The following is a 140,235-nucleotide window of genomic DNA, read 5'->3' as shown; positions in this document are numbered from 1 at the left end:
CACATGAAAAACTGCTTAACGTCATTAATCATCAGGAAAATACAAAATAAAACCCACAACAAGACACCAATATACACCTACCAGAACAACTAAAATTAAAGAATGACAACATCAAATGTTGGCAAAGATGTGGAGCAATCAGAACTCTCATACATTGTTGGTAAGAGTGTAAAACGGTACAACCACTTTGGATAAAGATCTGGTAGTTTCTTAAAACAAAAGCTACCTATGATTCCACTTCTAGCAATTCCACTTCTAGCTATTTACCTAAGAGAAAGGACAGTATATGTCCTCAAAAAGACTCATACAAGAATGTTCATAGCCACTTTATTCATAATCTCTAAAAACTAGAAACAGCTCCAGTGACTATCAACAGAAGAATAAATAATTCTTCTGGTATAATCATACAATGGGACATTACTTAGCAATAAAAAGGAATTAACTACCGATACATGCAACATCATGAATGAATCACCCATTATGCCAAGAGAAAAAAATTAGACACAGAAGAGTACATGTAGTATGATTTGATTTCTATGAAGTCCTAGAACAGGCAAAACTAATCTATGGTGAAAATATCGGAATAGTGGCTGCCTGGGTCGGGGGAGGAAGGGACTGACTAGGAAGGAGCATGGGGGACTTCCTGAGGTGATGGTAATGTACTATATCTTGATGGAGGTTTGAATTATATAGGTACAGGCACCTGTCAAAATTCACCTAATGTATAATTAAGATCCGTGCCTTTCTTGTACGTAAATTGTACCTGAACAAGATGAACAAATGTTGAACTTTAGTTAATTATATACCTCCTGAAGTGTTTAGGGGTAAAATATGTTAATGTCTGCAATTTTCTTTGAAATGGTTCAAAAATTCTTTTTGTTTTTTGTTTTTTTAGTTTTTAGTTTTTGTTTTTGTTTTGCCACACTGTGTGGCTTACAGGATCTTAGTTCCCTGACCAGGGATTGAACCCAGGCCTTTGGCAGTGAAAGCACTAACCACTGGACCTCCAGGGAATTCCCTCAAAGATTTTTTTAAATGGAGGTATAGGTGAATGGATGGGTGGGTAGGTGGCTGGATGGATGGATGGGGAAAGAAAGAGAGATGCATAGACATGTGATTAAGCAGAACAAAATCTTAATTGTAGAACCTCAGTGGTAGGTATGTGAGTGCTCAAATGCAATTCTTTTTTGAATTTTCTGTATGTTTGAAATTTTCCATAATAAAACGTTTTGGAAAAAAGGGCAAAACAAACAAATCTTCATCAACACAGTCTGGGCTAATTTCTCTCCTTCTATGAGACCACTGAGACTATCCCATCAGGCCCCACACCCTTGTTCACATCACTCGCTGCAAGTCATTGTTGATCCGTCATCACTCAGACGCTCATTCCAAGCTACCGGATCCCTCTCCTCCCCTTTCCAAAATCTCCCCCTGGGCTCTCTGGAGCTCCCACTCTACCTTTTCTGGAAATTTCCCCTACCTCCTGGCCCTAATGGAAACCAAGCTCTCCCCTGAGACACTGCCTCCCGCTCAAGAGGAAGCTATTTTTTCTCTCATATTCCATGTACCTTAGAGCCGGGGGTGGGGCAGGTGTTTGTCTTACTCTCCACAGCTCCTTCAAAGTCATTTCTCTTCCTTCCTCCCTTAAAAACTCTAGTTCCGGGCTTCCCTGGTGGCGCAGTGGTTGAGAGTCCGCCTGCCGATGCAGGGGACACGGGTTCGTGCCCCGGTCCGGGAAGATTCCACATGCCGCGGAGCGGCTGGGCCCGTGAGCCATGGCCGCTGAGCCTGCGCGTCCGGAGCCTGTGCTCCGCAACGGGAGAGGCCACAACAGTGAGAGGCCCGCATACCGCAAAAAAAAAAAAAAAAACCCTCTAGATCCTTCGAAGTCTGCACCAACTGGCTAAACCTCTGTGCCTCTCCCCAGTGCGTCCACTTGCCTCCTGACCAACCTCCTAATTCACTGGGAACTTTCGCTCCAGGCACGGTCCACACGTCACTCCCACACCCCGTCGATATTCTTGTGACCTCGCCGTCCACAGGGATGACTTTTCAAGACGCTGGCCTCTCAGTTACTTGACCTCCGCACCTCCAAAGCTATTTGCCTTCACACCATCTCAGCCACCCATTGCCCTAGAACATGCTAGACTTTGTCCCACCCTCAGATAATATCCCCCTTCCCTCCAGCTCTCTCTCTCACTGCACCAGTGCTCCAACATCTCCGATCCAATCACCCCAACATTCTTCCCCACAGCCTCCTTTCTTATTTCCTTCCTTTCTTCCCACCAAAATATCCTGTCTCCTTTTCCTGCTTTAGTTTTCCCTGTAGCATTTACTACCTTCTAACATCAATAAAACCTACGTATTCATTTTATTAGTTGACTCCACCCAGGAGAATGTATGCTCCATGAGGTGGTGGTGTCTGTTTAATCACTGCTGTAACCTAGAACAGTGCTACGGCATGCAGTAGGTGCTCAATAAATGCTTGTAAAAAGAAAGGAAAAAATAAAGAAATAAAGAGGGCCAAGGGGGAGACAGCTTCAATTAGAAAATAGAAGCGATCCCTCAGGAGCACCCTCACCTTCCCATGTCCCCATCCGTACCATGTTCTCCTACTCCTCGTGACAAGTGGAAGAGGGTCCCTGCTCCTCTCCGAGACCATTCGCTCCACATGGGCTCCAGATGCCGTCTCTTCTCACCTTCTCAAGAACTGGACTCCTGAGCTATTCTACCCCCTCTGCCACCTGTAAATTCTCCTTCTGAATGAGATTATTTCACTTGCCTCTACTGTCTCCCATCTTTTCAAATTCATCTCTTGACCTCATATGCGCATCCAACTACTGTGCCATTCATCTCTTTGCTCCTTCTGCCTCAGTCCCCATTCATTCTCAACCTGCTTCAGCAGCCACCTCAGCCCAGGAAGTGAAGCTTGGGATGGGAAATCATGTGCCAGGACAAAACGGAAAAACATAAAAGAGCCTGGGTTCCCAGTGACGCTGAGGAAAGATGGTACCAACCCTGGACTACCCACCTCCAGGCTTCTTTTTTTTTTGGCTGTGTTGGGGTTCATTGCTGCCCATGGGCTTTCTCTAGTAGCGGCGAGCGGGGGCTACTCTTCATTGCAGTGCGCGGGCTTCTCATTGCGGTGGCTTCTCTTGTTGCGGAGCACGGGCTGTAGGCACGCGGGCTTCAGTAGTTGCAGCACGCAACCTCAGTAGCTGTGGCTCATGGGCTTAGTTTCTCTGCAGCATGTGGGATCTTCCCGGACCAGGGCTCGAACCCATGTCCCCTGCATTGGCAGGCGGATTCTTAACCACTGCGCCACCAGGGAAGTCCCTCCAGGCTTCTATTTAGCGTGAGTGAAATAAATTCTGTCTTGTTTAAGCCATTGGTATTTTGGGTTTTTATCTTGTATCAACAAAGTGAATCCTAAATGATAGGTCTTATCTCTCCTATGATTCTGCGAAAAATGGAAGGCAATATTTCTTTTCTTCAAAGTGCTTTGCAGAACATAGATTCTAAATAAATGCTTCCTGGGGTAAATGAGATCTGGAAAATTAGGCAGAGGCATCAAAACAGAGGACCACGTGGAGCACCAGCCTAGGGTTTGCAACCAGGTTTCCTCTGCTAGGTCCACAAGTTTGTGGTCAAGGAGGGGTTGAGCGAGGCAAGGGAAAACATACTGAGGAAGTGAGAGAGGCTGAAGGTAATGAATGATTCATACTTGGTTTCGTTCTGTTTGTGTCTAAGCTGATGAACTTTATCAGTCAGAGGGTGCGATGAAGTTCCACTTCTAGGTTTCTTTTCTTTCTGTAACAGCTTTATTGAGAAATAATTCGCATACCGTCCTCTTCACGCATTTAGAGTGTACAACTCAGTGGATTTCAGTATATTCACAGACTTGTGCAACCATCACCACAGTCCATTTTAGGACATCTTCATCACCTCAAAAAGAAACCCCATACCCTTTAGCAGTTGTTCCCCATTCCTCCACCCCACCCCAACCCTAAGCAACAACGAATCTATTTTCTGTCTCTATAGATGTGTTTATTCTGGAAATTTCATGTAAATGGGATCATACAACATGTGACATTTTGTGTCTGGTCCCTTCCCTTAGCATAATGTTTTCAAGGTTCATCCACCTTGTAGCATCAATCAGGACTTCATTCCTTTTTATTGCTGAATAATATTCCATTGTAAAGTCCATTGCATGGATATGCCACATTTTATTTATTCATTCATTAGTTGACGGACATTGGGTTGTTTCCACTTTGGGGTTATTATGAATAATACTTCTATGAACATTCATTCGAGTTTTTGTGTGAATGTATGTTTTTAATTCTCTCGGGTACATACCTAGAAGTGGAATTGCTGGATCATATGGTAACCCTGTGTTTAACCTTTTGAGGAACTCACCCCTCTGGCCTACAGCTGCTTGTGCTTGTACTGCCCCCAGTCAGAGGTCTGTCGGGGCCTCCATTAGGGTTAGATGAGTTTTCAGTTGTTTTCCAAAGTGTCTGTGCCACCTATGTTCCCACCAGAAGTGTATTTCTCCACACCCTCACCAATAGTTGTTATTATCTATTGTTGTTGTTGTTAGTATCCTAATGGGTGAGAAGTAGCATCTCATTATGGCTTTGATTTGCATTTATTTCCCTTAAGACTATGATGTGAGCAGATTTTCATGTGTTTACTGACCATTTGTATATCTTTTGGGGGGAAATGTCTATTCAGATCCTTTGCCTATTTTTTTCTCCCATTCTATGGGTTGTCTTTCACTTTCTTGATGGTATTTTTTAAAGCACAAAAGTTTTTAATTTTGATGAAGTCCAATTTATCTATTTTTTTCTTTTGTTGCTCGTGCTTTTGTGCCATATTTAAGAAACCAGTGCCTAAGCTGGGGTCACGAAGATTTAACCCTGTACTATGTTCTAAGAGTTTTACAGTGTTAGCTCTTACATTTAGGCCTTTGATCCATTTTTAATTCATTCTTATATATTGTGTGAGGTAGGGATCCAACTTCATTCTTTTATATGTGGATATCCATTTGTTCCAGCACCACTTATTGAAATTCTTTCCCCATTGAATTGCTTTATCCATGCCAGAAATCAATTGACCATAAATGTGAGGGTTTATTTCTGGACTCTCGATTCTATTCCATTGATCTCTATATCTATCTTTATGCCAGTACCACACTGTCTTTATTATGTAGCTTTGTAGTAAGTTTTGAAATTCGGAAGGGCAAGTTCTTCAACATTGTTCTTTTTCTAAATAGTTTTGACTTCGGAATCCCTTGAATATTCATATGAATTTTAGACTCAATTTCTGGAAATAAGACAGCTGAGACTTCAATAAGAACTGCATTGAATCTAAAAAGTAAATTTATCATCTCAACAGTATTAAGTCTTCTAATCCACAAATGTGGGATATCTTTTCATTTATTAAAGAAGCTAGATCTTCTTTAACATCTTTCAGCAATGTTTTGTAGTTTTCAGGAGTATAAAGTTTCACTTCTTTTGTTAAATTTATTCCTAAGTATTTTATTCTTTTTTATGCTATTGTAAATGGAATTATTTTCTTTATTTTCCCATTGTTCGTTACAAGTGTATAGAAGTACAACTGATTTTTGTATTCTGAAATCTTTTTGTACTTGCTTATTAGTTCTAATAGTTATTTAGTGGATTCCTTAGGATTTTCTATATAAAAGATCACGGTATCTGAGAATATAGATATTTTACTCCTTCTTTTCCAACATGGATGCCTTTTATTTCATTTTCTTCCCTAATTGCCCTGGCTAGAACCTCCAATTCTATGGGGTGTTTTTTTTTCAAATATAGTTAATTTATCTATTTATTTTATTGATGGATTTTATTTTTGGCTGCGTTGGGTCTTTGTTGCTGCGTGAGGGCTTTCTCTAGTTGCGGCTAGCGGGGTCTACTCTTCATTGCAGTGTGCAGGCTTCTCATTGCGGTGGCTTCTCTTGTTGCGGAGCACGGGCTCTAGGCGCACGAGCTTCAGTAGTTGCAGCACGCAGCCCCAGTAGTTGTGACTCTAGGGTTTAGTTGCTTTGTGGCATGTGGGATCCTCCCAGACCAGGGCTCAAACCCCTGTCCCCTGTATTGGCAGGCTATTCTTAACCACTGCGCCACCAGGGAAGTACCTCTCTGGGGGTTTTTTAAACAGCTTTATTGAGGTATAATTGATATACAAAAAACGGCAGATATTTAATGCATACAATTTGGACACATTTGATGAATTCCATACACCCATGAAACCATCACTACAGTCAAGGTAATAAATCTCCAAAAAGTTCCCTCTTGTCCCCTTGTTTTGTCTTGTTTTTTGTGGTGAGGACACTGAACATGAAAGAAATCTACCTTCTTAACAAAGATTTTAAGTGCACAATACAGTATTGTTAACTGTAGTCACCACGTTGTACAGCAGATCTCTAGAAATTAGTCATCTTGCATAACTGAAACTTTATGCTCATTGAACAACAGCTCCCTATTTTCCCCTCCCTCAGCCCCCTGGCAACCACCATTCTACACTTTGCTGAGTACAGTATTGAATAGAAAAGGCAAGAGTGATCATCCTTGTTTTGTTCCTAATCTTAGAGGGGAACCATTCAGTCTTTCACCGTTAAAAAACCTACTGTGGGGTTTTTGTAGGTGCCTTTTATCAAGTTGAGGAAGTTCTTTACTATTCCTAGCTTGAGTGTTTTTATCACAAAGAGGTGTTGGATTTTGTCAAATGCTTTTTCTGTATGCTTTGAGATAATCATATGGTTTAGGTCTTTAATTCTGTTGATGTGATATAGTATAAATAGATTTGGGGATGTTCAACCAACCTTGCACTTCTGGGGTAAATCCCACTTGGTCATGGTGTGTAATCCTTTTGATACATTGCTGGATTTGGTTTGCTAGTACTTGGTTGAGGATTTTTTCATGTATATTCATGATATATATGGGTCTGCAGTTTTCTCTTCTTGTGGTGTCTTTGCCTGGTTTTGTTAATAGGGCAATACTAGCCTCATAGAATGAGTTGGAAGTGTCTAGGTTTCTTTTTCACTCATGTTTTGGTCAAGCTTATCTCTTGATCTTTACAACATTCTGAGAAAAAAGCCAAGGCCTGGGAAGGTTTATCTGGGGTTCTCAGGTTGAGCATGCATCACGATCAACTGGGAGCTCGTTCAAAGCAGGGTCCTGGGTCCCGGCTCCATACACTCTTGACTCAGAAACTTTGCAGCGAGACTGGCGACCCTGTATTTCTAACAAGCGCTCCCCAAGAGATTCTGAGATGTCTCTCTCATTTCACTTTAAAAAACATTGGTAGACTTGCCCAAGCTGACCCAGTTAAGTAGCCTCAGAGGATGGCCTAAGAAAGTATTGTTTCTTCATATAGGAGTCTCAGAGGCTTCAGTGTGTTCATGTCCCTCATGAATATCTAAAGGGGAAGCTAAACTAAGCACTGTTTCCCAGACTTATTTGTCCACAAAATCTTTTATTTGTGGAGGACTGATGTTCCACAGAGCATACTCTGGGAAACACTGCCCCCAGAATCATTCAAACGTCCCTCTGAACTTTCATGGGGCTTTGTTCTAAGCACTCACCCCTTTGGCCTGCAGCTGCTTATATATGTGTGGCTGTGTCAGACATCTGTCCAGGCCTCAGTTAGGGTTGGATAAGTTAGGCGTTTGCCTCAAGAGCAAAATTTCAGGAAGTGCCAAGGAACTCAGTTATGGAGATAAATTATTATTTGGAGGATGGGTCAACCAGATAGCCCATCAGGCAGCCAGTGGGATAAAGGAGGGCATAATAGTGTAAAGGGAGCTTAATAATTACTGTGTGGGGGACCAAGAACCACGGTCTGTCCAGGCGGGGTCAAGCCCTGGAGCAGCGGGATGGTTGAGCCGGGTCTGTTGTTTGTCTCCCCCATGGACTGGGACCCTCTCCAGAGTAGGGGCGGGTCTTTCTCACCTCTGAACCCCCAGTCTGAATCCACAGTGCCTGGAGCACAGAGGGGTTCCACGCCCTCACAGGAATAATGCCACATTTTCTTACCTCCCAGCTCCTACTTGAGCCTCAAACCCAGTGCTGGACACAAGGAGACTCAGCTAATTCCTATTTTGAAGTGACTGAATGGATTTCCTCTAGAAAGCTTCCCCAGAGTATCTGAGCCGACTGCATGATGGCGCCTTGCTTTGGATGTGCTCCCAAATCTGAATTGGGAAGAGGGGGTGCTGGGTGCCAGAGCATTTCTGGGAAAAGTCTGTCCTTTCCCAAATACCCTTCCTCTCTGTGTCCAACAGCGCTTGACCTCAAATGTGAAAGCTCTAACATTCATAAAAGTTGGGCTGATTGGGCTGCCGCTAGATATTTGTGATTTGTGCAGTCATCATGGCCTGATTGGGCTCTGTGACTAGGAGGCCCTCAGCCCTGACCTTGGAAAAAAATCTGAAAGCCAAGAGTGGTTGCCCAGGGGTACCTTCCTGGGCCCACCCTTCAGGCTGGTTCCAGGGCATTTCCGTGCCTCAACCCTCCCCATTCTTTGCCTCATTAAAACTGCTTTAGGGCCTTCTCTGGTGGCGCAGTGGTTAAGAATCTGCCTGCCAATGCAGGAGACACGGGCTTGAGGCCTGGTCTGGGAAGATCCCACATGCCGCGGAGCAGCTAAGCCGTGCGCCACAACTACTGAGCCTGCGCTCTAGAGCCTGCGAGCCACAACTACTGAAGCCCGTGTGCCACAACTACTGAAGCCCGCACACCTAGAGCCCACGCAGCAGCCCCCACAATGTGAAGCCCCTACACCGCAACGAACAGCTGCCCCCGCTAGCTGCAACTAGAGAAAAGCCCACGCGTAGCAACGAAGACCCAACGCAAGTAAAAATTAATTAATTTTTTAAAAAACAAAAAGCTGCTTTATAGGCCTAAAATCTCATCAATTAATTGGACAACAAGGAATAAGAACAGGGTTCCCTTTAAATAACTTATGTAAAAATTATTACGGTGGCTCCATATTGACCTGCTCAAGAGAGGAAACAGGTTCACTCTCTTAGGCAGCATCTAACTGTAAATAAGCCTCCAGCTGATTCTAGAAGATTCTCCTCTATGCCATAAAAAGCTGATTCCCCATGACCTCTACTTATCAACACCTCATAAGTTTACTATGGGTTGCTTCATAACCTCAAGGGTACAGTGATGTCTTCTGGGAACTAAGCTTTATAGTAACTCTATTGTGTTAAATAAGCTTCAGGGAGACTTCCCTGGTGGTGCAGTGGTTGGGAGTCCTCCTGCGAATGCAGGGAACACGGGTTCAAGCCCTGGTCCAGGAAGATCCCACATGCCGCAGAGCAACTAAGCCTGTGAGCCACAACTACTGAGCCCATGTGCCACAACTACTGAAGCCCACGTGCCTAGAGCCCGTGCTCCACAAGAAGAGAAGCCACCACAATGAGAAGCCTGTGCACTGCGATGAAGAGTAGCCCCCCCAACGCAACTAGAGAAAGCCCATGTGCAGCAACGAAGACCCAACGCAGGCAAAAGTAAATAAATTTTAAAAATAAAATAAAATAAGAAATAATAATAATAAATAAATAAAAATTTCAGGAAGCAGGGCAAGCTAGAGTCCAGGGAATCTGTGTGGATGAGCAGGGTTTAGGATGGCTGGAAAGCTGGTTCTTAGGGATTGTGGAATTGGCCCTGGCTCTAGGATGATGGCTTTCAAAGGAATGTCATCTCAGAGAGGAGTTACTGAGACCCAGGTTGGGGGAAAGGGGGTGACTTGTCTATATTTACATGGTGGCAAAGCTGAGGTTAAGACATGGGTCTCCAGACACCAGACCCTCTCTCTCCTTTCCCTTCCAACTCCCAGGGCCCAGCCGCTCTGCTCTAATCCCCTTCCTGCTAAGAAAGCAGAAAAGAATCTGACAGCTGACTGAGAGCATGTGCAGGAAAGAAATTCAGCCATTTTCTCTCCTCAATTCGTCCTCCGCATTTTAAGCCATTACTTTTTATTGTGCCATGAAAGTCTTTGCGCTGTGTCAAATACAAACTTCAGGCAGGTGGGAAGAAGGCACTGTAGAGGTAGGAGGCCACCGAAGTCACACGTGGGGTATGGCAGCAGGTCTCACCCTTGGCTGCGTGATAGAATCGCCTGGGGCCATAGCAAAAGTCCCAATGTCCAGGCCACGCCCCAGATCAATTACATCAGAATCCTCTGGAGCTGAGCTCAGGCATTAGGATTTTTTTTTTAACTCCCCTTTGATTCCAACATACAGCCAAGTTTGGGAACCACAGCAGTAACGTCATTCTAAATCAGATGAAGCCAACGTCGGAGTGGAACAGCTGTGGTGGATGTTCACCATTGATGTAGACAAAGTCAGTGTGTCCTGGGCCCTCACCCTCACCCACCCCTGTCTCCAGAGAATCCCCATCATAGCAGCCTGCTCCGCTTGCATTTGTTCAGTGCGCGCTCTGCCCCAACAGGCGTTCTGCTAAGTGCTTTATGGGCGTTGCCTCACTTTCCCCACAGTTGCCCGGTGATCCGGATGCAATTATTACCCACACTTTGAAGATGATGAACCTGAGGCTGGCCGAGACGGCACCTGAGCCCAAGTCTGTGTGACTCCTAAGCTTATCTTCCCGTAAATAGTGGTTGAAGTCATTATTCTATGGATTAATACTATATGCTTAGACATAATAATGGCGTCAAGAAATATGTCCCGTGTGGCTCTTGAGGGCTGGGCACCGAGCTAGCGCTGGGCGTAGAGTGGCGAGCGGCACCGAACAAGTCCTGGCCCTCGGGGAGTTTATGGGCCAGCGGGGCAGATGCCCTCAATTTAAAGACTCCACGCCAACACTTATGCCCATAAACAGGTCATTCCAGATGCTGAAGGCTGTGAAGAAGGCCACCGGGAGGCTGGAACGGGGAGTAATGATGGGCCTGTGTCAACCGGAGGGACAGGAAGTGAGATGTGGAGAAGGGACCAGCTGGTTCCAGCGGGCAGGGGCACGGTCCTGCTGGGCTGGGGCAGGGTACAAGCCAGAGGGGCCCCTCAGGGTTTCAGGTAGAACAGTGGCAGGATCAGATCTGGGTCATTAAGAGACCACCCCCAGCAAATGGATTCCCCTTCCATTTCAAAACCGATCGGCTGGGTGACCTGTCCTCCCCACCCCTACCCTCTGCCTCCTCTGGCAAAGGAGGGGCAAGAACAGTGGTACCTCAGGCCACCAAGCCACGGAGTCCACGGGTAAAGGGCTGAGGAGCACATTTGTCATCCGGCCCCAGCTCAGATTCTTAGGAAATACCAAAATAACGAGAGACCAACGTGGCCTAATTCAGCTAGAAGAGCTGGGAGGCTTTAATTAGAAACATCACAGAAATAAAAGCCTTAATCCAAACCAGCCCCACCAGATGGAAATTCAGTCTCTCTTTCAAGGTCTTTAAAAAGAGTTTGCTTTACACTACACAGTGATCAGTTTTTATACTTAAACAATATTTATGAACTGGGAGTTCTTCTTCATCCTGGGGCTAAGACTTCTTTACTGAAATCTAACATGAATACCAGCTTTTCAGTATATTTCTATTTGTGAAATTATGTATATTTGAAGATAAGAAATTATTGTCCAATAAAAAGTTAAAAAATTAAAGATGACTCTGGAGCTCTAACATAAAATAGTGGCCGTTTGGGCTTCCCTGGTGGCGCAGTGGTTGAGAGTCCGCCTGCCGATGCAGGCGACGCGGGTTCGTGCCCCGGTGTGGGAAGATCCCATGTGCCGCGGAGTGGCTGGGCCCGTGAACCATGGCCACTGAGCCTGCGCGTCTGGAGCCCGTGCTCCGCAACGGGAGAGGCCACAACAGTGAGAGGCTCGCGTACCGAAAAAAAAAAAAAAAAAAAGTGGCCGTTCTCTTAAGCCACTTTCTCCCCTGGGTTCTGTATCCAGTAGGTGCCTAACTATGTTGCTACTAAGGACACAGTGCGTGAAGAGCAGCGGGAGCACAGAAAGGAGGGGGGAGGGGTGCGTCTGCAGCAGCACAGCAAGAAGCTGGTCCCGGCCCAGGCCCTGAGCAGGGCAAAGACAAAAGTCCAGATCCTCAGGGACCCCGTGGGGGACAGCAAGAGACATGTTACATCTATGAACCCCCTGTCAACACATCCCAGCAAGGTCCTGAGCCCTTCCACAGTCACTCCAATCCTTGACACCTCCTTGGTCACAAGAACCAACACACACACATACACACACTGGTTGCCGTGAACACCTTGGGGTGTCAGGTTTAACAGAGTCAACTGAGGTCAGGGTTGACAGATCTAAACTCTTGTCCCAGCTCTGTCCCTGCCAGCTGTGTGACCTTAGACAAGGTACCTAACCTCTCTGTTGGTCAGTATCATCTCTGGGGAAATGGGAGGAATAAACACATAAGACATTCTTCGTGGGGTTGTTGTGAAGACTGATGGGGTTATGGGGTGAAGGTTTGTGAGCTGGACCCACACGATTCATTAGATTCATTGTTACCTTGGGTCTGACTCTGAAGCAGAGGTTAAAGAGGGACAGACAAGAAAGGAGGGAGAAGTTAAAGAGGTTGGAACTCTGGGACTGTCCGCCAATCCCAAGGCCAGGCACCTTGCAGCTGCTGTGGTCTCCCCCTGGGCTCTGAAATTCACAGACACTGTGAAAACAGCAGGGGGGGCCCCTCCGAGCAGGTCCTGGGCAGACACTTTTCACAAGATCAGATGTTCTCATGGCCCCATTCTACAGAAGAGAAAACTGAGGCTCAGCGAGGTTCTATTTCTAGGCTGAGCCAGGCATTCCCCTCTAATGCCTGAGTGCTAATCCCTGTGTCATGGGGCCATGTGTGGGGAGCACAGCTTCTGCAGAACAGGAAAGCACAAGAAGCTTCCCCCAGGGAGCTGCCTTATCTTTTAGGCACGGGGCCCACAATACTTTCAGGGGCCCGTGCAAATGTTTTCATTTTAATTTATTTTAAAATCAAAAGATAAGTTGAATAAAATAATGAACATATAATCATGAATCCAGCTTGGATTCTATTCGTCTTTATACCGAGGCAGTTGTATCATATACTGTTTAGTATTTTTAATGAAGGAAGGGGCCCACAAAGGCAAAAGTCATAAGCGGCCCGGGTGCCCCATAATTATGTCCCCACCTGGGAGAGGAAGGTCAGGAGCTCCTCCTCCTGACACCCCACCTTCCCGCATGCTCCTGGTCCCTGGGGGCGCTCAGCAAGGCCAGGCCAGAGCAAGCCCAGCCTATTAAGCCCAGCCCCTCAGCGAGGCGGCGGGGTCCAAGCCACCCTGGCTCGTGCTGCCGAGTGCCAACCCCACACGCTGTCCCGCGTCCTGTCCCCAACACCATCACAGTGTCCTCCAGCCCAGGGCTGAGGAAGGGTGTGTTCCAATTCCTGGCAGAGCCCAGCTTCCTGTTTTTCTTCAAGTAGACGAGGTCAGGCTGCTGCTGGAAAGGGACACGGGGACCAGTTATGGGCCAGCAGATCCCGGCCACGCTGATGGGCTCGGCAGCTGAGGGAGGAGGGGCCGGCAGGCAGGCACACTGGGCTCCAGGACCCAGAGGGGCCCTCTCTTCCTGACACCCCCTCGGACCCCCCACAGACCTCTGCGAGGCCTCCTCGTCCTCTCTGACTTCCTGGGCTTCAATTTGTTCATCTGCGAAACAGACAGGGAGGTTCTACAGTGCCTGCCCGCCTGCTAAGAGGATCCAAGTCAGGCTGAGATGGGAGCAGAAAGGGCTTTGTCAACCGTAAAGACCCCATTGGCCACCCTCACAGTAGGGCTAGTGACCAGGAGCTGCAGTGTAACAGCGTCTATTTATTGCCTCTCTGCCCCTTGTGGGGTCTGTCCCTGTGCAATTTCAGCTCCACAAAGACCCTATGAGGACGGACCAACTATTCCTACTTTCTGATGGAGGAAAGTGAGCCTAAGTGCCTCAACTCTGGCCCCAGGGGCAGGAAATGACCGACGTCAAGCCGTGCCCACACCACAGCCTCCCCACTCCTCACACAGCCGGCGTGGGCTGTGGGAGCTGAGAACTGGTAAATCCAGGTCTCCTTCTGGCTGGTAGATTTCAGGGCCCTGATCAAGGTGGCTGAGGAATTACGGGGTGGGGAAGCTAAGACGCTTCACTAGCCGGTGCCGACAGACACCAGGGATTTATATAGTCAGTTCAGCCTCAACCCGCCTGAATCCCCATCCATTCAACACTATTCATCGAGTGCCAGCTGTATGCCAGGTGCACGCCCTCCTCCTCAGGGTGCCCTGTTGGGACTTCTGCACCCTCCCACCTCCAGGGAGTGGAGACAGACTCTGAGTTCAAATTCCAGCACTGCCACTTACAAGCAATAAGGCTTTGGGCAAGTTTCATAACCCATCTTTGCCTCCTCCCCTGTAAAATGGGGATGATAATCGTACTGACCTCACAGGGCTATTATGTGGATTAAGGAAGGCATCAATGTGTTAAATTCATGTCACATGTTGCATCAGCATCCTCCCTCCCTCCTTCCGTTTCAGCCTCCTTTCCTCGCTTGGCCTCACTTCTTTCTTCCACTTGCTCTGCCCACTGCTCTCTGGTTTACCCCTCCCTCATCTCTTCCAGGGCCTTTCCTGACATCAGGAGAGACATCCAGGAAAAGAAAACACAGGCCAAGAGTACACAAGGCCAAGGACAAGGTAGGATGCGGTCACATGAAAGAGCAGGGCTCCATGCTGCAAAGGGCCTTCCCTCCCACTGAGCCCTCTGGGGTCCAAGAGGAAGGATCCGTGGGATCGTTCGTGATGCTCTCAGCCAGCAGCTGAAGGTCTAGAAGGGAGGACAAGAGGTAGTTGGGTCACATGGAGACTGGCTTTACATCTGGGTGACCCTGAGTGTGTACAAGAAATGGGAGTGGAGGGGACAGGGCCTCCCATCTCCAGCAAAAGCAAACCCAAGGCAGGACTTGTTGGATGCTCAAGGATTTGTGAGATGCAGAAGACTAAAACAAGAGTTTAGTGGCCAGTACCATGGGTAGGCACTCAAGAAATATTTGTTGAATGGATAAATGACTCCATGTGGGAGTGGGGTAGGGTGTGTTGGAAACAGGAGCAGAAGGAAGGTGGGGACCAATAAGGGTACCAACAGCCACATCTGCCATGCAGAACGTGGACCAAGATGGCAGCTCACAGTATACCAGTAGCTGACCCTGGAGAAGCACTTCCTGTGTGCCCCAAGCACTGTTTTAAATGTCTTACCCATAGTTCTATTATCATCACCTCTGTCTTACAGACAAGGTAACTGAGGCACAGAGAAATCAAGAAGCTGGCACTCTGACCTCAGTGGCCGTGTCGCTAACCATTGTGCTCTCCTGCCTCTCAATTTACTCTGGAGAGGGAATAGCCTCAAGTTTCAGGTAATGTGCTGACTTTCCAGATCAAGCATCGTGTTTGTGGCTTTCCTAGTTTGTTTAGTTCATATACTCTACTTGAGGCTCCTTCAGTTGTCTTATTTTTTTTGTTGTTCACATTGTTACCTGTCTTTTCAGCAGCTCCATACTGTTGGCCATTTTGGCTCAAAATCAGAACACTGTCAGCAGTTAGGAAAGAAGTGGAGATGGAGAGAGGGAATAGTCTGGAGCTCTGTTCTGGAGGTCACAGTCGAAGGACTTCCTGATAATTTGGATGCGGGGGTGAGAATAAAAATGACACCTTTCTCGCTGCAAGTCAAGTGATACAATGCATGTGAAGTGAATGATATAGTGCATGCAAACGCCACCAATGATCCCCTAAAGCAAAGGAAACAGATGAAGGAAAGGAGGAGAGCTAGCAATGAAGAGGTTGCAGACTGAACCAGCCCTGATGCTGTTCCTGTTGCCTGGAGCTTCACGCCATCCCGCACTGATACAGGGTTCCAGCTGAAACATCCAGCAGGCGCTCCTGGGTTACACCTATTGCCTGGACATGGTCGTCATCATGCCCCTGCGGCAGATGCTGTGAGGCACCATCCAAATCCCCAGCTGTTGGGCTGGCTACCCAAGCTGCCTTCAGCTGTCAGCCCTCTTTGGGCGTTGCCTCGGCTAACGAAAACAAACAGCCTCCCCGAGGTCACACCTCCTTCCAGAGGCCACAAGTATCCAGGGACTGCTCATTGTTATACAGGATGTTATACAAGCCAGGCCCCCCGCCCCCGGCCCCAGCTGGAGATGCTACTGAAGGGCCATCTTAGCTCTGGGCTCCCTGTGGGCTTAGCTGAGACCTTCACTCAGACTGTGTCACATCTCAACTTCTCCCTCTGCCCCGTCTGGCTTCTGTCTCTTCCTTTCCACATGTATTGACCCCAAAAGCACTCCTAATAATCTTTCTGCATGCAAATCCCACTCCCACCTCCCGTCGTCATCTTAAAATCTGCTTCCTGGGGAACTTAACCTGCAACAATCACTTTTACTCTCAATAGTGTCCTAGTTAGAATACTAAACGGCACGGTCACCCTAGCTCCATGAGACCTACCAGGTCACAGCACTTGGCACAGCTCATTGCAATGACTCATTTAGTGACACTAGACTGGGAGCCCCCTGAAGCAGGCAACGTGGAGGTCTCATTCCCAATCATGCAGAACCCAGTGCTTGTCACAGCAGTGCTGAATAAATATTGGTTGAATGGATGGATTAAGCACCTTATCTGAGAGTTTAGAGCCCAGGTGAGCTGGAGGGCAGGGGGGAAGGAGGAGGAGGAGGCTGCTCTGAGCCCCTAAAATGCCAAGTAGCAGAAAGACACAGGCGTCTACAACCATCCTCCCCAGTCTGCCTTTGCTTGTAGCTCCTCCTGGCTTTATTGCCTCCTCCCAACAACATCCCATCCCTGACTATAGTTCTTCTTGTTTATGGCTTCATTCATTTGTTCATTCATTCATGGAGGACCTGCGGAGCCCTCCCTGTGTGCCAGGCCCAGGGCAGGACACTGGGATATAGAGGTGAATACAACCAGCCCTCTGTCTTCCAGGAGCTCACAGGTCAGAGGAAGAGACAGATGTGGGAAGGGCTCTTGTGATATAGTATGAGAAGGCGATAGTACACCAAGGCTACCCTTGATTTTTATTTTAGCAAGATTTCACTTGCACTAATGTTGGGCGGAGGGAGGAAAAAGGATCCTTGGGTTTGTCTGCAACCCCAGGAATGGCTCTGATCCCAGTTGTACCCATATCCCTAAGAACTGCCCCCGACCCCGACCCCGACACCACTGCTGCTCCACTCCCTCCCCCTCCCGCCTCCTCCTGAAATCCATCAGTCCTGCGGCCCAGGCCAGGTTAGGTGCCTTCCAAGATGACAAGTACCGAATCCTAAAAATGGCCCTGGGGTCATATCTCGCTTCCTGGGTAGAGGTCATGTTGTAAAGCTGGCCTTCTAGAGACAGTGGCCTCAGATTGGTGGCCTGCTCCAGACCAGGTGGGCAGAGAGCTAGATCCTGGGTGGGAAGAGAACCTGACTTGTAGACTTGCCCCACACCTTACACAGCAGGCAGCCACCCACCCTCATGGGTGAGGTTCTTGGGAGACCCAGGTCAGCTCCTGGAGGAAACCTGGAGCCGGTCTGCAGAGCGGGCAGTGCCCAGGAGAGCCGCCAGGCCAAGCTATCTCTCCACCCGCCCTCTCGCTTCCCATTCTCATCTCTTGTTAGTCAGAGGAGCGTTGGCAGCTGAGGGAAACACACACAAAGCAGAATTCCAGAAACTCCAGGCTGAGCAGACTCCTGGCTGTTTTCTCAGTTCCTTGTTGCTTTTCTTAAAGGTCTCTGGTGCCGGAGCTCAGCCCCATGACCTTCCAGGCAGAATCCTGGTTGATGGTCTCCGTGCCGCCTCCCTCCTTCCCCCACAATTACACTTCTCTTCAGAGGCTTCTGAGAATCCTAGAAGGTCACACTGCTGGAAAGGACCGTATATAGATAGCGAAAGAGGAAGCTGAGAGGCTCCAGCCTAAGGAGGCGGCCTCCATCTAGCTGGTTCCCACCTGCCAGGCTGCATCTCCCCAGGGTCCCCAGCCTCCAGAAATGCAGCCACTAATTAGGTACCAAGAGGTATGGAGCACTGGAACAATAACACCTTCACACTTGAATGCCTGACCCTTTCCACAGGTGATGAAATAAAAAGGTGGAACAGAAAAGGGTACGGGGGTTGCTGATAACATACAAAGGCTGCGATGTGAAAGGAAAAGGCAGAGAGCTCCCCATCCCACCAAGCAGAACAGGGGGAGATGCAGAATTTTTCCAGAAGGATGAAGACTAGCTGGAAGGACTGCTAAATGGAATGTCTGAGAGCCAAGTGATGGGAAGATTGAGTAGAGGTAACTCCAGGCAAAACAGAGGATGATCTGAATTGCTTTGGAGTTTTTAGGAAGAGACGTTTCTAGCCTGTGATTCATCCTGTGATTCTGGTGATGCAACAGTTTTGGATAAGTGTATATAAGTGCATTAGAACCCCCTTCCCCTCCCCTATCCTCACTCCTCCCTCTTTGGGGCCACAGAGGGGAATTCTGGGTAGGAGGGACTCATCCTGCCTTCACATAAAATGTCTATGCATTTATTTATTCATTTCTTTCTTCAGCAAGGATTTTCAAGCACCTGGTCCAGACCCTGATAAAACCATTGTAATCAAGGTAGATGCAGTGTCTGCCCTCATGGAGTGTACAGTCCAAAGGGACAATTAAATGATTCCACAATAGTGTGGGGTAAAGTGCTATGTGGGCAGAAAAAAGTGAGAAAGCTAAAGAAGCACAGATGAGGGACCCCTCAGTGAGACCTGTGTGTGGGAGGAAGTCGTCTCCTCCCTCATGACAACGGGTTAATCAAATGACAATGCCTCAGACTCAGACTAATTGTCTCCAAGATCACACATCTAGTGACAGTCACCAACTGAATCTCATCTCTATAAACTGACTTTGAATCCTAACTCTGCCACTTTCTAGCGAAGTGTCCTTGGGTAAGTTACTCAACTTCTCTGTGCCTCAGTTTCCCCATTTGTTAAATCGGGATAATAAGAAACCTGCCTCATTGGGCTGTTTGGAAAAAGTAAACGTATTAGTACAGCAATTCTTGTTTTTTGAGGGTTTTTTTTTGTGGTATGCGGACCTCTCACTGTTGTGGCCTCTCCCACTGCGGAGCACAGGCTCTGGACACGCAGGCTCAGCGGCCATGGCTCACGGGCCCAGCCGCTCTGCGGCATGTGGGATCTTCCCGGACCAGGGCACGAACCCGTGTCCCCTACATCGGCAGGCAGGCTCTCAACAACTGTGCCACCAGGGAAGCCCATTTCTTGTTTTTTTTTAATTTATTTTTTATTGAAGTATAGTTGAATTACAATGTGGTGTTAATTATTGCTGTACTGCAGGTGACTCGGTTATATATATTATATATATATTATATATATATTATATATAATATATATATATTCTTTTTCATATTCTTTTCCATTATGCCTTATCACAGGATATTGAATATAGTTCCCTGTGCTATACAGTAGGACCTTGTTGTTGTTTTTTAATTAATTTATTTTATTTTTGGCTGCGTTGGGTCTTTGCTGCTGCACGTGGGCTTTCTCCAGTTGCAGCGAGCAGGGGCTACTCTTCATTGCAGTGCGCGGGCTTCTCATTGCGGTGGCTTCTCTTGTTGCGGAGCACGGGCTCTAGGCGCACGAGCTTCAGTAGCTGTGGCACATGGGCTTAGTTGTTCCGTGGCATGTGGGATCTTTCCGGACCGGGGCTTGAACTCGTGTCCCCTGCAATGGCAGGCAGATTCTTAACCACTGCTCCACCAGGGAAGCCTGACCTTGTTGTTTATCCATTCTACATATACCAGTTTGCATCTGCTAACCCCAAACTCCCACTCCAACACTCTCCCACCCCCCTCCCCCTTGGCAACCACCAGTTTAATCACTATGTCCCTGATTCAGTACATGCTTTTAAAGTGTGGTCCAGGGACCCTTGGATGTCCTCAGGATTTTGTCTGGGGGTCCAAAAGGTCAAAACTATTTTCATAGTAATAGTAAAATATTATTTACCTTCATTGCTCTCCAGTGTTTTCCAGAGACCATATGATGTATGACATCACAACAGATTGAATGCAGAAGATGTGTGAATCAAACTGTCTTTGATTGAACTAGATGTTACAGGGAATTGTAAAAATATTTTTTAAAAAAATGTCACCCTCTTCACTAAATATTTTTTATTTTGGAAAATAACAGTTATTTTTGCAAAAAATGTTATTTATACTGACATGCAATGGGTTTGTGATTAGTATTTCTAATGGATGCATAGTTTAACTTGTTCTCAATTTTAATTTCTAATACCTTAGATATTGATAAACATCCCAGCAGGGTGCTGGAGTCAGCTTGCCCTGGCTTGGGAGAGTTGATTGTGCACATCTCTCCCCATTTCACATTCAGTTATGTCAGGAGGAATCTTAAAATGGGTCACAGTGGAAGTATTTACACCATGGGAACTGGCAAATGTTACACATCAGAATTTTTCTCCCAGAGAACCAGTTATTAAGCATCACACCACCAGATATAATCCACAGAAATAAAAGCTCTTTGGGGGTTTTCAAGAATTTTTGAGGCAGCCAAAAAAGTTTGAGAACCACTGAGTTAAGTACTCACAAAATACTTAAATCAATGCCTAGTATGAGGTAGTTCCTCAGTAATTTTCAATAATTAATCTCCACCACATTTCAAAGTTCAAGGATTTAGTCATTAATGGAGGGCCTTATTTTTTGTTTTTCATTTTCCAAGTCCCCAGATGCTCCTTGCTCTCACCTGCAACCTCACCCCTCCATTCGACGGCGGCCCCTCTTAGCTCCCACCAGAAAGTTTCTCTGCTCCAGGGCCTTGAGGCACCATCCACCCTCTGACCATAGCCAGCAACCTCTGCCAGAGGCTTTCTACCACCTACTGGGCATAAAGAGCCCATTTGTGAAAGGTACTCTTGTTTACATTGGCAACAACCCAGCTAATTGTGTCTTTAGCTAACAAGCTGTGGGGATTGTCCAGAAGGTTCTGGCTTTGAGATCTCCTCAAAGGCCTACTTGGGTTTGGTTGTTTCATCATCTTATATTTGAAGAGCATTATTGAGCAAGCCTCAACCAGATTAAGAAAATCTGACTAAGGGTGCTGCATGAACGCCCCTGGCAGAGGCGTTTCCAAATATCTCCAGGGGCGGCAATAGAGGCTAGGGCATCTGGGGAACCCAAGTGGAAGAGATTTTGTGAGAGAATGCAAATTGGAACAGTTCAACCAAAAAACAAAACAAAACAAAACCAAAAAACCCTTTCATGACCAGAAGCTCAGTGCAATTTAAGCATAAGAATTACCAAGCAAATAGTAAATGATAAACAAATAAGCTGCCTATGAAGAAATACGGATGCAAGTCCATTTCAACACCAAAGATGAGTGAGGATACAAAAATAAACACCAAATACAGTAGAAAGAGCCTCACCTTTTCTCCTTGCTTCGTTTCCATCAGTGATTTCCCCACCTCAGTCATTTGAATAACACCTTCGCGGGTTTTGCGGGTTTTTTCCACCTCTGAATTCCCACCTATGTTATTATTTACTCAGCATTCTTCTCTAAATTGACTCACCTTGTTTTTTAACTTAAATTATTTTGGAAGGAACCTTCATATTTTGATTGCAGATGGAAAATCTATGTAAAGCTATATCCAATAAAAACCAAACATTGTTATGAAGCTCTAGCTAGGCTCTGGCCAAAGACTCTAATCGGAGACCAACACTCTGTCTTGAAGAGATTAGCAAGTATTAGAGAAAGATAATATTAAAGACATTTTGGCACTAGTGAGACTTTCTTACCCAAGTGAGATTCTTCCTGACATCATTAGAAGGATTGAAAGCAAGTGTGACCCACTTCTAGGAATCTATCCTGTAGCTTTCTCCACTATAGATTGTCAGCTCCATGATGCAAGGACTGGGCCTGTTGTGCTCACTACTCTGCACACACACACACACACACACACATACGCACACACGCACACACCGTGCCTAGAGCTGGCCTGGTGCATAGCAAGTGCTCAATAACATTTGTGGAATGCATGGATGAATTAATATGCAAAATGAAATAGGTACAAAGATATTTACTGCAACAATTCTTATAGTAGGAAATGGGTTGGAAACAGGTAACTCCATCAATAGGGGACCAGGTAAATTACATACCAGACATACAATGGGGTAGAATGAAGCATGTACGATGTGGAACTCACTGATATGTAAAGTGAAATAAAGTACAGAGCTGTTGTGTATAGCATGCTTCCGTTACTTTTTTTTATACATATATAAATTTATTTATTTTTGGCTGTGTTGGGTCTTTGTTGATGCGCACGGGTTTTCTCTAGTTGCAGCGAGCGGGGGCCACTCTTTGTTGCGGCGGGCAGGCTTCTCATTGCGGTGGCTTCTCTTGTTGCGGAGCACGGGCTCTAGGCACGTGGGCTTCAGTAGTTCTGGCACGCAGGCTCATTGGTTGTGGCTCGCGGGCTCTAAAGCACAGGCTCAGTAGTTGTGATGCACGGGCTTAGCTGCGTCTTAGCTGGATCTTCCCGGACAAGGGCTCAAACCCACGTCCCCTGCATTGGCAGGCAGATTCTTAACCACTGCACCACCAGGGAAGTCCACTTGCGTTACTTTTTAAAAAAGAGGCTACCTGAATTTATGTGTTTGTAGATGCACGAAACACGTCTGGAAAAATACACAAGAAACTATATTTTTGAATGGTTGCTTCAAAAGAGGGAAACCTGGGGCCAGAGGTGGGAGAAGCACACTCTTTTGAAATTTGTACAAAGTGCACACATCCACTATTCAAGGAATAGACAAACCTGGAGGACTGGAGGTTTGAAAAATGAACTGGAGGACTTCCCCAGTGGCACAGTGGTTAAGAATCTGCCTGCCAATGCAGGGGACACGGGTTCAAGCCCTGGTCCAGGAAAATCCCACATGGCGAGGAGCAACTAAGCCCACGAGCCACAACTACTGAGCCTGCGCTCTAAAGCCCTCTAGCCGCAGCTACTGAGTCCACGTGCCGCAACTACTGAAGGAACCGTCAGGGACTCAAAGCCCATCTAGCTTTCTGCTCTGCCATCAGAGGATGAAGTTTCCATGCTTATGCTCAAATACTGGCTGCTATACCTCCTGGCAGTGGGTCTACATTCTAGACTAAAGAAGGATAATAAGACAAAGGACAAAAGACAAAGGGTGTGTGCCAGCTGGGTTGGTCCCCTTTAGGAAGTTTTCCCAGAAGCCCCACCCAGAGACTTCCACGTACTTCTCACTGGCCAGAATTTTGTCACATGGCCATCCTAGCTTCAAGGGAGTCCAGGAAGCATTTAAAAAGGAGCAGGTCACCAATACGAACAAAATTAGAATTTCAATCTTAAAGAAGGAGAGGCAGGATAACTCAGGAGTGAAAGATATTATTTTAAACTGATAGTAGTTATTAGTAGGCATAGTTTATCCACCCTGGTAGATATGGGAAGGGAAGGCAGGGAAGGTGTATTTTATTCATTTTTCTATCTTTCACACTTCTAGCATAGAGTTGAAATTGAACAAGGGACATATTTGGGGGAACCGTGGGGGAATAAGGTTAGATACCTAAGACGGAGCCTGGGAAGCCACTAGGAACAGGTTTGAAGTGGTGGACAATATGAGGAACCACAACAGGTTCCTGATCTGAGGAATGTTTTTTGAGCCAATTCAGTTCAACACACATTTAGTGAATACCAACTCCTCATACGGTGATGAAAAGCTGCCCTTAAGGTGCTGTCTGTTAAGAGAGATGAGGCAGACAATCACCTGGGAAATATGGTGTGTGGAGAGGAAGCATTTCATCGGGGCCTTGAGGGATGGGTGTGATTTGACAGGCAGAGGCAGGAGAAGACGCATTGCAGTCTGCAGGACGGCCTGTGGTCTGGACGCACAAGACATGGCATGGTTTGGGGCGATGGTAAGGGTGTCTGCCAGGAAGTTGTGAAAATTAAGAGCCAAAAAGGTAAGTGGGGGCTGGACTGTGAGGACCTTGAGAGCCAGAGAACAAGCATGTACTTTACCAGTAGGCAATGGGCAGGCACTGAAAATTTTGAGCAAGGGAGTGTCAGACAGACAGTAGGAAGGATCGGAATGGAAATGACAGAAGCAAGAGGAAACGGTGGGACATCACAGGGGCACTGGCAGAAAGAGGAGCCAAAGAGAGGCCACAGACTCAAAGGGCGTTATGCAGGCAGAATCTGTGTGGCTCGGGGTGAGTCGGCGAGAGAAGGCGATGACACTCCCGGGGACGGTGGTGACGTCACTAACAGAAGGAGATGGGCGAGGCACAGGTTTGGGGGACTACGTAGAGGTAGAGATGACAGGCGACTGGCTAGAAGGTGGAAATGCTCTACGGGCCCCTGGAAATTCCGGTCTGGAGCTCAGGATCGAGGTCAGAGCTGAAGGTGTTAATTTGGAAGTGAACAGTCAAGAAGGACAATTGATGGGACCAGATGTACCTCAGCTACAATATGTCCAAAGCCGATACTCCTCTTCTTCCCAGAACCTGTCTCCTCCTATGGGTCCTGACCTCAGCAGTATCAGCCCAGACTCACCGCTCCCACCCTTGGTCCACACCCTACCAGCTGACTTCTTTTCTCAATTCTGAATCTCTCCATATTCTGCTAGACTGTCCTGGCTCCCCATCCCCTTGCACTGCCCGAGTCCAGCCCCCACCGTCTCTCACCTGGTTTACTACAAAGCCCCCCGACTAGCCTCCTAGTTTGTAACGTGCTCCACCACCACCCCGGCCCTTTCACACTGCAGACAGAGAAGCGTCTCTAAAAATGTGCTCTACGGACTTGAGGACACGGGGTGGGGGGGTGGGGGCGGGGGGGGGAGGGAAGCTGGGACGAAGTGAGAGAGTAGCAACAACACATTTACACTACCAAGTGTAAAATGGATGGCTCGTGGGAAGCTGCCGCATAGCACAGGGAGATCAGCTCGGTGCTCTGTGACCACCTAGAGGGGTGGGATAGGGAGGGTGGGAGGGAGGCTCAAGAGGGAGGAGATATGGGGATATATGTATACACATAGCTGATTCACTTTGTTGTACAGCAGAAACTAACACATCATTGTAAAGCAATTATACTCCAATAAAGATGAAAAAAGAAAAAAAATTTTTAAATCAAATTGTGTTCTAGAAATGTTGTCTTTTCCCCAGCCCAGCCTACTAAGTATATAAGGCCCTCTGCAATCCAGATCAAAGCCTGCGGGGCCAGCCTGAGGCTCTCTCTCCCCCCCGCATCCCTTGCATTCCACACCCAAGTCCACAATGTGCCTTGACAGGCCCCTTGTCTGCCTGTGCACATGTTATTCCTTCCACCTGAATGTTCTTCCCGCCTCATTCACCTGGCTCACTGCTAGCGTACCTGGCAGCAATCGGCTCAAGGGTCACCTCCTCCAGGAAGCCTTCTTTGATCTCTTCTATGTGTTCTTACCTCACCCAGGACTTCCTACTACCGTCCACATTGTATTGCAACATTGTCCATCTCCTCTTGGAGGGCGGGCCTCATGACTCATTCATCTCTCACTGTCACCAGGGGCCAACTCAAGTGTCTGGCACACACCAGGTGCTCAATTAATGTTTGTGGAATGATTAAGTGAAGTTAGGAATGGATGAGAACTCCAAAGGAGAAAGTGCAGAGAAGTGGGGGGCTTGGGACTGAAACTTGGGATGTGCCTCAGTCTTTAAGAATGGGAGAAAGAGGAAATGCCAGGGAACTAAGATCCCACAAGCCGCGCAGCACGGCCGAAAAAACAAAAAGAAAGAACTGGAGAAAGAAACAGAGACAGAAAGTACAGTATCCATGAAGCCTCAGGAAGAGAATGGGCAAAAAAAATACCACTGACCTTCTTACTGTCTCCATACTTTTGCCTTTTCCAGAATGGCATATAGTTGGAATCATACAGTATGGAATCTTTTCATATTGTCCTCTTTCCCTTAGTAATACGCATAGAAGTCTTTTAAGTAATATGCATTTAAGTCATTTCATGTCGGATAGCTCATTCCGTTTTAGCGCTGAATAGTATTTCATTGGTTGGATGTATCACAATTTATTTATTTATTACTATGGAGATAGTAAAAATATCAGTGGCTGCCAGGGTTTGGGGTGGTGGGGTGGGAGGAGGGAGGAATGAACATGCAGAGCACAGAGGATTTTTAGGGCAGTGAAAATACTCTGTATGGTATTATAATAATGAATACATGTCATCATACACTTGTCCAAACCCACAGACTGTATTATAGACCATACAACAGCAAAAGTGAACCCTAATATAAACTGTGGACTTTGGGTGATTACAACGTGTCAGTGTAGGTTCATCGACTGTAACAAAAGTACCACTCTGGTGTGTGATGCTGATAGTGGGGAGGCTGTGCGTGTGCGGGGGCAGGGGGTAGGTAGCAAATCTCTGCACCTTCTGCTCAATTTTGCTGGGAACCTCAGGCTCTAAAAAGATTAGCCTTTTTCAAATGTCAGTTATTGCTCGGAACGCTTTCTCCTCCAATTCCCCTTCACCTTGCAGGTCTCAGCTTAGCTCCTCAGGGAAGCCTTCTCTGAGCCCCCTCCACTAAGTCAGTCGCCCCCTCATCCTCTCCCATCCCATCCTGGTGGTGGTCCTGGGCTGTTGCCCTCCCATCTGGTCCTCACCTTCTCTGCTCTGCACTGCAGGTGACTGACCCCTGCAGGCTCCGGACCAATGAGAGGCTCTGGCAGGAGACCAGAGGGTGGAACGTGGAAGGAGAGGAGAATCTTCATCCCGCTCAGTCCTGAGTGGTATCTATGGAAGTGGATTGTATCTTCTCTGTGGTTCCAACTTCTTCCAAGTGACCCTGGCCCCCCCGCCACTGATTACACTGTTTTCCCCCCAACCCAGGACTAATAGTGGATTCCTGGTTACCTTGCCATCTCCTCCTGGGTTTCTCAGCTCTTCCAACCTCTGTGTAACCAATTCCTTGTGTGAAATTCCATGTTTAAAAACTCGGAATGAGTTCTGTTTCCCTGGTTGGGCCCTGCATGATACAGTACACTCTGTCCATCCTCTCAACATCCTCATCACCTGGAATGATTTCGGTCCTCATCTGTAGTCACCTTTCAAGGTCTGTCCACCCTTGGGAAGGGTGTTCCCTAAGGGCAGGGCAGGGACTGGTCTGGAGGTCCCGCACTCCCTCCCCAGGGCCTGACACAGTAGGTGCCCGGAGCATCACATCTGTAGCTGGCTGCATATGGGAGCTAAGACAAGGTCATCTGACTCAGAGGCGGTTAGTGGGGTATCCATGGAGAGAAGGGATAGTGGGCAAAAAACAGACCGCCGGGGTTACACACAAGTGGGAGATGAAGCAGACACCAGGAGTACCAAGAAGTTTGGGAGTTGAGAGGGGAAAGTCGAGACAGGGGAAGGGTTTTTTTTTCTTTACCGGTCTGTTTTTTGGCTGGGGAGACTCGATAACATTTGGAGGTTGAGAAGAAAAAAGGTAAAGGTGAGGAATTGAAAGGCAAGAGATGTGGAGACACTGGGGCTAGAACACATGACCTAAGTGGTCTCTTAGGAGGATGAAATCCACCAGAAGGGTTGAGAATGACGTTGAGAGGAGACTGGAGGCAGGGAGGTGAGCTAGCAGGGGATAACCCATCAGGAAGTGAGAAGAATTTGAGTCAAGCCTTAACCCAGGGCTCCCTAAGAAGCCTAAGAGGGCTCCAAGGTCAGGAGGGGTCTCAGGTACGCCCAGGAGATGACCTCTTGGTAAGGTCAATTTTGCCCAGTGTTCCAGAGACCCCCACCCAGGCAGCTCCGTCCTTTGTGGAGATGAACACGTCTCTCCTCAGCCACGTCACCGGGGCTCCTCCTCTTGTCCCATAGCTCTGTGGCTCGCCATGCCCCCTTCCATCTCCTCCTGTTAAGCAGAATTAGTGAGAGTCAATCAGGATCCAGAACCTGCATGCAATGGTGCGCTGGTAAATGCTGAACAACCAGCTGGCGGGTAGGTAGGCCTGGTTTATATTGTTTGCTAATTTCTATGGTGTAAATACTCCCAACATGTCTGATTTCAAGCAACATGAGTTCCTGGCGGCAGGATAGGAAGAGAGCCCCAGCACACCACTGCCTGAACCCATTCCCTCTCCTGCCTCCCTAGTCCCACCAATACCTTTGGACTGGGTGGCAGCAACGGGGCAGGTCCAAGCCCGGGAGGGCAGCAACAGCACTACAGCTGCAGCCTCGGCCAGGTCCCTGATGGAGAAAGAAAGCTGCTTCTCCTTCAGGAACATCCATTCCCACCCCCCAGTCGTCTCTGATCTCAGCCTCACATCCGAGTTCTTTTCAAGCATAACTTCAGGATCTCCCAGGAAAGTGGGGCCTAAGACCCACGGACACAGAGATGATTCACTAGCTACTTTCCCACTAGACATTGCTGGACACCATGAACTGCGCTGACCAAGGCAATAAAAACCAGAATATAATTGCCTTTCTTCCAAAGCAAACAGAAAAGGAGAAATGATCCAAGAATGGCATTCTCTCACTGATGCACAGAATTCACTCACTCTTCATCACTCTTCTACAGAAGTGATTAGGCAATTTGCTCCTTGAAGCCCACAGTCTCTTTGCAGAGTCCTGCATGCAGGAGAGCAGGGGCTCTGGGTCACACCTGGTTTAAATCCCAGATCTTCTATTACAGTGAAGTGACCTTGGGCAAGTCACTTTTCTCTGAGCCTCAGTTTCCTCATCTGTGAAGTGGGGATGATAATAATAGTTATTATTCTGTGAGGTTAGACTGCAAAGGTTCTCAACTGGGGGCACTTTTGCTCCCTTTGGGACACCTGTCAATGTCTGAAGACATTTTTTTTCTTGTCACAACTGGGTGTAGGAGGGTGGTGTTACTGGCATCAAGTGGGCAGAGGGCAGGAATGCTCTTAAACATCGTATAATATATATGATAGCCTCCCCACAACAAAGAACTATCCAATCCAAAATGTCAGTGGTGCCAGGTTGGGAAACCCTAGACAGGAGTGAATATTTAGCGAGGTTATTATGCATACAAAGCACTTAGAAACATCTGGTTTATTTTTTATAAGCTCTCAAAAAACAGAAGCTACTATTCTTTGTGGAAGAGCATAGTCTTGCCCTTCCATTGCCGGACTTCAACCATGGGAGTGGGATGCAGAAATCCTTGAGTGCTGAGAACCCAGCTCACTGCTCCAGGTGTGAGTCATCCCATAAATACCAACTTATTTTATTTAAAGCAGAGCTGAGGCTGCACAACTGACTCAGGGCTAGAAGCCTTCCCAGGTTGTCGTGACTCAACTAGCTGGGCTGGAAGGAACTAATTTTACCCTGAAGCTCTCCTTCCAGAAGATGCCAGCATTTCAAGGCTCAGAAGTGCTCAGTGCTCACTTGCAGTGAGTATCATGTTGTTTCTTACCTCACCTCACACACAGTTGGGCTTGGAAAGGCCTGGGGAAAGTAGCTGAAACCAGGAGTCCCAAATCTTGTCCTCACTAGTCTGTAGAGGTTTGTTCCTCTCCTGCAACCTGATGTGAAATTCCTTCTTGGGAGTTGCAACTTTGGGTCAACAGGTTCACTCTCTCCCAGTAATACACATTAGTGTTAGTGGATAGATTTAAAGACAGATAATATTGATAGGGTGGGTGGGTCGTCGCGGGGACCGAGAGAAGTGTCGAGGGAAGCTGGGTAAAGTACATGGGCACTGGGTGTCGTAAAGAAGGAATGGTGAAAGAGGGAGAAGGCAAAGGCAGGCCAGGGAATGTCTGCAGACTCTGGCCCTGTGCCCACATCTTTCCTGAGAAGCGGTGTGCCCAGAGGCAAACAGGTGGTGGAAGAGGCAAGCCCTGCATCCAGGCTTGCTGATACTGACCTGTAACCCACCATCTGGCCAAGCTCTACCTCTCCCTGAGTCACAGAAATGAAAACCCTGTGGTTGGAAGCAGCTTTAAGGGCCCCCAGCTTCTTTCTTGCCCATCATTTCCCACGTCAGTCAGTAGCAGAGCCAGTTTATGCAACAGAGACTGTCCAGCTCCAAAGTATGGGCTCTATCTGGACCATGACCGCAAACACTTTAGTGGCCAGGCAAATGACATAGGTTAAGTGGTTGGGTGTAAGACAACGGGGGCTGGGGCTGTGAGGAACTGCAGGCTCTGCTCGAAGGCATTCAAATTCAATTGAAAAAAAACATTGGGCCAGCCAAACAAAACTTATCTATAGCCTGAGTGAGTGGGTGAGGCCTCTAGATGGTTAAGTTTTCTGCCTAAATGGTCTTCCGTATCCCCTGACAACCAAGATGTCTGTTGGATGCAGATCTCCAGAAACAGACTTCAAGCTATGAACCACTGTCTGCAAAGTGGTCCTGAGCAGGTCTTTGCTCCAACACTTCCAGAGATTGGGTGATCCTTACTTCCCCAGACAGCCTTGAATGGGGCCTGCTTACCCGTACCATTAGAGCCACTTACCACACCTGCCTGTTGTAGACCACTTATTGGGGTGGGGTGCCCAGGTAGGGGCATATCTTTTATTTTGCAAACTTTTTTTAAGCGTGGAAATATTTTCTTTATTATAAATAAAATACAAGCTCACTGTGGTAACGCTGGAAAATATGGAAAAGCAAAAGTTAGAAAAGAAAAAATATCCATACCTCCCTTAAGCACCTCCCCTACCCCTTCCCCAACGCCCACCCCCACCCACCATTCAGAGAAAAGCATTGTTGACACCTTGGTGCATATCCAGACTCCAAGTCCTTTTTTTAAATAAGTAAAGCTCTAATCTTCTTTCTGGCTCCATAACCTGTAAACCCAGCGAGGAGATGCTTCACGCAGCGCTCACACCACGTTGCTTCTCTGGCTGTGGAAAGGGATTGCACCACGCCAGCCGCACGCTCTCACCAGACCTGGGTTTCAACACACAGGTCTGACCTGCGTAGGCCTTTAGCCCCCCAACCTCCTCGAGGGCAGGCACTAGAACCTATCTTATCCTCAGAGCCTCTACAGCACCAGGCTCACAACCAGTGCTCAATATAAGTGTTTCTAAATACACACCCCTGCCCCGCCCCGCTCCCTCCACAACCAACACACCTGCCTCAGCCGCTACGGCCCGGAGCAAAGAGGAAACACAACCAAAGCCTGGAGAGAGAGCACGCCTCGCCGTCTCCTAGGTAACCAGGTCCTAGGTTGGGGAGGGGGGCCCACGCATGCGCACGCTCACCCTTCCTTCCCGTAACCTCCAGAAGAAAGCAACCCTGAAGACTGCCAGAAGCCGAGCGCGCATGTGTAGTTACACCAACACCCCTACCGCCTCCGCCTTCTGTCGATCCGTCAGCCCAGCAATCTCTTCTCTATAAACACTGTCCGGAAATAGTGCCCATTCCTGGAAACGAGGCCTCGTTAACCAATCGTTGCTTGGGGCAGTAGGACAGAACTGGCTGGGACGCGCTGTCTCATTGGTTAGATTGGAGGAGTGGGCGGGGCCAAGGGTCTAGGTGAGGCCAAAGCAAGGAGGCGCGAAGCGAGGCAAATTTGCTGCCGCCGGCGGAGGCGTGGCCCCGGGGATGGCCGGGAAGGCGGTGAGGGGGCGGGGTCCGAGGCGGGGCGGGGCGGGGCGACCGTGGGCCCTGAGAGCAGCGGTCGGCGACCGGCGGCGGGAGATCGTGGACGAGCGGAGCGTGACACTCGCTGGTGGGGGAGATCGGCGCTTGGCCGGTAGGTGACCTGAGCGAGTCCCGGGGCGAGGGGCAGAGGGGATGGGTCGCTTCTCAACCCGGGGCCGGGCTGCGGCCTGGCCCGCCGCCCCGGAATGGTGGGGGTCAGCGACGCGGCCGGGGGACCCACTCGCGCGCGGGCCCTCGGCCCTGGCGGCCGGCCGCCGGCGCTCCCTCACGCACGCTGCCGGGGCCACGGTCTCACGCCGTGCTCAACCAGCACACCCGCAGGCCACACGCTCGGCCGAAGCGCGCGCAGGGACGCCTTGCTTCCCCTTCTCCAACATCCTTGTTCCTCCGCGCCAAGCTGCCCCACCGCCGGGCCTGCCCCTCCTGCTCTGTTCCCTGGATGCCCCCCAGGATGAGGGCTCACCTCGGCACCGGGCGGAAGGTGCCTAACGCCCAGGTGCGCCGGGTCCGTGAGCCCTACCACCTGTCCGGGCAGTGAAAACCTCAGGCCTTTCCTGGGAAGTTCTGGGGTCACACCCCGAGCCTGGGAGAAGAGGCAGAACCTGCCCTTGCCACCCAGCGGGGCAGTGCAGGCTACTCGCAGCATATCCTCTTTCTCTCCCTGACCCCTCTGTAGTTCTTCTGTCCACTCCACTCAGGACTTTATCTGTCGGCTCAGATAAAATATCCCATCTTGGAAGCCCATCGTGGCCCTGGCATCCTGCAGCCACCGGGCACCAGGCAGAAGGAGGCCACTTGTGAGGCACAGAGAGCCCCACCTGCCCGGGAACCTCCTCGGTGCTGGGTAACTTCAGAAAAAGCCGATTTTTCCTAATTGAAGTTAAAATATTGCTCTCAGTCCTAAGGGTGGACTAGGGGATGAATGGAGAAAAGAGACAAATCAGTGCTGTAAATGGTAAAATTATTATTTTTTAACTGGGGGACAGTGAGTACCTGTCCCTTGATTAAGAACTTGAAAAGCAGATGAAGCTAAATGATGAGAGGTGGGGCCTAATACAAAATAGAAGTCTGAAGTTTATTCCAGGAAAAATGTTGAAAACCCCTTGACTAGAAACATGGTCTTTCTGGAAGATGAGAGGGAGATAGTATCTTAACATTAGTGATGTGTTTTTTACTTAGTATCTTCATACCTGTAACCTCCTTTTTCCTTCAGATGTCTGTGTGATAAGATAGTATTGTCCTGCTTTAGAGGTGAGGCACCTGAGGCAGGTGTGTGTTTATTGGGGGCGGGGGTGTAAATAGATATTGCCTAATGCCTCATAGCTAGGACTCAGGGTGAAGACTTGAACCTGAGCCACTGGGGTCTTTCCCAGGCTCCTTGCCCTGGACCAGGACCACATTATGGGACTTAAGATGCAGGACAGAGGGAGAAGTGTTCGCTGGGGTATTTATGCTTTTAACATGAGAGAACAGGTGCTTGTCTTACAAAGTGTTTGGATTTACTCTTGCTGTTGTTTAAGTGATGTCAAAGTCAGTTCCTTTGGTGCAGCAATGCCAGACATGTGAGATTTTGAGACACCTTGAGGACATCCTCGTTTATTTTGAAGGGTGTGGTGAACTTCTCAGAAGGCCTCAAAGTAAAAGTACTAGTCTCTGACTTTAATTTTAGAAATATATACCCAGGTATATGTTCCAGCACTTTTGTGAAATCAGACAGCGGTAAGCCGCCAAGCTTTAGGTCGCCTTCTGACTGTTTTCAGAGTATAAGGAGCAGTTAGCTCTGAAGGGGGTTTTTCGCCCCTGGTATTGTCAGTTAGAGTTTGTGGGAGCGGCACCACAGAGACCCTGCCAAATGAGCCTTCATCTATTAAACAAAAATGTCTGGTTGGCCATTTCGCCTCAACAGACGGGGGTTTGGTTCCTCATTTTGGTTCTCCTGTTGAACACTGACTCCATTGTGATCTGCTTGGAGTGTTTGTATATCACTTAATGTTGAGAAGCAGGCCTGCCCTGATTGGTTGTCCAACTCCAGGCAGCTGTTGTGATTTTGTTTGGTGCGTGGTAACAGTTCACCCGGACCAGGGTCTGGTGAGAGACCTGTAGATACGTGAAAGAGGTAAAGCCCGATCCAGGGCTGTTTTCCTCATTGTTGGCACCCTCTTAAGAGTGTCCTATCACTTTGGCCTGCAAAGTCACTTTTAATTTCCTATTTTTTTCCTGTCTCTATGGGCAGCACATGAGCTTTCCTAACAGGCCTGCCTGCCTTGATGAAGAGCTGAGAGATTCATGTTGGTTGACCTGATACATGTTTTTTTCTGGGAGAGTAATTAAGAAATCTTAAAACCAAATTCAGTCCTAAATCAAAAGTGTAAGTCAGCTTGATACACACATAGGCAGCATCTTTGGTACCAATGGCTTCCATCATCTCAGAGGTGTTTTTTTTTTTTTCCTGGCAAAAGGTTAAAATGCAACTAAAATTCTGCTTTCATGATTAATAAGTCACTACCGCAGTTGTGTCTGATGCTTCCTGTTTGCCCCGTTTTAGTATTTCAGTTAAACTGGAAACATCTGAGCCTTATGGGCACTTTTGATGGCACCAGCGTGAAATTGGCGGGAAGGGGGACAGTTCCCTGTCAGTGGATTTAGGGAGCTTTAAGGATAAGCCAGCCTCTCTGGCCGCCGCATGCCTGCGATCCTTCAGCAGGGAAAGGAACGGGGGTTGAGCACCTTCAAGGACTAGGTGAGCGTTTAGAGTGATGCACGTGTGAAGGCTTTGCATTTGCTTGGTGATGCTGACTGAAATGTTGAAAGCAGTAGATTAGAAATGGAAGGCCAAACATAGGGCAGATCGTGCGGTAGAACACTTCAGTTGAGCTGAGCGAGACACTGAAGTATGTTGCATTTGAGGTCTTCAGTTCTGGCCTTGTCTTACTGCCTGAGTGACAATGCAGAGAAAAGTCACTTTTTCTCAGAAGCCTGTGCACCCTTCTTTGTACTCTATCAGTAGTTTAAAAGATCCCCTTCCTGTGGTTGCCAAGGTGGGGGGGCGGGATCGGATTGGGAGTTTGGGGTGAGCAGATGCAAGCTATTACATATAGAATGGATAAACAACAAGGTCCCATTGTATAGCACAGGGAACTATATTCAATATCCTGTGATAAACCATAATGGAAAAGAATATGAAAAAGAATATATATATGTATAACTGAATCGCTTTTCTATACACCAGAAATTAACACATCGTAAATCAACTACACTTGAATTAAAAAAAAAAACTAAGATCCCCTTTCCCTTGCTATTTTATACCCTTTAATCTCTTATCCTCCTGACATAAATCCCTTGAAATTGTATGGCATCCAGAGTAATGGTACTTAGTGGCTATTTTCTATATTTTCTCACAATACTCCCGTAAAGAGAGGCAGAGACAAAGATCAGGAATGTGAGGCCTAGTAAGGAAATAAAGGGGATGAGATTACTCAGGAAATCAGTGTCATGCCTAGAAGCTAAACCCACGTTTCTTGATATCTAGTTCACTGCCTCTTCTACTAACTTACTCATGAAAGGGTAAGTTGTTTTCTTTTTTTTTTTTTTCCAAAACAGGTCAGTTTTGAATATAACTAAACCAGGGTAGCTGCTTTATTTATCTATTTATGTTAACAAGTATTAATGAATAAGTGTTAACAATTAATTATTAGTTGATATTGATTGTCCATAATAATTATTATTAACAAAAGTCTAAAAGATGAATAGAGCATCCTCTGGGCGAGTCTGCTTATCCCCATTTTACAGATGCAGAAATTAAAGCAGAGTGGTCAAGTGATTTGCCAGGAGCGGTAGAGCAAGTCCACGGCATCTTCGTATCCAACTTGGGGGTTTAGGCTGTTGGGTCAGGTCCAGGTCTGCCACTGTCTGCCTGTGTGACCTCAGGCAAATCACTTCTCTTCTCTAAGCATTGGGTGCCTCGTCTGTAAATACTTCGTGGTGTTGTTTTCAGTAGAAAAGGAGAGAATGTATGTAAAGTGCTGAGCTTGGTGCCTGGCACAGAATAAGTCATAGGACACAATGGCTATAACTGCTGATGGTGGTTGTAGTAGTAATCGCAGTACTAGTAGTTGCCGATTAACACTTTGACGAGACCTGTTTTCTGTAAGATGACGTCAGGACGGGTCACACTGCCTGATAAGGGCAGTCATTTTCTCAGCAGGACCTCCTGGGGGACATTTCTTCTGTCTAGAGGGTTAAGCTGTCAGGTTTTCCTGCCCTTACCACCCTCCAAACGAGTTTAAAAAAGCTCTGGCTCTGCCTGGTCAGAGTTGGCGAACCTAACCCTTGGCCACCCTCAGCCCTCCCAGGACTCTGAGCAAGAGGCAGAGCTGAGCCTCTCTAGGGCCGTCCTGTGTCCCCGTGCAGCGAAGTCCTAGCCTTAACTCTGGAGGGGAACAAAAGGAAAACACTGTGTAGAATATAAGTCAGCAAGGACTCATTCTTCTCTGTTTGGGAGACCAGGAGGGAAACCTGGGTTCTGTGGGGCAAGGTTCCCACCACCATGTGGCAGCCTCAGCTCACTACGCTTTGTCGACTTATTGCCAGTCTGGGGGCCCTGGATCCGCAGTCAGGGACTTGCAGATTTCCCTTTAAATCACCCAAGAAAAAAACCAGTTTCACATTATATTTTAAATTCTTTTTTTTCCCCTTCTTAATACAAAACAAAAATACAGGCTCCCACCAGACTGACGTTGCCTTTAAATAACATTTTGTTTTCTCTTGGGGAAGCTGCCTTCGTGGCCAAAGAGTCATTTCTAAAGTGAACTTAGTTTTTAGAAAAAATAGATTACCGGATGTCAAGCCTCGTGTGGAGCTCAGTTCAGATGAAAATGAAACCAGCAGATCTGGAGTGGCAGCTCCACACTTCACTTCAGGCTGGAGGTGAGAGGCAGAGTGTGTCTGGGCCCAGCTCGGTAACCGGTCGGCCCCACAGGGTGCATTTGATAGGCGCCTTAGTCATTTTCCAGGCAGCTTTGCTTAGGTGAGCAGAGCACTTTCTCTGGAAGGTGAGTCACCCTTGCAGGGGTGTAGGTGACAGGCGATTTATTCCCCAGCTCAGTCGCAGAGGAAGTCTTGAACAGACCTTGTTGAGAAGCCCTCTGCCAAAGATCATGTTCATTTCGGTCCTAGGGCTTTGGAGGCAGGGGTAAGGAAGCAAACCGAAGGCTCCCAGGGCTTGTGGACTGACAGAGAGATGGATCCCCCGGCAGGAGGCTCATGTGGACCCGGCACAGAGCCCAGATCAGCAGTGTCACTGCACTCTTGAGTCCAGCCACCTTGAGGGTGGAAAATAGCCCACTTGCAGTGAGAGTCAACAAAGAAGCAGGAGGGGAGCTTTGGCTCTAGGGAGCTGGGAAACCCCTTGGCAAAAAGCAGAGAGATACATACCATACTTTGGTGTAAAAGGCCTTTTGGGGAACCCTTTTCTACCTGCTATCCTTTTCGCCACCTGAGTTGGAGGCTCTGAAGAGTTCCAGTGATTAGGAAGGCTAGATTCAACCCTGGCTTTCAGGAGACTTTGGAATTCTGAGCCTGCCATACTTCTGGAGCCAGTGTTTGGACTCAGAAAGAAGGCACAGGGCTTCCCTGGTGGCACAGCGGTTTAGAATCCACCTGCCAATGCAGGGAACACGGGTTCGAGCCCTGGTCTGGGAAGATCCCACATGCCACGGAGCAACTAAGCCCGTGTGCCACAACTACTGAGCCTGTGCTCTAGAGTCTGCGAGCCACAACTACTGAGCCCATGTGCCACAACTACTGAAGCCCACACGCCTAAAGCCCGTGCTCCGCAACAAGAGAAGCCACTGCAATGAGAAGCCCCGCGCACCACAATGAAGAGTAGCCCCCACTCACCACAACTAGAGAAAAGCCTACGTGCAGCAATGAAGACCCAACACAGCCAAAAACAAAATAAATATATTTATTTAAAAAGAAAAGAAAGAGGGCTTCCCTGGTGGCGCAGTGGTTGAGAGTCCGCCTGCCGATGCAGGGGACACGGGTTCGTGCCCCGGTCCGGGAAGATCCCACATGCCGCGGAGCGGCTGGGCCCTTGAGCCATGGCCGCTGAGCCTGCGCGTCCGGAGCCTGTGCTCCGCAACGGGTGAGGCCACAACAGTGAGAGGCCCGCGTACCGCAAAAAAAAAAAGAAAAGAAAAGAAAAGAAAGAAGCGGCAGAGGGAACTCCTGAGCCATCTCTTCCACCTGGTTTCTGGGTGCTGTGCCTTCTGACCCTCTTACCACTAAAGCCGTGACCAGATATCCTTCAAGGCAAAGAGTTTGTTCGGACTCTGTGTTCTAGACCAGTGCAGTTGGTGTTGAACTTGACTGCTGAGGGTCAAGGACCTCTCTAAGCAATGTCCAGATCACCCCACCAGGTGGGCTTGACTTCACTGAAGCCACAGGGAAGAGCTAGTATTACCTTGTTTCCTTTACCTGTTGCAGGCTCCCCTCCAGGCCCCCCTACCCACACCTCATCCATCTGGACTAGCCAGCAGTCACTTTGGGTGGGCATGGCTAAGTGACCTTAGGCCTGAACCACTCTGTCAAGAAAGAGCTCTTTGAGTTATAGCCTGGAAATGGTCATAACCGTTTGTGTGCTCTGTTTTACAAACGAGAAAATGGTGACCCCAAGAAGCTGAGTTGCCCAAGGCCACACTGCTAGTTAATTGCAGAATCTGAACTAAAGTCCAGGCTCTTTGCATTGTGCTGTGCTGCTCCTTGAACAAAAGAACTACTCCTGGAGTAGGAATTGTATTTTTTAACTAGCTTCTATATATCCACACCCAATCCCATCACTCCCGGCCTTTCTTCAAGCTTTGCCAAACCTGGGGAGGGTGGAGCCAAAGCGGCAGCTGCTCTGAGTCTAAGAAAAAGTAAACGGAAATCTATTTGACACTCTCTTGTACCATGAGGTTCGTGTAACCAAAAGGAGGTGAAGGTTGATAAGAAAATACAATTCTGGGCAGGGTTATCCGGAAGTCTCAAAGGTTGCCTACACCTGTAGGTCACTGTCCTACCTCACCAGGCAGTATCGTACCCAAAGTGGGTCTTTAGTAGCTATGAATGATTGATTGTGAGGCTACAAACCCACTGGGCACCAAGAAGCTCCTCTGCATCTTTCTCCTGTTGTGTTACCTGTGGTGTGCAGGTAGCCAGAAGACCCAGAATAGTTGGGCATCATTCCCTCGGGATCCGTCCAGCTCCTCTCAGTGAAGAGGCTCTTTCTTGTGGGCAAAGCTTGATGTTACATCTAGATGGTGGCCCCCATAAGTGCAAAGAGCTGTTGTATCTGAGATCCACCACCCACCTTCTGCTGACTGCGACATTTCCTTTTATCAGAACGGAATTAGTCCTGGTCAATACTAGGGATAGGTGGGAGGCTTGGGAGGAAGGGAACTTTGCCAGCCTCAAATGAGGATGCTATTGCCAATTAAGATTAGAAATGGAGGTACTTCCCTGGTGGCACAGTGGTTAAGAATCCTCCTGCCAATGCAGGAGACACGGGTTCGAGCCCTAGTCCGGGAAGATCCCACATGCCGCGGAGCAACTAAGCCCATGCACCACAACTACTGAGCCTGCGCTCTAGAGCCCACGAGCCACAACTACTGAGCCCACGTGCCACAACTACTGAGCCCACGTGCCACAACTACTGAAGCCCGCACGCCTAGAGCCCGTGCTCCGCAACAAGAGAAGCCACTGCAATGAGAAGCCCGCCCACCGCAACAAAGAGTAGCCCCCGCTCACCACGACTAGAGAAAGCCCGCACACAGCAATGAAGACCCAGCGCAGCCAAAAATAAAACTTTTTAAAAATAATAATAAAAATATAAATAAAGAGTCTGCCTTCCAGAGATCATCTGCGAACATTCCCTGTCATACCACAGGTCCCAAACCTTTTCCTCCCTTCCTGGGGGAGGACAAGAATGTGACCCTGTGTTGAAAGGGACATGTCCTCAAGCTGCTCACTCAGGCCAGTCTGTCAAAGGATGTGTAGGGCAGCATCTGAAACGAGGCCATGATCAGGGTGCCACTGCTAAAGGGCAGAGCTGGACTGTGTACTTCCTTCCATTTACCCCTATATGTTGGAAGCCTTCTGTGGAAAGCCAAGTTGTTTGGGTTTCTTGTTTATTCTGAAGTTCCTCAAACTAGTTCCTCAATTTCAGGACCTGTCACTAATAACTACAATGAACTTGAAGCCTCTTCCCTTCCAAAGAGGCTGAGCCCGTCTTTCTCCATCTCCGAAAACAGGTAGACCCTGCTTGAAGCCAGTCCCACCTGTGAAAAGCAGAGTTACCAACCAACAGAGGAGGGAAGTGGTTGTGTTGCAGCAGGATTGACTATAGCCCAGGGAACTGCTCCTTGCTCAGAATCCAATCCGAAAAGTTAAATAAGGAAAAGTTTTTCACAAGCAGACCTTGCTTGCAATGATGACCTCAAGACTTGGCAAGATCCAGAAGTACATTTTGACTCATCAAAGAAAGCTGGTTGTGTTTGGCACGATTTTAGTGTTGAGGGCAGTGTTAACTGCACTATAATCTTTGGAAACTGATCGTTATTGAGCGGTACATGCTGCAGCCCCCACTTAATCAGAATATTCAGTTACACAAAATACCCCAACCTACAGATTTCAGTGATCCTGTGAAACTTTTGTATATAACATACATTAAAAATTCCTTGCTGTGTATTGTAGAAAATGAAGTGGTTGAGGTTTTTCTCAATACTACCCCGCCCCCCATTCTCCTGCGTAACTGCCTCTGTGGATCAGTGATGCCCCAGTGGCATCTTTTCTATATACTGTTGGCTCTCCTCATGCAAAGGATTTGAAAGTTGAATTGAAAATGTCGTTGTAATACTTTACTTTTAAAGTGTATACAATACCCTATATCAGGGCCTGGAGACAAAGTAATAACCGTGTTTATGAATTTAGTAACTGATGCTTGAGGCTTTGCTATTAAAAACAAAAACAAAAAACAGTAAAATAGGCTCAAGAAGCCTGGAGCCAGGCTTTATATATAAAATGAATGGTGAATTTGAACGTTTTCATACTGTTGGTCCCTGGGATGGGTCCAGCTGTGCTGGGCATGGGTGGGCTAAGGAACACAGGCCTGCCACATGCTTGGAGTCTCTGATCCCCATTGCCATTTTAAAGTTGCTTTTTCCAAAACAGAGGCTGGCTGTGTTTATGCTTCCTAACTGAGATGCTTCCTCCTGGGTCAGTCCCTGGGTTTCTCATTAACAAACCTTTGGCTTGTGGCAGCTTCTGCATTTGGGTCCCAATTTTTAAAGCTTGAATCGTTTGAAAGTGGATTCACTGTCATGGTTAAGAGTATGGACTTTGACATAAAAGAGTCCCACATGCAAATCCTGCTTTTCTGCCACTTCCTTGCAGTGTGACCATGGGAAAATTACTTGACCTACTGAGCCTCAATTTATTCCTCCATCTAAGGGGAATGATACTAGAGTTATTGTGAGGATTCAAGAAGTAATACACATGTAATACATAGCAAGCATTGCCTAATGTACCTAATACATAGCAAACAATAATAGCCGTCATTATTATTTTTATTATTATTGACAACCGGCATGTAATTCTGTGTATACATATAGCAGCAGGTTGTTGAAAACACCCAAAGATGTCCACAGGACAACTGATTTCGGCTCTAGGTGCCGAGGAGTTCTGGGTCCTTGTTAATTGTGCACTGGTGGGTCACTCTTGAGTCCATTCAGAGCTGAGGCACTGCCAGGAGAGAGAGGCTGGATGGCGTGTGCAGAATGCTCTTCAAAGAACAACCCCCTCAGGAATTCCCTGGAAGTCCAGTGGTTAGGGCTCTGTGCTTCCACTGCAGGGGACACAGGTTCAAGCCCTGGTCAGGGAACTAAGATCCCACATGCAAGGCGAAGCCAAAAAAAACCCAAACAAACAAACAACACCCCTGTCATGGGTGGTCCTTTTCCTGCTGGCCGCTCCTGCCTCCCTGCTCTTGGGATGCTCCCCTCCTCCTTTGACTGTGCCCGTTCCAGACTTTCCTTCTAACGCTAGGGCTGCTGGCTGGTGGTTTCAACTCTGCACAGGCGAGGACTGTCAAACAACTGGCACTTCCAGTCCCGGAAAGGACTGCTCATCTTGTAACAGCTTCCCTCTCACTGGAGGTTCTGCTAATGTTTCTAGAGCATCCCCTGTGTGCCAGGCACCCTGCTGGGCATTTAAACATTGTTTCTTGTGTTTAATTGTCCTGTAAAATCCTGTTATGTACGTTTGAGGATCCTTATTTAACAGATGAGATACCTGAGTCTCAGATTAAGTTATCTGCCCATGGTTATACACCAGATTCAAACTCAGATCTTTTTTTTTCTTTTTTTGCTGTACGTGGGCCTCTCACTGTTGTGGCCTCTCCCGTTGCGGAGCACAGGCTCCGGACGCACAGGCTCAGCGGCCATGGCTCACGGGCCTAGCCGCTCCGCGGCATGTGGGATCCTCCCGGACCGGGGCACGAACCCGCGTCCCCTGCATCGGCAGGCGGACTCTCAACCACTGCGCCACCAGGGAAGCCCCCAAACTCAGATCTTTTGATGGCAAGACCATCCTGTTAAGTAGCTGGATGGCCATCCCTCAGGATCATTGAGTGCTATGTTGGAATAAATGACGTCCAGGGCCCTTCTGATCTCAAGGTCATTTTGAGATTCCTTGATCATCTATTTATCCATCCACCCATTTGCACCGACTAGATAAGCACCTTGAGGGCAAGGATAGTTTTTCTAGCAAATAACTAGTGTAGTGTTTGGTAACCACCTGTGCTTAAGTGATGGATGCTGCCTACTTCCCTGACACATAGAAACAGGAGAGAAGAAAGGGCCACTAACCCACTAAGAAAAGGGTTACCCAGGAATTCTGATCCCAGCAATTTACCACCTAGAGTTACTTGTAAGAGTGCACAAAGAGGGAATTCCCTGGTGGTCCAGTGTTTAGGACTCTGCATTTTCACTGCCGAGGGCATGGGTTCAGTCCCTGGTCAGGGAACTAAGATCCCACAAGCCGCAAGCTGTGCGGCACGGCTGAAAAAAAAAAAGAAAGAAAAGCGCACAAAGAAGTGAATAAAGGTGTTGTTTTGCAATATTACTTACAAGAATAAAAAATGGAAACAATTTGAAAATCCACCCATAGAAGAAAAAGTGAGAAAATGATAGTACATCTGTACCATAAAATCTTATGGAACCATTAAAAAGAATGAGATAGATCTACATACACTGAAATGGAACAGTATTCATAATTCATTGTTAAGTGAAAGAAGCACCGTATAGAATATTATGTATGTATAATCCTATGTTTATTTTAAAAATGGTCCCAGGGCTTCCCTGGTGGCGCAGTGGTTGAGAGTCCGCCTGCCGATGCAGGGGACACGGGTTCGTGCCCCGGTCCGGGAAGATCCCACATGCCGCGGAGCGGCTGGGCCCGTGAGCCATGGCCGCTGAGCCTGCGCATCCAGAGCCTGTGCTCCGCAACGGGAGAGGCCACAACAGTGAGAGGCCCGCGCGTACCGCAAAAAAAAAAAAAAAAAAAAGTCCCAAACTCTATGTTCGTATATGTACAGTAATGGAACTAGAGGGGTTTACACCAAACCTGTTTCTAACATTGCAGGGAGAAGGGAATGGTGCAGGGATTTTTTTTTAATATATACACTTTTTGTATTGTTTAATTTTTTTTAATGAACAAGTATTATATTTGTACTTGAAAACAAAATAATTTTTTTTCTTTTTTTTTAAAAGAAAGAGCAGTGTCAGATATACAAGGAAGCAGTGTCAGATATACTAGCCTGAAACCCTTGCCTCTTTCGTGTTCCCCAGGTTGGGACCAGCCCTCAGATCCTACCCCTTGACATCAGCAGCCACCGAGGGGCCAGTGGTTTTCTCTCAGGTCCAGTTCTGCTGTTTCCCACTCTTTATGGGGCCACTTGTGCCCACGAGCATGTCTTACCCAACATCTTCACCGCTGCATACACTTGTCATTGGATGGTTATAAAGTAAAAGCAGGGAAGCACTGGCCATCAGAGTTGAGGACGGCTGGCACAGCGATCGCTGAGCACCTTCCTGCTTCTTGAGTCCCAACGGATGAAACTCACAGTCCCCCAGGGAAAACTAGAAAGAGAGTGAAAAGAAAACCAAAACCAGGAGGGACAAGCTTACCCATCTCCAGCTTCTGTTTTAGCGGCCCTGCTGCCAGAACTCACTGAACAGCCCCCAAGTTTCTGGCAAGGTTTCCTGTGTGTGTGGTGTGTGTGTGCGGGGTGAGGAAGCAGTCGTCACGTATTTATGAAGCCCCAGTCACAGATGTGGACCAGACGCCTCCTAAGTTCTCATCCCATACCAAGAGACCTTATTTTAGTTATAGCTTGTTTTCACTGTAAAAGTAATACCTCGCAGAGAACATCTCTGGAGGCATATGTAAGAAACTGGTAATGGGGATCCCCTCAGAAGAATGAGGGAGTGGTGGGAGGGACTTATTTCTCATTGTTTATCCTTTCTGTATTTTATTTTTACCATTTGGAAACATCTGTTGAAAAATGAAGACTGGGAAAAGCAGTACTTCCTCACTGTAAAAAATGTGGAAAAATTAGAAAAGTGTAAAGAATATTACCACCACCAAGGGAGAACCATTGCTGCATGTCTGTGCTAGGTGTCTGCATTTTTATAAATGTTGATAAAATATACAGACACATGCTAGGTGGGATCATACCTTAGATATAATTCTGTATCCTTTTTCTGTTAACTTTGTATCCCATAAGCATTTTTCCATATAGTTAAATATTATTTGTAAGCATTTTTAATGGATGTACTATGACTTATTTAATAATTATCCTCCCCGTGTAATGAGACATTTTTGTTTCAGTGTTTTACTATTATAAAAATACACTGAACGTCTTTGTACATCTTTTCCCATATTTCTATCTGCTCCACACCTCCTAGGTTGCAATTATGGAGCTGTGCGCACAAGAAATGGCTGCCTTCCCTTGGTGTATGATTTATCACGTTTAGAGTTCTTTCACCTACATTATTTTATTTAACGAGTAAAGGGAGTGAGGGTGAGGAGAGTAAGGAGACCAGGTGCTATCAGCGGGGACTTCCTGGAGGTGGAAGGCCTGAGCTTCGCCTGGGAAGGACAAGCAGGATGTGCAGCACGGCCCACACAAGGACGAAGCACACACGGAGACCTGTAGATCTGAGTAGCCAGCGGGGTGTTGAGAGATCAGACTGGCCAGAGCCAAACCCTGTGTTTAGGGAAACAGTGGTAAGACAGATTATGGACCACAGAGTTGGGACCAGACCCATAAGCAGTGCACAGCCAACAGATGTCTTTGAGCTTGAGGTTATCTTAAGGACATCATGATTTAAGATTAGCGTGGCCTCATTGTGAGATGGGAGGGGTCAGGGAGAAGCTGGAAGTGGGTAAGGCCTGTGCTAATAGAATAGTGAGGTGACTTCGTGTCTTAAACATTTGAAAGGGCCTGTAGACAGCGGTGTTCCTGCACATGTGGGGCTGGTTAACCTTTTTTTTTTTAATGTCTTTATTGGAGTATAATTGCTTTACAATGTTGTGTTAGTTTCTGCTGTATAACAAAGTGAATCAGCTATACATATACATGTATCCCCATATCTCCTCCCTCTTGCGTCTCCCTCCCACCCTCCCTATCCCACCCCTCTAGATGGTCACAGAGCATCGAGCTGATCTCCCTGTGCTGTGCGGCTGCTTCCCACTAGCTATCTGTTTTACATTTGGTAGTGTATATATGTCCATGCCACTCTCTCACTTCGTCCCAGCTTACCCTTCCCCCTCCCCGTGTCCTCAAGTCCATTCTCTACATCTGCGTCTTTATCCCTGTCCTGCCCCTAAGTTCATCAGAACCATTTTTTTTTTTTTTTTTTTTTTTTTTGTGGTATGCGGGCCTCTCACTGTTGTGGTCTCTCCCGTTGAGGAGCACAGGCTCCAGACGCGCAGGCTCAGCGGCCATGGCTCACGGGCCCAGCCGCTCTGCGGCATGTGGGATCCTCCCGGACCGGGGCACGAACCCGTGTCCCCTGCATCGGCAGGCGGACTCTCAACCACTGCGCCACCAGGGAAGCCCCATTTTTTTTTTTAGATTCCATATATATGTGTTAGCATATGATATTTGTTTTTCTCTTTCTGACTTACTTCACTCTGTATGACAGACAGAGCTGGTTACCCTTGATGTGTGGTGGGAATTAGGGATGGTCATAAATTTTATTCCATACATTTCATCTACCTGGCAGTTTGACCTATGGAACTGGCAGTGAGATTGAGTTTTGTGGGCGTGACAGGTTTCTTTTTTATAACTGACCTGTAAGATTTTAATGATTAATGTATTACATTCACATTTCATATCCTCTTTAATGGGAAATGCTTATGCAGAACTTGCTCTCCTGGGAAGCAGGCCTCAAGCTGGCGAGGAGGCAGGTGTTGAGATTCCTCCAGCTGCGTTTCACTCAGGGTGCTCCTTCTTCCGATGTCTGTTTCTAGGTCCCAGTGCTCACTCCCTTTCTCTGCGGAAGGGGAAATTAGCAAGCCTTCCAGAGGCCTGTAACTTGTGATTTTATCAGCCCAGGCTGGGCAGGTGGTGGAGAGTTCTGTCCCAATGGCAGGATTTTCATTTAATGCCCAGCATCCACCATCTGTCCTTACGCTGTAGGTTCCTCCATCTAGAACTCTGCCCCTGAATTAGACGCCTCTCGCTCTTCTGAGAATTTCACCCCTGGGGGTGTATCAGGACCAAGCACAATTCCATGATCTGGTACCTGAACTCCACAGGCAACCTCATCTCCTGCAGCTCTCGACAAGCTTTGCTCACCAACAACTTCAAGCTGTTTGTGATTCCTACATAGATTCACCCCTGTTCCTTAACTTTTGCCATCCCCTCTACTTGGAATACCCTCTCCTTTTTTCTTGGGAACTTCTCACTCACCCCTTGAGACTCAGCCCAGGTGTCACCTGCTTTAAGAAGCCTTTCCTGATCCCCACCAGGCTGGGCTAGCTGTCCCTCCATGTGTTCCCACTGCATCTGCTATGTGTCTGTGCTGTCATTGCATCTCTGTGTGGTAAGAGACTACTTGTCTCTTTCCCCAGTAGAATGTAAGCTCTTCAATGGGCTGCTGCATCTTCTCCCTCAGCGTACACCCAGTGCTCAGCAAAGCCCCTATACCCAGCAGACCAATACATGTTCAAAGAATTCTGTTATAAAATCCTGCAGTTCTCTGCAGTGTGACAGGACACTCCGAAGGCAAAACCTTACTCATCCAGAAAGCCTCAACCTGCCACAAGTCTCTGGATTTAGAGGCTCCTTGTTGCATGCATATAAGTGATTGTTATATCTTTTTGTCTTAAGTATTTGGTCTGATATTAACATTAAATGTTTTTGGTTAGTATTGGCCTGGCATATCTCTTTGCATCCTTTGTTCTCAATCTTTCTGTATAATTTTGTTTTGTCTCTTTTAGTTAGCATCTAGAGGGATCTTTTAAAATCCTGATTGTCTGACTTGAAAACTTAATGTTTTAAAGCGCTTTAAACTAATTTTTTTTTTTTTTTTTTTTTGCGGTACGCGGGCCTCTCACTGTTGTGGCCTCTCCCATTGCGGAGCACAGGCTCCGGACACACAGGCTCAGTGGCCATGGCTCACGGGCCCAGCTGCTCCGCGGCATGTGGGATCTTCCCGGACCGGGGCACGAACCCGTGTCCCCTGCATCGGCAGGCGGACTCTCAACCACTGCGCCACCAGGGAAGCCCTAAACTAATTTTTTTTTGAGATTTTAAAATTTCTTTATTTTTGCTATTTTCCCAAAGGCTTGTATAATGTAGAAACCATCCTATATATTTGATAGAAAAATATAAAACTACTGGATTGTTTACTATTTTTGACTTATAAAAATGATGACTTCATATTGTTCAATCTAAAAGTTTCCTCATTTAATCACATATAATTTTAGTCTGTTTGAGAAATACTTTCCATTGATTTGTTTGTTTCATCTATCTGTTCTTGGACATTTTCTATTTGGCGAAATGTTCATGGCTATCAAATGTAGTTTTTGTTTTTAGTGGTAAAATGAGCAAGTTATTTCTGTTTCTCTTTTACATTATAAAATAATTTTTTTAATGTAGACCATATGTGCTTATGTAGATTAAATTCTTTTTTTTTAATAGATCTTTATTGGAGTATAATTGCTTCACAATACTGTGTTAGTTTCTGTTTTACACCAAAGTGGATCAGCCATATGCATACGTATGTCCCCATATCCCCTCCCTCTTGAGCCTCCCTCCCATCCTCCCTATCCCACCCCTCTAGGTCATTGCAAAGCACCAAACTTATCTCCCTGTGCTGTGCTGCTGCTTCCCACTAGCTAACTATTTTACATTCGGCCGTGTATATATGTTGATGCTATTCTCACTTCGCTCCAGCTTCCCCCTTCCACGCCCTGTCCTCAGGTCCATTCTCTATGTCTACATCTTTATTCCTGCCCTGCAACTAGGTTCATCAGTTCATCACCATTTTCCTTTTTTTTTTAGACTCCACATATATGCGTTAGCATATGGTATTTGTTTTTCTCTTTCTGACTAACTTCACTCTGTGTGACAGACTCTAGGTCCATCCACCTCACTACAAATAACTCAATTTCGTTCCTTTTTATGGCTGAGTAATATCCATTGTATATATGTGCCACATCTTCTTTATGCATTCATCTGTCAGTGGACATTTAGGTTGGTTCCATGTCTAGGCTATTGTAAATAGTGCTGCAGTGAACATTGTTGTACATGTCTCTTTTTGAATTATGTTTTTCTCAGGGTGAAACTAATTTTTTTTACATTCAATTGTTAATTAAATTGACCAACATATCCTATCGATCCCAATGCCTACCATTGTTTCTTGCATCCCATTTCTTCTCTGGTTTACTTTTCTGCTTGCCAAAGCACAGCCTTCAGTGCTTCTTTCCCTGAAGATAGTACCATCTTTCCTGGAACTCTTGTTGCTGTGTTTGTGTATTGTGTGGATTTTTTTTTAATTGTATTAAGAAAATGAAATGACCTGTTAAAACTAATCAAGTGAAAACTGGTAACATCCCAGGAACACGTACTGGAGTAACTCCACTAGAAGTCTGACCAATTTATTGGTGATCCAGCCCTTACTGATGAGACCCCTCATTTTTAGTTCTTGTCCTTCCTGCCTACACAGGCTAAGAAATTATTACCAATAGTGGGCAGATCCTGCGGGTAAAATAGGGGTAGTAATGTGCACATGGGTAGTAATATTGCTCAGTTCCCGAAGTTCCAGGTACCCTTGCCAAAAACTTTTATCCTAGAAAGGAACTAAGGATCCTTGGGTCCCAGGGGAAAGGGCCAGGAGTGTCCTGCCTTTAGCCCTAACCCCATGTTAGATGCTCTAGTTGTATAAATTGGGCCTTATTAGTTTCTGCAGGCAGTTTACCTCTCAGAGCCTTAGTTTCTTCATCTGTAAAAATATTACCAACCTTGCAGTGTTGCTGTGAGGTTCATCAATAACATGGATAAAGCCCCTAGCACATGCCCAACACACAGAAGATGTTTAATGAATGGTAGTGACTGTGACAGTCCCTGGCACTTAGGAGACTGTCATTTAATACCTGTTGGGTGGATGCGGGAGCCTACCGGAAACGGTTTCATTGAGGAGATAGGTTATAAAGGATAGGTGAGATCTTGACAGATAGTAATAAAGGAAGAAGACACTCTTTACAGGGAACGGGATGAGCAGAGGAAAAGAATCAGGCTCACCCGTTGCTGCCCTGCTCAGGGAAGTGAAAGGAGCAGTGTGGCTGGAACAGAGGCTGAGGGTAGGGGCTTGGGGAGGATAGGCAGGGCAGAAAAGGGAGCTGGGATTGAGAACACATGGGGATCTCTGGGTCTGCCTGGCCAGATAGCCGTTTTGCCTGGCCAGGTTACTCTGCCCAGCGCTTGCCCTTGGTTCCCCTTCCTGCACACCCCTTGTTCTTGATAGGCAGAGGCTGGCCCAATGTGGCCTAGTAGCCGGGCAAGCTGAAGGCTTAAAAGAGGAAGCGTCAGAATGAGATTGGTTTTCAACTAGTATCTTATTAAGGAAGTTGAGTTCCTCTACTTCTGTTATTTGTCCCCTCTGGGCATTCAGAGAAGGACAAGTTTTTATTTCCAGATGAAATATCATGAGAGGGATTTGCCCTGGTCTGCCCTGGCCCCTCAGTGGACATTTTCAAGATGGCCCTATATTTCTCTTTGATATACAGAGAATCAGGGCTGAAGGTGTTGAGTGCCTTAGGTAAGGCTTGACACCTTGGCTGTATGATGCTGAAACAAAGAAGTCCCATTGTCTCAGTGAGGGCGTTTATGAGCTTCTATTGGCCAGGCAAGGTGATTGGCATTTCATGTACTCTACCTCCTTCAGCCCTCAATGCAGCTCTGAAGAAGCTATGAGAAGAAACTCAGTGGCCTGCTCAAGGTTTAGCATGAAGGCTGGGGAGGCAGCAGTGCACGTTCAGCCCCACTTCTGCAACTTGTCCCTGTGTGACTGTTCTGACAGGCTACTGAACTTCTCTAAAGCCTCCGTTTTCACATCTGAAATTGACATTAATAATGGCCGTGCTTAGTAGATATTGACAATTATCATTCTGAATTGGAGTCATCCAGCCCTCAAATAATCCTGACAAATCAGTGGCATTTGGGAAACTAGAAGGAACCTCAAAAGGTTTCCTAGGCCACTAGTTTTCAGACTCTTTTTCTTGGAGACCTAGGATTCTGGGGAGGTCTGTGGTGGATGAAGGGAAGCTGAGTATGTGTGGCCCTTGCCCACCTTCTTCAGCAGAGCAGCTGTTTCTAATGTGAATTACGTAGCAGTTGCACATTTCTTGCTCTTTTATATTGTGGGGGTTGAGGTGGATTTCATTTAATAAAAATGGTCCTGCTGCTTTTTAAAAATGGCTTCCAAGGCTTGACCTCATATCTCGTGGTTCCTAATCTAGTGTTTTTACTGACCTTACTAAAACAGGGAACTGAAATATGATACATTTTAGAAAGGTTGTCATCAAAATTTTAAACATTATTCTCGTACCTTCCAGTTAATCAAGCACTCATTTAGTCTAAACCCCATTCCTGTCCCAGAATCCTAGGAACAGAAATTTTGCTGTCAGAGAAAGCATTGCTATCATAGCCTCAGACGAGAACTGTCTAATAGAACCTTCTGCAGTGATGGAAATGTCCTCTCTGTGCCCTGTCATATACGGTAGCTAGTGTAACTGAGGAACTGACTTTTAAATTTTATTTTAAATGAATTGATTTAAATGTAAATAACCATGTGGCTAGTGGCTGCCATGTTGGACAGCACAGCCTTACAGTATAGAGCGGGGGTCAGATGGCAGTCCCTGGCCTCTGGGCATGGGAATCATCCAGAGAACTTGTCAAAAGCACAGATCCTGGGCCTAGTGCCCAGTGGCTGATTCAGTAGACCTAGGGCGAGTGCATCTGAGGTGGTCATTCTAACTTGCACTCAGGTAGGAAGGCACTACATTAGTGAGCTTTCCCTCGGCGTAAAAATGTGGAGGCAGAGCAAGCATTTTGCCCTGGCCTTGATCTTCTGGGGAGACTAGAGCAACTTTCTGAGGAATGTCAGACCCTTGGAGGATATGATGAAAGCTATGGACCTCTTCCCTGGAAAAAAACAAAAATAGTGTCTAGGGCTCCCAGACCTCCTTGAACCCACATTAAGAACACCTCAACTTGGACAGAAGATCTTTACTAGCTGGTGAGGGAGTTGAGCTTGAGCCCAGGGTTAATCTGGTACCATCCCGCTCATTCCTACCCCCGGATCCCTCCAGGGGGTCATAGAGGCACCACAGAAGAGAGAATAGGCAGTGTATGTGGATCAGGCCCTGAAAGAATACTGAATGAGTTCTGCCCCTTTCCTTTCCCCTTGTGTTTTCATAGCCTTGTGGGTGAGCTGAGAGGGTGTGGCTATTGTCACTGCTCATGTCCTCGGCTCCGATACAGAGAGCAGAGGGAAGAATGCATCTGGGGCCCGAGTGGAGCTGTGGAGAGAGTCCAGCTGAGTAATGGATCAGGATTTTGACTTGCCTTCAGAGGCAGAGACACAACGGGCTCCCACTTAGTCCTCACTTCCCACAAGCTGCAGGAGTGAGAGAGAAGGGGCAAAGCTGCGGGGCTCTGGGCTGGGGCAACGAGCCAGGGACCGAAGCCCAGAGCTGGGCAGGCCACCCAATCAGCAGCCCCAGGCTTAGTGCAGAACCCCATTTTTTGTAGATCAGAACCCATGTAGAAGTGGGGAAGAGTGAGGAAGCAAGCGTGTGTATGTGTCGGAGAGCTGCTGTCAGGCCAAAGTGTCCTGAAAATAGCCTCTTGAACTTGGAGACTGTCGGTGAGGGTCTGAGTCATGGTCATGTGGCACAGGAAAGCCAGACACAGGAGAAGCTGTACAGCTCCCGGGCCGAGATTTCGTGCCCCTGGGAGGTGAGGGTCAGCCCTGTTTTCCCCGTGCCCTTCACAGATTCAGCTGCCAGCTGCTGGGTTAGCTTCTCAGGCCGCCTTGTTCCTCTCTCTGCCTGATAGGCTGCCGGATGAGTCATCAGGGAACTACAGAGGAGGAGGCCCCAAGCTCAGCTGCCTCAGCCTCGGCTTCTCTGGGACAAGGGAGCCTGGAGTGCTCCTGGAAGGAGGATCAGGAGCCTACCTAGCCACCAAGGTGAAAGGGCAGCTTCTGGGGGAGGGGGTGCCCCACAGCCTGTCTGGAGGAGCTCCAGCTCAGGATGAGCCGTGTCAGGCAGGACAGGCCACTTGAGCCTGAGTGCAGCTCTGTAGACCTCTAAACATCTGGGTTTAAGATCTTGCCCTCGGAGCAAGATTGACTGCTGGCCTCATTTCTCTCACCGTCAGATGAAACTCTCTCTTCCTCCCCGGTGCTCAGCATCACCCTTTGATTCCGCCATGCAGCTGGCACCGGCTGTTTCGTCTATGCCCCACTCTGCTCTACACCGGCAACACCACCTCTCACCCTCAGAAGCCTTCTGCCTGGGGAGGACCACGACTTTCCTCCTTGTGTTTGCCTGCAGCCCAGGGGACTGGGGAGTGGGCAGCACAGCCCACTAGGTCTGGCCCCGCACTGCCCCACACAGGCTGGGTGATCTGGGGCAAGTCTCTGCCTAATTAAGCCTGCAATTCTTCAAATAAAAGTGAGAAGAGGGACTTCCCTGGTGGTCCAGCGGTTAAGTCTCCATGCTCTCAATGCAGGGTCAGGGAACTAGATCCCACATGCATGCCACAACTAAAGGAGCCCGCATGCTGCAACTAAGACCCAGTGCAGCCAAATAAACAAAAAAAATTTTTTTAATGAGGAGATTAAAGCAATGTCCCTATAGGCACGCTTCTAATACTATTAGGTTTGAAGGCCTTGGGGTCTGTTTTTAAGATCTCATTTCCCTTATAAAGAGGCTGAGAGAGGTGGGCCCTACTCTAGGCCCTGGATCAAGTCCTTTTTGGAGATGGAAGGGGCTGTGGAGGTATGGGCTGGGATGACAGTATGGTTACAAGTGATACAGCCTGCCTTGCAGGGCTTTCACCTAATTGAAGTCAGAACACCCCTTAGACTTCTTAAGGTCATCAAGAAACAATGAGGCCACCCATTCAGCCTCCTGAGCATCGGGCCTGCAGGACCACACCCAGGCATCCAGGCTGAAAGCTGGAGCTGCTGAGTTCAAAGCTAGAAGGCCCTTGAAGACACCCGCCACACCCACACCCCAGTCAAGCTGACTCAGCCTTTCGTAGCCACTGTGGTGAGGCAGACGCAGTAGAAAGGAGGTTTCAGCCTAGTGTTTCCCAGCATCCCACTGTCTCTTGTAAGCTTCCAGCCTGATCCGGCAGAAGGTCAGAGGTGTTGGAGGGTCGGCTTCCCACGGTCTGCCTTTCTCGCGCAAGAGCAGATAGAGGAGTGATCCGGGATGAATGGCTACCGCAGGGAAGACCGCATCTGTTAGTAACAGCCTTAGGACCAGGCTGCCATCAGAGAGCACTTATTAAAGGCCTGTCTGCAGCTGATGCCTTCTCAGGCTTTGTCTCAAGCAAGTCACGACCCAGAAGGGCCCTGCCCTTGGGAGTCCACGCCCCAGTCTTTAAAAAGGCTCCCAAATGGTAACAACCTCAGGGTGGTGCCATTCTCTTCCGTGACAACCGTAGCCCACGTGCTGCTTGCACAGATTGTCACAACAGTGGGCTCTCTCTCCCCTCTGGCTCTACGGGAACGCAGAGCTGGTAGAGATGGAGCCCAGAGAGAGGTGATGTCTTGCGCTTTGTCCTCATATTTCTAGAGGTGTCGGTTGGTGTCCAGGGCTCTAATATAAATTCCACTACTAATGTTGCCTGAAAGAAAACTGATACTTAGGAGAGGTTTTCAGCAAATGAGTTTGGACATTACAGAAGGAAGCATGTCAGTTCCTTCTGGAGCGCCGCAAACAGATGCATCTCGTGAAAGGAGCCAAGTGCTGGTATTGCCATTTGCATGCTGGTTTTTCAATTTACAAGATTTCATTTATGTGTATGCATGTAATGTTTATATAAATATACACACAAATCTCTCTCTATATATATACAAACACACACATCTGGATGCCTATGTACACACACGTGTGCACACACACGTATACATACATGTATCTACCTCTAGCTAGGGAACAAAACAAAACCTTGGTTCTCTCCACTTCGAGAAGAGCCATCATGGATGGTGCAGGCATGTCCTCTACGAAGCAAGGCTTCTGCGGAATCAGTGATGTGACTGATGGTTTTGGAGTATAGGATCCACCACCCTGTTCTGGGGAAGCAAAGTTCACCACAAAACAAACAACAGAAAAAGATTCAGCCATTATTCATAAAGGCAAGAAAGAACCAACCCAGATGTTGGTCCACATCTCTCCTGGAGGAGGCGGGCTGGAGTTCCCCTTGTGGGGTGGAGAGAGGGGCCATTTACTGTGGAGGGGCCAGTAGGACTGGGGGGCTCACCCCACGTGGAACAATGGTGAGGTTGCCATTTGGAACATTTGGAGGGATAGCTATGTGTGGCATGAGGAAGTAGAGACCCTTTGCCCCCTGCTTTTCTCCTCCCACCCAAGCCTGACACCTGGGCGCCTCGGGGTCTGGGGGTGACCTGCTCTGTGTGTGGTCTCTCACAGGGTGAGCGTGAGCCTGGGAGATGGCAGTGATGGAAATGGCCTGCCCAGGCGCCCCCGGCTCCGCGGTCGGACAGCAGAAGGAGTTCGCCAAAGCCAAGGAGAAGACACAGGCAACGGAGACGAAGCAGAGCTCCGTCCACAAGCTCGAGGCCGTGGAGAAGAGCCCCATGTTCTGCGGGAAGTGGGAGATCCTGAACGACGTGATCACCAAAGGCACAGCCAAGGAAGGCTCCGAGGGCGGGCCGGCTGCCATCTCCATCATCGCCCAGGCCGAATGTAAGGGGCCCTGGGCTGGGAGTGTTGGCAGAGAGGGCAGGTGGGGAGCCTGCAGTGGGTGCAGCGCTTGTGCAAGGGTGGTTGGGCACCGATGGGGCTGGACTCGGGGTCCCCCTGTGGAAGAGGGAAGGCAAGGTGACCACCATAGAAGACTTGCAAGACACACCTGGGAATTAAGCCAAGGATCAGTGTGAAGTGGGAGCTCGAACAGTGCAGGGGAGTGAAGCCCAAGAAGGGAGAAGTGGCAGACAGGGGCCTTGCTCATGACCAGAGCAGGGGAAGGGAGCTGGGAGACAGGAATGCTTGGGCTCCAAGGTCCTGGGCCCTCTCTGCAGGGCCATCAGGCAGGCCTTCTGCTGGGACCTTGGGCAGCCTGAGCATCTCTGGAGAGGCCCAGGCAGGAAAGGCCAGGTGTCCCGGAAAGCCTCTCTGGGCCCTGGACCCTGGGCCCTTCACCTCCTTCCACGGTGCTTGCCGCCCCCCAACCCCCGCAAAGAATGAACGCCTGCCCTCGGGCCTGCAAGGCCGATGCAGGGTCTGCGGGGCTTCCCGGGCTGATCCTTTCTGCTTCCACTCACAATACCTCAAGATGGCTTGGAGCAGTGGCTGCCACCGGAGCCTGAGAAACTCCCAGGGGCGTGGGGAGGGCCAGGAATCCCCTCTCTACCCGACACCTACCCTCCACCCCAGGAGGTTTCCTTGGGTGGAGCCTGGCGAGACCTACAGCTCATAATGGTATTTTCTCACATACACACATCCTTCCCCTCATCTTCCGCTTCCTTCTGGCTGGCCTTTGACGAGAGATGAGAGAATAAAAATTAAAGTGGAGTGAGTGACATGGTAATGGTAGTACTGCACACGCGTGCGCGCACACACGCGTTATTTGTAATAGTGTATATTTGTTGAGCTGTTACCGTGTGCCAGGCACTGAGTTGAGTGTTTTATGTAGATCATCTCACACCTCACAGTACGTGAAGTGAGGTGGGCACCCTGTGATCCCATATTGTAGGCACGCCCTGTGCCTTGACCCTCAGGCTGGGAGGGAGGGGTGAGGCTGCCAGTGAGAGGAGGTGAGCCGCCAGGCAGAAGGGGTCTGGGAAGGAGGAGTGGCCGGGAGGGTATCTGCAAAGTGCCTCTCCTCTAAGTGCCTCTCCCCTGTTCTTTCTCTCTCCTTTCTGCTCATCCAACCCCTTTGCCTTTACTTAAAAGGTGAGAATAGCCAAGAGTTCAGCCCCACCTTCTCAGAACGGATCTTCATCGCTGGCTCGAAACAGTACAGGTAAGGTCAGCTTGAGTGGGGTGGCAGGGAGCTGCCGCGGGGGCGTCCCCACCCCAGCTGCTTGCCCAGGCCGCTCGCAAGTGACCCCTGGCTCCTTCCTTCAGCACCTGTGGTTTGGCTCCTGGAACCCACCCAGGCTTCCTCGCTGAGCTGCTCTCGCAGCCAAATAAGCTTTTCAAAAGCTTTTCCCAGCATGTGGGTGACTGCCTCTGGGTCACATCAGGGTCACATCAGCTTGACGTTTTATTTTTATTCTCCTCCTCGGAGTCCTTGCTGCTCCCCTTCGGTTCCCATCAGTAGGGAGGATGCTGGGAACAGGAGGCACTTTGCCGCTGGTGCGTGACCACGAGTGCAGGCCCAGAGAAGCCGCTCTAACTCGGGGAGAAACCTGCTGTGTCTTTCCTTCTGTGAGACACACCCAAGGAGGGATGAGGGCTTGGAAACAGGCAGGGACAGACTTGCAGCTCGGTGGCCCTGTAGAAAGGAGGCCAAGTGAGGCTCGGCCTGTTCCCAGCCTCCCCAGCCCCAAAGAAGGTTTTTGGCAGCTGGAGGTTGAACCTGGAAACAGTTCCTCCCCTACCACCAGGTGGACTTCTTTATCGTTGGAATTTGGGAACTGCTAGCAGGAAAGTGACCAACCTCAGCTGCCCCTGCTTTGGAGGCAACAGAAGCCAACTCAGAGCCGAGAATGCCTGCCATGGGCTGTGGCCCTCTGAGCCACATGCCCCGCTGCCGGGACCTCTCAAGGGCAAGCCCCCCTTGGAGAGCAGGGAGAGAACCATGTCTCCCCCTCCACCCAGAAGAGCGGTGTGCACTCTCACTTTAGTAACAACCACTGTTGATCGGAAGCTTGCTGTGGGGCCCGACACCGAGGCAGGCTTTTTAAATGAGCTATTTCATTTAAACCCCATCTTCGCCCTGCCCGGCAGGAAATGCCACCTCCATTTTATCAGTGAGGAGCCTAAAGGTCTTTGGGGCTTAGGAACTTTCCCACGTTCACACAAGTCCTGACCAAGCTGGGATTTGACCTCGGGTCTGTATGACTCCAGCCGCAGCTACCTGAGCCGTTCTGTCTCCCTGCCCCCTCACACTCAGAATGCGTGTCTGTGTCCCCTTGCTGACAGCCAGTCCGAGAGTCTTGATCAAATCCCCAACAATGTGGCCCACTCGACCGAGGGCAAAATGGCCCGCGTGTGTTGGAAGGGGAAGCGTCGCAGCAAAGCCCGGAGGAAACGCAAGAAGAAGAGCTCCAAGTCCCTGGCTCAGGCAGGAGTGGCCTTGGCCAGACCCCTCCCTAGAACCCCTGAGCAGGAGAGCTGCACGGTCCCGGTTCAGGTGAGACCCCCCCCTAAGCCCAGACCCCTGTGCCGGGCGCCCCCTGGGCTCATGGGCCTTCGGAACAGCACCTGTGCCTTGGCCCCAGCCCCATGTCCTAACAGCTGTGTTTCCCCCGCAGGAGGATGAGTCTCCGCTAGGTACCCCGTATGTTAGAAACACCCCCCAGTTCTCGAAGCCTCTGAAGGAGCCAGGCCTTGGCCATCTCTGGTTTAAGAAACTCGGGGAGGGCCTGCGGCCAGCGCTGCCTCGACCGGAACTCCACAAACTGATCAGCCCCCTGCAGTGCCTAAACCACGTGTGGAAACTCCACCACCCCCAGGACGTAGGCCCCCTGCCCCAGCCCGCGCACCCCTTCCCCTACAGCAGACGGCCCCACCCCTTCCCGTTCCACCCTCTCCAGCCCTGGAAACCTCACCCCTTAGAGTCCTTCTTCCTAGGCAAACTGGCAAACTGTGTAGACAGGCAGCAGCCCCTGCCCGGCCCTCCCCTGGGCAGACTGGCCTGTGTAGACGGCCAGAAGCCCCTGCCTGGCCCACATGTGAAGCCCAGCTGCCTGTCGCATGGCTCGAGTGACAAGCTGTCCATGGAGGAGTACCTCGTGCACGCTCTGCAAGGCAGCGTGAGCTCCGGCCAGGCCCGCAGCCTGGCCAGCCTGGCCAAGACCTGGTTGGTGGGGGGCTCCAAGCCTCGGGAGCCCAGCCCTGAAACCGAGGACAGTGAGGGGGTCCTGCTTATTGAGGCGAGTAGTCCCCAAACACACGTACACCTACCACCGCCTCCACCTCCAGGGCCGTCCACCTTCACTACCCCCCTTCCCTTCCCCTTTTCCTCTAGTTCTCTTCCTGGGTCACTGTGTAATGTTATGTGATTTTCCCAAACTTAGATTTCTGGGTGTTATCCCGTCCATCTCTGACACACTGTCCCTTGTCCCCCGCCCCTCTTCACTTCCTTCCCTTTCCTCTACCACTTAGCTCCTGAGGCACTTTTTCTCATGGTCAAGGCGGTTGACAATTCCGTTCCTGTCCCACAATCACAAGTCTGGGGAGGAGGTTTCCTCATCGCAAGGGTCGGCTTGCCTCCGCCCGTGAAGCTCCCCCTTGCCTTCGCCTGACTCCTGCAACCCCCTCTCTGGGTCCGTCCCCACACCCCGACCCCGAGCCCTGCCTCAGACCTGCTGGTGTTCTTGGATGCGAGGGCTCAGCCCAGCAGCCTGGCAAGGGCCACCAGTTGGAGAGCCTTCCTCACTGTAACCCTTCGTCCCTCCACTGCCCTGGCCACTGAAACCGGCCTCTGTCTCCCGCCAACCCCAGAAACTCAAGCCGGTGGATTATGAGTACCGAGAGGACATCCACTGGGCCACGCGCCAGCCCTGCCTGGGCAGAGGCTCCTTCGGAGAGGTCCACAGGATGGAGGACAAGCAAACCGGCTTCCAGTGTGCCGTCAAAAAGGTATGCCGGGCTCCGGGGCTGAGGAGGGAAGGCGGACAGGAGGCCTGTCGCGTTCCCTCTGCTTCCTTTTAGGGTTAGCACAGGGAGGCCGTGGGTCTGACTCTTTAACGGCGTCTGGCTATCCTGGCTGCCCTGGGTCAGCTGGAGCTGGAAGGGGACAGTCCAGGTCATGTGTCCCCGCCTGGGTGCCACACTTGGTGTGCGTGTATGTGAGGGAGCATGAGAGTGTGCGCACAGCCTGGGCCACTCCTGATGCCAGGCCCCTAGAGCACATCAAAACCTGGAAGATGGTTGGATTGTCATGAAATTCATGTTCAGCTGAAACCCCTCAACTACATAGTGGACCAGAAGGTAATAGCAAGAGCATAGCCTCCACCTAACAGGTGCTTCCCGACGGAGGCCGTGCACCTTGGGAGTCAGATCTGACTTGAGTTTGGGCTCTGCCTCCTGTCGGCCGGAGGTACTAGGTCCTGCGAGATGGACATGAGGAAACGAGACTTAGCAAGAAGCCCCAGGCTTGTCTGACTGTAGAGTTTGGCTTTGAACCTCTCTTCGGGAAGGGACAGGGGAGGAAAACTCATGCTTCTAGGATTTTGATTAGAGGCAGAGGCCTGAGTCACCTCTCCCACTCCCTCGTCTCACTGATGTTAGAACTGGAGACCAGAGAGGGTCTGCACCTTGCCCACAGCTGCACAGCTGGGCCTGGAACTGAGGCCTCCTTCTGTCAGATCACACTGCCCAGGCCTAGCAGTCCTTGAGGGTGTCAGTCGTGCTCTCCTTCAGATACCATTTCTCCTCCTCTCCTCTCCTCTCACCTTGACTAGAAGCCACCTTGTCCTTGACCCCAACTCAGCCTGAGGGCTAGCACCAAGGACTTCCTAAGGTGGAAATCAGAAACATTTCCATGGGCCATTTCCTTGGCCCTTGGGCAGCGTGAAATAAGCTAATTCAAAGATGGACCTTGCTTTCAAATGGCTTTTGTCAAGGACACTCTGATCCCCAAAAGGAAAGGGACCAAACAGCCAGCCCAGGCAGGTGCATCCCACTCAGGCCCCACGCAGAGTAGGCACTGCTGCCGCCACTGTCTTGGGTGCCTGTGACTTTAAGGGGAGATGGTACAGATTGTGTTGTGAGTAAACCTGGCTTCCCTGGCTTGTGTGTGACCAGGTGTTAGAGTTCTAAAGTTTGGGCCTCGGGGTGATGGGATGAGAGAGGGGACTATCCGTAGGTATTACCCCAAGCTTCAGACCTACTGTGTCAAATAAGCCAGCTCCACCCCTGCCCACCCCCACCGGCCAAAACACATGCTTAGTTCTTGCCAGCACGGGTCATCATCTTTCGCTGGGATGCCAAGGCCACGTGCCTGACCTCCTCAGCTGCAGTCCCCTCCCCAGGCCACCGGAGAAGGCTCAGCTGTTCCTCCTGAGAGGCGGGTGGGAGGAGGGCAAGAGAGTGTGAAGTGTCCTGGAGATGAGCGCCCATGCTGGGGAGCTTAGTCACCAGGCTCCTCAGCTGTTCCCCTGCTGAGGTTCTCAGAGTCCCAGGCAACAAGGTAAACAACCCTAATATAGTAGAAGAGGACAGAGACTCCATTTCTCACCTCCCCAAGGCAGTCGGACAAGCTCCAGGCACAAGGCACGGACTTGCCAGCCCCAGAGCTGCTGCCCCAGCCCCCCAGAGCCAGCCCTTCTCAGAGCTCCGCCTCCCCCATCCAGGATCTTAGCGGGGCTGGCTTTTGGCAGCTCACACAGCTGCCTTTGGTCGGGCAGACCACCCCTCCTTTCTCTCCAGGGCAGCGGGGTAGGGGAGGCAGTAGTGTCCTTTAGCGATTTCAGCTGGAAGATCTCAGAAACAGTTCCCTGCTAGCGGGTAGGGGTGGAGGGTGGGGACCAAGGATCAGAGGTCAAGCCGCACAGGGGGTCAGAGCAAGTCTGCACACCCTCTGACGCTCCCTAGGGAGGATCCAGGATGTGGAGTATCCTGTGGTGACATCAGCACCCCATTGGCCCTCCTTCTAGAACATTCATGGCCCCAGGTCAGATGTTGATTGGTCACAAGTCCAGGGCTTAATGTAGGGTTTGGGGGTGGGGGTGGGGGTGGGGTTAGGGTTTTGTTTGAGCTTACTTTTAATTTCAAATTAATTGAGGCTCATTGTAAAAGAATGATACCCAAAAAGCAGAAGTCCCTCTGTTGCCCAGTCCCCTTCTGAGGTAACCAGCCTTTGACATAAATCTTTTTTAGACTTGTTACGCATATATAAACATGTAGTTGTTTCTTTTATTGAAATGAGATTGCACTCATTTGTTGTTCTGTACCATGTTTTTTCATGTAATAGTGTATCATGGATAGATTTCCTTATCGGTACATATACATCTGTCCAGTGCTTTGTTGTTTTTTTTTTTTTTTTGCGGTACGCGGGCCTCTCACCGTTGTGGCCTCTCCCGTTGCGGAGCACAGGCTCCGGACGCGCAGGCTCAGCGGCCATGGCTCACGGGCCCAGCCGCTTCGCAGCATGTGGGATCCTCCGGGACCGGGGCATGAACCCGCGTCCCCTGCATCGGCAGGCGGACTCTCAACCACTGCGCCACCAGGGAAGCCCTGTCCAGTGCTTTTTAACAGCCAGTGTGTAAGTTCTTAACCTAGTCAGTGAAGTCTTAAGACTTATGAAGTCATAAGATCCATGAATTCCTGGAACTTTATTCTAAAGTGTGTATGTGTGTGGCAAGTGTGGACACACACACATTTTTTATTTATTAGATTTTCAAAGGGGTCTGTGGCTCAAAGAGGGTTAAGAACTGTGCGTTTGAGAACATCTGGCTCGAGCATGGAGTTCTGGGAGCCTCCTTTTGCCTCTGCCCTGATCTGGGGTAGTGTGGCCTTGGCCAAGTCCAGCCAGCTGTTGTTACCAAGCACCTGTTCTGTGCCAGACGCTGTGCCAGGGAGACAGAGGTGTGGAATCCACACGCCTGACCTGAAGGAGCTCAGATTGTAATGGGGGGTGGACACTTACATGGTGTAACGGTGGTAGAAGCAGCCATCAGCCGGGGACATGGTAAAGTCAGCCAGGACAAGTGTTGAGAAGGAAATCAGAACAAGGACCGAGGGGAGAATATCTCGATGGTGATGGCGAAATAAGGTGGAAAGCTAGGTGCCAAATACTGTGTGAGTCACCTTCACATATTTATGTTCCTGGGATCTTTAAAAGAACTTATTAGAGTTGCTGTTACTCCCTTTTTTACCGATGAAATAAAATGGATACGAATACTAAAGAAAACAAGAGGGAAAGTTTCAAGAAGGAAAAAGCGATCCGCAGTGTAAAGCGTGCAGGCAGTTAAGCAGAGGGAAGGGGCTTGTGGATTTGGCAGTTAGGTGATTGCTGACCATGTTTCCACCTGGGTAGGCGCGTGCCTGAACGTAGGTAAAAACGTCCCAGATGTAAAAGCTAATATACCTGGAAGGGCCTTCAGCGAGGTGGGGTAGCTGGGAGCTCTGGAGTCAGGCTTCCCCCACCAAAATCCCAGCTTTGCTACTTTATATCCAGTGACCTTGAGCAGATTACTGGTCCAGTCTTCAGCTTCCTTGTCTGTAAAATGAGATGATATCACCTCCTAAGCTATCGTAAGATGTAAACGACTAATGCTTATGAAGTGCTGAGCACAGTACCTGGCACGTGTTAAGTGGGCATTAAACATTAGTCCTCATTAATTAACATCCTCATCAGAGTCCAGCCTTCACTTGACAGACACAGACACTGAAGTCCAGGGAGGAGAGGTGGCCGGACGGGCAGCTGGCCTGGACCAGGAGGCCGTCATTTCTCCCTTGGGACCGCCCTTTCAGCCTGCTCTCCCTGGGGCTGGCCCAGCCTTCTAACGCGCCTTGTGTTTTGAAGTGTCCCTTCCAACCCCCTCTGATCTGGGTGGTTGGGAAGGGTTTTAATATTCCTGGGACACTCCAGAGGACTTACGGATTTCTTCACAGTTAAAGCCGAGGCTCTCAGACTTCCTTGGTTCACAACCCTTAATGTCTCAGTCATTTTTTCAAGGTGCTCCAGGCCAAAACAAGTACTGACCAGTTCCATTTATTAAATAATTGGGTCAAATAATAAGTCTTTATCCTAATAACCTAGTAGCCATTTGAATAACAACACACATAAACTGAGAGATAAATTTTGCTCTTAAACAAGCGTTATTTACTAACGGGATGCATGCCTTGTTGGGCAGGCACAGCTTCTCCAACTCAGAAATCACTGGACACTGTCACTTTCATCTCCTGCTCCACATTATCCCCCTGAAGTACCTTTCTGTCACAACAGCCTCCAAAAACCTAGCTTCATAAAGATATATCATCAAAAGAATGCAGTTCGATCGTTGAAACTGAACTGTCTCACGCTAGTAGTTTGTGTGGTGTCCCCAGATGTCAATCGTTGCTGTTTCCCTCAAATGCAGAATACCCTGTAGCCCCCTTCCAAGTTCTCTGCGGTGCCCCAGGGCGCTTCACCCCACAGTTCGGGAACAGTAGGGTTAAAGACGTTTGCTAATACCAGTCCGGTTGGTGAATTAGTTCCAACTCAGGTTCAGAGCTGGAAACACTGACAGGGAGTCAAAGTTCATGTGAGTTGATTAACCAAACCAGATATTCTGCAAGTAACCAGAAGAGGGACATTTTCCACTGATAGGCTAAAGTCCAAAAGCTGTACAAGTCCGCAGGTCTCGGAAGAAAACTGCCAGAGGCCCTGACTGACGGCTTCCAGGCTGGTTTTGTTACCACTCGTGCCCCCTGGTGGCGCTTCTCAGGGCTGACATGAGAACCAGCTGCAGCCGGAAAGGACAAGTCTGTGTTAGCAAGTGTAAGCATTTAGTAAGCTGCTCTTATTTGAGCTGGAGGGAGGAGGCGGGGAACTGGCATTTCCTGAGCACCCACTAGTTGCCAGGCCTGGTGCTGGTTATCACCCCTCCAGACCCCCACTCGACCCTGGAGCAGATGCCACTGTCCCCACCGTTCACATTTGGAGGCACATAGCTTGGGGGAAGTGATCTACCTCTGGAAATGGCCGGGCCAGGGTCTCAGCCCAGGATGTTTGTATCCAAGGCCTATTTCTTCCCTCCATGTCATGCTGGTCCCTGAAGAAAGGAGTGGGTGGTCCCTGGCCTGCCAGGCCCCTGTAAGAGGGGCCTTGGCCAAACCCCTCCCCACAGGAGAATCCTCTCCTATGCCCAGATTCTGGGGAAACAGCTGCAAACAGAGTAAACAAGCACTACCCCATCCACATGGACATTTTAGCCCTCAGGGGAAAAGGCAAATAATTATGAGCAAATAATAAGTGCTGAGAAGGATGCTGAGGGTCCAGGGGCACTGACAGAGGCAGAATCTTGGCCGCATCAACTCTGGCTACAGAAGCCCAGCATCTTAGGAGTAGAAGTGGATGTTGATACAGAAAATGTCCCATGACCTAGAAACTGTCCAGACATTTGGGCTGGGGAAAAGAAAGTTCTGTGTTTGGCAGATCTCTGAGGGTGGGCAGCATGCCAGGGGCCTGGATAAGGATTGTAGTTTTTGTGACTATATTTCCATAGGCATCAGCACTGAAGAACTTTAATCAAGTGCTAGGCGTTGACTCCGACCCCCAGGGGGCACAGTTTAGTCTCTAAGGGTCCAGTAGGCCCACTAGGGCCCCTGCCTGGCCTCAGAATCGTCACCGGGAACATCAGCGGCCTCTGTGCAGGGAGCTTCAAGGGTCCTGACAGGATGCCAGGGAAACAGCCCTGGTCCGTCACCCTGATTCACACCCACCTCTGGGCCCTTCCAGGTGCGAGTTGAAGTGTTTCGGGCTGAGGAGTTGATGGCATGTGCGGGATTGACCTCACCCAGAATCGTCCCTTTGTATGGAGCTGTGAAGGAAGGTCCTTGGGTCAACATCTTCATGGAGCTTCTAGAAGGTAAGGAGCCAGCCGCCGCTCCTTCTCCCTCCACATTCAGAGCCAAGGGTTTCCCCGAGTCTTGCCCAGGTTGACCCTCGTCCCCAGTCAGTCCGGTTTTTTGTTTTGTTTTTTTGCGGTACGTGAGCCTCTCACTGTCGTGGCCTCTCCCGCTGCGGAGCACAGGCTCCGGATGCGCAGGCTTAGCGGCCATGGCTCATGGGCCCAGCCGCTCCGCGGCATGTGGGATCCTCCCGGACCGGGGCACGAACCCGCGTCCCCTGCATCGGCAGGCAGACTCCCAACCACTGCGCCACCAGGGAAGCCCAGTCAATCCGTTTTTACTCTCTTGACCCTGTGACATGAGCAAGAAAGGCCTGCTTTCTACCACCTGCCCTTCGGAGGCCCTTGCCCTTGGCTGGCTTGCAGGCCTGGAAAAGCCCCATGTAAAGACTAGCCATTGGTCTCCTAGGTGGCTCGCTGGGCCAGCTCATAAAGCAGAGGGGCTGCCTGCCGGAGGACCGGGCCCTTTATTACCTGGGCCAGGCTCTGGAAGGGCTGGAATACCTCCATACCCGAAGGATTCTACACGGAGATGTGAAAGGTAAGGCTCAGGGCGCCTGTGGCCCTGGTCCCCGTGGGGCTCCTTCCTCACCCCACCCTGCCTGGTTTCCTCCCAGGTCTTCTGGGCCTGCTCCAGTAGGAAGGGGAAGTGTGTTCTCCCAGCCCTCAGCCTGGCACTGTAGTTTCCAGTGGGTGATGCCCACAGAGAACAGCAGATCAAGCTCCTACCGCACTGGTGACCACTGGGGGAGGGTGGGGACAGCAGAGCTGAGTGGCACTGTCCCCTCAACCTCAGAGATCCTGCCTGCTGCCTGCCTCCAGGCTGAACTGATTCCCTCCTCCCTCCCTCCATGACTAATGAAACTAATCAGAAGCAGCAGGTGCCATGCAGGGTCAGCCAGAAAGTCGCCTCGCCGGAGGCGCATATTGGGCTGGGGCCCTTGGTGACTCACCTGTTCCTCTTCTTCCCGGGGGTGGCCTGGCAGCCGACAATGTGCTCCTGTCCAGCGATGGGAGCCACGCAGCCCTCTGCGACTTTGGCCATGCTGTGTGCCTTCAACCCGATGGCCTGGGGAAGTCTTTGCTCACAGGTACGCCCCTCCCCGCCACCGCTCCCCACAATGATAATAGCCAGTAGCCTTTACTACGCATTAGCCATGTGCCTTCTGTACTTCCTTAATGGCAATCAGAGATGTGAGCACTTTAGGTCCACCAGGATGCTTCAGCCCCACAGCAGCCCTAGGTTATGAGGCTTTTGTTGTTAGGCTTAAATGCAATGATGCACATCAGGTGCGTGTTTCTGCTGTTCCTGTTATACAGGGAGGGGAACAGAAAGGCTGGGTGCCTCGCCCGAGGTCCCCAGGTCTCCTACCTCAGAGCCCCCAGAACTCCACCCCTCTCGTCCAACCTTTCCTGGGGAGCTGTGCTCCCAGCCTGCGACCTCAGCCCTCCTGTGTCTCTGAGAGCACAGTTTCTGAAAGCAAAATGGGAAGGCTGACCAAGGGGCTGGGGCTCAGTAGCTGAAGAAATCCCTGTTTTTAACTTACATTCTTCTGGTTATCAAAATAATCCATACCCACTGTAAAATATTTGGTGACTACAGTGTTAAGTGGTATGGAAGGGGAGGAAAAAAGAATTCTCACCATTCTTCTTGCCTAGAGAGATAATCATGAATATTTTAGATAATTCCCTCCAGGTCTTTTTTTTGCCGTACATAGTTAAGGCCATTATAACACGATTTTGTGCCCTGCTTTTTTATTTATAGCATTAGCATAAAATTATTTCATTTTGACCAAAGGAAAAACAGTCTTTTAGAAGTGACTCTTTGTTGTTAAAGGACTGTTGGGAATTCTGAAGATGTAAATTGCACACGGACACCTGCCCTCCACTCTGAAATAACTCTAGTGTTTTCTTCTTATTACAAAAATATCTTTTCTAATATCTTTTGCAGAAAGTCAAGCTAAGCAAAACTACAAACCGCTGGAAAAAAATACTGTTCACATCTGGCATCAATCTTTCTAGTCTTTTATGCATATAAGTTTTCTTTTTCCTTTTTGTTTTTTTTTTAACCTACATTTTAGGAACATCATACCACTAATCAGTCTCCTACAACCGAATTTCCAGTGTCTAGGCCCCTCCCCGCTTTTGGGAAAGCACTTTAAGGGTTTGGTCCACGGGCAGAGCCCGTGTTTTGGATGATATATTCTTTGTCCTAGTCCCCAGCACAATCCCCGACTTGGCCCAGCCCCAGCAAGTTTGATCTGGAGGCTCTATCTCTGTTTAAAGTACTCTGAGACAGTCAGGGTGTTTCAGGAATTGACTCGGGTGGTCATTGCCGAGGCTTCTGCCCGTCAGAGTTCACAGTTGCCTCTTCTGTCTCTCCTCACCTTCTCAGGGGACTACATCCCCGGGACTGAGACCCACATGGCGCCAGAGGTGGTGATGGGCAAGCCCTGTGACGCCAAGGTGGACGTCTGGAGCAGCTGCTGCATGATGCTGCACATGCTCAATGGCTGCCACCCTTGGACCCAGTACTTCCGAGGGCCACTGTGCCTCAAGGTCCGTGACAGCGCCTGGGGCCGCCAGCAGGGCCGCGGGCCCGGGCTGCAGGCTTGATGTGGCCTCCCGTTTGGGCCGCTCTTCAGTGGCAGATGGGAGCAAGCAGAGGCCTCATCATAAGTGTGGGATCCTGACTAAAATACTTGGCTACTGGAATCTGAGGGTCCAAGGGCAGATCCTAGGTGAGGGGTCTTCTTGGGTCCATGGTTCAGGGCTCTCTTGCGTCCACACCCCGGGCCACCTCTGCCTGCCTCCTGACAGGCTGGGCCTGGGGGTCATGGGTGCCTCACCCCCCGGCTCTGTGCTGTCCTACCTTTTCTTGGAACAGTCCCAGCCCTCACTCTAGACCAGGCCACTCTGGTCCTTGTGACCGACCCCAGCACAGCAGGGCAGGGGAGAGTGGGGAGGAGCAAGAACAGAAAGCCAGGGGCCAGGAAGTGACGGGGAGGCGGGCCTCATATGTTGCCTTTTGACCCCCAGATTGCCAGCGAGCCTCCGCCTGTGAGGGAGATCCCGCCCTCCTGTGCCCCCCTCACAGCCCAGGCCATCCAGGAAGGGCTCAGGAAAGAGCCTGTCCACCGAGCGTCTGCCGCAGAGCTGGGGGGGAAGGTCAGCCTGGCGCTGCAGCATGGTAAGAGCCCCATGCTGGCTGCAGGGGGCGAGAGAGGCGGCGGGGTCGTGTAGTGGCCAAGAGCAAGGTACTCAGCCTCTCAGAGCCTTGGTTCCCCCGTCTAGAGCATGGGCCTGACACCAACCTCAGGCTTGTTAGGGAGACTGAGGTCACGTGAGTCGAAGTGCTTAGTACTGTGCCTTGTACTGTGCTTAGTACTGTGTCTTGATGCAGAGGCTGTGCTCAGAGATGGGGCAAGGGGTTACAACGTATAAAGGGAGGCTTGAACTCAGTATCAGAGAATGTGAAATAAAGCCAGGTATCACTTTCTAGCCATTTGTGTGGGGAAAATCAGGAAGTTGGTGTCACGCCAAGTGTTGGTGGGGATGAGGGACAGTGGCCTTTGCGCTCTGCTGGAGAGCACCTGGCAGCACTCCGGCAGACGTCTGCAGACCCGGGACCCAGCACCCCACTCCAGGGCGCACCGCCAAAGAAACTCTGCCCAGATCCATAAGGGGACACGCCTGCGGATGCACGCTGCAGTGTCGTTTGTGGGAGGGGAGTCGGGTGTCCCTCCCTGGGAGCTTGGAGAGGCCAAAGGTGGGGGTGGGGGGTGGAGGATGCTCCACGCAGCGCTCACAGCAATTAAAGCAACTCTGCTCACGGGGCAACCTGACTGGATCTTCAAGCCGCAGTGCTGGCTGCAAAGAGGACCAACAGAGCAAGGCCTAGAACACAGTGCCTTTTCTGGAAATTAAAAATTGATAAATAGGGCTTCCCTGGTGGCGCAGTGGTTAAGAATCCGCCTGCCAATGCGGGGGACGTGGGTTTGAGCCCTGGTCCGGGAAGATCCCACATGCCGCGGAGCATCTAAGCCCGTGCGCCACAACTACTGAGCCCGCACTCTAGAGCCCGCGTGCCACAACTACTGAGCCACAACGGCTGAGCCCGCGTGCCACACCTACTGAAGCCCACACGCCTAGAGCCCGTGCTCCGCAACAAGAGAAGCCACCGCAATGAGAAGCCCGCACACCGCAACGGAGCGTAGCCCCCGCTCGCCACAACTAGAGAAAAGGCCCACGCGCAGCAACAAAGACCCAATGCAGCCAAAAATAAAATAAATGTATTTAAAAAAATTGATAAATAAAAATAACACATGCTTTGCAAGAATTCGATCAAACCGAAAATGACATGTTGAACATAAGAGAACATCAGCCGGGGGCGGGGTAGGGGGTGGCAAGGGAGAGACAGTGGTTATGGGAACAAAAGGGAATAAGTAAAACAGAAGAGAGACCTTGCAGAGCCCCCTGACGCCAAACCTAGATGGTAGTTGTAATGGCCCCAGGGCTGAATTGCCTTCCACTCCAGAGGAATGGTGTCTTCAGGAAGCACTGACTATCGGGAAGGGAGGGGTAAGAGAGACGGAGGGTCAGCGAGGCCCATTCGCCTGGGAACTGTGAGTTGGCATTACCCCAGAGCTATTTTTAAATCTTCTCTTTACTATTAATATTAACAAAGTCCTTCTCTGGAGCCAATTCTGTAATTTTTAAATTTGCAGTTGTTACCTAGGAGGAAAATGGAATAAAAGAAATACTGTCGTAGTCCCATCATCAGGGCCATCTTACGGAAGAGGCCTCCTCTGGAGACCACACACTGCCCTCCGAAGTCATGTCCTGGCCGGGCAAAAGGCCACTCTCACTGCCCGCTTCTGGCCCTCTTCTGCTCAGGAAAGGCCACCTGGCCTGGCCCATTTCCACCTCACCACGTGTGCTCTCTGTTTTGTAGTGGGAGGTCTGAGGAGCCCTTGGAGGGGAGAGTACAAAGAACCAAGACATCCGCCGCCACTCCAAGCCCACCCACCGTCAAGCCAAGGGCACCCTCACCAGACCCTACGTGCCCCGCCAGTGGAGCTGTCGCCAGGGGAGCTCTCACCAGGGGACCCGGGGCCCCAGCCAGCTGAGGATGCAGCAGGCGGGGCCCCTAAGCTCCAGCCTCCTCCACCCCCAGAGCCCCCAGAGCAGAACAAGTCTCCCAGCCTGCACTGGGGCAAAGAAGAGTCCAGGACGTGGGAACCACTGGCTCTGTCCTCCCTGGATCCGGCCCCAGCCAAGAACTCCAGCTCACCAGAGCGGAAGGCAACCTTCCCCGAGCAAGAGCTGCAACAGCTGGAAATAGGTACGGGCAGCCACGGCATCCAGGTCCCTGAGCACTGGCCTGGGCCCTGCACCAAGGCCTGGGCTTCGTCCTCTTCCCCAGGGTCAGCAATCTGTGCAGAAGAACGCCGACGGCACAGCCGGACCCTCCCAGTCTTTCACAAGGTCTTCTGCCTTTCTCTGCAGAATTATTTCTGAACAGCCTGTCGCAGCCGTTTTCTTTGGAGGAACAGGAGCAAATCCTGTCATGCCTCAGCGTCGACAGCCTCTCCCTGTCAGATGACAGTGAGAAGGTGAGTCGGCCGTGGGCCAGGAGCCGGGGCACAGGGCAGGTGGCTCTGTGTCCGGCCAGTGAAGGGGCCATGTGCAAGTAGTGGGTAAAGGGCAGGTGACAGGGGTGCCCGTTCCTTCTGGGAGGGGTCCTCACTGGGGCAGGGGTCCTGGTTTCTCAGAATGAGACGGTCCATCTCCAACACACCCGGGAATTAGGGACTGGTTTGGCTACTAGGATAGTGAGGGGAAAGGCTTGGCTTTGGTGCCCATAGAATTACTGTTCACCCTCCTCCAGCCCAAGGGCCCCTCAGGAGCTCAGCCCTGTGCTGAGCCCCAATGCTCAGGAGAGCCACGCTCCAGCCTAGGACATGGGCACTTCCTCGCCAAATCAGACCAAAGCCAGAGATGGTTCCCTGAGCCCCGGGGGCCTGAGTCTGTGCCCACTTCTGTTTCAGAACCCGTCCAAGGCCTCTCAGAGCTCGCGGGACACCCTGAGTTCCGGCGTGCACTCGTGGGGCAGCCAGGCGGAGGCCCGCAGCTCCAGCTGGAACATGGTGCTGGCCCGGGGGCGGCCCACCGACACGCCGAGCTATTTCAACGGTACAGTCCCCTGATCCGCCTGGGACTGGGGAGTCTGAGAGTGGGGCACAGTGGGGAAGGGAGAGGAAGGCACCTGGCACCCAGAATCTGAGGTACCTGGCCATTAAGTTGGTTTAGAGTAAAGGCTCTGATCACCCAGAGCCTTTCCTCATGGGGCAGTCAAGGACCATTGCCCCTTGTGAGCAGTTGATAGAGTCCCAGAAGGCCTCTAGCTTGGGGCAGAGAGCAGTCTTTCCTGGCCTGGAGTCCCAAAGCTGAGCGATTAATGTCTTCTAAAGGGAAAAGGAAGAATGGGACCCCATGAGCGTTTTAATCAAGAGGTCAGCAATAGGGGCTTCCCTCGTGGTACAGTGGTTAAGAATCCGCCTGCCAGTGCAGGGGACACGGGTTTGAGCCCTGGTCCGGGAAGATCCCACATGCCACAGAGCAACAAAGCCCGTGCGCCACAACTACTGAGTCTGAGCTCTAGAGCCCATGAGCCACAACTACTGAAGCCCATGCACCAAGAGCCCGTGCTCCGCAGCAAGAGAAGCCACCGCAATGAGAAGCCTGCGCACTGCAACGAAGAGTAGCCACTGCTCTCCGCAACTAGAGAAAGCCCGTGCACAGCTACAAAGACCCAACGCAGCCAAAAATAAATAAATGTTAAAAAAAAAAAACTCAGTAGTAGGTTTGCTGAGATCCTCCTCTGACATTTGAAGTCAGAAGATGAGAAGGACAACATATGTAGAACTCTGTTTTCAAGCATGGTTGCAGAGGTCATGTTGTGATTTTGATAGAATGAGGGTTTCATCAGCTTACGGTTCCCTGGGGACAGTGAGACTCATGGCATCAAGCCCCCATGCCTGGCCACAGGCCGCTCCACCTCAGGGACTTAAAATCTAATTTGCCCACAATCTAAGAATCTTTGTTTCCAGTTCCTTTCTGCTTTGTAAGTTGAAATACTACTTCCCCACAGGAGCCAACCCTAGATATTTGCACTGTGCAGGCCAAATTCCTGGTGTTGACAGGAAATGGCCAGTAAGAGCTAGCAGGGGTATAACATTGCAGCCACTCCATCCTCCATGTCATCTCTGCAGCTTCCCCACAGCCACCCTGCTTCCCCCTACACAGGGCGCCTTAGGGAGCTAGCAGCCACTCCCCTGACGGTCACCTTACCTGCCTTCTAGGTGTGAAAGTCCAAATACAGTCTCTCAATGGCGAACACCTGCACATCCGGGAATTCCACCGGGTCAAGGTGGGAGACATCGCAACCGGCATCAGCAGCCAGGTAAGGGGGCAGGTACACGCTTAGGGGCAGAGCCCCAGAACCCAGTGCACCTAGCCCAGTCCTCCAGGAAGGAGGCTTTTGAATAAGTAGAAATGGCACCAGAGGAAATAGCTGGCCCCAGATGTCTCCTGGGGTCCCAGGGCAAGACTGGCCGTGGTGATTGAAGGGTCCTCAGGATCCACACTTGGGCCAGGAGAGGTTCTGCAAGTGTTCCAGAAGGAAAGGCAGCTGATACCTCAGGGCTGCCTACTCGGCTGGAGGGAGGTGTCTGCCAGCACAGCAGAAGGCCGTCAGCACCGCACTTCTAGGAACCTTCGGTGCCCCTTGCCACTCTCAGACCCATTCGTTTGCTCTGCCCGCAGATCCCAGCCTCAGCCTTCAGCTTGGTGACCAAGGACGGGCAGCCCGTGCGCTACGACATGGAGGTGCCGGACTCGGGCATCGACCTGCAGTGCACCCTGGCCCCTGACGGCAGCTTCGCCTGGAGCTGGAGGGTCAAGCATGGCCAGCTGGAGAACAGGCCCTAACCAGCCTTCCACCACTGGCTCCACTTGGCCAGAAGTGACCTTCCTTCTCGGTGCTCAGCGCTGCCCCCGAGACACAGGCTCAGCCTGCCTGCTCCCAGGGGCCTGCCAGCTTGTGGCTCAGCGGTGGGACCAGGGGCTGGCAGCAGTGAGGTGGGGCTAGCAGAACACCTCCCAGGATCTCCCACCTGTGTCCTTCCTGAGCCCACATGAGGAGGAGGAGGAGGAAGACAGGAGGCCTCTTCCCATGGGGAACAAAGAGGGTCTTCTCTGCCTTGGTCCTGACAAGCTGGCCTGACCCATTAGGATCAGTGACCACTTGCTGGCAGTCAGGGGAGAGTGGCTTCCGGCCCAGGTCCCAGAGAGGTGGGTGAGCCCCTCCCTCGGGTTCCAGGCAGGTATGAGCATCTAATGACCTACCCCCAGGCCCAGTACAGGACTGGGGCAGCAGGTGTGCCTACCCTTGGGTTAATGGAGGGGGCCCTCTGACGCCCTTGGCCGGCCTTGCCTGGCCATCAGGCCCCCTTCTATCTCTAGGTGTTTTTCAGACCAGGTCAGGGAGGGAGGAATGCCTGACACTGGGGGTCTCCCTGGGAGAAAACACCACACTTCTCAGGGAGCCGCAACCCAGGCCCTGAGCTGAGCTCAGCTTCAGCAAGGACCAGAGAAGGCGTTCGAGTGACGTGGTTCTCAGTCCCTAAGCACATGCCCCTTCGCTGCTGGCCACGAGTCTTCCCCGGAGCAGCAGGCCCCGAGCCCCAACCGCAGGCCCAGCACCGCCCCTGCGCAGCTGGCACTCAGCTCCCTCATCTGTAGTAGCGAAGGGCGACATGAGACCTACCTGACGGGAACCGTCTGAGGACAGAGCACGATAGACTCGAGAGAAGGCGGCAGATGCAGGTGCTACTGTTACCCAGGCCACGGCTCTCAACAGCCTCACGTGAGCTTCCCGAGACACTCACTGGTCCTGCTGCCCCTGGTCTTGGGGGCACTGCCAGCTGCACTTTGCACTCTGATGACCTCAAGCACTTTCATGGCTGCCCTCCAGGAGGGCAGGCCAGCGGTTCTGCATGAGCACAAGCAGGCCAGGAGATGGGGTGAAGGGACTCAGCTCTTGACCCTTCTCCATGCACGTGACCCCTCAAACCTCCTTCAGGTTTCTTTAAGGTGAGCACCCCCTACCATCACCCCAACCCAGCCTCTTCTTTCCGGGGGAGCTGATCAGCACTCATGTAGCATTAATCAACTGTGAATTGTTGTGGGGTGAGGGGATGTCCCCTGAGGTTCCATCTGGGGAGAAGCTCATCCCCACGTTTTGCCAAGGTGGCCTCTGCCCAGCTCTCCACATTGAGCCATGCTGCTCCCCAGGGAGAGACCCCCGGCCCCCCCATGCATGAAGAACTGCAGCCTTGGTCCTGCAGAGTTGAGACGGTAGAGAACTCCTCGTGGGCAATAAAGTTTGAGGTAATAAGTGTGTTTGGGCCACGGTTGTCTCCACTCGCGCCTGCCTGTGTGCTGAACCTCACATCCTGACAGCAGCCTCCTTGCGCCTTCTTGCTGGGACCTTGTCCAGTCTTGCCCCGTAGGCAAGGACTGTTCTCAGCCCTTGAATGGGGCTGCTTTTCCCACCACTCCTCCCGGTTGGTGCTTCCAGTTCTGCCTCTGAGCTATCCATTCAGACCAGTTAGGCAAGATGCCCCACCCGGTGACAGCAGGGAAGTCCCTGGCAGAACACTGCCAGGCTGAGGGGAGGAGGAGGAGGGTGTCGAGCCTGGGCACTGACCCAGCAGGGTTAGGTGGGGGCAGACCACATGCCCAGAACAAAGACATCCCCCCCCCCCCCCGCCACTCCTCTGTCCCTGAGGCCTGGCTTCCTGGGAACTGAACTGGGAGTGAGCCTGCACTCCCAGCCCTTCCAGCCACCCAAGTGTCTGCAGGTGATCAGAGATGACTTTCCCAAAGTCGGTTCCCTGGTGATGGGAGAGGACCTGTCTGAGGATGGATGCCACCAGCGCACAGGGTGCCTTATCTAATCTGGCTCTGCACCCCAAAGCTGTGTCCCTGTGTGTGTGCACTGGACACACGTGCACAACTTGGGGTAAAGGTGGCAGGTTCAGCAGGTTCTTGGAGGGTCCTGGGCGCACAGAAGGGGCAGCGGCCTTGTGCCAGTGTGCCCAGGGCAGGTGCAAAGTTCAGCCTAGCAGACCCCAGGCTTACAGGTCGCCGCCCTCCACCAATCTGGGCCTGCTGCAGAGAGCAGGGCCGCCCCATGTCTCCAGGAGAGGGGCATCCGGCTGGCTGCGGGGCGAGGTGGGGCAGCCCACTCCGGAAGATGCCCCCCAACCGCCAAGCCCACCCACTCGCCGGGATCGTGAGCGCTGTTCCCTGCCCGCAGCGGTCGCGGCAGGGATGTCACAGAGGCGGCGACATCACAGACGCCGGCGCCCCCGGCATCTCCACCGCCCTCCACAGCCCGCCACCAAGGAGCGCACTGGAGGCGGAGGCGTTAGCAGCCACCAGCCCGCTCCCCGCCTCTCAGACAGAGCCTCGGTCAGCATGGGGGTGACAGGTGGGAGCGGGCGGGCGCGCGGCGAGGCGGGGCCGGGCGCGGAGGGACGGCCGGGGCGGGGCCGGGCGGGAAAAGTTAAAGTGAGGGGCGGGGCGCCGGGGGCGGGGATTGGCCGGGGCCCCTGCCTGGCGCCTGAAAGGAAGGTCGACCCCAGCCAAAACCCTCACGATCCCAGCGAGGATGAGGGGCGGTGCTACCCTGACCACCACACCCACCCAGCGTTGGCCCTGCGCGGTGCACAAGCGTGTGTGTACACACGTGCACACCGAGGGGTGGAGGCTGCAGACCCGGCGGGTTCTTGGAGGGCTTCAGGGTACCCAGAAAGAGCAGTGGCCCTGTGCCCAGAAACGACACATGAATTATCCCAAACTGCCGAGAACCACCCCCAAATCAAATCAAGTTGTTCCTGGTTGATGCTTGGAGCTTGTGCAAGGAAAAGCAATCTGCTTCAACAGATGTTTACTGAGCGCATCCGTTGTGCTTTGCACTCTTCTCCGTACCAACAAGCAAAGATGTTTGCCCCTCAGGGCCCTGGATCTCCCAGGTTTCTAATAATGGGGGCTCAGATCCCCCCCTCCCCCGAAATGGAAGATTTCTTCTCAAGACCTTCTCTCCCAGGAGGACATAGGCCAGCCTTCAAAATGTGCCAAGAACCAACTACCAGAGAGCAGCTTCCCCCCCCACCCCCCCCACCCCACCCCCCACCCCCCGTCCCAAATGCCTAAGGCAAACAAATTGATGCAAACAACTTAAATCACTCCTGCAACATTTACTGCAACCCCTTCAGGACTTACTCTTTTTTTCTTTTTTCTTTCTTTTTTTAATCTCAGCAGAGAACAGTATTTTATTTTATAAATTTATTTATAAATCTACTTATAAATTTATTTATTTATGGCTACGTTGGATCTTCATTGCTGTGCGCGGGCTTTCAGCGAGCAGGAGCTACTCTTCGTTGGGGCGCGCGGGCTTCTCATTGCGGTGGCTTCTCTTTGTTGTGGAGCACGGGCTCTAGATGCGTGGGCTTCAGTAGTTGTGGCACGCGAGCTCAGTAGTTATGGCTCACGGTCTCAGTTGCTCCGCGGCATGTGGGATCTTCCCAGACCAGGGCTCAAACCCGTGTCCCCTGCACTGGCAGGCAGATCTTAACCACTGCACCACCAGGGAAGTCCTATTTTAGTTTTTAATTGTATAGTTGATTTACAATGTCATATTAGTTTCAGGTGTACAGCACAGTAATTGTTATATATTTTTTTTCAGGTGCTTTTCCCTTATAGGCTATTACAAAATGTTGAGTATACTTCCCTGTGCTATACAGTGAGTCCTTGTTGGTTATCTATTTTAATATATAGTAGTGTGTATATGTTATCCCTACCCCCCGCCCCCGCTTTCCCTTTGGTAACCATAAGTTTGTTTTCCGTGCCTGTGAGTCTCTTTCTAGTTTGTAAATAAGTTTGTTTGTATCTTTTTTTTTTTTAGATTCTACATATAAGCAATATCATATGATATTTGTCTTTCTTTGTCTCTCTTATTTCACTTAGTATGATAATCTCTAGGTCCATCCATGTTGCGCAAGTGGCATTATTTCAGCATTTTTAATGGCTGAGTAATATTCCATTGTGTGTGTATATATATATATATATATATACATATATATATATATATATATATATACCACATCTTCTTTATCCATTCATCTGTCCATGGATATTTAGGTTGCTTCCATGCGTTGGCTATTGTAAATAGTGCTGCAATGAACATTGAGGTGCATGTATCTTTTTGAATTAGAGTTTTCTCCAGATATATGCCCAGGAGTGGGATTGCAGGATCATATGGTAACTCTATTTTTAGTTTTTTAAGGGACCTCCATACTGTTCTCCATAGTGAGAACATTCCCACCAACAGTATAGGACAGTTTCTTTTTCTCCACACCCTCGCTAGCATTTATTATTTGTAAGGGCTTAGCATTGTGCTAGGCCCTGAGTCTGATGAGTTAACTAAAAATTAAAAGGTAGGTTGGATAGCTAGGATTATCACTGAGACGATGACAATGGAGATTTGGGCTGTCAGGCATGAGCAGGATTTTGTCAGGAGAGAGACTTTCTGAGTATCAGAAATAGCATGTGCAAAGGCACTGGGGCACAAAAGACCCTGCCATGCTCCAGGGTGTCTTGGGCTTGGGGCAAGGCAAGGAACTGGATGCCAGGAGATGAAAAAAGAAGGCAGAGGTCAGACCATGCAGGATCTTTGAGGCCACCCTAGAGTCTAGACGTGAGCAGAGGCAGGGGTGATGCAGCAGGCTCACTCTGCAGTCATTGAGATGCCCAGTGGGGATGGGGGTGGGGGCACATGGTTCAGTGGTCCATCTAGAGGCCTAAAGAAATTTCAGACAGCACAATGGTTAGCACCACAGGGTTTGGAGCCAGTCCGACTTGTGTTCAGGTCATGGTACTGCTCTTAAGAGCTGTGTGACTTGTGCAAGCTTCCTCATCTGTAAGAGGAGAGTCGCGGCCACCTGTGCATAGAGTGGCTCTGAGGATCGAATGTGTGCAAAGCACTCAGAGCTGAGTTTTGAGGGGTAGTGAGTCCTGGGTTTGTGTTGACTTTGGTGTCAGAAGAGAAGGTCAGCAACAGCGGTGGTGGGAAGGCCAGAAGCTGGGGAAGTGAGAGGGTCACAAATGACCCAGGTCTCTAATTGGGGTGATAGGATGAAGGATGAATCAGGCAGAGGTTATCGAGAGATGAGAGATTGGAGAGGAAGACAGGTCAGACATGCAGAACCGTGTTGGCCAGGCTAGAGTCTGGACACCAGGGTGTGAAGTTGAGGTCAGAAATGGGGGATACACCGCAGGGTTTGGCAGGGTGAGAGGGATAAGGAAACCATATTTTTGCACAGACCTTTGCTAAGCATCCACGTTATATCTGACTCTCTGTGTAGAGGATCAGAGATTCAAAGTGAGAAACCCATGCACCCGACCCACCTCTAACTGAGGGTCAGAAAGAAGCTGTGTGCTTAGATAGAAGTCTGCAGGGGTGGGGTGTGGTGGGGGCAACTGGACGAGGAGTCCCTAGCTCAGCACCTCGAGGTAGAATCTGGAAGGTCTTCAGGAAGAGGCGAATCCTGAGCAACGTCACAATAGGAAACAGGGGAATTCCAGGCTTTGACAAGGAATCCGTAGTGTTTTGGACAAGGTGAAGTTGAGGGCCCCTGAAGGAGAAATGTGTAATCAGTGATTGCAGTTTGAGTCTAGAACTCAGGAGAAGTGAGAGTAAGAAATAGAGATTGGAGGGTCTCCTGCAGTCACAGCCACAGGCTTGAAAGCTCCAAGGGGGCAGGGACTGTGTATGTTCATCACTATCTCCTCCGCCCATAGCACAGTGCCTGGCCAGTACCTGGGGCTCAACATTTTCTTTTAACTTTATCATAGAAATATATGCATGTGGTTAAATAGTACTGAAGAGCTTATTCAGTGATGAGAAACAAGAATCCCCTATACCACACACCCCCAGCCTCACTCCTCAGAGCAACCACTCTTGTTTCACGTGAACAGTTTTTCTGCCTAGTTACCTTCTTATCTCTCTACAAGCTCACAGGCTTTTTCTTGGTTTATCAGCTCTAGACATTACCACTTTCTTGCTCTAATGGCGCCACCCTCCCCCATCCTCCCAACTTCAATTGTTTTTAGATATGCTGATAACTTTTGTAAATTTAATATACTTATATCTTTATTTTTTTCATCAACTTTAGAGAATATCTTTTGACACCACACATAGTAAGATGAAGTTTGTAGTGACCCTACCTTTCCCTTCAGCTTTCCTCCCTGCCTTACACCTCCCAAAGCCTCTAACCTGTATTTCTGGTTTTTTTTAATATCAAGGTTGGTAACATTCATATTGTCCCATAACCATAATTATGTTTTCCAATTTTTGTTTATATATTGATTCTAAAAGTTGAAAGTTAATAAACAGGATTTACCTTATTGTGACTACATAACAACTGTTCACTGCAGGGCCAGAAAAGTTACCACAACTACCTTTTCTTTCTCATACAGTTTTTTGTTTTTCCTGGAGTTTTTAGTGGCCTTTTCCTTGTACTCTTTGCTTTTATTATAGTCTTTGTTTTCTTCAACCTCTACATCTAGCCAACTACCTTGTCAGGTCTTCTTTATTTCAGAGACCTACTGCCCAGGATCCTCTATTCTCCTGCACAAATGTGTACTGGTTGTAGGCCTCTATACAGTTAACATCTGGGACTTAGCTTCTTTCTGGGGGTGGACACACTATTTCATTCCTGACTCTGTTGTTTTACACCTTTATTTTGCTTTAGCACATCCTCAAATAACTTCCCCCCCCCCAAAAAAAAAAAGAGGAGGTAAATTTTCTGAGTTTTCCATGACTGAATTGATAGTTGGGCTGGATATAGAATTCTAGGTTAAAAACCATTTTCCTCAGAAATTTTAAAGACAAGCTTTGTTGCTAACTCTGCTGCCAGTATGATTCTCCTCCCCTTGTAGGTGACTTGTTTTTCCACTTAGAAACATTTAGGAATCCTTTGTTCCTGGTGCAATGAACTTTTACAACAAAGATCTTTTGACATCTGTAGTGCTGGGCATTCAGTAAACACTTTTAAGCCAATGACATCCTTCAGCTCAGGGAAATATTGATTTCTCTTTTCTTCTCCATGTTCTCCATTCTTTCTGAATCCCCTTTCTATAACCCAGAATTAGATTTCCTTTTAACTTTATTTTATTTATTTATTTTTGGCTGCATTGGGTCTTCATTGCTGCACGTGGGCTTTCTCTAGGTGCGATGAGTGGGGGGCTGCTCTTCATTGTGGTGTGCGGGCTTCTCATTGCAGTGGCTTCTCTTGTGGTGAAGCACAGGCTCTAGGTGCGTGGGCTTCAGTAGTTGTGGCTCGCAGGCTCTAGAGCGCAGGCTCAGTAGTTGTGGCACACGGGCTTAGTTGCTCTGCAGCATGTGGGATCTTCCCAGACCAGGGCTCAAGCCCGTGTCCCCTGCATTTGCAGGCAGATTCCTAACCATTGCGCCACCAGGGAAGCCCCAGATTTCCTTTTGATCCTTTTTTCTCACATTGTCTTGATATTTTGGTTCTACTTTCTAGGAATATTCTCTGTATTTTATTTTCCAATTCTATTTGCCAAAAAGCTCTTTCTTTTCTTAATTCTTTTTAAATAGTATCCTGTTCTTGTTTTCTGGATGCAATATATATTGTTGAATATCTTCATTTCTGAATCTCTGAAGATGATCAGAATTTTTCAGTTTCCTTCAGTTTCTCAAATTACCTCTCGTACTCTGGAGTGCTTTTTTCTCTTGGTCTGTCACTCCTATGTTAGCAGTTTTCTCAAATGCCTGGTGATGCTTGGTTGTTCATGTGTAATAGTGAAATCATAAAAAGCTGATTGGGAACCTATGACTTCAGGAGCCTATTGCCTGGCAGATGTCACTTTAGGGTGACCAGACAGGGATCCGACATATCTCTGGCTGGTTCAAGAAGACCAACAGGGCTTCCCTGGTGGCTCAGTGGTTGAGAGTCTGCCTGCCGATGCAGGGGACACGGGTTCGTGCCCCAGTCCAGGAAGATCCCACATGCCGCGGAGCAGCTAGGCCCGTGAGCCATGGCCGCTAAGCCTGCACATCCGGAGCCTGTGCTCCGCAACGGGAGAGGCCACAACAGTGAGAGGCCTGCGTACCACAAAAAAAAAAAAAAAGAAGAAGACCAACAAAATTGATAAATCTCCAGACAAAATGAACAAGAAAAAAAGAAAGACAAAAATTACTAGCATGAGGGATGAAAGAGGTGACATCACTACAGATTCTTTAGATATGAAAAAGATAACAAGGGAATATTAGGAACAAATTGTGCCAATAAATTTGACAACTTAGGTGAAATGGATAAATTCCTTTAAAAAAACGTTACAAACTCCAAAAGCTGACTCAAGAAGAATAGATATTCTGGGGATGGATAGTGTTGGTTGCATAACAATGTGAATGTACTTAATGCCACTGAACTGTAAACTTAAAAATAGTTTTAAAAGGGCAATTTATGCTATGTATATTTTACCACAATAAAAAAGAAGAAATAGATAGGCTAAATAGCCCTGTATCTATTTTTGAAAGTTGAATTTGTAATTAAAAATCTTCACACAAGGAAACTCCAAGCCCAGGTCCACAAGCTTCATTTGTGATTTCTACCAAAAATAAGAAGAAATAATATCAATTTTACACAATCTGTTTCAGAAAATTGAAGAGGGGATACTTCTCAACTCATTCTATGAGGCCAGCGTATCAAAACCTAACAAAGACATAATAAGAAAAGAAAATTACACACCAATATACCTCGTGAACATGTATGTGAAAATCCTTTTTGAAAGCTAGCAAATCAAATTCAACGATGTATAAAAAGATAATACATCATGATCAAATGAGATTTGTCCCAGGAATGCAAGATTGAGTTAACATCTAAAAAAATCAATTTAGGGCTTCCCTGGTGGCACAGTGGTTAAGAATCCGCCTGCCAATGCAGGGGACATGGATTTGAGCCCTGGTCCGGGAAGACCCCACATGCCGCGGAGCAACTCAGCCCATGCGCCACAACTACTGAGCCCACGTGCCACAACTACTGAAGCCCGCACGCCTAGAGCCTGTGCTCCGCAACAAGAGAAGCCACTGCAATGAGAAGCCCACGCACCACAACGAAGAGTAGCCCCCACTCACCGCAACTAGAGAAAGCCCACATGCGGCAATGAAGACCCAACACAGCCATAAATAAATAAATAAATAAATAAATTTTTTAATCTATTTATTTCACCATAAACAAATTATAAAAGAATTATTAACAGAATAATATGTAACATATGTTAACATAATATATGCTATATATAACTTACATAATATATTAACAGAATATAAAAGAAAAACCATATGATAATCTCAATAAATTCAGAAAAAGCATCAGATAAAATCCAACATCCCTTCCTATTTAAAAATTAAGTAAACTAGGAATAGAAGGGAACTTCCTCAACCTGATAAAGGGCATCTATGAGAAAAATTATAACATTGTACTTCATGGTGAAATACTGAATGCTTTCCCCCTAAGCTCAGGAGCAAAGCAAGGATGTCCACTCTCAATTCTCTTCAACATTTTACTGGAGATTATTCTCAGTGCAATAAGGCAAGAGAAGGAAATTAGAGACATCCAGGTTGGGAACGAAGACGTAAGACTGTTGAGTCACGAACATTATTGTTTACATAGAAAACCCTATGGAATCTAAAAAAAGTTACTAGAACTAATAAGATTTTAGGATGGTTACAGGATACGAGATCAATACATTTCTATATAATAGCAACCCAAAATTGGACATTGAAATGATTTCACGCACTACAGAATGTCACTTGAATCCCTAATAGAACATCCCCAAGTTGGGTACAGAGGCCCCAAGTTGAATCAACCTCAGACTTTTGCTTCCATCCCCCAGTGCTGCAATGAGGTTTACACCATAATAATTTCTCCCCTTCTATCCATATCCAGTTGCTGTTTATGGAAGGGTTAAGGCTGAAGGTGTTGATTAAATTTCCCAGGGAAACTTTGTAAAGCAAGCAAAAGAAGGCTCTGACGTCAGAAGCCTGAGGAACAGCAGCATTTGGGGCAGGTAGAATTGCAGAGGAAGCGAGACGTGGGGAGAAAGCCAAGGGATGGTCGAAGGAAGCATGGTGGTCAAGGAGGTGATGGGTTCCGAAGAGACCACTGAGCCCACCACTGTGAGCCTGTCCCTGGTGTACTCTTAGCCCAGCACTCTGGATCCCAGGCCCAGGCTGAACATGGAGGAAGCCAAATCCCAGGAACAACACCAGCCATTCAAGGACACTCTCCAGCCTCTACATCTCTAGGGAGAGGCCACAGCACATTCTAATCCTTCTGGTCTAATCCTGGGAGCAATTCTTCTCAGCCAGAGCCAAGGCTGTCACTTCCTGCCACACTCCAGGCTCGTAGGGACTCAGCTTGCCCATTGCCATGATGGCCCCACCAACAACTTCTATCCAGTACGCTAGGGAGCAGAGAATGGGACAGCCTGGTGGCTCCTATCCCCAAAAGGTGAAAAAGAAGCTTCTGCAATAAAAGATACAAGCTTCCAGGAAGGGGACTGGGGCGGGGTGGGGGGGGCTCCCCCAGGGAGTCAGTCTCTCCTGCAGAGGATGACTGGAGCTCATAAATAACCAGATGGGTGTCAGCATCACCTCAAATTAAGCACCTGGGGTGAGAACTCTGGCCCAGAGTTGGAGATGGATGACCCCAGGGTGTGATGGTGTGAGAAGCCAGGGGAAGAGAGGACAGATTTCAGGGCAGGAGAGGCCAGGGTTAGAGTGAGTGGCAAATCTGAAGCCTGGCCAGAGAGAGTGGAGAAAGGGGGCAGAGGGGCAGGAATGGAGAAAGGTGAAGTTCATCTGGGGTGTGATGAGGAACCCCACACAGTTGTAGGCTCCAGGGTAGGACGGCATGCGGGACAGGGGAGTAAAGAGTTTCTTGAGTGAAATCTGCATCAGGTCCTGACTTCCTGAATGATCAGCTGAGGGACTTTGGGCAAATGAACCTCTTCTCATTTTTTGTGTTGATTCAATGAACTGAAGCATATAAAGTGCTCCTCACAATACCTGGGCTAGAAGCCCTCAATGAACGGGAAGTGACCGCGGTTAGTATTCGCCCTAATGGAGGACAGTGATGGATCACGGAAGGTGGAGGGAGCAGACGTGCAGGAGGGGACGGCACATGGGCTTAGGTGAGGGACAGGGAGGGAGGGGGTGGCTGGAGCAGCACCTTCAGTCCGGACTCCAGAACCCCTCAGGGACTGTCCCCGCCTGCAGCTCCCCTGCCCTCACCTCCTTCTCCCTGCCAGGTGCCAACGGATTTCCCTGCTGTGACAAGGAGTCGGTGGACATTGTGGATACACAGTGAGAACTAGTCCCCCCCATCATCGTAGGACCTCTCCCCAACCCTCCAAGATCACCAGCCCTCACCAGCTGCCATGGCTGTGAGGTTTTCATGTGTACCCACCCAAGATCTTCCTCTATCTTGCCCGTTTCCAAAATCTCCCCAAGGGCAGTATCCAGGCCAAAAGGCAAAAGGGGGTGGGGGTCATATCCTCCTCTGCTTCTGCCCCCAGCCCCTGACGTTGGAGGAGGACTGAGGGGTGGTGGGGCGCACCCAAGACATGGATGGGACCTGACCCCTTAGAGCTGCCTTTCTCTGAGGACAGCTGTCCAAGGGAAGGGTGGGCAGTTGCCTAAGGAAGGAGAGGGGTCACAGTGGCTGAGCACTGAAGGGGACGGCCAAGATGATGGCAAAATACCAACAGGAACCAAGGGCACCCTCCATACGCACCCCTGCATTTCAGATCTGCCAAGCTGAGAGCGGGCAGGTCCCGGAGAAGGCGTTGCTCTGGGCTTTTCTTTCTGTGGGGAGCCGCTTTCAAGGGCACTGGCTCACTGGGATGCTGGATTAAAATGAAGATTCCTGGGCCTCACCTCCAACCAACTGTATCCCTCTTTTGCGGGTGGCAGGGGGCAACTTGGCCAGCTCTCTAGGCACTTCCAGAACTCACTGAAGTTTGAGAGTGAGTCTGGAATTTTTGGTGGGAGTGGGCACAGACAGGGGAGTGAGCTGAGGGCATCTTGCCAGCTCGGGTCTTAAGGGCTCCAGACACCGTCCCCTGAAGCCACCCCACGGAGCCCTGTCACCCACTCTGTCTCCTTCTGTCTTAGGGGTGGCATAAACCAAAACCAGTTCCAGTCAGTACAAGAGGAAGATGACATGGAGGTAACAATGGGCAGCGTCACATCTTACGGGGAGGTGGGGGTCCAGGGGCAGGGCTCTTTGGGGCCTGTCTTCTCTAAAGCCCGACCAGCCCCTACCCTGGACAATTCTGGGACCCTGGCACCAATGTCAGCACGAGCACGCACACCCGCCCTCACCAGCTGCCCACACCGCCTCCCTGCCCTAGGCAGGTCACTTGGAAGAGGCAAGTGTGGGAAAGGAAGTGAGAAGAAGCACGAGGGGGGCAGGGCAGGGAATGGGTGTCGGGGAGGACTTTGGGGGGCAGGCGCCTCCTCAGCTTTCTGTTGAAACCTTTCAGCTGGAGAAAGAATTGCTAGAGCTGGAGTCCCTAGACAAAGAGGTCCCGCGCCTAGACCCAGAACTGGAGCCGGAACGGAAGCCCAAGCCTTTCCCGCAGCCAGAGATGCGCCCGGTTGTCATGCTCCAGCCCGAGGCCAAGCTGGACACAGAGCCCAAGATGAAGGTGGTTAACTTGGAACCCTTCAGTGAAGACCCTGAGCCGCAGGGGTATAAGACAGAGTCACTCCACCCCTACATGGAGGGGCTAATGCAGCAGGACATCAGCCAATGGAGTATGAGGTCAATCTCCAGCTACCCGAGTACCACAGAGGAGGACCCGCTATCCACCGACCACCGCTCCATCTGTGTGCAGACCTCCAAACACTTCTTCTGGGCAGACAAGTTCGTCCAGGCCTCAGAACACAGCCTGCAACAGGCGATCAGCATGCAGCCCATCAAGGAGAGCACAAAAGAGACCGCCTGCCACCCAGACCAGCCGTCGGCCCCCAAGGACACTGTGTGCTCCGAGAAGCAGAGCCAGGCCCCCAGTGCCCAGCCAGCTCTTCCAGACGAAGTCTCCCAGCAGCCTCCAAGCCCCCAGCCATCCGCCTCCACACAAACCATCGGCCTGGCAGAGCTGATCGACTTCGCATCTTCCCTGGCCATGGCCTCCTCCAGCAGGATGGACTTGCCCAATTTGGGGCATGTGATCAAAGCCCCACTCCAGATGGACATGACGCTTTCCACAGAGCCCACTGTGGATCACACTGCCCAGCCCACTGTGGACGAGCCAGAGCAGGAAAACCTCCCTCAGGATGCGCTGGAGAAGCCACCAGAGGAACCACGAGAAACCAGGGAGCCGCACGATGCTTCGAAGCAGGAAGACAAGCACTTCCCTCACCCTTACCTTGATTTCAGCAAGCTAGGGTTCAAGAAGGCCACCATTGAAGGGGAGGTGAAGTTTCTCCAGCCCCCAAACATGTCCCCTCAGCCGCAAGGAGCCGGGAAAGAGTAAGTGAGGCTGGCCCAAAGCTCCCCCGGGAGGGGGCTGTGCTATGATGTGCAGGTGGCCCCATTCCTCACACAGCCAGGTGGGGGTGGGGACAGTGGAATGAGGGACTGGCTGGGGGATGGGTGGGCTGTGATGTCTCAACCTCAAGACCTCAACCTGCTTCAGGGCAGGGACAAGGACCTGGGTTCAAAGAGGGAACTAGAATGTCGTCCTAGCGTTAGGGGGCTTCTCACCCAGAGCACAGACAGCCTCACCCTCACTGGAAATGCTCAGGCTAGTATCTTCCCTACTGAGAACCCGATGGCCCCAGCTCTGGGCCCAGGACACCTCCATCAAGCCAGGAATGAGGAAACGGGGTTCCCCAGCACCCCGTGCTTCCTGGTGTTGAATGAACACCACAGAACACCAGCTGCCCACCCGCATGGCAGGAGGAGGCCCTCTTAGCCCCAGGGCCTTCCTCCGAGAGGCCTCTGGGCTCACCCCTCTCTTTTGACCTTCCCACCAAGGCCCAAGTGACCCTCTCTCTCTCTCTTTTGCGTTGCAGTTCGGGAGGGGGTCCATTATTGCTGAAAATCCATTTTAAGCTGTCGTCCCCCACTTCCCCAGAGAAGACTAGACAAAACCAGTAAAGCCTACGGTGCTGGCCCCCGGCTCAGACATTTTGTGCAAATGCTCCTGGACCAGTGAACTCCTCTGGCTGCGGCATCCTGGTCTCGAGTTTTTTAGGGACGCCACCCCCACTGTAGCTACCCCAGCAGCCCCTGCCCCCTGGGGGCCCTGCCAGCCCTGTTTTGTGCCTGCTCACTCCCCATGGGTGGTCCCACTTCCCCTGCACCCAGCCGGACCTCCCAGCCAGCAGCAGACTCGTGACTAGGGGAGGCCTCAGTGGTGCCCTTTCTGAGGCTTCTGTTTCTTAGATGTAAAAGGGGGGCACGTTGGGATCGCCTGAGGCGAGAGCCTGCTGGGGGTGGGGCTGGGCAGGTGAGACGGCTTCTGGAAGGAGTTCTTCCTGCTTCTCTCCATGGGGAAGGCCTGGCATGGGAAAGGGGTGGTGTCCAGGGCTTGAAGGAGGGCAAGAACGAAGCTAAAGGATTGGTCCTCCAGGGGCCGCCGCCTTGAGTCCGAGGTACCTCCAGCGTAGGGGAGAGCCCATGTGTAATGATGCACTTCTGCATGCAACCCAGACACACACACACACACACACACACCCCAGCAGCTGACCAGCATGTTACACACGTGGTCAGCATGACACAGCCACATGCAGATCGAGGAAGCATGTTCCACACGTGCCGTGCACACAGGCACACACACAGGACCTGTGACTCACACACATGCACACAAACGCACAAGCCTCCCCACGGCAGGGGAGGACAGGCAATGTGGAGAAGCTTCTGGAAGAGGAGAGGGCAGCAAAGGAGGGAAGAGAACTTGGAGTGCGGGGATGGACATGGGCAGGAAGAGGGAAGTTGGGGAGGAAGAGAAGGGGAGGCAGCATCGAGGCTTGGGACCTGGTGAGCCTGAGACCTACCCTGGGCCAAGGCTCCCGATGCAGTGAAATCTCCACCTTGCAGGTCCTCAGAATCCTGCCCCACCTTGAGACGGGGCTGAGGAGGGAGGTGCCCAGGGCCTGGGAGAATGGGATTAGGAAGGGGTGAGCAGTTAAGAATGGGCCAGGGCCAGAGAATGGGGCAGGAGGCTGGAAGGAAGGATGAAGAGACCCAGAGGTGAGTGTCTGGCTGTTGGGATGCATCTTCCCAAAGTATTTTGTTAATGTGGTTTGTGGGTTTGCGTCGTTTGGAGGAAGGGTCCCTGCCCTCCCGGGGGTCCTGGGGTAAGGTGGGCCACAGCCCCAACTTGGCTAGATCCCACCCTCCCACGCCTTGACTTGGGGCCTCTGGGGCCTGCTTCTCCCCTGGGCCTCAGCCATCCTGTTAGCTTCCAAGTGGAGTCACAAATTTACGTGCCTTAAGGGAGGCAGAAACACAAAAGACGAAAACTGCAGGTTCCCCAGCAGAGAGGCGCAGGCCAGTGGGAGGGAGAAGGTCACCCCTGCCAAAAGTTGTTAAGATCCACCCGGAAGCCAGCTTGGGGACTGTGGACCTGGGACACTGGACCGGCCTCCGAGCCTGTGACTGCCCTTCAGGCAGCAGAGGATGGAAGACCAAGATATCACCATCGGCAAAGAGAACGTCCAGGTGACGTGGGCAGGGGGAAGGTCCGCCACTCCTCCAAGCTACTGCCCCCGGAATCCCCCAGGGAGAGGACTGTGGCTGCAGGCTGGCGGGGGCGGCGCGGGTCCTGGGAGGGGAAGCTGTGCACCCACAGGTCTGGTCTCAGGTCCCCTGGAATCGGGCACTCAAGTGGGCTGGGCCCTTCGGCCCTGTCTTCTCCCCGCCTCCAAGGCCTCCACAGAAGCCTCAAAGACTGCTCACGTGAGACCCAGGAGAGGAGCAGGCCGGGAGGACGCAGGGGAGGAGGCTGCAGCAGCGCGTACCCTGCTGACCCAGACAGAAGCAGCAGCGGCCACAGCCACGGGCTGAGCAGCTCTCCCAGGCGGCGAGGGAGTTCAAGGGCCTTGCGGCCACCCGTACAATACAGACAGGCCCAAGCGCTGGGTCTGAGAAGTGAGAACAGGGACTGAGGCCAGGCCTGGGGTGCTGGGTTTGGGGAAAGGCCTGCCTGGCCCTGGCATCTCTCTGCAGCAGGTACAAAAGCCTTTCCAGCCTCCTTCCCACGAGGCAGCTTTGCAGACAAGAATCTGCTACCCCTGACACCCGGGCAGCTGGCAGGTGAGGGCCTCAGGGCTGGGAGCAGGGAGGAAAACTAGGGGGTGCTCGGAGCAGAATACAATGGAGTTGCCTGCCCAGAGGCTGGGGACACAGTGAGAAACCAGTGATTGTATTGTAACCTCTCCATGCCAGCCTAATTTGCTCATCTCTGCAATCCCAGGGCTTGTTGCTCTGTGTGTGTGTGTGTGTGTGTGTGTGTGTGTGTGTGTGTGTGTGTGTGTGTGTGTGTGAAGGAGGGAAGGAGGGATGGGATTGGTGGATAGCAAGGTATTTGGATGGTGGATGGATGGATGGTGGATGGACGAACAGGATGAAAGGAAGAAGGGAAACTGGGAGAAAGGATGGAAAACAAGAATCTGAGGTCCCTGCCCCGCTGGGGTTTGGAGCTGTGGGAGTAGGGGTAGAAGGAATCATTTCTACATTTGGGGGACCCAATGTCCCTGCAAAGATCATGCCCTGATACTGGCAGGGGCCCCTCAAAGCAGAATCATTCTATTCATCATCAATAATTTGCAGTGCCTCTAGGTCTATCCACCTCATTACAAATAGCTCAATTTCGTTTCTTTTTATGGCTGAGTAATATTCCATTGTAGACCCAGAGTCTGTCATACAGAGTGAAGTAAGTCAGAACGAGAAAGACAAATACCGTATGCTAACACATATATATGGAATTTAAGAAAAAAAATGTCATGAAGAACCTAGGGGTAAGACAGGAATAAAGACACAGACCTACTGGAGAACGGACTTGAGGATATGGGGAGGGGGAAGGGTGAGCTGTGACAGGGCGAGAGAGAGGCATGGACATATATACACTAACAAACGTAAGATAGATAGCTAGTGGGAAGCAGCCGCATGGCACAGGGATATCGGTTAGGTGCTTTGTGACCGCCTGGAGGGGTGGGATAGGGAGGGAGGGAGGGAGACGCAAGAGGGAAGAGATATGGGAACATATGTATATGTATAACTGATTCACTTTGTTATAAAGCAGAAACTAACACACCATTGTAAAGCAATTATACCCCAATAAAGATGTTAAAATAATAATAATAATAATTTGCAGTGCCTACTACAGGCCAGGTGCCAGCAGGGCTCCTGGAGCCTCTCGGCATCGTAGCTCTAGAGCCAGACTGCCCGAGTCCAAAGCCCAGCAGTGCCCCTACTGGTGGTGTGGCCTTGGACATGAGTTATTTTGTTGTTTGTTTCTGTTGTTGTTTGGGTTTTTTTTTCATAGGATCACTAGAATGATTTAATATTTATAGATCCTTAGAATTGCAACAGATATACAGTAACATAGGGGTTAGCAAGCTACAAGTCTTGGACCAGGTCCAGCATTTGGCCTCTTTTTGTACTGCCTGTGAACTGAGAATGGTCATTACATGTTTTTTATGTTACATATATTTTATCTATTTATTTTTTAACATCTTTATTGGAGTATAATTGCTTTACAATGTTGTGTTAGTTTCTGCTGTACAACAAAGTGAATCAGCTATATATATGTACATATAAAAAATATGGAACGCTTCATGAATTTGCGTGTCATCCTTGCACAGGGGCCATGCTAATCTTCTCTGTATCATTCCAATTTTAGTATATGTGCTGCCGAAGTGAGCATGTTGTCGTTGTTTTTAAAATATTTATTTATTTATCTGGCTGCACCGGGTCTTAGTCGCGGCACGCGGGATCTTCGTTGCCACGTACGGGAATCTTCATTGCAGCATGCGGGATCTTTAGCTGCGGCATGCAGGATCTAGTTCCCTGACCAGAGATCGAACCTGGGCCCTGAGTTCAATTTTTGGACATGAGAATTGAATGGACACTTAACAAGTGCCAACACACAGCAGCCACTGTTCTCCATTAAGTTACAATGCACAGGGGGTTGGTGAACCCAAGTCCTCAGTCCCATCTGAGCTAGAGTGGGTGAATCTCAGGGTTCCTGTGCCTGTGGTTCACCTTGCCCACCTGCCCCCCTCCCCACCCTCAGCATTCCAGGATGTCTTCAAACTGTTCAGCTCCAGCCCGACAGGCACCACGGACACGCGCAGCAGAAAGCTGCCCAGTGCCATGTGGGTGTCCAGCTAAGCCCGCAGGAGATGTGTGAGGTTCTACGGCAGGCAGACTTGGATGGTGGGTGACCCTGTCCCTGCCCGCCTGTCCTCTCCCACCTCTAGCCCTGAAGAACGCCTCCCTTGCCCACAAAATCCTGGGCCTGGTCCTATTCTAAATTTCCCTCTTCCAGGAAGCCTGCCCTGATCAACATGCCTATCCCGGAGCCCCTAAACATTCCTGTTGTGATAATCATCCTGACTTGGGGCTCCCAAGGGCAAGGGCTATTTCTCCCCCACTCAACCTGGAACAACGCTTGGCCAGAGGCAGGACTGGATGCTCTATGCCTCGAACTGCTGGCAAGCCCCTAACGCGTACGCAGAGTAGGGCTTTGGCGGGGTGGGCACCTTCGGCACCCCCTCCTCTGTCTCTTCCCAGGTGATGGAACCGTAAGCTTCAAAGACTTCCTGGTTGTCCTCACTGACAGCCATCGACTCGCTCAGTGCTTGGGTGAGGGGCAAGGCTGGTGGGGCAGGAGTGGACCTGGCCAGGGGGAGGCTCTTCCTTACCTGTCCGCATGTTCTCTGGCCCTAGGCAAGGTGAGAAACAGCCGGGTCTGTGATCCCCAGGGCTTGCAAACGCTCTTCTTAGAGATGCTGTTCAAGCTGCGTCTGGGCTTTGTGCCCTTCAAGTCGGTACAGGAGGTGATGAGGTGGGCACAACTGGACCCAGCTTCAGGGCCCAAGATGGGGGGAGCAGACTCTGCCCCTGCAGGAGTCCCCAGATGTCCCTGGCCCAGAGACGGGAGCCCTGAATTCTGGGTCAGTTTCCTGGGTCCCAACTTGCCCCCAGACCAAAGTGGCTTTCTGTCCTGCTTTGGTTTCCCCACCGGTGAGATGGAGAGGACTGGGGGAGGCGCTGTCTGAGGCGGCTACCCACTTTCCTCCTTCAAGCCACTACTCCAAGAAGCAGCGGTCTCTGCGGCTGAGCTCGAACCGGAAGGGCGGGTCCGGCGGCCACGGCCGCACCTCGCGCTCTCAGGCGGGCCTCGCGATCTTCCGCCAGGCCGCGCACCTTAGCGGCCTTTCCAGTGCCGAGCTGGCGTGCTCGCTGCACGGACTGCACAAAGCGGGTGCGCCCCAGGCTGGGCGGGGACCTGCGGGACTGGGGACTCTTTCTCGGGACCCGCTCTCAGAACTGGCCGCTCCTTTTCCTCCTACCGGCTTCCTCGCCCCAGGTGCGCGCAGCGCCTACTCCCAGATACCTAACCTGAACGGGCGGACGCAGTCAGAATTCCACACGCGGAACCGAACCCGGCGCCCAGACGTCCGACTTCCCAAGTCCTACCAGCCCAGCCAACCCAAGCGCCGCCCCAACCGTGGGCGGCTCGGCCGAGGTGAAAGACGAAAGAGGCAGGGCCAGCGGGCGGGGCCGGGTCCTGCAGATAAGGGGCGGGCCGTGTGAGGGGCGGGGCAGACAGACGGGGAGGGGCGGGGCAGGCGAAGAGTGGAAGAACTCCAAGAAATTGGGACCTGACTGGCGGAGATGCAATAAATCACTCAAGGGCGCGACTAAGGATACGGCGGGGCATAAGAAAACGAGGCCGGGGACCCAGGTAGGAGGCGGGACTGACGGAAATGGGGCGGGGCCGGCAGAAAGGTGGACTGAGGTGGCGCTAACCCTGCGTCTCTAACCCGAGCAGCAGGCTTGACCCTCTGCACGCCCCCTCCGAGCTTCCGCAGGGTTCGTGGGCCAGACGCTAGGGTATACGCGCCCTTCGAAGCTGGCTCCCTCCCCCCCAACTCTAGTGCAGAAGCAGCCCTTCTCCCCCTCTCCAGCCTGTTTGCAGAGACCTGCTATGAAGAACTTGTACAAGTAAAGCGTTTGCTGAGCGAAAACACATTGCGCCTGGTGGGGGCGGGCACGGAGCGGACGCGGATCTTTTGCAAACGTCTTTATTAATCTTGTATAAAAATAAGGTCCACGGGGAGTCCCCGGAGTTGGGGCGGGGTGGGGGGGGTGGAGGGGGCGCGAGGTTGCACTTAATAAGTTACAGGCCAGGCTCCGGCTGAGGCTAAGTACGGCTATTGGGGGAAAAGGGGTGCTGCAAGCAGCATTTGGGGGGAAGGGCCAGAGATGCTGCCCCCAGTGGCCAGATGAGGGTGCACCCGCCTATCTGAGGTGGGCGCATGGTGTGGACCTCGGCGGAGGAGACTGCCCCGCCCAGCAGAGCTGAGGACCACCTTCCTTGAGTCCTGGCTTGCCACCCTCCCTGCACCCCCTCCCAGCCTCCCGGTCCATCTGCAGAAATAGTGGCTACAGGGAGAGGTCGGAGGTGACCTGAACGGGGGGTCCGGGGGGGCGCCGACGAGCGCTGCGACGGCCTGTGTCTGTGCGGATGTAGGGCTGGTTCCGCAGATCTGGTGGCGGAGAGGAGAGACATTTACCTTTTCAGGAGTCTGCCCAGGGTTGGGACACCACTCCAGGGCACAGGCCTCACCCCTCTAGGGACACAGGTTGTGTGCACGTGGGAGGGAGCCTGTTTGTTTATCAGACCTCCCTCCAACACAGCCCAGCCATGCATGGTCCAGGGGAGGGCAGCATGACTCAGTCCCCCCAAGGACCCCCAGGGCTGTGGGCAGCCACTGGGATCAGAGGCCAGGCCGCTGGGTACCTGGGGGCTAGAGGGGGATCTCCTCTCCCAGGCTGGCCTCACAGAGGAGCCTGGACGTCCTCTTGCCGGTGCGAGCAGTGAAGGGCACCGTCTTGAGCACTGAGGGTTGGAAGGGAGGAGGGGAGAGAAAGGGAAAAGGAAAAAAAGAAAAGTAGCAAAGAGGCAGTGAGGCAGCCAGACCCCCAGGGTTGGGCGGCAGATGGAGGACAGCATAGGACAGACCAAGGACGGGACAGGCCCCACCAAGTCCTCACCTGTGATGATATCTTCAATGGCCCCATCACGGTCACTCTCGTAGATGAGTGGCTCCTTCTGCTGCTTCCGTTTCAGCTCAGAGATGAGGTCCATCTGTTGCCGCCGGATCTTGGGTGGGGACTGGGGAGGAGGGCGAGGGTATATAGCTCCAACTCCAGGATCCCCTTCCCCCACTGTGCCACTACACCCTAGACCATCTGCCTGGTCCCCCATGGTAAGAGGAGCTGGCTTGAGGAAAAGGAACCCATTTCCACCCCAGGCTACTGGGGCATCCTAGCCTTGGGCAGAGTCAGTCCATAAAAATAAGGGTGTGCAGGAGGGCCAGATCTTTGGGGTGAGGATACCAAGCATCATTGGATCCCAGTACCAAGCGCAGGGGCAGCTGCCTACCTTGGGTGCGGGGGGCTCTCCTTTTTCCGGGGTGTCGGTGCCCGCCTCCTGGGCGGCTGCTGCTTTCTTCCACTGTTCCACCTCCTGCTCGGCTCTCTGAGGGGCCAAGGCAGGTCTGCGTAAGGGGAGTCCTCCCTTCCCTATCCCGCCCCCCAGCAGAAATAACCCCTACCACTCCCACTGCCCAGGTGGAGAGGCTGCAATGCCCTGCCGGGGTCCCAGCCTGCCCACCAAACACACATACCTTATAGGCTTTGATGAAGCGACTGAAGAGGGAAAAGAACGTGGAGGGGGACGTGGTCTTGGGGTTCTCTCCGAAGTACTCCACCACAGACTCGTAGGCTTCCTGCGGGCACAGCCTGTCAGCCCCACCAGCACAGACCCCTCGGAGCCTGACCACTGCTCTGTACCCCCTTAAGACACTGGCCACTTCGTCTCTCCTCCTCCAGGCAGACAGATGCTCCCTCCTGCCCCATCCCCCCAAGGCGTCCCTGCTGTGGTCACAGCGCTCCAAGCCTTGGCTACACAACCCCACCTAGGTAGTCCTTCACCCCCCACCCCAGCTTCCCCACCTCCCGGGCCGGGTCAGCCCCAGCCCACCTGAGCCGTCTTGCTGTCTGCCAGCAGCTTATCCATGATGGGCGAGTTGGCCCTCAGGAACTCCTTGAGCACTGCGCAGTCATCCTGCCGCACAAACTCCCGCTGGGTCAACTCCAGGCCTCGCTGCAGGGAGCGCACGTCGGCCAGCACGCTGTCCAGGGACACTGAGTGGGAGGTGGGGCAGTAGAGAAGCAGGGACTCAGAGAGGCAGCATTCCCGTCCAGTTACCTCCTGTGGTCCCGTTGCTTTCTCCCAACCTGTATCCGTCCCCAGGGCTGAGCCCCTCCCCCCACCCATACCTGAGCCTGCCTTGTCCAGAAAGTGCAGGTCGCTGTGGAAACCTGTGAGCTGTGGGTACTTCTCAGCAATGACCTTCACCAGGTAGTGCAGCAGCGTCTGCTTGCGGTCAGTCGACTTCATCTCCAGCAGCTGCAGCGAGGACCTTCTGTAAGCCCCAGGCCACCAGCCATCCCCCAGCCCCCGGGCCAGGGGAACCCCTCCTTGCCCCGCCCCCTCACCGCATCCAGACTCTGGAGCCGGAAGCCATAGGCTGCCCCACGCCTGCTGCTGTTCATGTAGTTGCCGAAAGCCAGGACGATCTGCAAGAGGCGGGGTGGGGGTGGCAGGGAGAGCTCAGCCAGGTGCTGGGGCTGAGGAAACCCCCTGAAGTGTAAATTGCACAAGGAGAAAAGGTGGTAAAGAGCAAGCCCTGCACTCAGCATGGATGCCTCAGGTCCATGATGCACGCATATGCGTGTCTGACACGTGTGCACAGCCAACACCATGGCACACCCAATTTTGTCACCTGTCACCTTACCCCAAACTGTGCTGCCAACACCTCCTCCAAGGCTGTGGGGTCACCATCCCCCTCACAGCCATATCTGTTGGTTCCCCGACAACACGATGCTCTGCTAATGAACCCTCAGGCAGGGTGTGAGGTGTGCTGTTGTAACATGGCCCCCATCCCCACCTTAGCTTTGCCCTTCTGAGCCTGGATGTTAGAAGTGGGAACCTTATAGTTGTTGCATCCCAGGGACTTAGGGCAGGGCCTGGGTCTCCCTCTCACACAACCCAGAACAGGCAAGGCATCATGGGTTGGCCCCGCCTCCTAGACCCTTGCCCTAGGCTCTCACCTCCAGGATCTGGCGGAGTTTGTCCGAGGACTTGATGGACATTGAGGCTGCAATGATGGCATTCAGTTGCTGGAGGTGGGATGGGGGAGGCATGGTAAGTTGGGGCGAGAGTGGGGGGAAGCCTATAGGAGGCTCAAGTACTCCCAGATGCCCTCTTGGAGACCAGGCTGCAAGCTGCCTCCTCCCCAATCCCAGCCCAGGCCGCATCGCCCTGCCAGCCCGCGCACACCGGCATGAGCAGCTGGGCAGTGTCTGGGAAGTTGCCCAGGAAGGTGAGCGTGTTCATGCGCTCGGGCAGGCGGGGGATGCGGCTGAAGCGCAGCATGAAACGGTCCTCCTCTGACAGCTCCTCTATGGGTCGCTGCTCCCGCTCGAAACGGGCAATGAGGCTATGTTCATACTCTGTGGGCAGGAAGCGGGTCAGCAACTCCAGGAAGTCCAGGCCAAGGGTCTGTAGGTCGTACCTGTGAGGGGAGGGGCCGGTATCACTCCACACTCACCAGTTCTTGAGAGCAGGACCACTCCTACCCCCTTACTTGATTGAATAAATGAACTTAACTATTTGCTATTGCCAACAGCTTCAGGGAATAAGAGGTAACAGTCAAGGGATGCTGGGACCTAGGAAGCCCGGAGTCCCAATCATACATCAGTGGCGGCGTCCAGGCTGTAAATGCTTGGGCCTCAGTGTAAGGAGGCAAGAAGGCAAAAGGAACATCTCCATCCGGGCACGGGCTCACAGTATGACCTCAGTTTTCTTAACTGAAAATGGGAACACAGTTCCCTGCCCTACTCTCCGACCAGCCCTGGTATGAAACTCGATGGACTCTGTTCCATAGTTGGGGCTCTTTTACTATCTGCCTAACAACCCCGGCCTAGCAGAGGGGCTGCGCTACCTCTAAGCCTGGGGCAGAGGTACTCACGTCTCGATGGCCTGGCAGATGCGGTCCGCCCCCAGGTTGCCCTTGCGCAGGGTGATGGCCAGGTTCTTGGCCCGGTTGGCCTCGATGAGCGTGGCTTTGCTGGGGGCCTTCTGGGATGCCTTACTCTTGAGGGTGCTAAGGTCTACATTGGGGCCTTGGGACTTTGTCTTGAACTGCTGCTCAAAGTCACTCATGTCCAGCTCCTGAGGGTGCAGAAAGAGGAGGTGGGGCTGGGCGGGGCCGGGGGCTGGTGCATTCCTGGCTGAGCGCCGTGCTTGGAGCTAGAGCCATCTATCCAGCCCTGACCAGGCCACCAGCAGAGAAACAAACCAGTACGCAGCCTGACCATGCACCTTGATGGGGGATACAGGCGAAGCACATGGAGCACCAAGGAGGGGCAGGAACAGCACCCCATCCAGGGGACCCAGACTCCAAGCCGCTTCAGCTGAAGCAAGAGCCAAATTGGCCAGGGTTAAAAAGAGGAAAGGGAAGGGCATTCCAGGCAGAGGAACAGCATGAACAATGGCCTGGAGGCAACAGAACACAACCTTTCGGAAAACTGAAAGTGTAATTAGAAGGGCTGAGGCCCTGGTTGTCTGTGGGAAGGTGGTGGGAGAGGGGCCTGAAAGCAGGAGAGAGGCCAGACTTAGGGGAGGGATGAGCCCCTCTGCAGGCATGGAGGGAAAGCCTCCAAGGGAGTCAGGACACACTGCCTACGAGATGCACTAGTCCAGTTTAGTTTGACCCCCATTCTTGGGCCTCCATAAAATGGGGTAGAGGAGGTGACCACCCCCAGTGCCCAGCATGATCCAGGCAGGACCCCCCCCTTCTCTGGTGCCCACACTGGCAGCAAGGCAGGACCACTCACCTGCAGCACCTTCTCGTCATTGAGCTCAGTGAAGACAGTGCCTGTGATCTGATTGGGTTTCAGGGCCACCCAGTTTAAGAGGGGCATTCTGAACTTGGTCTGGATGGGTTTCTTGGCCATCATTCCTGGGACAGAGAGGGAGTGGTCACTGGGGCAGTAGTGGGTGCCATGGCTGGAAGGAACCGGGGCCCAGGCCCAGTGAGGACACACAGAGCAGACTGGAGGCAGTAGGAGGCCCACAGACAGAGGGTCCTGGAGGATACTGAAGCCAGAGTACCCCCCACCGCACCCCCGCCTCGTCCCCATGCCCTGGGCAGTCTACTCACCCGGGCCCATCTCTGAGCCAGGCCCTCCAAGAGCAGCAGAGGGACCTCCCGCAGGCGGTGGGGGCGGTGGAGGCACCGAACCGTCAGCGCCCGGAGGCAGCGGTGGCGGCGGGGGTGGGGGCGGCTGGTCTCCCGGCAGCGGCGGCGGGGGCGGGGGCTCCGGACTGCCTGGGAGGGGCGGGGCCGGTGGGGGCGCCAGGGGCGTGGCATCCTGCTGGGAGGGGAGACCAGGTAGTGGGGGCGGCAGCGGCGGCGGTGGGGTTGCTGCTCCGGGAACCGGCTCTGCTGCAGGTGGGAGTTCTGAGCCCAGCGAGAACGGAGGAGGGGGCGGGGAGAAGGGCGTGTCAATTTCTTAGGTTGAGGGGTCATGTCTCCGCCTCCCCGCCCTACACATGCGCACTGGGCTCATTGCGACCCACCCGCACCTGCCTGAGCCACGCCCACAGTCCAAACCTACCCCTCCCACCTCTCCCCGCCTGAGATGTCCCCAGGCTCCTCATGCACGTCCCGGTTCTGCCATTCCTACCCCACCCGGCTTGAAGCCCCTGCACACCTGGGCTGGGGGAGCCGATGGGCACCCTCGGAGTCGGGGCATCGCTGCCGCTCGGAGTTGCCACAGCGACCGGGAGGATCTCGATGGAGACGGCATCCCCGGGCCCCCTCAGGATACGGATCAACCCCTTTTCCTCCAGCTCCTCCACCTTCAGCTCTAGCGCTGAGGGCCGCGCCGGGGCAGGGGCAGGCACTTTCTCAGGCTCAGAGGGACCTCTGGAGGTGCCCATGGGGGTCGATTCACTGAAGCGCTCCTGCGAGCCGCCGGTGGGGGGTTAGTAACCACCGGCAAGCCTGGCACAGAGCCCCCATTTTCTTGCCGGGGTGGAGGGAGGTGTCAAGCCTAGAAGCCCCAAATGGTCTGTTCTTGGAAGTCCGTCCCACCCCTGGCCCGGCCCACCCACCCCCCAACCCCCCGTCCCCCCAAGCTCACCCGCAGGGTCTCCAACTCCTTTCGGGTCTGGCTTAGCTGCTTTTCCAGTTCTGCTATCTTGGCCATGGATTCGTTCTCCGCGTCCCGAAGCCGCTCTGTCAGCTGTGGCACCAGCACATGGTGAGCTCCCACCCGCAGCCGGGCATTGGCATGGGCACCGAGGGGGCGGCACCAGGCATGCCTGCCTGGAGGGCTAGGGGAGGCTTCCGGATGTGCTTAGCCCTGGGGTGCCGCGGGGCAGCCGAGCCTGGCACTTGAACCCAAGTAGGTGAGGTACTGAGAGCACTGAAGTGCTCTCAGGAGGGGAAACCAAGGCACCACCGATGAGGGAGGGAGCTGGCAGGGGCCCCAGGCACCCAATTCCACCCAAACCAGGGCCTGGGGTCCGAGCACCTGGAGAAGAGGAGACCTGCCTTCCTCAGAGGTCCAGCCCAGTGGAGGAGCTCAATGAATATTCATTCATGGAGAAAGGCACCCAAAGGATTCAGGTGAAACTCAGGGGCCCCCAGCTCACGCCTAGAACCAGTGGCCGATATCCGTGTGGGGCTCTGTGGGCCTACTCTGTGCTGGGCCAAGTTCAGGAGCAGCTCTCACCAGGGCCACCTGCTCCTGCAGCTCCTCCACGTGCTCCAGCACAGCATTCTTGGTCTCAGTGTCCTCCAGCAGCGCACCCACATCAAAAACATTGTCCAAGTAGGCCTGAATCTGCACCTGCAGCTTGTCACTCTCCGTGAGCCGAAGCCTCTGTCCCCAGATGGAAGGCTCAGGTTGAGGCCTGGTGTGAGGGATCTTTCCAGTACCCCCATCACCACCAGAGCCCAGACAAAGGGGCCTGAGCCCTAGCCCACTTCTGTTTCTTTATTTTTTATTGAGATATAATTCATATACCATAAAATTCACTATTTTAAAGCATACAATTCAGTAGTTTTTAGTATATTCACAAGGTTGTGCAAACCATCACCACTATCTAATTTCAGAACATTTTCATCACCCCAAAAAGACACCCTGTACCTGTTAGCAGTCACTCCCCATCCTCTCCTCTCCCAGCCCCTGGCAACCACCAATCTTTCTGTCTCTACGGACTTACCTATTCCGGACATTTCGTATAAAGGAAGCGTACAATATATGGCCTCTGTGTCTGGCTTCTTTCACTGAGCATAATAGCGTAATGTTTTCAAGGCCCATCCACGTTCTACCATGTATCACTACTTTGCTCCTTTTCGTGGCTGAATAATATTCCATTGAATGGACATATCACCCTAGCCTGCTTTTCACCTTTTGTGGATCCTGGCTTTCAAAAATCCAATCCCGAAGGCCCTGCTCCTCTGGGACGCCTCACAAAGAAATCAGAAGAACGCTACAACCTCTCTGCTCAGGCTGAGCCACGAAGTACCAAGCCCCTCTGCCCATCTTCCCCAGAGCGAGGAACTCCCCCACGACCCAGCCCCATACAGCATGAGCCAGCTCCTGCTCTGGCCCAGTATCTCTGTGCTCCCCAGTGTAGGCCTATCTGAGTCTGGTGCTCCCAGAGCCAGACCGAGGGCCACCTAGAGCCCGTTCTAGCACCTGCGACAACAGCTCCATGGTCTGAGTGCCTATTTTGCGGCAGGCACTATACAGTTACAGTCTTTATTATTTCTATGATTCTCCTATCTTACAGATGGGAAAAGTGAGGCTTAGCGAGAAGAGACCTATCTAAGGTCACATGAGCTAGGAAGTGGCAGAGTCAGGATTTGAACCTTGAACCCAGGTCTGCCTGACCCCGGCATCTGTGCTAACCACTGAGCCATACTCTGCAGCAAGCAAGTGGTTAAGTCCTGGGGGGAGTGCAGGGCTCACCTCCAAGTACAGGTCCAGGCCCAGGTGGGTGAACTCATATTGCAGGAAGACGCGGAAGTTCATGTTCTCCACCGAATGTACCACAATGTTGATGAATTGCATGCAGGCCACCTGGGAGGCGGGGCAGTGAGCAGGTCTATGATCCTCTTGGTGGGGGGTTCTCAGTGACTTCCACCCCCCCCAGTTTAACCCCAAGTCCCCCACCCTTGCCACATTTCTCACCCCACTAATCCAGCTTTGTCCCACCCATATCTCTCCCACGTACCCTCCTCCCAGCCTCCCCCTCACTGACATCCGCCCCTCCCCCACCAACCACTCAGTCCTCATATCTGCAGGAGCTGAGCCCAGATCCCAGATACCCAGGCTCCTAACTGCTCCTGGCACCCTAGGGTGACCTGGCCCAGGCTGGGCTCCTGAGCTCACCATGAAGTCAATGTTGCTGTCCTCGTTCCGGAAATATTCCATCAGCTTTTCAAAGCGGTGCTGCTCCCCACATACCTGAGTAGGAGGAATGGCTGTCACTGAGGTCCCAGTGACACACCTCCTAAGCTATCTTCCAGCTGCCCCCTTTATGCCTCTGTGAGCGCCTCTCAAGTTAAATCTAAGTCGGGCCATGTCACTCTTCTGCTCAAAACCTCAATTCCCTCTTGATCTCTCACAGCCCTCCCCAACACTGACCCATTCTGGCCACACTGGCGTCCTGGCACATTCCTACCTCAGGGCCTTTGCACCTGCTGTTCCACCTGCCTGATGTGCCCTTACTCAAGACAGCCACCACATCAATCCCTCACTTCCCTCACAACTTTGCTCAAATCTTACCTTCTCAATGAGGCTTCCTAACCACCCGGCAACCAGTTCCCCCTCCCCTGACAGCTTCCCTGACTTTTTTCCCCAGAGCATTTACGATTTCTTCATAGACTGTGTAATTTGCTTATTTATTATATCGCTGATTATCTGTCTTCTACTGCCTTCTTTGTTTCTTTTGTTCACTAATGTATCCCAAGTGCCCACTCTGTGCCTGACACATTGTAGCCCCTTGATGAATATTCATTAAAGGGATGCATTGATCCTGTGCTGCCTTATGCATCATATTCTCATGCAGCTACTTCTTGCGAGCCTGTTAACCAGAGTCAGCAACTCCGAGATGTGTGGATCAAGGCCAGTTTGGGCAGAGGTTCAGCAGATCCCCATAGCTGTCCCTGTCGCCCCAGGCAGTGCCCCTGCGTGACCCTGTACCTTCCCTTCAGATGAGGAAACTCCCCAAATACCCACCCAGCGTCCCTAGCTGTCCCCAGCAGAAGCCACAATTGGCAGCAACAGGGCTCCAAGCACCATTAGAGGGCAGGTACATGTTTGGGTGGGGGCTCCATTACCTCCTTGAAGTTGTCAAAGGCGGAAAGGATGATATCGTGTCCTCCCCGAACCAGGCACACTGCCGCCAGCAGCTCCAGCACCAGAGCCTTGGTTCTGGGGAGAGAAGGGGCAGGCTGTCCCTTGCGAACAGGCAGGCCCCACAGCAAAGGTGGATGTGGGCTTGGCTAGGGGGGAGGACAGGGGAGCTGATGGGGTGGGAATGAGCCTGGGTAGTGGTCCTGAGAACTGAGGGGACAGAGTAGGCAAGGGGTGAAGTAGGAGGAGAAACTAGACATGGAGAAAGGTTAGGGGCCTGGAAATCACCTAGGGTTCTTGTTGTTGAGGCTCAGAGCAATCTCATTGACACAGGCTGGGTGGTTCATGACGAGGCTGAAGCCAGACTGGGGAGAAAGGAGAGGTCAGCTCCTCCAGGCAGACCCCCAGGGTTCTTTTTTTTTTTTTTTTGGCTACGTGAACCCAGGCCCCCGGCAGTGAGAGCGTGGATTCCTAACCACTGGACCACCAGCGAATTCCCAGGAAGTTCTTTATATCCAACCACGACCTCCTGGGTGGCAGCCAAAGCCTGGTCCCTCTTTTTAAATACCTTTGTCTGGGACTTCCCTGGTGGCGCAGTGGTTAAGAATCCGCCTGCCAAGGCAGGGGACACGGGTGTGATCCTCAGTCCGGGAAGATCCCACATGCCGCAGAGCAACTAAGCCCGTGCGCCACAACTACTGAGCCTGAGCTCTAGAGCCCACGAGCCACAACTACTGAAGCCCGCGCACCTAGAACCCGTGCTCCGCAGCAAGAGAAACTACGGCAGTGAGAAGCCCACGCACTGCGACGAACAGTAGCCCCGCTCGCCACAACTAGAGAAAGCCTGCACGCAGCAACAAAGACCCAACGCAGCCAATAATTAATTAATTAATTAATTTAAAAATAATAATAAATAAATAAATGCTGTTGCTCAAAAGCCAGTGTCAAGACTCAGTACCTTGGACAAAGTGAGTCCTTTAAGGCCAGCTGAGTGAGGGAGGAACGGCTTCACCAATCACCCCTCCAAATGAAATAACCCAGAGGCTGCTCTCCCTGGTGTGCAGCCTTTCTTAGTGGGGTGCCTAAGCCCCCACGTGAGGCATAGCCATGCCCCCAGCCATGTCCAGGGTATTCTAAGGGACCTGACCAGGAAGGTGCAGAAATCTGGGCTTCCCCTCAAGACTCATCAGCCTCAAGACCCTGCACTAACAGCCCAGATCCCCAGGGTTCTCCAGTGGGGACAGGGTGGGGGACAGTTGGTCCCAGAACCTCGGCAGCTTAGGCAGCCCCCAGGGAGGACAGTCAGTGTCAATGCCCCGGGCCCACTGACCAACCTGGTAGTTCATGATGGCACGCAGACACATGATGCAGATGTGGACGTCATCCTTCTGGCTGATGATGCGGGAATTCCTCAGGGCCTTCCTGCTATGGACCGGAGTCAGCCTGGGCAGGTGGGGAGGAGGCAGCAGGGGTCAGAGTCCCAAACCCAGCTTCCTATTCCCCCCTATCACTCAGATGGCCACTGGAGTAAGAGGGGGCACATCTGGAAACGTCTGCTTCCCGTCCACCCAACCAGAGAGGCCAGCTGAGGGCCAGAAGTCTTCCTCAGTTCTTAGGCCTGGGGCCTGGCATTTCCGGGGGGGAGGTGAAGAGGCGGGGGTCAGGGAAGCAAAGACCCCCTAACAGCGACTTGGTATTAAAAAGGGTTGCTGGGGCTTCCCTGGTGGCGCAGTGGTTGAGAGTCCGCCTGCCGATGCAGGGGACACGGGTTCGTGCCCCGGTCCGGGAGGATCCCACATGCCGCGGAGCGGCTGGGCCCGTGGGCCATGGCCGCTGAGCCTGCGCGTCCGGAGCCTGTGCTCCGCAACGGGAGAGGCCACAACAGTGAGAGGCCCGAATACGGCAAAAAAAAAAAAAAAAAGTTGCTGTGTTGTGGGGATGGACAGCTTATAGAGGGAAAAGACCGCCAAAGCTTGTGAACGGCCATGAAAATACTCTCCACAAGGTGGCGCTCACAGCCACGTGAGTTTACCTTGCACCTTGACAATTCAGACAGCCATGGTCAAATCCCAGCTCACTGATTACTAGGCATGCATGTTACTTAATCTCCCCGGGCCTCAGTTTCCTCTTTTGTAAAATAGGAATGGTAATAACAGTACCTTCCTGATAGGGTTGTTGGGACTATGAAATGAGCTTAGAACAGCGCCTGGCACATAGTAAGTGCTCTATGAATGGTTTTGCTGATTTTTCGCTAAAAGAAACATGATTTTTTCCATTGTCGCAGAACCACCAGTCAATACTGGAAGGCCCCACTCCTCGCTCTTCCTGCCACATCTCCCTTTTCCCGTCATTGCTCAAACGTGCCTCTGACTCTTTGCTTGTGCTGTTCCTTCTGCCTGGAATGCCCTTCCCTGTTCCCACCACTGCTTCTAAAGCCTGTATCCATCTGCAAGACACAGTTCCAATGTCATCTCTTCTGGGAAGCCTTCCTGGTGCCCCAGGCAGTGGCCACCTCCCTACTCAGAGTTCCCAGTCATACTTCCATGACAACCTGTCACACACCGTCTCCTACTAGATGGAAGGCTCCCAAGGGCAGGGTAATCTGTCACCTGAGAATCTACCACCATGCCTGGTACATAGTAAATGCTTAAAAAAATGTTTGTTGAATGAATGAATGAATGAACAAAGAAATATATTGTGAGAGTTTAGAACTTAAGATGAAGTTGGTTTCCTAGACCCAGAGTGGGAAAGAAGGTACCTGGGGTCCACATGAGGCTCCAGGGCCATCTCCTTCCCTCTCCCCACCTCCCAGCAGGATGTCATTAGTTAGGGTGGGCTGACGTATCCGAAGCAGCTGAATCCAGGGGTGTCACCTGAGTTGAACACCTCACCCAACCCCACCACCACCCTGGAAGCTGACCAGGCATGCACCTGCCCCTAGGTGGCTACGTACCGGGGAGAAGGGGGGCATCTGGAGTCCGCACGGGAGAAAACAGGGGGTTAGATGATACAAAAGGGGTCCCACCGACCCTGAAACCACCCCTCTTATCTCAGATCCCACTGAGGTTCCAGCCTCTAGGTGCACTCCAGAGGCCTCTTAACACACACATTTCCCGAGCCCTGGGTGAGGCCCTTACTCTGATCCCCGATGCCAGGCTACCCCTCTCACCACCCCCAGGGCCCTGGTGGAGCAGGCTGGGTACAGCCGTCCAGGGGTGAATTCTCCATTCACCCCGCCACCTGCCACCACGCCAGGGGGCCCACATACTTGATGGTCAGGTGGCGGCTCTTGGGCTGTGGCAGCAAGGATGAGGGCGGGCCCTTGCTGAGATCTTCCACCGACTGCTCCAGCGGCTTGCTCTTCTCAGAGCCCGGGGCCCCATTGTCTGTGCTCTCCATGTAGTACCTGTGGGGGTTAGACTGGGGATGGAGGCCAACACTGCAGGGCACCTCAGAGGGGGTGGGGGGAACCCAGGGAGAGACAGAGCTGCAGGAGAGACTGGGGGCGGGCGGAGGAGGCTGTGTTCTTGGCGCTGTGCTGGGCCTAGCAGGTCCCAGCTGGCCACCGCAGGCCACCTCCCTCCCCGTCCACGGCAGGCCGTCAGGAAGGGGCCTTGCTCAAGCCAACTGCAGGGCTCCAGGGTGGACCCAGGCTAAGTTGCCTGGAAGCGGCCCGAGGAGTGGGCGAGGCGCAGGAAGGCACGGACTCTGGGGGTGGGCACCAGGGCAGGGCCAGGCTTACGTGACAGAGCACTGCACGAAGGCCAGGTACTCGAGCAGCACATCCAGGCCACGGTTCTCCTCGTTGAGGAACTCCTGCACCCACCTGCAGGGCACAGGGCTCCCTGAGTGCCGCCCAGGAAGGAGGTCCTGCCCAGTGTTGGCACAGAACGGGCACAGCAAGGGCCCCTGGGCTGCCCTTTCCCAGGAAGACAACAGCCTTGCAAGACCCAGTGACGCCAGGCGATGATGGCAGAGGCCTCGGGCAGGACCCACAGCCCAGCCATGCCTCAAGGGGCAGGCAGAGGGTGGGCAAGAGAGGACACCCAGCCTGGAGGGGGCCCATAGGCACAGCCTCTGGGGTGGATGGGGGGATAAAAAGGGGAACCCAGGGGCTGCCTGCTGCCAGAGCTCTCCCCCTCCCCCGATCTCCCCAGGGAAATCTGAGCCCTTGCTCACCCAATGTGGTTGGTCCTCAGGGAGGTCTCCAACTCCCGTAGCACCTGGGTGGACTCCTGGACTCTCCTCTTAAACTGGGAGCCAAGAACAGGGTAGTCTGGTGGGTGGAGCGCAGGCCTCAGCCCACAGCGCCTGCCCACCCCGACAGCTGGCCTTTCGCACTCGGCAGTCTAGACCACCTCCACACACCTGCCCAGCAGAATAAGCATACTCAGGCCACACATACGCCCCCCCATACAGACACACAGGGTGCGCAGCACGGCCACGCACAGACACGAAAGAGGCACACACGTCTCTAGACACAGACACACAACGCACGCGCGCACACACACACACCCATATATGAGGACAAAGGGTACACACACATTCAAACATGAACACCCTGGGTACACACACACGTGCATATCCATACACAAGTACAGTGGGTACACAGACATAAGACACTCACATATCCACACACAGACACATGGGGTACACACACACACACACACACACACCCCTATACAAAGACTCAAGGATACACATACATCCATATGTGGACACAAAAGGATGTACGTAATACACACACGCACATCCATGCCTATGCACACACACTACACAAGTACACACAAGTGTACACATCTGAGTACAACTAGGAGCTGCAGAGGAACCCGTGAAAGTGCACGCCCAGGGCACTCTCAGTCCCCTGTGAAAACGCACACACACGCGTCCACGCACCCACAGAAGCCTGCAGAAAAGTCTATACACACAGTTACTCCAGCTGCCCAGAGCTTGGAAAGTGCAGGGGGAAAGGGACAGAGAAAAAGCGGGCGACATATACCCCTAAGTTGGACATCCAATCTGCTGCTACCTTGCGGCTGACCCCACCGATTTCCAGGTAGCTCTTCAGCTTCTGGATATAGGCTTCAGGGGGGTTCTTGACCTGAAACCGCTCCTGCGGAGATGGAATAGGATGTATAAGGGGCAAATGGCCAACCCTTGTCCCAGAGTCCCTTTGTCAGCTCCGACCCAAGGTCCCAGGCTGCCTTAAGACCCCCCTGAATACCAAAGGCATAAACCCAAACATTCGGCCTGCCACTTGAAAAGACCCCAGTCCCCGGCCAGGCCGTCCCTTGGTTTATGGCCACAGGCCTAGAGCAGCCTGGATGGAGTGTGGAGGGGTCAGTCCAACTATACACCCCACCCTGGAGGGGGAGACTCAGGCAGGCCAGTGAGTGGCACCCTCCCAGCCCTGTGCCCTCCCTGGGCCACATCCCAGCCCAGAAGTGGGGGTACCAGGAGGAAGAACACTCTGGAAGGGCCTTATGAAGCACCCAGCTCCTAGCAGGATGGGGGCCCCTCCCGCAGGGCTCCGCCCCAGTCGTCGTGTTCACCTGTGTGTGTGAGTGCACACGCGCGAGCACGTGACCTGTGCTCAACAAAACAATCCTTAACTCCCCCACCCCATCCAGGGCTCCAGGAGCCACTCACACAAGAGGCAGGGGCCCCACTAGAGGGCCTCCACCCAAAGGAGCTCCCACCCTTCCCAGTCCAGACCCCTCAGATATGCCCAGCCACCCCCCTCAACCTCCCACTTCTCCCAGGCCTCTGTGAGCTCAACCTGAGATGCCAGGCCAAAGGGGCAGGGACCCCTACCCCAGCCCCAAAGCCTCCGGAGGCAGCTCCCCACCCTCTCCCCATAGCCCTGCCCTCACCCCCCAGACTCCCGCCCTGCCAGCTCATCCCATCCTGGTCCACTAGCAGAAGCCGAAGGCCCAGCCCTGGCTCCCAGGAGAGGCTCCCTGCTCCCCAAATCCCCACCCCCAGCCTCCAGGGCCACAGGCCCACCTCCCTCCCTCTCTGAATCACTGTGGCAGCCAGGCCCCTCCCTGCCACAGCAGGCGTCCTCCCTGCTACCTCAGACAGCAGCCCCACAGCTGAAGGGGCCGGGGCAGCCAAGAGAGCCACGAAGGTGGCAAGCCCAGGCAGCGACTGAGAACCAGGAGACGGGGTCTCTAGTCCCTGCTCTGCCACTGGGGAGCTGGCTGACTTGGGGAACAGCTCCTCTGGATCCAAGGTCAAAGGAGGACAGGAATTCCTGACCCTCCTCGCCACCTCCCATGGGGTGGAATGAAGACGTCCAGCCCTAGGGCTGTCCCTCTCTTCCCCAGCCCAGAGCTGGAGGGTGGACAGAGCCTGCCCCGGGAAGCTCAGCAAGGAGGATGGGGACACGGCCCCGGCTGCCCCGGCCAGTACCCTGGACCAGCCCCCGTCAGCTCTTCAGAAGGCAGACCCAGCCCTGCTCGTGACTCATAAGGTCCCTGGGGAGGCCCAGGCCCAACACAGGGGGATTCCAGAGTCCTGCACATGCCCTCAGCACCCTCCCCAGATGTTACACTGGCCTCTGGGCAGGGTCTTAGCCCTGCGGCAGCGTGGCAGTGTCCCCTCTCCTGCCAGCCCCAGCCTGGCCAGGACAGGGAGCCCCGATGACGGAATGGGCCTGTGCCCACCTGGTCACAGATGAGCTCCCACTTCTTCTCGTTGTCATACTGGCTCAGCAGCTGGACCTTGTCCGGGGGCAAGTTCATGCAGTTCTGGGGAGAAAGACGACAAGATAAAGATGCTGAGTCTGGGGCCCTAACCCGAGGGGGAGAGGACCATGGGCGTTGTCAGGGGACCCACTAGAGGCCAGCTCCCTAGTAGGCCTGTCATTCACATGAGTCCCGTCACCACCTCACCCCCGGAAATAAGTAGCATTAGACAACGAGAACATCGAGGCCCAGAGATGGAGCACCCTTCCGAAGGCCCAGCAGCTAGAAAGTGACACTGGGATTTGAATCCGAATGCCTGACTCCAGGGCCTGGGCTCCGTCACCCCTAAATCGCGCCCCCCCCCGGCACAACGGGCACGGAGGCAGGAGCGTGGGTTCGCAGCCTAACTTCCTGGGACCTCAGGCACCTCTGGGCTCGTTTCCCCACATGTGATAAGGGGGTACCATCTCTTCTCCCATCTGCATGGGAAGCTAACAGGGACCGTCTCTGGCCAGGCCCAAGTGTGGCCAGGCGTGGACTGTGCCCCGTTCCCACATGCCACCAAACAACAAGTGTACGTGGTCCCAGCCCAGGGCACCAGTGTCTCACAAACACCACAAAGCCTCTGCAAGGACAGCAGCCAGCAGCCCCCGGCCCTCTCCAGCCCCCACCCCGGCCCTCTCCAGCCCCCTCCCACTTGGTCACTTCGGGACAGACCGAGGGAGGTGACGTCAGATGGGCAGGGAGTTCCAAGCAGGTGCATGGTGGCTGCAGGGCCCAGGTGGATTCCAGGGGAAGGTCACCCAGTTACAGGAACCAGGGAGAGCAGCCAGCACGCTGGGTCTGTGGTGCTGGTGGCCCAGGCTGGGACTCCCCTCAAGAGTTAAGAAAGGTCAGCACTGCTCTGCCTGGGTCCTCCTCCCCCAGCCACAGATGACAAGGGTACAATGTGCCGGCCGAACTTCTCCCCACAGGACAGGCTTAGTGTCTCTCCTGGTGCTACGGAATCACCAGGTGCCACCAGCGCTAGGAGCTCCCTGGACCCCCAGGACTTGGCATGTCTCCCTAAGAGAACCAGCAGATGATGCCCGTTCACCCCGATTCAGTAAACACCAGGTTTATTGAGGGTCTACTATATGTCAGGCTCCAAAAGACAGTTCTGGCCCTCGAGGAGCTTAGTCTGTACTGGGGATGTGGGAGCCCCAGGGAGCCCCAACCCAGGGTAGAAGAGGCCCCTGTCACCAGCTCTGATGGCTCAGACTACACATCCTCAGTCACATGGCCCTGAGAGGAGGCCACAGCTGGAGCAGAGAAGGGGCCACACCCACCCAAGGCTTCTCAGCCAGCTTCCCCTCCCGGGTGCTAAGCCTAATTCGGGGTCTCTGGCCAGACCTCACCCCGAAAATTACTGCCTTAGGTCGGCCCCAGACAACAGGAAGCTTGGTACCCTCTGCCCCGGTTGCCCAAGCTTTCCGGCCAGGGCCCCACTTGAGAGGTGAAACTGCCCATCCACCAGGCCCTCCCGCCCCGGGCCGGCTGGGCATGGCGATACGTCATTCCTCTCCCCCGTTGCGAAAGTGAGCCCAGATTGAGGAAACCGCCTTCGGTCTCATCGGCTGCCCTCCCCCAACCTGCCAACAGCCAGGACAGCTCCTGCCCCATGGGAGGGACTGCCCAGGAAGCGGCCCTGGAGCCCAGAGAAGGATGTACCTGGCCAGGGAGGCCTCCCTGGGGCCATTCTCTGTCTCTGTCTCACTCTCTTTCTCCCTGGTCCCTCCAGATCCATCCCCACCCTACAGAGACCCAGGGTGGGGCAGGGCCGAGGTGGGGGTGGGGGCCAAGGCTGAGGGGGGTGGAGGAAGCAGAGAGAGAAGGCAGGCGATGCCACCGCGGCCAGCACGGAGGAGGAGGTGGGTGGGGGGAAGGAGGGCGCAGAGGAGTGCACGGAGGAGGAGGAGGTGGTGGCGGGGGAAGGAGGGCGCAGAGGAGTGAGGGGGAGGGCTCAGCAGCTGAGCCTTAGAGGGGATCGCCGCTTCCTGACGTGGGTCCTTCTGGGCTCTCACCCACCCTGGGGACTTGCTGGCTCCAGGAATGGCCCCAGTGGCGCTTCTAGAGACAGCAACTAATCATCATAATGACTCCAACGACTGCGGTGCCAGCTTTGCCCGAAGGCTTACCAGCCCTGCTCACACATGGCAGCCTTCCACCCTCACCACCATTACTGGCACTGCTATTAGTCCCATCCCACAGGTGCAGCACAGATTAGTCTAGTCACCTGCCCAAGGTCACGAACCCAGTAAGAGGGGAGCCAGGCTGACTTTGAGCCCTGAGCCAACCCAGAACCAGCGCCCAGGTCCACTCCCCCAGTTCAGCCCGCGGTTATTACTGGGGAGGGGGAGGTCTCTGCTGGGCCAGCGCCCCGTCCCAGCAGTGGTGGAGGGCCGGGCACCCCTTTGCCCCTTCCCCACCTGGGCCTCCTCAGGCCCCCGGGCCTACATGCCAGCCTGCCAGACGGGCTAAATTTAGGCTCGGAAATCAGAAATAGCTCTGACAGCGCTGAGCACTAATTAGCAGCTGTTCCTCGGCTGTGCCCACAGAGGAGACGGGTACCCGAGGAAGCAGGAGAGGGACCAGCAATGCCACTCACTCAGAGTGGGGTGAGGCCATCCTGGAAACAGTGACAGACCCCCAGACTCGGGGCCCTTAGCAAGGAGGCAGGGGACTGGGAGACTGGGGACTGGGAGACAAGCAGAAGGTTGGCTGATGGCCCTCAGATGGGACAGGGAAAGACCAGGAAGTCCAGGTGTGCGTGGAGGGGGGTTGGGGGGGCGCGTGCGGGGGGGGGGGGAACACCCGCCTCCTGTGGGGGTGGGCGGCTGTGATGTGGAGGAACCCAAGCGGGATTCAGGGGACCCAGGCTCTGGGCCCACCTAGCCTGACTGCTTCTTTGTCTCCTTGAGCCTCAACTTCCTCCTCCATAAAATGGGCACACTTCCCTCCTACCTCAGACTCACAGGGCTCCCGGGAACCCTTCAGTGAGAAGCTGTGTGGGGTTTTTTTGTTCGTTTGTTTTTGTTTTTTTTAACATCTTTATTGGAGTATAATTGCTTTACAATGGTGTGTTAGCTTCTGCTATATAACAAAGTGAATCAGCTATACATATGCATATATCTCCATATCTCCTCCCTCTTGCATCTCCCTCCCACCCTCCCTATCCCATGCCTCTAGGTGGACACAAACCACCGAGCTGATCTCCCTGTGCTATGCGGCTGCTTCCCACTAGCTAGCTATTTTACATTTGGTAGTGTATATATGTCCATGCCACTCTCTCACTTCATCCCAGCTTACCTTTCCCCCTCCCTGTGTACTCAAGTTCATTCTCTATGTCTGTGTCTTTATTCCTGTCCTGCCCCTAGGTTAGAAGCTTTGTTTTGACGTAATAATACTCTTCAGGGACGTACCACTATGAAGAGGCATGTCACAGGTTGGGGGGGGTCAGGGGAGTCCACTGAAGACCCCAAGGTGAGGGCTGTGTGGCGGACAGAAGTTGGTGAAAACATTCGGAGAAGCGGACCTGTCTCCAAGGCTTGGCCAGAAATGAACTGAGCCTCCAGCTTCCACCCGCTGCTGCCCTTCACACTTTTCGAAGAGGGAGATAGGGTTCACCTCTCAGGGTGTGGCCAAGAGAAGGAGCTGTTTCCCTGCTCCTCCTATTAGAATGGGTGGGGATCATTCCCCTGCTTCCCTGCCCCCTCTCTGTGTGTCAGAAGGGCCTCCAGCCCTGCACACCCAAGGCCAGCCCCTTGCAAGCGGCCCCCCATCCCGACACTGACATGTGGGCAGGTGTCCCTGGAGACTGAAGGGGCTCCAGCTACATGTGGACACAGTCACACCCTCCAGTTTCACTTTTAGTTTGAGCTGAGACTACGTCCCAGCCCACCCGCCCACCCTCTCCCTAGGAAGCCCAGCCCTTCAAGCCCCAGGATGCCCTTGAACTTAGGCACCAGCCCATCTCAGACCAGCCCCACAGGCATTCCACAGCCTGATGGATCCAGAAGCCAGCCCTGTCCCCCGGCCCCACTTCCCCATCCATCTCCCCTGCCCACCTCTACATGGCTTCAAGCTTGGTTTTAGAGCTCTCAGGGCATCTCCAAAAACAATCAGCGTTATCCTCTTTTAAAAATTCTGGTATATGGATTTTCTAGGGCTCTTATAAGCAATCCCAGGCTTAGATGAGGGTGTGGGGTAACCCGGCCCTAGGGTGCTAAGAACCCCAAAAAGTTAACAGCTTCTCCCGTCAGGGTTGAAGGGTCCCCATGGCAGGAACAAGGGCAAGCAGGGTAGGAGTCAGGGCAGCAGGCACTGCCCTTATAATCCAGGCTGGTAGGAGAATAACGACAGTAACAATAATTAATATTCCCCCGAATATTCAATCCATGCTAGATGCCATGTTAAGGGCTTTACATCTATTAACTCATTTAAATCTCAACAACAAGCCTACACAGTAGACACTATTATAATCCCCTTGCCACAAACGGGAAACTGAGGCACAGAGCCATTAAGCTGCTTGCCCAAGGTGACCTAGCTGGCAAGCTGGTAAGAAGACTCAGTTTCCTCGGAAGAAGGAGCGCTCAGAGCAATGAGAAACATGGGTCCCGGCCTCCCAGGGGTCTTCTGCAGACAGCCTGGCCCCCGCGCCTGTCTGAGGAACCGGGAACAGCCGGCCCCATTTCCTGCCACCCAGCACCCTACATTTCCTGTTGTTGCCCACACTGAGCTCTTACTCACTGGGGAACCCCCCCTCACCAGCACACCCTCTCTCTGAGGGAAGTGGAGGCCTCCCCACCCCTCCCCATGTGCACACAGCTACCGTTAGTGCCACCGCTGCCCCTCCCTCCAGGAGAGGTGGGCCCTCCCTCTCGTGGTTTCCGGCCACCAGGCAGTTTTCATCTAGGCCCCTCTGTGGCCTACGTGCTTGATGGCAGGGAGGGCAGCCTGACCTGGGACTGCTGAAGACTAAAGACGGCACCCTTGGTTGGTCTTGGAAACGGAGGTGGGGGGAGGGAAGAGGCAGGGTCTGGGCTCCTTCACCTCGAAGGGCCCCAAGATGAAGAGGACCAGATCAGCCTCAACATCATCCTGTCCTCACAGTGGACAGTGTTAACTGAGCACTTGTTCTGTGTCAGGCATTGTGCTAAGCGCTCTATTTAATCCCCTCAACTCTAGTTAATCCCTTCAACAATCCTAGCAGGCTGGCATATACCCTTTTCTTTTTGGGGGCTGCACTGCACGGCCCACGGGATCTTAATTCCCCAACCAGGGATGGAACCTACGCCCCCCGCATTGGAAGTGTGGAGTGTTAACCACTGGACCGCCAGGGAAGTCCCTGGCATATACCATTTTTATTATCTTTTTACACGGGAGGAAAACTGAAGCTCGGAGAAGGTGGGTAACTCGTTCAAGGTCACACAGGTAGTAAGTGGCAAAGACAAAACTCAACTGCCAAACTTCATGACCCCGAAGCCCAGGAAGCTACTCAGCCTCTCCTGTGAGTAACCCCTGCCCTTCTCAGAGGCAGGGAGGGCTGAGCCACCTCCCGGGGCTCCATGTTCCCAGGAAAACCTTAGAGGTGGCCCAAGAGCAGCCCCACCTGTTCCTGCCCGTCTCCCCCAGCTCTTTGCCAACTGGTCCCAGATGTCACTGTGAGTCATGCTGCCACATCCCTGTGTTTCCAGGGGCAGCACGTGCCAGCGCTGCCTGCTGGGAATGGCACCCCACGGCCTCTGCCCAGCCCAGCCTCTGACACGGGGCCACAGCCCCACTGGGATCCTCCATGTGAGGCCCCAGAGACGGGAGGCACGGGGCCTAAGCGACCCACAGCTCCATCTGCCCCACCCCAGAGGAGGGAGCTGCCTGAGCGGGCAGCGCCTCGGTCACAGCCTACAGAATGGAGACGCCCCCCTCTGCCCTTCACCCCCAGTCCCAGCCCCAGCGGGGAAGGAGCCCCCCGAAGAGCAGGACTCCCAGCACCCACACCCTGCCGGGGACTGCCCTGACCTCCCCACGCAGCCTGGCCACATGCTAAGGGCACCCCAGGCCGCCAGGCCCCATCAGGCAAATTCCTCTCCTCTTGAATGGCGGCATCACTTGGCCTCGATCACATCACGGCGCCTTCCCTTGATCCCTTTGCCCCTGAGTTACAGGCGCCTCCCTGCCCAGACACATCGGGGGTGTCCTAGGCCAGGCCGTAAGCCTGGCAGTTCTAACAGGCCTGGAAGGAGTGCCCTGCCACCCCAAACCCTGACCCCTGCAGGGGAAGGCCTGAAGAGGCTGGAAGACGCCCAGCGCTCAGCGTGGCGTAGGAGAGGCGAGAGCACAGAGCTCGGTGCGCAGGTTTTCCCACCATCGCGGCAGGCAGCCGTCACTCCTCCACTGTTGCTAAGGCAGCAGGTGGAAACCCTGGATCAACCTGCTCTTCCTCCGCACCACCATTTAAGCAAGGGCACCCCTCTCTCTCAGAGCCTCCCCAGAAAAGTAGCTCGCACCACCCATTCTTGCGTGGGAAAAAGGCTGCCCAGGGGGAAAGGGAGAAGAGCACCCTCGTCTCCTGTCTGGCAGTGGGCCTCGGTCGGGATACCCCTAACCCATAAGAGGAGTTCCACAGCCAGAAGCCAAGGAGTGGTTTTAGATTTCAGGATCCTACCACCCACCAGGGATGAAAGGGCTGAGCTCCAGTGAAAGGAAGAGGTTCCCTGGGGCCATGTGACTAGATCCCAAGGGGAGGGCTATGCTTCCCCCTTCCAGACTGGGGGATCCCTGGGGGTGGGAGGCCCACCACTCAGCAGTCTGAGGCTCTTCTCCCTTTATTAATTTTTTTCCCTAAGGATTTTATATTTATTTATTTATTCGGCTGCGTTGGGTCTTCGTTGCTGCGCACGGGCTTTCTCTAGTTGTGGCGAGCGGGAGCTACCCTTTCTTTCATTTTCTTTCATTGCGGTGCGCGGGCTTCTCATTGCGGTGGCTTCTCTTGCTGCAGAGCACGGGCTCTAGGCGCTCGGGCTTCAGTAGCTGTGGCTCGCGGGCTCTAGAGCGCAGGCTCAGTAGTTGTGGCGCACGGACTTAGCTGCGCGGCATGTGGGATCTTCCTGGACCAGGGCTCGAACCCGTGTCCCCTGCATTGGCAGGCGGATTCTTAACCACTGCGCCACCAGGGAAGCCCTCTTCTTTAGACATTCACTGAGGACAGGGCTCAGCTCTGGCCCAGGAGGCAGTGCTCAGATGGAGGCTCTCCCTGTAATCCCCGTCACTGGGACTATAGTTTTAGCCAAATCTGCATCCACCCCCCACCTCCCCCACCCCACCCCCCGCCAGCCTCAGGCAGGGGCCAAGGGTATAGTCCCAGGGCACGGTGGTGAGGAGTGCGGAACGAGGTTCTTAGCCAAGTGACCTTGGGTTGGGTGCCTTCTGTGAGTACAGGACATGGGACAGGCTGACCCATCACCAGGAAGAAGGGGGAGGTGTAAACACACTGGGGTTCCTTGGGGAGGGGGGCGGTGAACCCCAGTGGGCGCTGCTGCCCTAGATTTCTGCCTAGCCACCACCGCTTTCTCCACCGGGACACCTTCGGACCCCTCTCTGGGCCTTCACCCTCCATGCCCCGGTTCTCAGGGACTCCCAGCGGCACTTAGCGTCAGACTCAGCCAATCGGAGCTAAGGCCAAAACACACGCAAGCGCGGCAGTCAAGTCCTACACAGGCATCAGAACCTCACCACTTGACTTTTGGATTTTCCGGTGGTCTGAATTACTCACCCAGCTCCTCCCCCTTAGGTGTGTGTAACAGAGAACGGACTGGGACCTGGACTTCACCCTGAGAGCCCATCCCCCCCGTCCATAGACACACACTTAGGGGGAAAGTCAGGCTGGCCAAGGTCCAGGGATCCACCACCAACTCAGGCTCCCCAGATGGCCCCCAGAAACCGTCTATCTCATTCTTCCCCCTCCCCCTTCTGCTCCGCTCAACTCAGCTTTGTGAAGACATGGATTTGGGGAAAGGGAAGCTGGTGGAGAGGTGGGGTATTTGGGGACTAGCCTGATGTGAGGTGTCCCTCAGTGTCCCTCCCTCTCCCCGAATCAAACAAGGTGCCTTCACGGGGACAGCTCAGACCCCGCCCCACCCTACAGCTCCTTCAAATCCCTCCCAGCCTTTCTCCTGGGAGGGGGCATCAGACAAGACATCCTGGAACTGGGAGGAGGGGCCACACAGGGGATCTGGCAAGTAGGGCCTCAAGGCAGGCCAGGGGAGGGGAAATGATGTCAAGGAGGTGGAGAAGACGAAGAATCAACAGGGCCACCAGCCTGCGTGGCTCTGCTGCCTGCCTCTACCTCGGGCCCCCACCCTCAGACCTGCAGTGCTAGCCTGCTCCGACTTGGAAGTGCCTCTGGGGAAAAGCACGGCCTTATTTGCCTGTCACCCAGGGTCTGGCAAGGGAGCTGACAGCAGACAGGCCACCAGGCAATTAGTTAGGGAAGGAGCCTGGGACAGGGTTGAGATAGGGAGAGGGAAGTGAGAATGAGTGGCCATTTCCCCTCCCTTCTTCTACCAGGTCTTAGAGAACCTGGCTTTGCTCTGGAGCCCCTACCCACCAAATCCATCCCAACTGCCTCCAGGCTCAGTGGATGGCTTCCTCCCCGGTGGCCTAGTCCCCAAGCCCCCCAATCCCCTGGAGCAGGTGACAGTGAGGGAGAGGGGCTTCCAGACTTTTGCTCCACCCCAAGCCAGAGTGACCAACCCATCCTGACCCCGCCCTTCCTAACCTTCATCCCTCCAGGGGGTGTGTGGGGACGCACAAGATAAGGACCCACAGACAAGCTCTCCCGGACATGCAGTGAGGGAGAAACACAGACACCCCCAACTGAATGATCTGACAACCCAGCTCCCAGCAGCTCAGGCACCAGCGGATCAGGACCAAACACCTCTACTCAGTTTCCAGCTCCTAGGAGGTTAAAATATAACCCCTTATGTCTTTGACCCTGAGACACAAGTAGATGCTATTGCACCCTGTGGCTGGGCCTGCATGCAGTGGGGAAGGGGGTGCTCCGGGACACCTCCCCACCCGCGTGCTGCGCTCCCAACTTCCTCACAGGACATTTTTGTTTAGACCTTTAGACCCAGAAGCGCTGTGGGAGGGGGTATCTTGGGGAGGGAGACTGGACGGTTGCAGAAGAAAGTTTTGGGGGGAGAGTGCTAAGTCACTCTTTAAGAAACCACTGTCACTCCCACCCCCTGGAGGGGCCGCCACCAAGCTGCCGGAGATCTCCAAGCGGTACCTGAGCCCCCGGGGGCGGGGACGCGTGGCGAGCCTCTGCCGCCCCCCGCCCGCGCCCCGCGCACAGCGGGCCACACTCACCAGGACCCGGTTAAACCTCTCCTCCAGCTCTCCGGCCGCGGGCATCGGCTGCTTGGGCACCGCGGGATGCTTGGGGGACAGCGCTGCGGGGCTCGCGGGCTGCTCCGCGCTGCCGGCCGCGTTGCCCATGGTGGTCCCCACCCAGTCGGCCAGACGCCTCCAGCCTCGGAAATCCAGCTTTCCCGGGGAGGGCGGATGAGGCTCCCGGCCTGGGGGGCGAGGAGGGCAGCGGCTCTCGGCGGCGGCGGGGGCTCGGCGACGCGGGCGCTCGGCTCAGCGGCGCGCAAGGGCCGGGGCGCGGCGTCCCATCGGGGCGGCCCCGTCCGAGGAGCCGGGCGGCGAGCTGCGGGGTCGGGGGAGGAAGTCAGGCTGCAGGCCGCCGGGGCCAGAGGGCTGGGCCGGGGGCAGGAAGCTGCGGCACGGGCTCCCCCCTCGGCGATCTTCTAACTTCTGCTGTCGCTCCCTGTGCGCGCAAACCGCATTTCGCCTCCGCCGCCGCTACGCACCCAGCCCCAGGGGGGCGGGCTGGAGGGAGGGGGAGGGCGCCGGGCGCCTGCCGGGGGTCGGCCGCAGCCATGGCGTGACGGAGAGGGGGCTACCGACCCTCTTCACCTGCCGCAGAGGGGGCGGCCGGCGCCGCTTCACCTGCCGCAGCGGGAGCAACCGAGGCGAGGCAGAGGCGGCGGCGCGCTCGGCCGCGCCTCGGGGTCCTAGAACCGCAGGCTCCCGCTCGCTAGGAGCCGGGCGACTGGCGGGGTCTGGGTGAAGGGGGTCACGGCCTGGGGGACTGAGGGGGCAATCATCGGAGTCGAGGACTGCCACCACTTATGAGAGGGGCTTGGAGACCCATGACGGTGCGGCGTTGGGACGCAAGGGCTGCGTCCCCCTCTCGGGTTCCCGCCGGAGAAGGTGGGAACCCCCTTCCAGGCCCCCCACCCCTTGTTTCTCCCCTCCTCTGTTTAGCCCAGGACCGAGCTGAAGACCACAGAGAACCATCTGCAAATAAGAATCCCAAAGCAGGGCGGGGGGCGCAGATCCAGGCCAGCGGAGACCCCCGCGACCTGTCCACTCTGGACCAACTCTGCGCCTGCGCCGGCATCCCCAGTGCTTTTAGAATGGGGGCGCCCAAGGAAAAAGGCAGGCTGCGAAAATCTGGGGGCCACCAAGGCGGTCTCAAGGAGAAGCGCGGGTATTGGGGAACGGGAGGATTAAAGCCAGCATCCACGCTGGGAAAGGAGCAGGAACCGCAGAGGGGGAAAAAATCTTGAAGCTGTCACCTCCAGAGACCTACGGTGGCCTCTCGCTTGCCTTGACGTATAACAATCTCTGATGTCTGGCAATTACAGAAATACTTCCAGAGGTCTTCTTTCATTCATCCTGACAATGACCAGGGAAGGTAGGTATTGATATCCTCATTTTAGAGGGGGAAATTGAGGCTCAGAGTGGTTAAGTGACTTGCCGAAGGGCACACAGCTAATAAAGGGCAGAAACAGGCCTCCTTTCTCTCCACCTCCAAAATCTACAATGCCTTGGAGCTGCTGCCCCTTCCTCCCTTTGGCCCTCTCATTGAGGATGGACCGGAGGATGAGAGAGTATTGCGGTGAGGCGGGGTGGGGGGGGGCTTGGAACCCCAGGTCTGGGCACAATCTCCAGCCTGAATTTGAGGCTTTTCTCTTTCAGTTGCTCTTCCCACTCCCATCTATTATTATTATTTTTTTAGTATTATTATTTTTTTTTGCGGTACGCGGGCCTCTCACTGTTGTGGCCTCTCCCGTTGTGGAACACAGGCTCCGGATGCGCAGGCTCCGCGGCCATGGCTCATGGGCCCAGCCTCTCGGCAGCATGTGGGATCTTCCCGGACCGGGGCATGAACCCGTGTCCCCTGCATCGGCAGGTGGACTCTCAACCACTGCGCCACCAGGGAAGCCCCCATCTATTATAATTTGTGGGGATCCCCAGTTGGTCGTTCCTTGCACCATCAAGGCATTGAGGACCGGGGGCCCAGTAATGAGCCCTGGATTTTCTCTAGGCCAGGCAGGGGCCATAAATATCCCCTCCACTATAGCTTCCTCTTCCTTCTGCCCTCCCTCTCAACTTCAGAACCACCGAAGTTTAAGCAGGAGCTGGGAATTTATCTAATCTTAAGGAAGGCCCTGGAATGAGCCAGCCCCTTCCCCCAGGCTGACCTGATTTAAGCCTTTCTTCTGCCAAGGTCACCAGCACCTCTGGTGGGTGAGAGATGTCATCACTTATTTCATGTCCCAGGCAGGGACCCACAAAGTAAGACAAAGCAGAATATTCCTTGGGTATGCTGAGAAGGTGGTCCATTCTGCGCCCACTGCCCTCACCTCCAGCCTAGAGCAGGCCACAGCCTTGCCCTTGGATTCTTGCCCTTGAGATTAGCTAAGACCTCTCTCTCTCTCCCTTTCTTTCTTTCCTTTCTTTCTTTCTTTTTTATTTAAAGAATTTAGTCCCTGTTCTCCTCAATGACTATCTCTTTCCATTTAACAAGGCTTTACTTAGGACTAGCTCTGTGCCCAGGACTGTGCTCACTCCTGAAGATTCTGTGGCAGATGAGAAGACTCTCTGTCCCTGGGACACACTCTAAACACATCTGGGAGAGTGACTGGGAGAGTCAACCTGTGGTGCCAGGTGTTCATGCTTACTCTTGCTTAGAACTACTTCTTTGAATGGGTAGGACAAGAGTGGGAGTTGTGCCCCACAGCTGAAAATCCCAGGGGGGTGAGGAGCCTCTAATGACTTAATAGCTGCCAGCCTGCACCCTCGGTCCCTGGGGTTGCTCAGGCCATTGCCAACCACTGCCCACCCAAGGCCTGATGGAAATAAGCCTGGGCTAAGTAGGACCCGTTGTGTGGAAAATGATCAGCCCAACAAGCCTACATTATCTCTCTCTCATGCTGATCAGAACTGTAAGGTACAAAGAAAGGGGGGCGGAGGAATTTTAATCAATTATTACCTAATAGATTTGGTTGGCTTGGCAGGAAGTGTCTTTCCAATCCTGGTCCACAGAGGAGGAAATCCTAGAAGGGATGCTTGAAGTTTGGGACCAATACTTTGGTGGGTCTGTGCTTCCCCCTGCTGGGCACAGGTGGTATGACAGCCAAGACAGGGCGAGGCCTTCAGAGGTGATAGAGATGGAGTCACAGCATGGGTGACATTTCTGAATTGCTGTCGCCTTGTCACCTCCGATGCAATGATTGTGCAGTCACTGGGCACACTCGGAGCTCAGGTGACTGAGCAGGTTTGCCCAGGAATATCCTCCCTCCCCATCCCTGCTCACCGTTACTCAGTTGGTGCCTCTTTTTTTTTTTTTAAAGGTAATACATGTGTACAGTTTAAAAGAAAAACAATTTTAATGTATCTTTCCAGAGATATTTGGGATATATACAAACAGTATGGTGTGTGTGTGCGTGTTTGACACAAATGATAGCACACATTCCACACTGCATGACACCTTGCTATTTTCACTTAATAATATATCTGCCTCCACAAAATCTAGTCTTCCAGCATATGGAATGTGTCACAATTTATTATTTTTTTCAATAATTTTTTAACATATTTATTAGAGTATAGTTGCTTTACAATGTTGTGTTAGCTTCTGCTGTATAACAAAGTGAATCAGCTGTATGTATACATGCATCACCGTATCTCCTCCCTCTTGCATCTCCCTCCCACCCCTCTAGGGGGTCACAAAGCACCGAGCTGATCTCCCTGTGTTATGCGGCTGCTTCCCACTAGCTATCTGTTTTACATTTGGTGAGGTATGTATGTCCATGCCACTCTCTCACTTCGTCCCAGCTTACCCTTCCCCCTCCCCGTGTCCTCAAGTCCATTCTCTACATCTGCGTCTTTATTCCTGTCCTGCCCCTAGGTTCATCAGAACCTTTTTCTTTTAGATTCCATATATATGTGTTAGCATACGGTATTTGTTTTTCTCTTTCTGACCTACTTCACTCCGTATGACAGACCCTAGGTCCACCCACCTCACTACAAATAACTCAATTTTGTTTCTTTTCATGGCTGAGTAATATTCCATTGTATATATGTGCCACATCTTCTTTATCCATTCATCTGTCGATGGACACTTAGGTTGCTTGTGTCCCAATTTATTTTGCTATTCTCTACCTAGTGGACATCTAGGGCATGTCAGCCTTTTGTTACTATAAACAATGGCTCCTTCAGGAAATATCTTGGTACATATAATTGTTTTGCACTTATGTGTGTATCTGTAAGACAAATTTATAGATATGACATTGCTGGGTCAAAGGTTATGTGCTTTTAAATTTCAGATAGGTTTTCACTGGAATTTGGATAGATTTGGAATTGACTTCCAAAAAGTTTGCACCAATTTGCAACCTCCAGCAATGGATGAGATCACCTGTTTCAACCACCCTAACTAACGGATATTTTCAGGCCTTTTGGGTTTTGACGAGGCCTCTTTGAAAGTCTTTGTCACAAGGCAGGTGATGATCTTTCTCCTTCTTCAAGACAGAAACTGTGTCTTTTCTGAACCTGTCTCCTCAGCACAGGACTTAAATATTAAATGAAAGAAAATAGGACTGCATTTCGGTAGGACTGGAGAGGGAAGTAGAGGATTAGGGTTAAGCATGAAGCCTGTCCTTAAGGGTCACTCTTGTTTCCAGGCCCTGGTCAAGCCTCTGCCTCAAACCCAAAAGCCCTCATCTTGAGAATTCCCTGGCGGTCCAGTGGTTAGGACTCTGTGCTTCCATTGCAGGGGGCACAGGTTTGATCCCTGGTCAGGGAACTAAGATCGCCTCAGACCACGCCGTGTGGCCAAAAAAACCCAAAAGTGCTTCTCTTGCAGGAGCCTCCAAGATTTCGAGATCTGAGGTTGAAGGTCCAGCATTCCCTAGGCAGTTCTCACTTAGCTCTCTTGCATCCCAGGGATGGGACTCATCATCCGTCAGCTCTTAAAGACTGGAAGTAAGTCAGATGTTCAGCTATAGGGGATTAGTTCAACCAGCAACTCAATAGAACTTTCTGCGACGATGGAAATGTTCTCTGTGCTGTACAATATGGTAGCTACTAGCTACGTGTAGCTACTAAGTGCAACTGAGGAAGTGAATTTCAAATTTTACTTAATTGCAATTTTCAGTGTAAATAGCCACATGTGGCTACTATATTAGATGGCGAAGGGTTTAATGAACTGTGGTAAAATGGTATATCCCCCCAGTGGAAGACTATGCCGCTGTAAAAAAAAAAAAAAAAAAAGAGAGAGAGAGAATTACTGATATGGAAAGATCCTCAGGATATACTTTGAAGCAAAACTATGATGCAGAACAGTATATATAGTATGTTAACTTTTGTATAAGAAAAGGAGATGGAAATAAGAATAAATGTTTGCCTTTGCTTGAATTTACATAGGGAAGGTAATAAAAGTGGTAATCTATAAGGTTCTGGGGAAACAGGGTGGACAAGGCAGAGGTGGGAGCAAGACTTCTCAATGCATTTCTCTTTTTTTTTTTTCTTTCTTTCTTTTGGCTGCGTTGGGTCTTCATTGCTGCGCGCGGGCTTTCTCTAGGTGCGGTAAGCAGGGGCTACTCTTCATTGCGGTGAAAGGCCTTCTCATTGCGGTGGCTTCTCTTGTTGCGGAGCACGGGCTCTAGGTGTGCAGGCTTCAGTAGTTGTAGCACGCGGGCTTCAGTAGTTGTGGCTCACCGGCTCTAGAGCGCAGGCTCAGTAGCTGTGGCACACGGGCTTAGTTGCTCTGCAGCATGTGGGACCTTCCCGGACCAAGGCTCAAACCTGTGTCCCCTGCATTGGCAGGCAGATTCTTAACCACTGCGCCACCAGGGAAGTCCCTAATTGAATATTTTGAATACTCCAGTGGGCTACTGGAGAACAGACTGTTGCTTTCAGTCACACATTAACAAAAGTGACCACATATCAGATCATAAGGCAAGTCCCCACTAATTCAAAAAAATCATTCAGACCTCATTATCTGACAGCAATATAATTAAATTAGAAGTCAATTGGAAATTCCCTGGTGGTCCAGTGGTGAGGACTCCCTGCTTCCACTCCAGGGGGTCCAGGTTCAATTCCTGGTGGGGGAACTAAGATGCCACAAGCCACGGCGGCCAAAAAAAAGGAAATCAAAAACCAAAGGCGACCCCATGAATTTGAAAATGTCAAAATGCACTTCTAAATAACTTATGCGTTGAAGAACTCATACAAGAAATTAGAAATTATCTAGAATATTTGGGGGGGTTCTGTAAAACAAACTTGGCAGTAGTCAGTCTTTTTTTTTTGGCTGCGTTGGGTCTTCATTGCTGCGCGCGGGCTTTCTCTAGCTGCACGAGCAGGGGCTACCCTTCATTGCGGTGCACGGGCTTCTCATTGTGGTGGCTTGTCTTTGTTGGGGAGCATGAGAGCTAGGGCGCACGGGCTTCAGTAGTTGTGGCACATGGGCTCAGTAGTTGTGGCTCACAGGCCTAGTTGCTCCACGGCATGTGGGATCTTCCTGGACCAGGGCTCAAACCTGTGTCCCCTGTACTGGCAGGCAGATCCTTAACCACTGCGGCACCAGGGAAGTCCCCATTAGTCAGTTTTGAGGTCAGAGGAGGAGGAGAAAGTGTGAAAGGCTGAGTTTGAAGGTAATCACTGAGTCTGGGAAGGGAAGACCCAAAGGATGAGTTACAAACAACAACCCTGTGAGTTGGGGATTATTCTGGTCCCATTTTCCTAATGAGGCCACTGAGGCTGCTAATGGTGAGGGAGCCCAGGTCACCTAGTCGGAAAACGGCACCGCCGGGATGCAGACTCAGGTTGGCCCTCTCGCTTTCACAGTGCCCCTGAATGGACGGCTGAGGGAGGCGGGGACGGGCTTGTCAGTTAACAGTAAATCTTAATCTCAGATCAACTGTCTTCATCTTCGAAATAGTCCGCCAAGGAGGCGTTTGCTCGCGTCTCAAGCTCCAAGCTGTCTGGCTGAGCCGAGAGGCCACAAACCACAGCCGTCATAGGTCTGTCCATCGGTTGGTCTGTCTCAACCAGCTCTGCTAGCCCAGCCAGAAGTGCAAAACGTGGTCTTTCATGCCGGGCCCTGAAGTCCACACAAACTGGGGCAGATGGGGCCCCATTCGACCAGCGGCCAAATGAAGCGGGGCACACAGGTGCCCAGAGCTGCCCAGCTGAGAGGCGAGGGCGGCCTGAGGGAGCCACGGGGAGCACCCAGACCCACCCTCCAGGCTAGAGGTCACCTCACCTATGATGGGAACAAAGCCTTTTGCCTGGCACACAGTAAATGTTTAATGAACGCTGACTGAGGGACATTTATGGAAGACCTGCTGCATACAGGCACAGCGTCTGTGAAAAGGTCTTATTTAGTTTAGTTTGATTCTCATGGTAACATGCTAAGGTTGGTGTTATTATCCCCATTTTTTTACAGATGAGGGGACTAGGGCTCAGAGAGATTATGTGACTTGTCCAAGGTCAAGAAAGTGGCAGAGCAGAGACAAGAATCCAGGTTTGGGGTCCTGCTTTCCCTACCGTGTCTCCCAATCCAGGGACAGCTGGTTTTCAAAGGTCTCCCTCTCAGCCAGTCCGCCGACCCAGAGGTCACTGTGATGAAAGCCAAGATCAGGACAAGGCCTTGGGCAAAGCAGCGGAACCGCTTTACTTGATAACAATCTCTGGTGGGCCAACAGCCTGTCTGGTGAGCCCACAGCCTGCCAGGCACCGGGGAAGAGAGAAGAATTAACACTGGGCCTGACTCGGAAGAGCTCACAGCTGAGAGTGGGGGGCGTGAGGGAGGTTCTGTGTGCCCCACGGGCCACAGAAGAGGAAACTAACCCCAGCTCCACTCCTGACGCTTGTGGATCCAGGACAAGAAGTCAACTGGAGCCCACTTACAATTCATCTAAATGTTTAACAGTTATAAAGCAAGCCAGCCCAGGGACTTCCCTGGTGGTCCAGCGGCTAAGACTCCATGCTCCCAATGCAGGGGGCCCAGGTTCAATCCCTGGTCAGGGAACTAGATCCCACATGCCGCAACTAAGAGTTCACAGGCCTCAACTAAAGATCCCGCATGACGCAACTAAAGATCCCACATGCCACAACAAAGATCCTGCACGGGGCAACGAAGATCCTGCATGCCTCAACTAAGACCCAAACCAGGGACTTCCCTGGTGGCGCAGTGGTTAAGAATCCGCCTGCCAATGCGGGGGACACGGGTTCGAGCCCTGGTCCGGGAGGATCCCACATGCAGCGGAGCAACTAAGCCTGTGCGCCACAACTACTGAGCCTGTGCTCTAGAGCCCACGAGCCACAGCTACTGAGCCTGTGTGCCACAAATACTGAAGCCCGCGCACCCTAGAGCCCGTGCTCCGCAACAAGAGAAGCCACCGCAATGAGAAGCCCGCGCACCGCAACGAAGAGTAGCCCCGGCTCACCGCAACTAGAGAAAGTTCGCGTGCAGCAACAAAGACCCAACGCAGCCAAAAATAAATAAATTTAAAAAAAAAAAAAGATGATTCTTTAAAAAAAAAAAAGACCCAAACCAGCCAAATAAATAAATATCAAATAAATAAATACAGCAAGCCAACCCAGATAAATACATTCTATCCTCTCACCCTTGTAAATACACCTTCAAGAGGACCTGGGAAGCCAGTTATAAAAATAAATCCTCAGACTAGAGCTCTGCACTGGAACACCCCCGGCTCTGTCCTGCACTAAGAGGAGCCACAATCACACACACACACACACACACACACACACACACACACACACACCTCAGGCTGCATAGCCAAGCCCCTTCCACACCCACACCCTTCCAAGCACCCTGACCCACCTGTACCACTAGAGCTGTGCACACCAGCTGTACAGTCTGCCCTCAGGAGAATAAACCTGGAGGGTGGCCTGTGTTGGCCCTGGAAGCAGGCTTGGGACCCTCTGGGTAGGGGACCAGAGGTAACAGGTCCCTAAGGCATGTGCTAGCCCTGGGTGATCCAATATGGTAGCCACTAGCCACATGTAACTACTTGCATTTTGATTTAAACTATTTAAAATTAAATAAAATTTCTCCGTCCCACTGAACTACATATCAAGTGCTCAACAACCACATGTGGCTGGTGGCCACAGCACAGATAAAGAATATTTCTATTACCGCAGAAAGTTCTACTGAACAGCGCTGGTCCAGACGGTGAGGCAGGCCTCCCAGTGAGCTCCTCACCTGGAAGAGGCCAGAGCTGCACCCCTCTTGCCCAGATGTAAAGGCCGCACAGCCTGAGGATGTCAGGAAGTCTTCACAAAGAGGGTGTCATTTGAGCACTTGACCAAATTAGTGGGTGGGGGTGGAAAAAGGAATGTGAATGGCCATTCAAACAGAGAGAACAGCATGTGCATATGCAAAGGTCCAGTGGCCACTGGAATGAGGGGCATGGGATTAGAGGGGGGAGGGTGGGAGTCTGGAAGGATCCACAGGCCCAATCCTCAAGGTCCTGGAGGGCATGCTAAGGATATGAGACTTGAGCTGGTGGCTGATGGGGGCAGGAGGGGCAAGAGAGACACGGCCAGCTGGGCACATCAGAAAGAGAAGGAAGAACTGAAGACCAGTTAGGGATTTCAAAACAAAACAGAACAACAGACCAGGAGAGAGAAGCAGAGGGGTGGGGAGGGAGGGAAGACATGGCTTTGATGTAAGGGTGAAAAACAGCTCATGTTTGGGGAGGACATAATGGGGAGATGGTGGGTCACAACAGGGACAAGGACGAAGGAGGAGTCACAGGGGGAGAGAAATAAACAGTTCCATTTGGGATTCCTAGAATCTGAGGGGCATCCACTGGGCCAGACAGGGGGTGGACACTGGACCAGTCCTGCCCTCCTATGTTAGTGAAGAAGAGAGGGGATGTAGACGCCGTGAGAAGGCTGAGCTCTCACAGGGAGGCGAATGAGTCCAGAGACCCATCTGAGGACAAGAACGGGGAGGATGTCCCCACTGGGGTGTGGGGAGGCTACAACAAAGACCAGGACCTGCAGATTTCCCCGGATAAACCACACTTGCAAGGCTGACTCCCAGAGAAGCCAGCAGGCCCAGCCAGCACTCCATCATTTGTTGAGGAGGGAGGATGGGCAGAGACTGGGGAAGCAGGGCCTGGGAGGTGTCAGGGAGGAGGATTAGATTCCAGCCCTGGGAGGAGGTCAAGAGGGTAAGGACTATGAAGACGATTGAGTTGAGCAATCAGGGTGTCCCTAGTAGCCTTCAAAAAGAATAATGCTTTCCATGGGAGCTCTGAATTTCAAGGGCAAGTTTGGCAGCAGGAGGGAGGTGAGGGGAGAAGAGAGGGTCAAAATCTAAGCCAGAGCTTCCCTGGTGGTGCAGTGGTTGAGAGTCCGCCTGCCTGCCGATGCAGGGGACACGGGTTCGTGCCCCGGTCCAGGAGGATCCCACATGCCGCGGAGCGGCTGGGCCCGTGAACCATGGCCGCTGAGCCTGCGCGTCCAGAGCCTGTGCTCCGCAACGGGAGGGGTCACAGCAGTAAGAGGCCCGCGTACCGCAAAAAAAAATCTAAGCCAGCCACCAGCAGACAGAAAACACACACACATAATTTATGGTGCCATTCTTAACCTGTGTTGAAAATCTGGTTCAAGTTTTTACAGATAACTCATGGGTTAATCCTTAGAGGTTCAGGAGTTCCACGAACTCCTTAAGGTGGAGAATCCCACCTCAAGAACATAAAATATTGCTTACGTAGTATTCTCTCCCAGGGTGTGTAGACTGAATCTACCCCTAAGGAAACAGCAGACGAACCCCAAATGAGGAACACTCAATTAAAAGAAGAAAAGGCAGGGCGGTCTACTCTGAAAAAATGTCACAAAAGATGAAAAAAGATAAGGAATTGTTCCAGATTAAAGAAGCTTAAGAAACATGACAGTTGTATGCAATCCATAATCCTGGTTTGGATCGTACACTAGAGGGAAAAAAATACTCTAAAGGACCCTATTGAATCAATTGGTAAAATTGGAATATGAACAGTAAATGAGATGAAAGTATTGTATCAACTTGAAGTTTCCCAAAGTTGAAAAGAGTGCTTATGCAAGAGAATGTCCTTGTTCTTAGGAAATACCCGCTAAAGTATGTACAGGTAAATGGGCATGACGGTTGCCACTTCTCTCGGTTCAGGGAATAAATAAACAAATATTAAATATATATTTCACAGAGAATAAGAGAGGGAGCAATTGGGACAAAATTTTAACAACTGGTGAATCTGGGTAAGGCGTATATGAAGGATCTTTGTATCTTATTGCAGCTCTTCTGTAAGCTTAAAATTTTTCCAAATAAAAACTTTTAAAAAACAAAAAAAAACTCTACCCAAACCAGGAGCCTCCTGAGGTTAGCGCCCATTATCCTGCTCTTTTGCTCCAACGCTGACCTTGGGCTGGCCCAGGGCGGACCCTCGGTCGGTGTCCTGGGTGTACAGGGCAGCATTAGGGCCGGGGACGGCGACCCGAAGAGACGAGGCCCGCCGCTGGGGGACACGCCTCGGCCGCGACATTTTCTGATCCGACAGCTGGCGCGCTCGGTCGCCAATCCAGCCAGGAGTGACTCACCCGCTGGGCTCCCTGGGCGGAGGGGAAGCCCCGCCCCGCAGGGAGGGGCCCGGCCAGCAGGTGTCGCTGTTGAGCCAGCGCTGGCAGAACCTGGCAGGGGCTCAGGCGGCACCTGGAGAAGGTCAGCCGTGGGGTGTTTTCCAGAACCCAGCCCACTGGGGTCTGTAAACAGCCTCGCACACCCTTGCTCCCCCTACATCCTTGCACTTCCCACTCCGGGGGCCTCAGCTTCCCCGCACCCCCTCCCCCACCTTGGATGTCCTAAAGGCAATTCTCTTGGTTGACGCCCGGTGGAGGAGGGGAGGGGATAAGCAGGAACAGGCTTCAGTCCTTGGCCCTAGAATCCGAGCAGCAAATTAATCCTCCCCTTTTCTCTGCCCCATCTCCCTCTCCTCCTCCTCTTCTCCCCCTTTCACTCCCCTCCCCCTCCTCCTTTTCCCAATTGAGCGGCCCCAGGGCTTTCAAAACTTGTGCACCCCGTCAGCCCACCCCCAGCCTCCCTGGGCCTTTCTCCAGGAGTTGTTTTTCCTAGACTCCAGCTCCTTCTGCTGGGTCCAGGGATCAGGATGGAGATGGAGAGGGGGTGACAGGGTGCTGAGGCGGGTGGAGAGATGCCCTGATGCCCAGTGAGGTTATTTTTTCCTGTGTGGAAGGGAGTTGCTCTCACAGCCCTTCTGCAGTAGAGGGGGCTGGGGTGGGCGTTCAGAGGTCTCCCCTGCCTGGGAGGTGGAGCTGGCCCTTTACTCCCACTCTTCCCCGGCACTCCCAGACTCGGGGTGAAAGGGGCCTAGAGAGGTCATTTGGTCCATCCCTCTGGCTGCAGGAAGGACCATTTAACTGTGTGAAGTTCTCCAAATCCTGTGTGATCACTAAGGCCTACAAGAGCCCTTCACTGAGCACCAGCTCTGTGCGAGGTACAAGGAGTCTTAGCTAATGCCAGCACTTTAAATCCGCCCTCACAACCAAAAAAAAATCCTCACTAGGACCACTGGAGACGGGCACTATTACTCTAAGTTGGCTTGTCCAGGGATCCACTTCAATCCAGTGCTCCACTGTGACTCTTCCTGACTCTCCCAGTGGGGTTGATCTCATTCAGCTTTGGGGTGACCCCTGCACCTCACATGATGTCTCAGTTACTGCAGTTGTCTTCCTGGGTCCCCCCACCCGTGCCAGAGCGGGTTCCAGACCACTTGATGGGAGACAGTGAAACCTGGGAGCCCTGCTCTTGTCCTCACTATGTGGCCTTAAGGAAGTTCCTTCATTTCTTCAAGTTCAGTTTTCTCATCTATAAAACAGGGCTAATGGCAGTACCCTCCGCATGAGGTTGATGTGACAGTAAAATAAGAAAATGCATAGAAAGTGCTTAGCACAGTAAATTTAACTTAAAAAAAGAAGCCCTTCCCCACCAGAATGGCTAAAATGAAAAGAGCAGACACCAAGTGTTGGCCAAGGATGTGGAGCAAAGGAACTCTCATACTCAGTTGGTAGAAGTGGAAAACCATTTAGCAGTTGCTGTCAAAGCTAATTGTATGCATACAGTACGACCCAGCACTTTCACTCCTAGATATATGCCCCAGAGGAATGTGTGCACATGGGCACTAAAAGATATGTAAGATAATTTCCATAGCAGCACTCATCATAATCCACGCAAAACTGGAGACAACCCAAATGCACAGCAGCAGCAGAATGAATTCATGCATTTTAGGATATTCATGCAATGGAATACTATACAGCAATGAAAAATGATCACCTGCTCCTCATAGCAACATAGATAAATCTCATGGACATAATGTTGGTGGGAAGAAACCAAGCACAGAAAAGGTACATATAGCATGTTTATTTTCACAGAAGGTCCCAAAACAGCCAACTTGTCTATGTTAGAGGTCAGGATAGAGGTTGCCCTTGGTGATTAAAAGCGAGGCTTGGGGAGATCTGGGGTGCTGGTAGTGTCCTGTTTCTTTATTGGGTGTGGTTACACAGGTGTATTGACCTTATGAAAATTCATTAAGCTGTACAAATGAGTTATGCACCTGTTTGAATAAATGTTATACTTCAATAAAAAGTATACACTAAGATAGAAGAGACAAATGAATTGAGCTACTTGTATCCCATCAATAAATCTGAAAACATTTTTGTGCAAAGACCACATTATGAAAAGATTTGGGTCGTATGATTCATAGAAATTTTTAAAGCACCTAACACTACATTTTGTTTAAGCATACATACCCAGGTTGTACAAATAACAGACATGCAGGGGGATGATAAACCCCAAATGCAGAACAGAGGCTCCATTTTAGGGGGAGACAGGGGACTCAGTTATGCACAAGGGACTTCAAATGTTTTTCTAGCTTTTTTTCAGAAGCTAGGTTGTTCTTATCGTGGGTGTTCATTTTATTATTCTGTATCCTTTATACTTTTCTGATTGCCTGACATATTTAAAAGTACCCCTCAGCGTTAAAAAAGGAAAACAAAAGTGTGTGTGGGGGGGGAATTGTGTCTTATTTATCTTTGTCTTTCTGGTGACAATCTAGTGCCTGGCACTCAACAAATGTCGGTGAATGAAAGATCACTTGGCCAGTAAAATCGTCGGAGCCAAAGTTCAACGTCAGGTCTCCCCACGCCAAATCCCAAGTCCAGGGCACACCCCACACACTGTTCCCCAGCCCTCAAGTCCGGGGAGGCTGGGAGGGAACAGCCATAATGCAGGCCCCAGCCTCACTCAGCACTCTCTGTATCTGAGATGAATTACAGAATTACTGAATTACAGGGTACAGAGAAGGAACAAAACGGCTTCATTAATCGGAACTCTGCAAATTCAGAATCTGGTGGCCTAAATTTCTGCGAATCATACTGCCAAAATCTTTTAATAACTTGCTGTTTATCCGAAACCTTTTAAGATTTATCTATACGGTTGTTCAATTTTTTTTTTTTTTTTTTTTGTATTAGTGCATTTAATCTCTCCATGGAACAGAAAAAGGGGGCTTTCTAAGCCAAGGTTTGACCAAAACAGGATTGTGGGTCATATCTGACGCATGCAAGAGAATAAACAAACAGCCTTCGGCACATTAATTCTTTGTGTGTGAAGAGATGCCGCTAATTGCAGATGCGTTTTATCTGTTTGTTAGGCCCCTTGTGGAATGCAGACTCTTGAGAAAAGCACTTCTCACCACTCAAAACCCACCGAAGCATGCCCAGCCCTGAGAGGGTCTTCTAGGAATGCAAACAAGCGGCTGCCTCTACAGCAATCAGCAGAGTTTAACTGCCTGATGAACACAGGGGAGGGGGTTATTTTTAAGGAAGAGAAATAGGTCCTACCTACTCCTGTGGGAGACTGATTATTCACTTACCTCCAGAGCTAACAGTTTTTGAAGGGTTGTGAGTGACACTGGTGGCGGCCAGAGCTGGGAGAAGCCCGTCTTGTCATCCATCACATCATCACACACCTGTCTGCACAGCAGATGTCTCCCCCTCACTGATGTGCCTTCCAGCACGGTCTCTGCTTGGTAACATAGATGAAGGCAGTGCCACGCTGTACTTGATGGGGAAAAAGATGACGATTCTCTTCCAAAACTCTCATTCAGACTTTCCATTCAGACTGCCTTCTTGCCACCAGCACCCCCGACCAAGGCAGGCTGCGATCAGTTAAACAGTTACTCATTCACTCAGTTACCAATTTAAATTTAATAGGGGGACTTCCCCGGCGGTCCAGTGGTTCAAACTCCGTGCTTCCACTGCAGGGAGCACGGGTTCCATCCCTGGTTTGGGAATTAAGATCCCACGTGCCAGGCGGTGGGCTAAAAAAAAAAAAAAGAGAAAGAGAGAGAAAACAAATTAATAAGGAATTTCCTGGTTGCCTAGTGGTTAGAATTTTGGGCTTTCACTTCTGTGGCCTGGGTTCAATCCCTGGTTGGGGAAATGAGATCTCGCGAGATGTGCGGCGCCACCAAATAAATAAATTAATAAATTTAATAAAATCCCCATTTGTACCACCCACCATGTTAGATGCAGGGGTGACAAAGATGACTAAGAGGGTCACTACCCTTAGGATCTCAGAGTGAAGCTAACAGCTCACTGTGAGTCCATGTAATTAGGGCAATGACAGAGGGAATTACGGAAGTGAGGTCCCTGAGGAGGGCGGGGCTGCCTGCTACCTCCCAAACGCCCTCCTCCCCCACCCGTACCCAGCTTGCCATCGTGCCCAACACCCGCTTGCCAAACTCCTTCCTCCGAGCCTTTGCCCTGCCGTTCTCTCTGATAGTGATGCCCTTTCCCACCCCCACCTGACTGCAAGCCCCTGCTCCTCCCCCAGGATTCAGCTCAAAATAAGCCCTAAATTCAGGTGGGTGGTTCATCTGGGAGGATGCGATCAGGGAGGAAAACCCTAGGGATTCTTTTTAATGTTTTATTTCCTAAGGAGGAGGTTCAGTCTATCATCCTATATACCTTTCTGTGTCTAAAATATTTCATCGGAATGTATTCTCTTTTTTTAAAATACATTTATTTATTTTATTTATTTATTTATTTTTGACTGTGTTGGGTCTTCGTTGCTGCGCTCCGGCTTTCTCTAGTTGTGACGAATGGGGGCTACTCTTCATTGTGGTGCGCAGGCTTCTCATTGCAGTGGCTTCTCTTGCTACGGAGCATGGGCTTTAGGCGCATGGGCTTCAGTAGTTGCAGCACGCGAGCTCAGTAGTTGTGGCTCCCGGGCTTAGTTGCTCCGCGACATGTGGGATCTTCCCAGACCGAGCTCCAACCCGTGTCGTCTGCATTGGCAGGCGGATTCTCAACCACTGCACCACGAGGGAAGCCCCGGAATGTATTTTCAAAAGAGAGTCAGTTCAGGGACTTCCCTGGTGGCACAGTGGTTAAGAATCCACCTAACATGAATAAAGACGCAGAACAGGAACAAAGACGCAGAGGTAGAGAGTGGACTTGAGGACACGGGGAGAGGGAAGGGTAAGCTGGGACGAAGTGAGAGAGTGGCATGGACTTATAAATACTACCAGATGTAAAATAGATAGCAGGTGGGAAGCAGCCGCATAGCCTAGGGAGATCAGCTCAGTGCTTTGTGACAACCTAGAAGGGTGTGATAGGGAGGGTGGGAGGGAGACCCAAGAGGGAGGAGATACGGGGATATATGTTTATGTATAGCTGATTCACTTTATTATACAGCAGAAACTAACACACCACTGTAAAGCAGTTATACTCCAATAAAGATGTTAAAAATAAATAAATAAAAGAATCCGCTTGCCAGTGAAGGGGACACAGTTTCGACCCCTGGTCCAGAAAGATCCCACATGCCACGGAGCAACTAAGCCCGTGCACCACAACTACGGAGCCTGCGCTCTGGAGCCCGCGAGCCACAGCTACTGAAGCCCGCGTGCCTAGAGCCCGAGCTCCGCAACAAGAGAAGCCACCGCAATGAGAAGCCTGCGCACCGCGATGAAGAGTAGCCCCCACTTGCCACAACTAGAGAAAGCCCGCGTGCAGCAACGAAGACCCAACACAGCCAAAAATAAATAAATAAATAAATTTATTTTTTAAAAAAAGAGTCAGTTCAAGCTACACCTCCACCTTGATCCCCACCTCCTGCTATGTTTCCTTGTCAAGAATCAAACTCAAAAATCCCTTACTGTCAGTCAAAAGCAACGTTGTGTTTCTAAAGATGTGTGGAAATGACTGTCGTCAATCTAGGATCCTGGTTCCCTTTAGGGTATGGAATGCAGTTGAGGAGGGATTGCTGCTGGCGCTTCAACAATAATAGCAATACTGCTATTTCCTTAACTGGGTGGTGAGGTGTTTGTTTTATGTCTAAAATATTATGTAATAAATTAAACATTTAAAAAAGCAACTGTGTCCAGAGTGAGATGGACAAGAAGACAGCAGGAAGGGAGAAAGAGCTTTAGAGAAGTTCAATAAGAAAGAGCAGAGGTGACTTGCTCTCTGCTAGGCATGGAGGGCACATTGAGAAATCAGGTTTGACTGCTGGTGCGGAGCAGAGGGCAGAGAAAAAGGCACAAGGCTGCATCTCGCTGTAGTGAGCCATGTGGTGGTGGCTAAGAGCATGGACGCTGGAACTGGACCATCTGGGTTTAAGTCCCAGTGCAACCTCTTATCAGCCCATGACATTGGGTAACTGACTTCAATTTCCTCATCTTGAAAAATACTTGAGGGGATCAAGTGTGTGATGTAGTGTGTGACACTTGCACTGGTTGGAATCTAGCAATTGCTGAATATTGTCATTACTGGCATTACTACTGCTTAGTCACGTGACCCTGAACAAGTCACTCCAAAACTCAGTCTCCCCATCTGTGAAGTGGGGACCTCGTCATATCGCCCAAAGAAACTCACGTGAATGAAAGCGCTTTGAACACTCAAGTGTGATTCACCAACAAGAGTTAGTAATAAATAAGAAGCTGTAAGGGAAAAAAGACAACAAGAGAAGGTAAGCTCCATGAGGGCAGGAGCTGTGTCCATCACTGTGCTACCCCCCAGTGCCTGGCACAGTGCCTGGCACAGCACAGACACCTACTATTATGAACTGACTTGTGTCCCCCGCCTACAAAAAATATATGCTGAAGTCCAAACCCCAATACCTCAAAATGTAACCTTATTTGGAAATAAGGCCTTTACATAGGTAAATCAAGTTAAAATGAGGTTATCAGGGTGAGCTCTAATCCAACAAGACTAGTGTCCTTATAAAAGGGGGAAATTTGGGGCTTCCCTGGTGGCGCAGTGGTTGAGAGTCCGCCTGCCGATGCAGGGGACACGGGTTCGTGCCCCGGTCCGGGAGGATCCCACATGCCGTGGAGCAGCGGGGCCCATGAGCCATGGCCGCTGAGCCTGCGCGTCCGGAGCCTGTGCTCCGCAACGGGAGAGGCCGCAACGGTGAGAGGCCCACGTACCGCAAAAAAAAAAAAAAAGGGGGAAATTTGGACACAGAGACAGACACACAGAGAGGGGAGACAAAGAATCAGAGAGATGCATCTACACGCCAAGGAATGCCAAAGATTGCCAGCAAACCTCCAGAACCTAAGAAGAGGCAAGGAAACTTCTTCCCCTGCCGGGGTCCCCAACTACACCCCCCCCCCCCGCCCCATACCGGTCTGAGGCCTATTAGGAAACAGGCTGCACAGCAGGAAGTGAGGGGTGGGCAAGTGAGCGAAGTTTCATCTGCCGCTCCTCATTGCTCGCATCACCACCTGACCCATGCCCCCTGACCATGCAAAAACTGTCTTCCACGAAACCAGTCCCTAGTGCCAGAAACGTTGGGGACTGCTACCCTACAGGTCTCAGAGGGAGCACGGCCTGCCTACACCTTGGCTTCAGACTGCTAACCTCCAGAACTGTGAGACGTTACAGTCTCAAGCCACTCAGTTCATGACTTTGTTATGGCAGCCCTAGAAGACTAACGCAGCCAGTAAATATCTGTTGGATGAAAAAATGGTGCTTCTGGTGAGAGACGGCGTCTCTTCACCAGCAGAGGAGGACGTATGTGTCCAGAGAGGTGACGGGGAAGGTGCCTCTCCTACTCTGCAGTGGGTGGGGAGCAGCAGTGGACAGAATAAGGCAGAATTGAACCTGAGTAGTCCCATGCCAGAGTCTGTGCTCTTCACCTCTGCACTGGAGAAGCCCAGCTGGCCCTAGAGAACCCTCCTTGCCCAGCCTCCTAGTGGCCTCCTCCCTCCCTACCTCTGCTCTGGGTAAGCAAGGAAAAATGGGACAGGAGATAATCAAGAAGGCACTAAAAAGGGAAGCAAGGATAGCATATGATCCTGAAACTTCAGGCGGACTCATACACAACACTTGCTCACAGACGGATGCCAGTAGCAGGAGGCCGGGTAATCCCCAGTCCAGAGCTCCCACCCCACCCCCGCCCAGATGGGGCAGAATCGTCATCGCACACAAACCACAAGTGGTTGTGCCGCTGTGGCCATGAGGCAATGATTCTCTGCCAGGCAGAATTTCAGAATCTGATTGCTGAAGGGGCCCTCAGCGTGTTTTCTGGTCTCACTTCCTGCCTTTCCTCATGAGCTCTGGCACATCCAGTGATGGAGGCTGCGAGTCTCCAGGGACAGTTTGGACCCTCCACTGATTGGTGGAAATTCCTCCTTGCTCTTTAACCTGAGCTCTGCCCATCCCCTGGTCTGCCCTTCAAGGCTCCCCAAACACCCTGACACCCTGACTCACTGCTGGCGTCTGCCCACTGGAGGTCATGCCTTCTTGGAGTCTCCTAGGGATGTGGACAGATGCCAGGCACCTACACACCTGGCCAAGGCAAGCTGGGCAGAGAGAACATTCGGAACTCTTAGAACTCTAGTTCTCAGCCCTGGCTGAACCTGCACTTTACGCCCACACCCCACCCCAGCACCAAGCCTTTAAAATTCCAATGACTGGGAGTTCCCTGGGGGGGTCCAGTGGTTAAGGCACAGAGCTTCCACTGCAGGGGGAGAAGTTTGATGGGATCCTGGGATCTAAGATCCTGCAAACCACGTGGTGCGGCCAAAAAAAAAAAAAAAAAGGTTAAAGAACATAAGAGAGGGACTTCCCTGGTGGCACAGTTGTTAAGAATCCACCTGCCAATGCAGGGGACACAGATTCCAGCCCTGATCCGGGAAGATCCCATGTGCCGTGGAGCAACTAAGCCCATGTGCCACAGCTACTGAGCCTGCACTCTAGAGCCCACGACCCACGACTACTGAGCCCGTGAGCCACAACTACTGAAGCCCATGCACCTAGAGCCCGGGCTCTGCAACAAGAGAAGCCACCGCAATGAGAAGCCTGTGCACCACAATGAAGAGTAGCCCCCACGTGCAGCAACAAAGACCCAAAGCAGCCAAAAATAAATAAATAAATGAATTTATTAAAAAAAAAAAAAGAATGTAAGAAAGAGTCACAGATTTAGAAAGATATTTAATTCAGCCTAGAGACAGGATATTGAACTAGGTAACATCTAGAACTCTCTCACATGCTTCCTTCCACGATACCTATATCTGTGTCTGTATCTGCATATCTATCTATATCTTTATATATAGATACATAAAGATATGCTTTGGGGAGGGTATCTGGACATACTGCTTTTAAATGTACTCTAGAAAAATTTTAAATCTAAGAATATCCAGGAATCTTTAGTAAAAGAAGGGTAAGGAGAGACAATAGAGCTATCAGATATTAAAGCGTATTAAGTAGCGATAAGAATTTTTTAATGTGATTAGTTTATCAATAAATGAGATAGATTTAAAATTAGTGGAATAGAAAACTCACAAATGCATTTGTGAAGGTAGTTTTTGACAAGCATGGAATTTCAAATCGTGATGAAAAGACTTTTTCAATAGTGTTAAGATTTGGGGAATTCATGC

The 140,235-nt window shown here is 51.8% G+C and overlaps 3 protein-coding genes, 1 long non-coding RNA gene, 1 other non-coding gene and 1 pseudogene across 12 annotated transcripts; 3 read left to right on the top strand and 3 right to left on the bottom strand.

Annotated features, from left to right (window-relative positions):
• Positions 1-25,178: 25,178 nt before the first annotated feature.
• Positions 25,179-31,464, bottom strand: LOC137211861 (uncharacterized). Of its 3 annotated transcripts, XR_010937243.1 has the most exons (5): positions 31,155-31,464; positions 30,795-30,924; positions 28,614-30,670; positions 28,220-28,302; positions 25,179-27,967 (listed from the first exon to the last, which is right to left on the bottom strand). It is a non-coding gene; the product is annotated as an uncharacterized lncRNA (long non-coding RNA). The 3 variants fall into 3 exon arrangements; XR_010937245.1 differs by having other exon boundaries at positions 25,179-30,670; positions 30,795-30,867; XR_010937244.1 differs by lacking the exon at positions 30,795-30,924 and having other exon boundaries at positions 25,179-30,670.
• Positions 31,465-31,668: 204 nt separating this feature from the next.
• On the top strand, positions 31,669-74,748 carry MAP3K14 (mitogen-activated protein kinase kinase kinase 14). 3 transcript variants are annotated; one of them, XM_067715995.1, is made up of 17 exons: positions 31,677-31,778; positions 52,356-52,488; positions 54,965-55,240; positions 56,450-56,519; positions 57,644-57,854; positions 57,976-58,596; positions 59,168-59,305; positions 65,112-65,241; positions 65,693-65,824; positions 66,270-66,374; positions 67,679-67,842; positions 68,323-68,473; positions 70,238-70,627; positions 70,792-70,898; positions 71,334-71,478; positions 72,648-72,748; positions 73,111-74,748. In XM_067715995.1, exons 3-17 carry the CDS (start codon positions 54,985-54,987, stop codon positions 73,273-73,275), a joined length of 2,886 nt encoding a protein of 961 aa, XP_067572096.1. In that variant the 5' UTR covers positions 31,677-31,778; positions 52,356-52,488; positions 54,965-54,984; the 3' UTR covers positions 73,276-74,748. The 3 variants fall into 3 exon arrangements, with proteins under 3 accessions (XP_067572097.1, XP_067572095.1, XP_067572096.1); XM_067715996.1 differs by lacking the exon at positions 52,356-52,488 and having other exon boundaries at positions 31,669-31,778; positions 57,976-58,179; XM_067715994.1 differs by lacking the exon at positions 52,356-52,488 and having other exon boundaries at positions 31,669-31,778.
• Positions 74,749-74,825: 77 nt separating this feature from the next.
• On the top strand, positions 74,826-88,773 carry SPATA32 (spermatogenesis associated 32). The gene is made up of 5 exons (XM_067714227.1): positions 74,826-75,841; positions 84,751-84,805; positions 85,616-85,670; positions 85,987-86,978; positions 87,524-88,773. The coding sequence occupies exons 1-5, from the start codon at positions 75,271-75,273 to the stop codon at positions 87,606-87,608; spliced, it is 1,758 nt and encodes a 585-aa protein (XP_067570328.1). The 5' UTR covers positions 74,826-75,270; the 3' UTR covers positions 87,609-88,773.
• Positions 88,421-93,709, top strand: LOC137211672 (uncharacterized; annotated as a pseudogene).
• On the bottom strand, positions 91,274-91,380 carry LOC137213697 (U6 spliceosomal RNA). Its single transcript, XR_010938320.1, has one exon. It is a non-coding gene; the product is annotated as a U6 spliceosomal RNA (small nuclear RNA).
• Positions 93,710-93,767: 58 nt separating the features above from the next.
• FMNL1 (formin like 1) lies at positions 93,768-119,851 on the bottom strand. 4 transcript variants are annotated; one of them, XM_067715991.1, is made up of 28 exons: positions 119,288-119,851; positions 109,859-109,942; positions 108,190-108,303; positions 107,370-107,443; positions 106,933-107,016; positions 106,459-106,596; positions 106,144-106,161; positions 104,525-104,633; positions 103,479-103,555; positions 103,175-103,268; positions 102,225-102,299; positions 101,802-101,912; positions 100,557-100,706; positions 99,963-100,064; positions 99,531-99,783; positions 98,978-99,277; positions 98,652-98,776; positions 97,784-97,986; positions 97,093-97,327; positions 96,864-96,932; positions 96,249-96,329; positions 96,030-96,159; positions 95,731-95,894; positions 95,375-95,476; positions 95,131-95,226; positions 94,740-94,860; positions 94,486-94,584; positions 93,768-94,231 (listed from the first exon to the last, which is right to left on the bottom strand). In XM_067715991.1, exons 1-27 carry the CDS (start codon positions 119,414-119,416, stop codon positions 94,493-94,495), a joined length of 3,330 nt encoding a protein of 1,109 aa, XP_067572092.1. In that variant the 5' UTR covers positions 119,417-119,851; the 3' UTR covers positions 93,768-94,231; positions 94,486-94,492. The 4 variants fall into 4 exon arrangements, with proteins under 4 accessions (XP_067572092.1, XP_067572091.1, XP_067572094.1 ...); XM_067715990.1 differs by lacking the exon at positions 94,486-94,584; XM_067715993.1 differs by lacking the exon at positions 106,144-106,161.
• Between the last annotated feature and the right edge of the window lie 20,384 nt (positions 119,852-140,235).

This window comes from Pseudorca crassidens, chromosome 19 (genome assembly GCF_039906515.1).
Source record: "Pseudorca crassidens isolate mPseCra1 chromosome 19, mPseCra1.hap1, whole genome shotgun sequence".
Lineage (NCBI taxonomy): Eukaryota > Metazoa > Chordata > Mammalia > Artiodactyla > Delphinidae > Pseudorca > Pseudorca crassidens.
The sequence above is the reverse complement of the archived record's forward strand: the minus strand, read 5'-3'. Positions and strand labels throughout refer to the sequence as shown.

Coding starts and splice junctions, on each gene's coding strand:
- MAP3K14 (XM_067715994.1), top strand. CDS start 54,985: ATGGCAGTGATGGAAATGGCCTGCCCAGGCGCCCCCGGCTCCGCGGTC. Junction 59,306..65,111: donor TCCAGTGTGCCGTCAAAAAG/GTATGCCGGGCT, acceptor GGGCCCTTCCAG/GTGCGAGTTGAAGTGTTTCG. Junction 70,899..71,333: donor TGTCAGATGACAGTGAGAAG/GTGAGTCGGCCG, acceptor CTTCTGTTTCAG/AACCCGTCCAAGGCCTCTCA.
- SPATA32 (XM_067714227.1), top strand. CDS start 75,271: ATGGATGCCACCAGCGCACAGGGTGCCTTATCTAATCTGGCTCTGCAC. Junction 75,842..84,750: donor GGTCAGCATGGGGGTGACAG/GTGGGAGCGGGC, acceptor TCTCCCTGCCAG/GTGCCAACGGATTTCCCTGC. Junction 85,671..85,986: donor AAGAGGAAGATGACATGGAG/GTAACAATGGGC, acceptor GAAACCTTTCAG/CTGGAGAAAGAATTGCTAGA.
- FMNL1 (XM_067715990.1), bottom strand. CDS start 119,416: ATGGGCAACGCGGCCGGCAGCGCGGAGCAGCCCGCGAGCCCCGCAGCG. Junction 109,943..119,287: donor AGAGGTTTAACCGGGTCCTG/GTGAGTGTGGCC, acceptor CTTTCTCCCCAG/AACTGCATGAACTTGCCCCC. Junction 94,861..95,130: donor GAGAGCCCCCCGCACCCAAG/GTAGGCAGCTGC, acceptor CCTCCTCCCCAG/TCCCCACCCAAGATCCGGCG.